The following is a 141,477-nucleotide window of genomic DNA, read 5'->3' on the forward strand; positions in this document are numbered from 1 at the left end:
GTAATTGTCATTGCAACGGTTTTATCGTTGTTTATTTTCATTTGCCATTTGTCTGACCATTCCTTAATTTTTAATAAAGCCTCATTAAGTGCCACCTGATCTTGGGGTGATTTTATTTCAGAGTAAATGACACAATCATCCGCGAATAATTTAACCGGAACTTGAACATCCTTAACGATGTCATTGATATAAATTAAAAATAAAAGTGGCCCCAGCACGGAACCCTGTGGTACCCCTGATGTTACTGGCAGAAGTGAAGAAGTCCCATCCTCAAGACATACATATTGCGATCTATTGGAGAGATAAGAGGTCATCCACGTAATTAACTGATCGTTTTTAAAAATAGCCGATAGCTTCAGAAGAAGTTTAGGATGTGATACGCGATCGAACGCCTTTGAGAGGTCAAGAAAAATTAAGTCAGTCTGCCCCCTGTCATTTATTCTATTGGCAAGTTCATGAACTAGCTCAATTAGCTGTGTACTCGTCGATAATGATTTCCTAAAACCATGTTGGAACGGGGTAAGAATATTGTGATTATCAAGATATTGAATCATATGTGAAAACATTATATGTTCTAGAAGTTTACTACACGTACTAGTTAAAGATACCGGTCTATAGTTTGATGGATTGTTTCTGTCTCCAGATTTGTGAATTGGAATAATTTTCCCAACTTTCCATTGCATTGGTAGTACACCGTAACGCAGTGACACCTTAAAGAGTATGAATAGATACTTCGAAATCCACTCTGCGTAACGTCTCAAAAACTCATTATGAATGGCATCAGCACCAGGACATTTCTTTGGGTCAACGTTATTTAATAAATGAAAAATTCCCTCCTCGGTGACTACTACGTCGATAATGCCTGGAGACGTGTCGGGGGCTATTTCAGGGAGATGTCCGTCATCCACAGTATATATCGATTCGAAAAATGTGTTGAATTCGTTTGAACTTACTGTTGTTATCACTGTATCCCTCTTTGAAATCGAGACATATCTCCAAAATTTTTGCGGGGCATTTGAAAGAAATGATCTCAGCGTTACGTTATAAAAATATTGTTTTGACTCAGCTATCATTTTTTTTAGTTTGGCACTTAAGGTGGAAATTGCTTCATTAGGAGCATGTACAGCACTATGTCGCTTATTTTTCTTTACTCGGGCAATCTTACGCTTCAGGTGGAGAATATCTCTACTAATCCATGGATTTTTCACATTTGTTTTCTTATTTCTGAAAGGCACGTATCGCTTGATACAGGTGTTAACAATGCTCACAAAGTACAACCATATTTGATCTACATCCGCGCCACAAGTATCCACATAATTAGTAAACATTTCAAGTGACAATTCCAAATGGTCCAGTATGGAAACATCATCAGCTTTTTGGTAATCCGGTACTCTAACAAATTTGGTATTGTGATTATTCATAATTTTCACCGGTATAATCACTTCAATCATTTTGTGATCTGAAATACCCTCATGTATTTTACACGTATAATAAAGATCGCTCAACTTATCATTTAAAAACACAAGGTCAAGGATTGAATGGGAGCAACCCTGGCTTCGAGTGTACTCATGAACAACTTGTGTTAAGTTGTGAGAAAAGGCAACCTCCAAAAGAGCATCTCCATGTAAACGGTCAACAGTTCCAACCGTCATCTCGGACCAGTCTATGTTGGGTAGGTTGAAGTCCCCTGCTAGTATAAAATTTCCCCTGAAGTTTGTATAATTATCTAGCTTATCACTAAGAAGTGGAATGAGGTTTAATGGGGAATTTGGTGGCCTGTAGAATGCGCAAATTACATATGATACACCGTGTACAACGACCTTACACAACAAAGATTCCAAGTCAGACATGTCACACAGTTGTTTACAAGATATCTCCTGTCGGAAAAATATTGCCACTCCACCTCCTCTTGAGGATCTGTCCTTTCTCAACACGTTGTAATCAGGGGGGCATATTTCCGAATTTAATATATTAGCATTTAACCATGTTTCCGTGACTATCATTACATCAGGAGAATGCACCAGTAGTATCTGCTCTATATCCTCGACTTTGTTAGCTACACTTCTAGCATTTAAATTAATCAATTTGAACTCGCGACATTTCTTTCTCTGACGTCAATTTCTGTCATCCCCCGGTGTCCCTGTAATCTTCACCCTGCGCATCTGATCCATATCCCAAATATATGTTTCGTTATTAATGACCAGCTTATCGTACCGTAAAGACACCTTGTCCTCAGGTCTCCTCGAATCCTTCACCGTCATCCACAGCTGTTTTCTGATCATTTGTACCCTTTTGGAAAAATCATCTGATATAGAAATTGAAGTTCCCTTTAGCTTCCGCGCGTTTTTCAGAATATCAAGCTTCTGATTGAAATCATACAGCCTTAGGATGACAGGGCGGGATTTCTTAGGTGCTTTCCTACCAAGTCTGTGAATCCGTTCCACACTGGTCGCTGTGACTCCCAGCTTATCTTCAAATATTTCCTTTAATACAGATTCTTTAAGTGATACCTCAGTTTCACCCTCTCGCTCATGTACACCGTAGACGATTATATTGTTTCTCCTGCTGCGGTTTTCTAAATCGTCAACCTTATCTGTCAGCCTTCCTATTTGCTGTTTCAACTCCTTAACTTCAGTGGTACATTTTTCCATTTTTTCTGCACTTTTCGAAAATGCCTCCATTTTTCCTTCAATTGCAACCAACCGTTTACCAGTATCAGATATGTGCCTACCTAGAGCTTCTTTGATTGATGCGAGATCACGTGTGGATTGTTCTTGATTAGCTAGGATTTCTCTCAGCTGTTCCGAAACCGTTGGTCCCGGATTCGACTCTACGTCTCCACTCAGCAACAACACCATGAGGCAAAAAGAATCAAAACACTCTGCGACCGAATGACACAACACCTGCGGGCAAGGCAGCACCACCAAAAACACACAATCGCTCTTAAATGATGATACATTTCTACGTACCTGCACGATAAAAACGAAGAGGTTCATTCGTGGCTGCATCGCTCGGGTGCTGCCGTGCCCACTGAAGCGCATATCGAGGGGGGCGTTGTTCCAGAATCTCGCTGATACCGATGACCATTCGGCGTATGTCGGTGACATAGGGTTTAGTTCAAAAAACACAGTGTTGTTCTTGTTGGTGGTTTCCGCGTCGCCTGATACGCCGTTGCTGTAGTGACCGCGACGAGTCGTCTCTGCATCCAAGCAGGGGTCCATTACGGGCCATTCGATGGTCCCTCTTCCATCGCGGTGGATGGTGCTGGCGTGAAAAGCAAGAGCCTGCACGATAAAAACGAAGAGGTTCATTCGTGGCTGCATCGCTCGGGTGCTGCCGTGCCCACTGAAGCGCATATCGAGGGGGGCGTTGTTCCAGAATCTCGCTGATACCGATGACCATTCGGCGTATGTCGGTGACATAGGGTTTAGTTCAAAAAACACAGTGTTGTTCTTGTTGGTGGTTTCCGCGTCGCCTGATACGCCGTTGCTGTAGTGACCGCGACGAGTCGTCTCTGCATCCAAGCAGGGGTCCATTACGGGCCATTCGATGGTCCCTCTTCCATCGCGGTGGATGGTGCTGGCGTGAAAAGCAAGAGCCTGCACGATAAAAACGAAGAGGTTCATTCGTGGCTGCATCGCTCGGGTGCTGCCGTGCCCACTGAAGCGCATATCGAGGGGGGCGTTGTTCCAGAATCTCGCTGATACCGATGACCATTCGGCGTATGTCGGTGACATAGGGTTTAGTTCAAAAAACACAGTGTTGTTCTTGTTGGTGGTTTCCGCGTCGCCTGATACGCCGTTGCTGTAGTGACCGCGACGAGTCGTCTCTGCATCCAAGCAGGGGTCCATTACGGGCCATTCGATGGTCCCTCTTCCATCGCGGTGGATGGTGCTGGCGTGAAAAGCAAGAGCCTGCACGATAAAAACGAAGAGGTTCATTCGTGGCTGCATCGCTCGGGTGCTGCCGTGCCCACGGCAGCACCCGAGCGGATTGGGGGGGGGGGGGGGTGCTACGATTTTAAAATTAAAAGAATTTGCATCGCGTCATCTTTATGTTGCTTATCGTGTCCCGGAGGATAGGGAAAACATCGCATTCATTAAAAAAATGCCGCGATTAAGCTGCATAATCGCAAGGCAAAAGGCGAGCTTTTCCCCACCTGCAGCCGCCAGTGGCAGCCGAAGCAACTACGGCGAAAAGCTTACGTGACCTCGCTCGGCTCTAAGCTGCAGCGTAACGCCCGCTAATGTCAGCAGAGAGAGGGAGAGGAAGTGTCCTCCGAGAGAGCACACGAGAAGCTACACGGCACCCTGAATTACGTCACTAGGAGGGGAACCAGGTGTGACCCTGAAGACTGGGAGTGAGTTGAGGGGTGCCAGTCAATATATATCTTTTTTTTTACTCAACAACTAGGGCACGCAGGCGAAATTGGTTTTGTGTTCTTTACTTCAGAAATGTCAGGGGGCAACTTCCACAAATTTTTGACCGAAGCCCGCAGATCGCTGCTTTAAAGCGCAGCCGACGCTACGAGCCAATGGTACCGACCGAACGGCGTCGAATCGCGACATCATGGTATTCGTCCATCTTCCTGTACGTGTTCTTTCACCGGCTAGACCAATCAAATGCAGCGAATGTCCCGTGATTCGCGCTTTCAGTATGTGTGATCTTGGCTGTATGTGTTAAAGCCCTCGACTGTTTTCACCTAAGATGAAACAAACCGTACGGCGAGTAGAGATGTAGAGACGCTGTGAAATACGTATTTGTACATGTTGAAAAACAGCGCGACTGGGACGAGGACACACAGAGACGAAGTCTCTGTGTGTCCTCGTCTCAGTCGCGCTCTTTTTCAACATGAACTCTCACCAACTCGCCCAGTTATCGATCCGTATTTGTAACTTTTACAGCGAAGCTGTTTACGGCTAGGGTTCCGTGGATTTTTCGTGTGCGTCAACAAAAACTCAGGTCCCGAATTTGATGCAAAATCGCTTCATTCTATGCAAAAGCGTATAACGTTTCATCACATGGATATGCATTTTCAGCAGATTAGTTATCAATAGGCACCATTTTCAAGCCAGCAGACTCTCAGGGAGATAGTAAAGGTTTCTCAAAGATGTACCGCTGTGCGACCAGCGTCGGCCATGTCTACGCTCGCACCACCCTCTTTGTCGTCGTTGCAAGTGCTTGCGAGTATAGTTTTCTTTCCTTCCGCTCTCCCGAGGTGGCGGTCCCGTCGCACGTGTCTACAAACAGTCCGCCGGATGGAGGTCCCGTCGCGCGTGTCTAGTTTCCTCCGGCTCTTCGGGGCGGGTTTGGGACGTGTTCTGACCAGCTTCGCTGGACATCCACCTTCAGAGTAAAATGGCTAATGATTTTTCCTTTCCTCCCCTTTCTCTTTGAATAGCAGGGTCGACCGACAATAAAAAAAGTTTTATTTTATGCTTTGCTTAATTCCATTCCTATAGCAGCGAACGACGCAAGCCAGCGGAGCCAGTTCAATGCCGTGCGAGGTGTCAGATGACCTTCCAGGGGACGCTGTGACTCGCGTGGTCACGTGATCCGTTGGATGTGGAGCATCCTAAGGTGAGACAAAGTATAGTGAACTGTAAAACTGGAATGCTTGCGACTAATCACTGATGTAAGCAGTCGCTGAAAAATACTAATCCTCGAGAACGTTGAAGAGACTATGCTCAAAAGCTCAGTATAAGAAAAAAAAAAAGTTTAGGCAGTTTTTTTAGGAGCAACAATGGTAGCTCATGTGAAGGATCATCCCCGTTCAGTACAAATTACTAATAATAATGTTTGATTTTTGTACGACATTGGCACGGAAAGCGCCATGAAATCATCCCACGGCATCTTACAAGGAGACAATGCTACGCTCTAGAACCACGTCATAACTCCAGAGAAGCCTGCCCACCAAGAGTACTTACATAAGTCGATATGTATGGCCACAAGGAAACAAATGATGCATCCAGTGTGTGCATGCCAAAGTTGCGAGATTTGAAAGTAGAAGTGAAGCAAGTTGTGAGCCCAGCAGTCAGCTTAACTGTTGGTATCGAGTGCCTGTTAAAGGCTGTATGTACCATGTTCTAGTTTTTGGCTGTCAGCATGTTTAAAATACTACCATGTTACCTTCGACACCCATTATGTGTTTCTTTAGCATTTAATTTCAATTACTTTGCATTTCAGCTTTACGTGTTAATTCATGACGAACCACAGCTAGACCGACAACTGCCAAAAATTCTAAGTGGTTTAATAGTGCCGGTTTCAGCAATTCAACAACTGCTAAACCGATTTCTTAAGTCACTGGTGTAATCCAGGGGATGCCAGAACAGAACAGGATCACGAGGTATCCATTACCTAGGAATGAAGAGTTAAGATCCGAGTGGCAACAAACTGCGGTCTTCTGAACAGATGTTTTCTTCCAACGAAACTTTTAGGGGAAAGTGAAACTATTGCTACGAGGCAGTCGCAACAAGACAGACGAAGGTCAGTTGCACGTTTTGTGCAGGGATAATGCTGCAACTTGTCCTGGGTCCATGCATGGGAATGTACTGACAAGTGCGCAGTTAGGCCGCCAGGAACTGCACGGAACAAAGACCCACCATGTGAACCGCAACACTTGCATTCCAGGAAGAGCAGTAACGAGCCGGAGACAAACATAGCACATTTCTGTAAATCCATCAATTTATTGTTTAGACAACTATGAAAATTCTGTACAAAAATGTTCAGCAGTGGTACAAGATAGACATCACCGCCTAAAACTGCGCAGCTCTCTGGACATGTTTCGACAAGTGCCCAGGAGGGAGCCGAGATGACTAACGCAGACACACAGGTTCTGGTATACTCCATGCTGACTGTTTGGTCTCAATGCAGCACACTTAAATTAAACTTGCACATACAAAAAAAAAATCTGGCTTGCTCGTTTTTATTTTTTGCTGTTGCACCCGCAGTGACAAATGTGCAGCAATGACACTCTTCGCTCGCGATGCAACTCTAGCTGGCTGACAAGAACAGAGGACAAAAATGTGTTGCGTTATGCAATTACAACAAATTAACCCCAAGTCGAGAAGTTTAAAGTTTGCACCGACATTTTTGACGTAAACACCGCAAATTGGGGAAGAAACTGCAGATACCAATGTGCAGCACTCTTTAGGACACCACCACAAATCGAAAGCAGTTGTCTAGCATAGAGGAAAGAAGACCAAGCAAAGCTAAAAATGAAAATATCCTCCAGGTATACCATTTGTTCTAAACAAACGCTCAAACGTTTTGTAAGGAGGACTATTCATGTCGGGCTATCTGCAACACAAAAAACCTCAAATCCAAATGCCTAGTAAAAAAAAAGAAAAGAAAGTCACATGGTTAAAACCCAACAGTAGTACCGCAAGAGCGCAACACCATTAAAAAGAATGAGCTTCGGCCGAGGACTACACCAGTAAGGAAGACTTACAGAACCGCTACGACATCCACTTGGGCACACACAAGGTCCAGTAAAAGAATACTACTCTTTGGAAAAAAAATGTTCCCACAAGCTTAGTTTTCGTCTAGTTTTTTCTCTTCGGAAGTGTACAGTATTTACAGGTCCTTTTGTTTCTTCCCCCCGTCGAAAAAAAGTGGCTGTTAACTAAGGACAGACACCAGGCACGGCACAAAACAAAACCCAAAAGCAGTTTTCATCAAGGCAGGTGCGTGAAGTGCGCAGCCGACGGGCCGAAGTCCCACAAGTCCGCCGCTCCGGCCTTTTGGCGCGACAAACGCGACGGAAACCGAGGTACGCTATTTACATGGAGACAAGGGGGCGCGGCATGTGTGACCTCTAGAACACTAGGACACAAGCGGAGTAGTAGTAGTAGTACAAAGAATGCAAGTCGGACAGCCTCCCCCACGAGGGAAGAAACGCGAGTCGAACCGCGAATCTCTGGACGCGGTGGAACGCCCAAAGCACCGCCGGTTTGATCCAAAATAAACCCCACACGAAACTTTTCCCCATTTCTTCGGCTGTTAAACGTGCACGGAGAACACGCGTACGCACACACAGTCTCGCAACATGCTTGCTCGTGTATAGTATGTATATGTGTATAATATATAAAAATAAAAAAAAACAAGCCATACAAAAAGTTGTATGCCTTCGCACAAGGTGAAAGGGAGGGAACATTTAGGGAAAAAATAGACCTCCAACGAAGGCGAGGAGAAACCTCCCAAGACTATGCTCGGCAGTTTCCGAGCCCCAAAATGGCAGCACGGTGGTCGACATGGTTCAATTAAATAAAGGGGCTAGGATAAGAGGGTGGGGGACACGGGGTGTGGAGGATTACTTTGCACGTGGTGATGGCACGTGACTAAACCCAGACGCCGGCTCCTGGGAGTGAACGAGGTCTGCGGGCGTGCACGCACGTCGCGACCGCTTAAGTTTTCTTTTTTTTGTCCACACAGATCCCGGCAGGCACCTAAAGAGATATGAACACGCGCTCACCCACTTGGGTCGAAGACTCGAAGAAAAGTGTGTGGGGGGGTCCACGGTAAAACGCGGAGCACTCGAGCCTTCGGAAGTAGATTGCGCACGCTACTAGTAGTTACAAAGGAGACTACAGGTATCCTAAAACCGGAATGGGGGAGGGTTCTACAAAATGAAGCACGGTGAGTTGGGACAGTGTCCCGAAGCCGAGGTAGGAACGCAACTAAGGTCGAGACCTGAACTCTGAAGCAACGAAAGCCGATGGAATGTGCAAACAGAACTAAATGCTGGGACGCTACTGTTCTAGAAGGCGAGGAGAACCCCGTTAAATGCTGGGGAGGGCACACACCACCCCTCTGCCATCATCTCCGGAGTTTCGATAAAAGAGGGAGAAAACTGGGCGGGGACAAGCTCGCGGGAAGGGCGTCCGATTCGCACAATATACAGAACGGCGTCGCATTCCTAAAAAGCAGAAATGGGGAGTCTGCATTCTCTCGGCCTCTGCCACACACGAGACAGAAAGCCATTTCACGTTTGCCTCGCAGTATTTCTCTCGCATCTACGCGCCAGTCTGGTGCCTTTGGGTCCCCGTCACGGTGAAAAACGAAGGGGGAAAAGAAGAGAGCAAACACCAACCTTAAAAAGGACACTTTCAGACATGTACAGAGGAAAGGCAATGGCACTGAGTTTCACAAAGCCGAGCTCGCTGAATGCGGCAGCCTAACGCCTGCTGGGAGGTCACGGATGATTACAACTCCCTGTCCGACTGCCTTTGGTTCCCTCGACGTAACGGAAGTGCGTCTAGCATTAAAAAAAAAAGAAAATGAAGCCTCGTTGCTAAAAGAAGGGCCAGTGTAAGCTTGGCTTATCAGACGTGGCTAGGAAATGCAACGCGGAGAGAAAAACAAACTCTTAACTCAATACTACAACGAGAACCTAGCAAAACGTCAGGTTAGAGCAAGAGACACAGAGCCTCTTGAACGGTTGGCAATAAAACATTACATTAAAACAAATTACTTTTGTTGCGCAACAAGCGAATTTTCCAAACAAACCAATTTGTTTGGAAATCTGGAAACCAATTTGTACAAGAAAAAAAAAATTGCCGAACACTTTAGGGCTGGACGTCCTTCAGAACTGCCGCCCAGCGAGAGTGGTGCCGCCACCATCACCATCCCAAGGGGGCATGCGTTTCTTCACTCCCTCAAGGGCGTCCCGAGACACCAGACCGCACCCCAGGCTGTGGCGCCTTGCGACTCTCTGCTTGCGTGCGTGTGTCACGTGGGGGGAGGCAGGGGTCGGCTCAGGCGTAGAACTCCTTGTTGCTGCTGCGCATGTATGAGTTGACCGTCGGCGACCGCTTGGGCTCGTCCAGGGCGTAACTTCCCTCATCCTTCTTGCGCATCCGGTAGACGATGAACATGACAAGCAGGATGGCACACAGCAGGCCCACCACGGCACCACCAATCACCGCTGCACGCAGACAAGGAAGAGATGTGAGGAACCGCATTACGCGGACAGCAAAATGAGCATTCACGACAGTCGCAAGTGCCTTGGAGATTGGTGCCATGTTAATTTAAATCTGTTCATATAACAAGATGTGGAGATATGGTTGGAGGCATAGCGTAGCTCAAATAAAAATAATGATTATTAAAGAAAGAAAAAACTGCAAAAGAATGGAGGATTGTAAGAAGCACCAAACACGGCGCCACTCACAAATCTCGCAGTACTACCTCAGCACTATTAGTCAGCGCTGTAAAGAGCACTCACTAACTTGCACTGTGCTAGTCATACAACAGTGCATCAGCGCTAGGGGATACCATAACCTCCCAAAGTTCAAGTTCGAAAGGTTCAAAATTTTCTAACCTCAAGGTTTGAATTACGAGTTCGAAGATATTGAATTTTTTAACAGATGGTTTGAACATATTTTAACATTTTGAATTTATTCAAGATTAAGGTTAGAAAAATTTGAATATTTCATGTTTATTCGAGGTGCAGGTTCAGAAAGTTTGATTTTAAGATGCAAGTCTGAATTTCACGGATGAAAATCGAATTCCGCAATTTCCCATCAACTTTTCGTGAATTCATCTAAAAAGATAGCAAAATGTGCTACAAACTTCACTAAAAACGTTGCCCAGACATAAACTTGCACCAGCTAACTCGCGCCCTCACCTTGTGTTCGTTAACACTCCTTCCTTCTCAGTCCTATGGTATACCATAGCACTGAGAAGGAAGGAGTAATACAGGTAGTACCGTCAGTACAGGGAGTATTCACTAGATGCCATATTTGTAAGCGCTGTTTAGAGCGCATGCTCGGAACGAGCTCACATCAATAGGCTGCCAAGACCGGCACTTTTGATGGTGCAGAATGTACGTTGCAAAAGAACTGTGGAAGCTCGCCATCAGCACGCACTGAGCATTAGCACACACAGCTATGGCCACCAGTGAATACTTTCTATACTCACGGTACTACCTGTATTACTAAATTTGTCGTAACTTATGAAACCAGCGTTGAACGAGTTAAACGATTCATCGAAAACCGGCGGTCTGAAACGGTGAGGCGGTCGGGTGGACAAACTTCCGACTTATTCGCGAACTAATAGCAATCCGATCAAACGTCGCCTAAATGCAACCAAGCTGAATTAGGGCACCACCGGCGGATTACAGTTGATCAGGTCACGACCAGTCATTGTCAGGCTAACCATATTGCCGCTGCATGGAACTTTTGTTTGACGAATGGAGATATTGGCCGCTCTAAAATGCAGACAGTTACTAATGATAACTAAGTAAGCGCCGACTAAGCGTTCACTGTAGCCCATCGGCGTCTCCCTCTGCACGCTCCTTTCCTTTAAGCGAGGAAATCGAGGAACTCTTGTTCAAAAACTACTAATGCTACGAAGGAAGCTCCCAGCGAAGCGCCCCAGTTGAATTTCAAGCCTGCAGAGCAGGGATCTCTTGGCGTACAGGTTACCTCGGGCAACCTACGGAGTGATACACGGGAGAGGCTCTGCACGGAAGTCGAAAGGAAAAAGGTGCTGGGTACGAGGCCACCCTAAAGCTATTATTCGAAGCTTTACAAGCCTGTCGTTCATAGCACGATCAGCTAACGGCAAGACTGAGTGCAATGTCAACTCCACTTCGCACATTGACATCTTCATTATTTATATTCGTTGCCTCGAACCTATGGGGGTGAACTGTGTTCGAACCTTGTGTAACTTTTTTGGAAGTTACAAGTTCAAACTTCTGAACTTGTCAAGTCCGAAAGTTAGAAAATCGTTGAATTATTTACGTAACAAGTTCGACGTTTCAAAACTTTGCGATCCTTTCGAACCTCAGGTTTGCGAAAAGTTTGCGGCATCTCTAATTAGCGCTGTCCATGGTGCTGATTTAGTGCTATGCCGTACGTGGAAGCCGACCTTTAGTTTCAGAATGTTTTCAGCACAGGATACGTTACAGGCCCGACTCCTCGCAGTTTCCTGTAAAGCATTTCCGTGTTACACACTTTTGTAACAAAGGAACATAGAACAAAAACCAACTGAAAACGAGTGTTGCGCTGGAATTCGGTTGGAACTTGTCCCCGCCAACAGAACACATGACCCAAATAAATGTTCACACCTGTACAATCTGCGTTGGCCCCCAGTGGGAGATGCAAAAAGGCCACCATGAGGCTGCCCCTTTATACAAGAGGTGTGGAACGAGCGTGCTCGTTTTTATGGTGGAAGAAAGCACAAGGAGAGTGGGAAGAGATAAAGCAAGTGTTTCGAAGGAAATGTGGAGATGAAAGAGTAAGGGAGGAACTGGGGGCTGCAACCGCAGCGAGACGAACACCTGGATAGACATGGCTCCAAACTTTCGGCATCTCCTACAAGAGGTGAACACGGGGCACAAACTGGACACGAGTGCTGAGTCAGCATTCGGCTGGGATCCGTAGTCAATAGGATCTTTCCTGACCGCGCCGGTAAGGCATCTATTGCCAGTGATCGATGGGCACAGAGGTCTATTTCAGAACTCCCGCAGAGCTCCCACGCTTGTTGCACTGTCTTGTAGGTCGTCTGAAGACTATGGTCTTGGTTTCCGTGTTTCCTTCCCTTTTCGCATGGCAGCAATTTTTGAGCAGAGCGCAAGGTCCACGGCACGTTGCGGTCGACAACCGTGGCCAATTCAATGGGTCCGGTGCGCAGTCACAATCGTAGCAATTCTTGTGAATTCTTGGTAAACTTATTGATTTTCAAATAGCGGCAGTGGGTCTGATAATGAAGCCAGATTATCCTTTAGTTCTGGTGACCCATGCATCACCACATTAAGAAGATGCTTAGCGCGATGGCACATCAGTCCTGAGGGCCAACCAGACTTTTGGTAGCTCACTTTTTTTTGCACCAGAAGTCTAGTTTTGGCAAAGCTTTTTGTTGTGAAAAGTTGTCAACATTTTGTACAATACCTTTTTTTTTCTTAGCACCTTTTTTATTTCGATTTATAGCCGTAAACATAAGCAGCATAGACGAATGTTTAGGAAAAGAAATCTTGTTCGACAAATTTAATACTGCTTTAGAGTTAGTTCGCTTTGACGTCAGCATCATTCAAAAGCCCATTTATTTACCTTCATTTCTCTGTACGACATATTACTGTAAACCCAACAGTTCCCCAGAAAAGATAAAAAGTAACAAAAAGCCACACAAAACTGGCATTTTTTCCGTCACCAGGAAAAAGTTCAGGGGCATCCACACGGGACGCAATTTTGTGCTGCATTCGAGAAAAAAAATAAAGCTAGATTTTAAAAATATTTACGTCGGCGAGAGCACAGATCTCAGTGAGGTCGTCAACACGCATGCTGCCGGGCATGAAAGAGTATGGCTATCTTGTGACATGGAGTCTTCATACACGGGAGGGGGGGGGGGGGGGGGGGGGGCGGGACGCGCGTTTTCGTCATCATCTCCACTGTTTTTGGAAGGGAAAGATAACGGCAGGGTGAGGCTTCGACTGACAGCTAGCCAGCCAGCAAAGGGGGGTGATGGGTCAAGTGTTGGGGCCTGTGTCATGAGCTTCTCCCACGAATGCAAGCAGACAGACGGTCGCTCTACCCTCAAACAAGATCTGTTCCAAAACTGAACGCAAGCAGAGGAGACCTACACACCTCTGCAAGTCACATATGACACAGCATTCAGGCACTGAACATCGGCAGTTCCGGGGTATACTCTGTGTCATCAAGAATCCTGAAAAGACTTCATAACCCACAGCAGGAGTTCCAGGAACAGCTCAATAAAGATGTTGGCAAACCACTGCACATTGATGCCGGATTTGCCAAGAACATAGACGTGCCACGACAGCAATACCAACACCCGACTGGTCATCCGATACGACGCTGGGAGACCTTTCAGATCGATATCACAGGACAAACTGAAGGAGTATTGTGCGCCATCGTTCTCGATGGATACTATAGGTTGTCGGAAGCGAAGCCGACGCACACCACGACATCCACAAGTGTCACCGAACTTTTATGCTTTGTATCTGCGACCTTTGGTATACCGAAAATGCCTCCTGTGGCAATGTGCCGAATTCGGCACACCGGAAATAGTTTTTTCCAACAATGCGGAAAATTTCGTTCCAAATGGAGCAGTTTTAGAAAAAAGAAAAGGGCATCAAAAGTCGCACCATACCAGACGATGGTCTCGTGCTCCGCGGGGGAAACGCCCATCAGAGCAACGTATGGCAGACGACCACCCAGGCAGCACGAATTTTGGCCAAGCAATGGCCAATGCCTGGCGATGGTCTTTTGGCCAGTGGCCAGAGAGTGGCCATCCATTGGCCAATGCTTGGCCGATGGCTGGCCAACTCTGTGCTGCTTGGACAGCCACATCTTGCGAGGTTACGTTTAACACGAACGAGGACCAAGTAGTTCCAACAGACTATTCGAAAGGACAATCCGTGCACAGGAAGAATCCAAGCGGATGCCTTGCCTGGGTTCCAGCAGTAAATTTGAAGCCGACGGGAGTTTGATCGGTCTAGACAAGGACGAACAATGAACAACACGAGCGGAGAAGCCAAGAAACGGAAGAAGAAACATTTGCCTTCATAATGTACCCAAATGCCGAGACTGCCGATAAACCGCAGGTTTTAAAACAAGTCCCCTTTTTCGGAAATCGCCGGTTTGAGGCATCGGGCAGAAAACGCGCTTGCACACTGAGAGCTCTGGCACGAGTCAATTGACTATTTGCAGACTGTAGCGTGCCATGTATCAAACGGTGCCAAAAACTCTGGTTCGAGGGGGCAGAAAAGTTGCAAAACGAGGCTCGATGGAAGCTTACAAAATCTACGTACCTGCAATAAAATGCCTGCAGGTCCAGCAGTGCTCTTTCAGCTGCCATGGCGAGCTGGCCAACTTTTTTCTCTTCATGGCAGCTATTCAAGCATCTAGTTTCACGAGACATACTTACTGGCATTATGAGAAACAAGGAGACTCACGACGCTAATTCTGTTTCAGCAGCAGTGTAGTACAATGTAGGCCTAAGAACAGCCGCACACCTATTTCCTTTAAACCTGGATGGGGGCACTGGAATCTTTTTGCGCATGAGCAGAAGCTGCCATGGCAAAGGTCAATAGACCTCTCGGAAAATCGAAGCGATCCTAGCTTCGTAGAGCTGAACAAAGCATCATACCAGAACCTCTGGAACCACAAGTTCAAAAAGGTATTCAAACCACAGAGGGAGGACAGAGCCACCATGGACAAAATCAAGCAAGCAGCACATTTGAAAGACTAGCATTTGGCTGAAACCGATGTGCGTCGCTAGCTAGCAAAGGGAAAGGTGAAGGTGGTGCAAGCACTGCACATGCGCTACGGGACTGACGCATTCTACCAACGTCACGAGCGGTGGCGGAAAACCCACGTTTACACCTGTAAATACGTGCAAGCCTTTCAAACAAGGCATGTATCGCTGCCAAAATACGCCGAAATCAGCAGATTCGCAGGAAGCCAACCTCTGGGGTCCACGCAATCCGGGCATGCAGTGCATACCGTTTGCGATCCGATGGATAATCCGGTGAAACATGGCATCGGAAACAGATGAACCACGGCACGATTCGTGGATGCCCAGCTCGCATGTGGAGTTACTTTTGGCTGCGACGCAGGTGTCGTCTATCACCATGGTAAACATTAGCGATGGACTGAATCTGCCGATGTTAAGATAAGTGCGGCAAAGATTCAGCGAAAATTCGGTGAACGTTCGCGCACGCATGAGAATGCAACGGGTACATAAATTGCGAAAGGGATGCCATGGAGTCATGCCGTTTCCATTGTACAGCTAGTATAGTACCGATAGTACTACCAGCAGTTACAGCAACGTGCGGGGTAGGAGACATGGTAACTGTTTGTCAGCCTTTGCAAGTGTGGTTTTTTTCAATATTCTCTGCCTCAAGAACAGAAGGGTAATCATGTCGTATTACACCTGAGGCAGCGGTGGAAGAAATCGGAACAACTTTCAGTAGAAGGAACAGACACAGAGAACGTCTCAAACTCAGCTAACTGGTTTATTTCTCAAACAGCCTTTAAGTACCCACGGAGCTTTTTCCCAACCACACTCTACAGATAAACTCCTTTGTTGCAGACATTTCGAACCGGATGGAACACGCGCAAAAGATACAAAACAACCCACACATCAGACGAGGACTTAACAATGGGACACTGCGGATCATCGCAGTGACCTTGAGAGAGATAAGTCCCGAATTATCCTAACAGTCGCGTCAAAGCACACACACAAAAAAAAAAAAAAAAAACACAGGTGTTTTTGTTTTTTTTTGTGGTTGGGAAAAAGTTCCGTGGGTACTTAAAGGCTGTTTGAGAAATAAACTAGTTAGCCGAGTTTGAGACGTTTTCTGTGTCTGTTCCTTCTACTGAAAGTTCTTGGGATTTCTTCCACCGCAGTCTCAAGTGTAATACGACATGATTAGCTACCACCAGCTCGCCTGCACTCTCACCGTCTTTTCACTAACAGAAGGGTGACCAGGAATTAAAGCAGTCCACTGCACAAGTGACAAATGATGCGGCACAATCTGGATAACACGATTTTCATTTGATCTTTCCAGTGATGCACAAGGCAGTTGCAACATTGTCTGTTAAGCACTTTAAATTAAAGCACTCCTCACCATCATAAACCCTGTCTTCCGGTCAGAAGTAGTTTGTGTTCAAAAATGTTTGTTCACAAGTAGTTTGTGCCAAAATAAAATATTGCTTTTTAATTAGCGTTATGTTGCGTTTTTCATTTATCCGCATAAAACTAAACTCAAAACTATCGTGCTCAACGTTGCATATACAACAATCGTAACTCGTCCCATCCTCTCAAATATATGCATGTGTCCCAACATCAGGAACCGGCATTTCAAGTTAAAAACGAGACATTGCGAATATGGGACCAACACTTCATGCAAAGCTGAAGCGAGTCAAATCGAAAAACATGTATATTTACAATGCAACGGCCGTTGCATTCATTTTTGTGCACAAAACGGTAACTCGCAGAAAAAGTAAGAACACTGCGTTAATGCCTTTATTTCAACAATGCGAATACTTGCAGGCTCATGCTGACGAGGTCTCAAAACCAAAACTCTCGTACAGTGAGTGTGCCTGCTACCCTTTTAATTGTCGTACAGCTTCTGTAAAAAGTCACTGTAAAATTGCCAGTAAGCACACAAAAATTACCCTGATGGAATTATCTTGTGGAATATTGCCTTAATTAATGACAACTCTGTCAATATGCATTAAAAAATACAACCTAACTTTAGAGGCTTTTTAGCGTTGTGTTGTTTACCCGCAGTCTCGGGGTTTTTTCAACCATGTAAAGACCTTTTTCGCCCTCAAAAACCACAATTTTAACTTTTAGGCCTGGCACAATGTATTTTTGCCAAATCTTTTGAAAAGTTGGGCGAAAATTCGACGCTGAATTTTTGATTTGGCAAAAGGTTGGCTCATTACTAGCAAACATGGAAGTCCTAGGAGAGAAGACCCATCCGCTAGTGCTACGTCGTTTAAAGGCCGACGTACAACCTCTGTTTTCTGCAGGGAAGATAATCCTCTTAGCACTACCCTCTCCTAAGCTGCGAGGGGAAGCCAAGTTGGGGCAAGGTAAAAAGTGGAGTGAGTGGAAAGGAGGAGGGGGCAAAAGTGGGAAGTGCAAAGTGTACGTCGGCCTTTTAGCGACTGCTTCGGAATGGCCGGAACACTTGGGAGTCCACGCTTGTGCACCTTGTCGACACCAATCCTTCGAGTGTTTGCAGGCTCGAAAATTGCATGCTGTAAAGGACCATTTTCACACACTTAACATTTCATGAATTTGGCGCGTGAATGTGCTACTCCGCAATATTTCGTGCCTACAAAATATTTCGAAGTGGGGTGGTATGCCAGATTTGTTACCATATTAGAACATTCTCGGGATCTATTTTTCACAACATTATTCAGGACGTGAAATTCGTGAAAACTAGGTTTTTGTAAAGATTAAGTTGTTTACAATACGTCCCACTTTGCTCAGGCTATTAATGTTGCATACCGTCTTTAGAGTTGTGTCCAAAGGATAGGAATATTTACGTTCCAATCATCGGAAAAGCCGAATCGATTAGAGCTAACATTCTTGAAGGCTTTCTCCTTCCGTCATCCAGAAAAAGTACCTCGCTGTTACAGCGTACAATAACTGCCAAAGAATGTGTCAAAATTAGTTCTCGCGGTAAAATCGGGTAGCGTTCAAGTCGACGTCATCCCACAACAGTGCAATGCTTACTTAGTCCATTCAGCCCCAAGAGCCTCACCTTGAGTTTAAAACAAAATAAACCTTGGACCCAGAAAAGAAAAAGCTGACCGTTCATTTACTGGAGAGAGACAAAGTGCCTGCCCATGCCACCATGTCTGCTGTCCTCTCACAGAAAGGCTGGAGAACAGCCACTTCCGGTGGAAAGGTCTTGTCTCCCCGGTGGATTCTCCGCACAGATCGTGTGCTCCGTTGCAGATTTAGACTATTGATCCAAAGCGATCGGTGGAATTTGCCTCAAGATTTCTAGGGAGTAACGCTATCTAGTTGATGCCGAAAACCCAAGACAGTTGAACGATAGAAGCTAGATTAAAACAGGAAACTGGAACAAACTGGAACAAATGTGCACTGATCCAGAAGACCCGAGTAAAGAAAGAATTTGCAGAATTAACTTGCTTACAAAGTTGCTGTTTGCCACCTAAAGCAAGCACTTTGGGGTCATAGGAGCAACTAATTCTTACAGAAAAGCTGACACTTTTCAAGAAAATGATAAAAGCGGACTTCTATCGCCTTTTCTCTCATGAATTCAGTGATCGCACTTAACTTGGGCAGAAGTGAATTTAAACCGCATTTCTTTTCGAAAAATATGTGCAGCAATTGCAGCAGAGCATGCGGCAAGTCCCTCAGTCGCCCACTTCTCAAAAGCGTCATAATATCATTGTTGGCATCCACGAGCAAGGTTAGTGCCAAGCAATTGTCACCCGACCCTGCTGGTGAAGTCACTTGCTAATAATTGGTCTCTCCTCTCGAGTTCTCATGCGCTCGGCACGGTGCAACGGGTGGGGCTACCTCAACATTTTAACTTGCGAACACGACACTACACCCATACAATCACAACAACAAAAAATAAAAACCAAACTTGGACGGTGCAGAAGAAACAAGCAAACAAGATAAATGCAGCATTTATCCCGTTTGAGTGTTTCTTCCCATTTGCCAGAGTTTTTGTGCACCGCTTCTATGTTATGATCAACGAATACCAACTAGCCCAACTTGACGCTACTTCAGACATAGTTTTTCACATGAAAACTGTTTATTCAAATTCAAGGTGCTTTTTAGGCTCTACTTTAGGACCTCTAACACCCCCTCAAAAATATTTGCTTTCGTGCAAAATGACTGACAGAATGTCGGGACGCCACCACGGTAGTAAATTTGAGAGCAGCTAAGGTCATCAACGGGCCTTTGTTTCTCATGCTGTCGTACATGAGCGATTGTGGCAGAGTTTCAGACGCTGTCTGTGAAATGGTTTCCCATTCTTATTCAGTTTTGTTCACTTCTCGACAGACATGTACAAATTACTCAAAAAAGGTAGTTAAGTTAAGTTACTGAGTATCGACGCCAAAAGTAGTTGAAGTAGAGTAGAAATTACGTATTTGAAATAGTAATTGAGTAAACTACTAATTACTGTGAAAAAGTAGCGAATTACTTTGAAGTTACTTTTTATGTTTTTGTGGCAGCAAAGTGAACAGAAATTTTGATCAGTGAAAAACACTGCGAGCCGGGAATAAATGCAGTCATTTCATGACTTCCAAGATAGTTTATTCGCTCGCCGAAGCAATTGTCTTTCAAAGTTGTTACCAAGGAGTTTTCCTCTTTTCCTTCTAATAACGTCCTCGGTCAAGCTAAAAAGACGCTCCACCGTGGCGCTGGATGCAAAGACAGCGTTCAATTTCAGAAGCAGGCTGTGCAGGGTCGGGTAAGCGAGTGTCGGCATCTTTGGTGTCCATGACGAAACATGCGAGACTTGCCTCGGCCTAGAGAGTCTTTTATTACAAACTCTCCTCTTTTTTTTTTTTTTTTTTGGAAAGTTGAGATTGTTATGACTGGCCCCTCTTTATTCTCACGACGTTCGGAGATTTCGCCGAGCGAGTGCACCTGACCATCAAGGGATCAAGTCTCGCGCCACGACGATGAGATCATCCGGACGACTGCGCGTCTCGTTGCAATGTCATAGCTACTCCACTTAAAAAAAAATGCCGTTGACGTTGGGTCCAACAAAAGGATCTCCCAAGGGTGACTCGAAATCCTCGCCGGCAACTACGGTATCCTGACGCGTCTCACAAGTAAAACGTTTTCAACAAAGAGGAGGTCTCCCTGGCGTGGAAGGTCGGAAGGACGCGAAGGATTACGTGAACAAGCATCGGCGCTCGTACAGTTGCAGCTGAAAGTGGGAACGTGCTCCCATGAACGGATTATCCGTGCCTGCGTTTATGCGCGGGGGAGTCCGCTTTGCAAGGGAGTATGCGCTGACGACGAGGCGACCATGAGAACAGGCGCCCAGCTGCGAGGTCATTCCAGTGGCGCCTACCGTGGAACCTACCACTTGAGTCAGAACTCACTAAAGGCACACCATAAAAACAACAACCCTCAGAGTGTCCCCGTCTTTCACGTTTGCAGCTGGAAACTCGGCGCTTGCGTGCGTTACCGGATTAGGTCAACACCCGACCAAGGCTTGTCAAGCATCTCTGCCTGCGTTCGTGCGCGCCGGTGTTCTGCTTTGGGCTGCTCGTTGTCGCCACCTTCGCCCAAGGACGCCTGTGGTGCAGTTTCTAGGGCTGCCAAGTGTAAGTGCGTGGGAACAAAATGTGAGGGGGCCTCTTGTTTGTGAATACCACTTAATCCGCCAGCATCTTATTTATTTCTGCACTCACTTTTGTGATGAAAAAAAAAAATAGGATTAAATTTCGAAAGTAGTAATTTGACTAGAAGTTACCTGAAAAACGTAGTTAAATTAAACTACTAATTACCCAAATAGAGTTGTAATTGAAAGTTACCAAGTTACTCGGAAAAGTAGTTAAACTACAGTAGTTTGAGTAGAGTATTTGAACTACGTCCAAGTCTGCTTCTCGATGCTTAAATGTTAATGGCTTAATAAAAACTGCACTGCACATCTCCTAGAAGTACCAATATACTTTGAAGCGTCGAGTGTGTGACGATGTAGGCTCATGGCAGCCATTAGCGCCACATAGCAGAAGAAACTGAAACACGCCATTTTGTTCGAACGGAATGTGCTTTGTCACAGGTGTCAAAAGAAAGGATCAAGGGACTTAAGTGTAGTGGAGTGCCATGATCGACTCGAGCAAGGTTTCATAAATACTTATGCTTACAGATATCCTGCAGCTACAGAAATAATATTGCCGGATCCAAATCAAACAATTAGTCATTTAATTTGCACGTGACATGCGCAACAACATGTGCAGAGCAGACACACCATAATTCCCCGATAAAATTTGGTTCACGAGACCAATAAAAACCATGCAAGTTAGAATATGCTCACATATAATCCCAAACAGTGCCACCCTCAAAGTGTACGAGTGCTGCTTATCGATTGACATTCCCTTAGAACGATCCCCATTTGTACTTCATCATTTAACACGCAGCAGGTGTGTAACCGCCTCCACAAACGGAGGCACCTCACTTCAAGTTTTTCTGCATTTCATTACCAGGGAGCCTCGGTAGACTTCGTTTAGGTTTATACGAAGAGCAAGTTCTGCTTTGTGCACAAGGGTTTCCATGATGTCGGAAGGCTAAGCTCTTATTGGCCAATTGAAAAAAAAAAATCGTGGGAAGACCTAGAAGCATCTAGCATCGAGGTCTACTCATGATCATTCCAATCAAAACTCAGCGTAGCTCTGACATCACCGCAGCCCCTGTACAAGAAACATGACTTGCAATCTGCATATTCCTCATCCACAAAATGCAGCGAGCATATCAAGAGGCCTCCTGCACCAAAGTTTCACGATACAAACTGTACCGTGTTACGGAAATTTAGTCACCGCCTTGATAGTGCAAAGCAACATTGAGAGATGGTGCTAGTTGTGATTGAACAAACGACGGAGGGGCGTGCAATGCTTTCATGACACCGGTGGTGCTGTCGGATGATCGTTTTGTTATCGCCCAGAGTGTAAAAACATGGCGGGAGACCGTGCAGTCATGCAGGGAATAACAGTGCTCTCTCATTAATGCTGCATGCCCACAGGCGAGGACCCAATCCAAAATCGCAGTTGCAGTGATGGAAGTGGTATTAGACGTTTGGTAGCAGGTGAATTATTGGTTTAAAGCAGCCACTGACACTTCTGAAGCAGACCGCAACATCTGTTAACATTTCGCATGAAAAAAAAAATGATTGCATTGTTAAATAAGTTTGCATCTTTGAAAAAAATTTATGGTTATTGTTCCTTGTAGTGAAGCATACTATTTACCTCTTGTAATAATAGGAAGGATGCAAAAGGAACATGCAGCCTTCTTTATAGAAATAAGGCTCAGGTCGGAGAGCTAGCTAGGTTTCATTCAGAATGGACATTTCAAAGGGATACTTCAAAATTTAAAATATACCCGTCGTGTTCACAAATAGGCTGAATATGATCCGCAATATCCGTAAATCAGAAACGCACGTTTGTATATCGAGCCTCATGGCTACTCTTCGTTACAAACTGCTTACTCTGGCAAGCGCTCGGAGACCAGCCACCGGTGAGCACGGGAGATTCGGCACAATCGTGACGTAGAATGTCTCGGGACGAGCAAAGCTGCGGCGAGGGCAACGTCAACAGAATGTCCTAGCTGCTCCAGCTAGGCCGAAGCATGCCAGCGATCGGGCCACTGCCACTAACCACAAAGCTGCTTTTGTATGAATTATGAGCGGCAGGTGAATCGTCTTGTAGAGGGACAATAGCAATGTCTGGGACACAAAATAGTCCCAGTGAGAGGGGAGTTCCTCTTTTTCTCGTGGTGGCCGGAGTGATGGCAGGATGATGTCAGGTTCAGGGCACGCGTGTAGTTCGCGGCAAGACCGACATAGTCATTACCTGCCAAGGTTCCTAGACCGGCATTACAAGCGAGGCTTTAGTGACACCCACCAGGTGCTCTTCACTAATAGTTTAATTTTTAAATTCCTTTTCCTGTCTTTGCAACAAGCGATTGGTGTGTACGATACAATACTGCTCCCATAGACCAAGAAATAAGCGCCGAAATTTCGCTGTAGTATCCCTTGAACGAAATTGTTGAAAAATGAATCTTAGTGCAACAACTAGGAGCTATACGCCACCTATGGTGCGGTAAACGAAGCAAGAAAAAGATAAGACTACACGTGCGACAGTCGCGGTTCCTCCTCTGCTAAAAGAATATGGCGTTGGGTGTGATCGTTGACGTGGTCCGCTTCGTGGAAGCTCATCGTTTCGCACAGAGTGCTATTCTTGACCGATTTCTCGTGGCGTCGAGCGGATAACCCAGCACATCCTAGAAGAAAAGATCCATCTACCCGTGCGGTGATGTTGTGGCAGCACCTTCAAGACAGCAGAAATGCTTGTGCCATCATCTTTGCTTCGACTACAGTGGTGCTTTCTTAGCATTTGTCTCTTCGAACATCGCCCGGACTTCTTATTTTGCGCATTTCATGCATGTGATCAAGTTCAAGATATTACTGGTGCATACTGTATTTAAAGGAGTGTATGAAGGGTGCGAATTTTAGCATTCCTTGAACAATCGCAACGTCTATGTGATCATGCAATCACATTTCTACGTTGCTAGGATAAAACCTACCGGCACACCCCCAGCTTGCTGCTAATGCTCCCATTCTCCTACTGCTGAGAGAACTTCCGGTAACAAAGCACGTTACGACCGTCAAAATTACGTCTCAACTGGTTTTTGCGGCGAGTTGAAGAGCAAGAAAAATTCAGTATTTCAATAATTTTTCGTGTAGAAGTTAATAAACCGAAACGAAAACGGATGCCTGTTCGGCACACATTGTTGATTTAATGTAAAAATTTGCCCAAAGTAAAAAGGTAATTTCATGGTCCCTTTAAGCAATTTTTCCAGCTGGCACAAGGTCGAATTGGGTGGGGTTGTGACACCACATTCTATAGCCTCGCATGACACCATTTAGGCCCTTGAGGTGGCTAAGAATAATTTCGTGCTGCTTTGCTTCAGTGTTGTCGAGGTTCAATTTTTTTTCTCTCCCCCACCGGGTTTTAAGAGTTTCCGTGTCTGGCAAGATGTCTGCATTTATGGGGCATGTGCAGAAGAACATGGGGCATTGTTTCCAAACCTCCTGTGAACATACAAGACTCAAATAATTAGAAGACATCCCTATACCAATAACAAAAAACAAAATTTAAATAAAAACATGATAAGGGGCGTTTTCGGAGGAAAGGAGCAGCATCGCGGACTGTTTGGTGCAGGCTGTGTCTTGGGTGAACACGAGATAAAGCCGTAGATAGAAATTTCGAGAAAACTGGGTTCTCTTATTTTCCTCTCCCGATTTCAAAAAATACAGTTCAAAGGTTACTTTTCAAGGGTTTATTGGCACATACCAAAAACAAGCAATCCTACTCGTTACATATGCAGGCACCTCGATACGCATACGCTGTACCTTTAAGCACATCTTAGTCTCGCCTACCAACGTGCTACGTTACGATCTGGGCAAGCAAATGCTGTACACTACTGCAAGTCACCCACCAGGATCGGGGCCAATGAAGGAAGGGGGAACGATGGCCAAGTATGTCGACGCACTGTAGCTCCGAGCATGTGGAGCAAAAGGTTGCGCTGCGGAACCCGGGATCCCATGCTCCAATCCCTACCCCCTTCCCACTTTAGCCTGGAGGAACGTTGTCCCGGAGTCCGGTCATGTATCACAATTCTGCCCCGCTCGTCATAAACTCCAGGCTACTGGCCACATAGCACTATCCAAGTTTCTCATCTACAGCTGGATGGATGGATCATGATGGCTGTACCATTTACAACTAAGGAGGCCCTAGTTGGGGTGGGCGCAACTGCTAGGTCTGGGATCACGGGACATGGACGCCATTCAATTGCTAAATTTTGCTGGGAGGATCTGCAGGGCAAAGGGTAATTTTATTTCCCAACTCTGGTCATAAGAGCCCGTTAATGTGCTTGAATAATTTACTCAAAATATAAATGATTACTTTTCCATAGCCACCAGCGAAGAATGGCAAATTTTGCCATCTTGGATGTTGCTGCTTGTCTGGCAACCTTGCTTTCTCCTCTTGACGTTTGCGATTCTTGAAGCGAGAAGAAAGCAAGAAAGGCTACACCAAGGCGTTCGTTGCTTGCAATTGGAAATGAGGAGGAAAGACTCATGGGGCAACAGAGCGGGCGTCTGCTCTTGTGCAGGCAACATTGGTGCATATCCTTCCCAATGCTCTCCCTCAGGGGCCGCCATTATTGAGTTGCGCCCACGCTAAGTATAGCTTCCCTATTTACAACGGGCAGCAGCTTGCGCCACCTAGCCCAGAAATGAAAACCAAAAGCATGATTCCTCCCTTCGCCCTTCTGAGCCAATTAGCTTCTCTGCAATTTCGTAACCATCACCAGGCAGTGTGGGATATCACCAGGATGACCTTAGGCGGTCGGGCAATAAAACTAAAAACATCCCTCCCCGCCTCTTCTTTCTGGCGAGGGAGTTGCCAAATATTTTTCTGGTCAAACCTATTTGGCATTATCCCAGCACCAGGCCCACAGAGAGGCGGGGTTGAGACTTTGGTTTCGGAGCCACGCAGGAGGTCTTGTTTTCCCCCGTCCCGCCTGTCCCCAGATGCGTTAGCTGTACAGCATTCAATTCTCCCTAGGTAATCTCCACCAGTCTTCCAGCCTTCTTTGTTATTAAAATGCTCTTATCCATTCGTGGTTGAGACACCAAGTCTCCAATGTTGCCAACCCAAGTTTCTGTCGACGTGCGACAAAATCTGTTTTTAGCAACAAAGCAAAGCCTGCGGGGAGCACCACTCACCTGCCAAAATGCCAGGCTGAGCAAAAAAGGAGGACGGCCGGTCGTCCTGCTTGCGTTGAAGGATCGCCACGTCATTGCCTAATGCATTGCCCTCATCCTCTGTCTCCGCGGGAGCCAGGCCGACGTCGCCGGGACCCCGTGTCGACGTTGAGGGAACGACTATTTCGGGGATCTCGTTGCCTTCAGGCTGTGGAAAGAATCGGGAGAAAAGAAGTCAACACGGAAACCTCTCTCTCCTCAGCCGCAAGGTGCTAGATGCAGATAGGCTGGCGTTCAAAGCTAGTTTTGCACCCACTGGCAGCCACTTTTACCACTGCTCAAGACTGTGAATCCTGATGCACATTAGAATCTTTAAAACGCAAGAGGTAATCGGCTAGATTAACTTTCAGCTAAAAGTGACAATAATTGGTTACTTCGGGCTTGCCAGCTCGAAGTAATCGGCACCAATCACTGCAGGCTGAAAAGCATTCGCCGAGAGCAATTGAATTACCAGGTGCCAAAAGCAATCGAATATGCCTGCAGGGAAGCTTTACATTCATATTCGGGTAGACTGAATATTGCAGACTGCCACGTTTTGCAGATCATTGCTTTATAAATGCAAAACTTGTACTAGACCCTTCAGTTCCCAAGTTTAGGTTAAGCAGGACTATTTCCTGTTCATCTTAGCTATCACATAAACTATTCGTGTTTGTAACAGAAATTGTATAACAGAATTTTTAGCCTTGGATGCACGCCCAAGGTAACATTCCTTACGATAAACTTTACCACTTCCACTTAGTTGAACTACGCACGTGGTTAATTAAAGAAGAAAACTATACAAGTACAAAACTTTAGTAGTCATAGATTTCAGATATTCCTCTCAGTTGTGATGCACTCTGCACAGGTACAAGCTGGACATCAGGAAGTGAAGAAATTTGAGGTAAATGCCAGCCTTACACCTTCCAAAAACAGTTAAAATACAGGTACCCCTAATCCACCCAAGAATAGGAGCTCCCCAGGGAAGATGCTGCTGCACCGATAGTCCACTGCCATAGAAGCAGCCATATATGGCTGCTTCTATGGGTCCGGCGCACACTTTTAAGTGTTGCAAATCTTTCAAATAGCAGCAGTGGAACTGATAACGAAGTCCAATAATGTTTCAATTCTGATGACCTGTGCTTCACCACACTGACCGAGTGCTTAGCCTAATATGGCAGGTCACCCTTTTTTAAAGTTTCAAGATAGCAAAACGTTGAGCCAAAGAGGCATGGGCCCTGGACCTTTGCATCAGCTCAACCCGGTCAAATAAAGGCCAACAATTTTAGTGCCAGTCCAGCATGACTCTGGTCATTTGACTTTCAGAGCTTTCAATTGTCGACAACTCCTTCGTTACTACCACTGCATCTCACCAAGCGATGCACATCACTCATTCTTTAGCTCATCAAGCCAAATGCAGTGCTGTGCAGAACTTTTTCTGCTAAACCAAGTTAATCTCAACTCGCAATGCTTCAGGTAAGATATAAAACCACTTTCAATGCACTGCTAATACCCACCATAGACGGTTCAATTGCATGAACGGGCTTGGAGCCCTTAGATGGCTTCGTGTCCGTGACCACAGTGACTCTTGGCGTGACGAACACTGAAAAAAGAAAAGAAACAAAAATGTTTAAGAACAATTGCTTGCACTAAGCCAGGCAGATCCATCTCCCGGAGTCTTACGAAAAGGGGCACCCTACGAAGAACAGCCCCATTTTTAAAGCACTTAACTAGCGCATCTGTCAGAAACAATACGTGCCCAACATCAGGCAGTCTTCTTGGAGACAAAAATGCATTAGGGCTGACGGTTCATAGTTACGACACAATTCCAGAAAAAGTTTTTGAGTAAGGTCGCCTACATTTACACTGCTCTACAGTTACGCACTTGGCAAACGATAACTGTCGCTCAGCGGGAAACCAGAGAGCCGACACAAATTGGTGACTAAGGTAGAGTTGCTCAACTGAAATGATGTGCGTCGACAAGGAGCCAACGGAGTGCACTGAGTAAACGAAGTGCAGGGAGTCATCGAGCAGACGAGAGCGTACCAAAAAAACCCGGTATAACCTTTTGCAATCTGGATTCTGGAACTGGAAATCGATCTGGATTCTATCTGGATTTCAGGTTTCCAGAAACAATTTTATATTTCTTCTAAGCATGAATACTTACATTGGCTACCAAAATTAATGACAAGAAGTTGTGTGTATTGTGTACTATAAATTCCAGACGGTCGTCCGCACGAGATGACAGTTTTGGCTGAAAAAAGTTTTGGTAGTGACTATTTCGAAGTCCATTGTCAAACATTTGTGTATGCAATGTCACTTCCGTAAAGCATTAAATATTTTTTTTATATATTTTGATGGGGGACAAGTGTAAGTGCACACACTAGGTACCATTGAGCTAGGAATATTACCTGCACCTCCACTACCGTGCAAGCAAGAATCAACAGTTGCCAAGTCAAATTTTTAGACCTGGTTTGTGAAATCGCTTCGTTTAGAATTTCTTTTTGTTAGTGAATTACGAGTCTGGGGTGTCTACTAAACCATCGGGACGCTAAATGAAAAGTTACAAATGGAAATATTGCCTCCTCAATATTTTTATACCGGTGCAAAAGAACAACAAAGTTTCAAATGCCAAAAAGTGTAACTTTGGAGTTCAGTTCAGCACAGGTTGTTAGATCCCAAATGTCGCACAATGAGCTTGAATTTTTATAATCCGATTTGCAGAGTGACTGAGAACCTCTCAAGTTTGTTGTAAGTAATGTGAATCAATTCATCCGTACGGTGACGTTCAGCACACTATTACCAAGCAAAGGATACACTGCCCGATTTTGATAAACTTTCCTGGATTCTTTAATGCTTAAAACATCAGGTCTTAAAAACTGCAGTTGATTCCACGACACTGAAAAATGTCTTGAAAAATCTGCGATGCTGACATCGAACAAGGTGACAATTTAACTGCTACTTTTGATCCTATTCCAGTCCGAAACTAAGCCCAAACTTTGGTCTGTTTGGTGGCAGGTTTGGCAGAAGACGTCAAAATAGTGCAGTAAATGTTTTGAAGGGGAACGTCAGCAATGTTTGAAAAATATCCTAATGTCTGCAGGAGTGGCACCACGGATGTCGGATAACAATCAAACTATTTTGACAGTGGATGGCCAAATAGTCACTGCCGAAAGTTTTCTTAGACTGCACTTGCTGTATAAATCATACAAACTAGGTATGTGTAAACTTTATCCATATCATACACCCGTTAAAATTACGAGTCATCAGTTCCCTGAAAAATATCACTTAAATTTGCATTCCTTTTATAGGTAGTTCATACTGTTTATAATCGGCATAGTAGTAAAACAAACAAAAATGAGTCAATGCTCTTCCTTTGAGGCATTGCAACTGTGGTTCTTGAAAGAATGTAAGACCACTTATTTACCTGTACTGATGACCTTACAACTGCAAGCAGTGGGTGTTTGTGCCTTCAATAGAAGGTCGATTCAATCCGTCGGCTCGGGCAAAGCTACCTTGCTCAACACCCACGGTAACATCGTGGGCAAATGCAATGCACAGACAGTCAGCTTTTCTTGCTGACTAATGCTATGCGTGGAAAAAATCTCCACCACCACACTGGGTGAGAAGCACACAGAGGACAAGTGCATTTTAAAAAAGCCATTCCTCGTGTAGTCCGCACTTCTAAAACATGTATTGTCCTCAAACTACAGTTGGGAATATACAATGCGAGGAACCAGATCAAAGGCCTCACCATACTGCCATCAAATAAAAATAAACAAATAAAAGAACTGCAAAGTTAAGAGTTAACGACGCATTTTTGCATTCATGCAGGTCCAATGAGCAGTTTCCCAACTTGACTAGAGTTGAAGAATCTTTTACCGTATCATACAAGACATTTAAAGATGCCACGACACTATTTTGTGGTAGATTTCTGAATTGTGAGTCCACTCAAATGCCAGCCAACAGACCCTTTCCAAAATCTCATCGAGCAACATTGGCAGCCACCATTTCTTGGGAACGAAGCGTGCAATTGGACCCAAGTCCTTTAACGCTGGCACGATGCTCGCGATGCTAGTTTTTTATACGAGCCAGGCGGAATTCACACCTAACGCTGCCGCAGCTCTCTTGTCCAATACAGGCTCGGAGAATGCACCCAAGCAATGGCGAACTCTGGTAATACACTGGGACAAATTTTCCTGGCAATGTAGTCAAAGGCACACATGCCCCCTCTCTTTTGGAGTGCCCATTAAAGGTGTGCGCATGCTCTCCTCGGAAATGCCAAGAAAAGTTGCCACCTAGTGTAGATGGCACGCACTTTTGGAAAAAGGTCTATCGTTTTTTTCAGGCCATGGCGTGGCAGAGCTCACCTGGACCCACCGTCCCAGACCCCACTTCCTCATCCGTCAAGTGATCGTCACCAGATCCTTCGGCCGCGTCCTCGTCATCGCCAATGCCCGAGGAGTGATCCGTGTCACTGAAGTCCGCACTCCCCTCCGTGCCTTGGTCGTTCTGTCGATGGCAGAGGAGAAAGGAAAGTTGGCTCTCAAGCATTAAGATATATTGACCATTAGAATCGGGTTTGAAAATCTGCGAGATTTTTTAGCGTTCATCTTGAAACTGGCACTGTACGCAGGGGCTTCCCGAAGTTGGAAATATCAAGTTATTTCTTGAAGATTCCAAACGAGTGACCGAACACGCCTTTGCTTCATCTCAAAGATGACGACGAAAAGCTTTGTGTTAAAAAAGCTTGCAGTTTAAACAAAAGAAACCTAATTGCAACTATCACATTTATTTAAAAGCTAAGAGATAACAAAGTTTCCTGCTGTGCCCTGAAGACTGGGAGATAATCTACCCTCTAAAGAGAGGAAAGTAAACAAGAGCTCTAATTTGGAGTAGCAAGCAAGCGTTCTTTCAGTGCATATCAAGCTGTAATACGGTTTATGCCGTAAATTGTGAAGACCATAAAAATTGCATTAATGCTTTGCTGCTTACATTTCAATGTTACTTTTAATCCGTAATTCAAAAAAAAAAAGCTTTTATTTAAGTTGCAGATTCGAAATGTGTACCCACAATTTTTTTTTTTTTTGCTTTTCCGTTTTTATGTACTGCTAATTGTTCCAGCTGGGCTAAAGACTAGCCGTTAGCATAATTATTAGGTAGGATGTATTATTAAGCAAAAGAATACTTAGAAAGTTTGTAAGAAGGAACACTCACTCTACAAAGTATACTAAAAAGATAAAAAGCTTGGCTTCGTGTGGTCCAAGTGATGATATTTTCATCATGCTCTTGAAATATATCATGCTCTTGAAATATATCAGTTTGAATAAACTCTGTAGTTCTGACCAATACACTGCTGACCTTAAATTCAGCTACCCATACAATGCACAAAAACAAAGAACTCCGAAAACAGCAGGGCTACACAATGTAGACTATGCAGCATGACGCAGTTAACATTAACAAGCAACTGCCGATTTCTCCCCTTCCTCTTAGTAGTGTGTTTGAAAGGGTGAATTCTGGTCAACAACCAAGCTGTAAAATTTGGTTATTTTAATCTTTTGTGAATACAACAGAAGTGCAGATTGCATTGTTACTAGAGGCGTGTGAATAGTGGTCCGAATAAAATAGTGCTGCATCATTTATAGCTTCAACAGTCTTAGAAAAACCGGTTGCCATGGCTTTCTTTTGCACTGTAGGTTATGAATAGGGTGTGCATTTTCCGGTTTTAACCGAAAAACACCGATAAACATCCGTCGGTGATGAAAATATAAAATCGGTTAAAACCGAAAAACACCGGTGGTTGGATATTTTCGCCCTGGTTAAAACCGAAAAACACCGGTCGTTGCACGTTTCCGACCTAGCGAAACCCTTACCCCGTAGAGGTTCGTCAAACGTGTTATCTCGTGGATCCTGCATTCTTCCAGTGTTTATACATGGCTTGCAGGTGGCGTCAGTCCAACCTCCTTTCTGGGGGTCAAAAGCGTCTAGTGAACGCAGTGGAAGCTAAGCTCTCATACGCCTTTCCCCCATTGTGTCTCCCATGGCGCCCTTTTGTGGAAAAATTAACACAGTGGAGGGTAGGCTCTCACGTGCCTTTTCCTCATTGTGTCTGGCCAAGTGATGTCGGTGCAAGCCATGTATTCAGAGGTTGCTGTGGTTCCTGGAAGACACTGCCAACGTCCGTGTCGTACAGGAGTGTGCGTTTTCATAATTGCGGGTTGTGAACCGCAAGGAACGTGCTGCCATGACGGCAGCACGTTCCTTGCGTGTAGATGCAAGCATGAAAATATGCTTGGCATCTACTATGATAACCAAGTGTGAGAAATAGTTGCTTCCTAGAGAAGAAGTGTATGAACTATGTGAATAAAATTGGAACTCTTTGTCTGTGATCAATCGCTTTTTTTTTTCACCGATAATCACCGATTTTAGCCTCGTCATGAGACGTTGCACCGAAATACACCGGTGCTTTGAAAATAAATAAACACCGAAAAACATCCGCCGATTTTTCTCACAAATAAACACCGGAAAGTACACACCCTAGTTATGAATGATGCAGTGCTATTTGATTTGAGCTCCTATTCGCACACTCCCAATTGTTACAGTGTCTTGCAGTATAAGAACAGTTATTGACTGGCTGTGGAAATAATCCAGTAAAATATGTGCACCCAAGAGAACTGAATGCATCAATTTTTAAGCCAAATCATAACTTATGGCCATAGGGTAATCACATGGCCTCTTTAGCCATACAATAATGACATGGCAAGTTGTTTTGTTGTGTGCCTGTTTTCATTGTGTCTTGTGTACCAACGAGCTTATTAGAAAACTTAGCACCTCATTGCGGCGTAATGAGGCGCTAAGTTTGTGGGAATCAGTGGGCAGCAAAATCCATTCACACTCTACTCCTGGCCAACAATTTCCCAGAATGCAATGATTGATTTAATATTGAAGTAGTCTATTAGCTCAGCTCACCACCCTACCACAGTTATGGTAAATGTTTCACACCAGAAATCAACCAAGAGGATTCCAGAGCCACAATGTTAAATGACCTCAAATTCACAATCGACAGTAGCAAAAGTCAAGCTTGCAGAAGCATTCTATGGCATCCACTAAGCCGCATTTAATACAGAAGAGCAAACCATTACAGCAAGCAATAAAAATGCCTGTGGAAGCAAGCTAGCTAACAAGACTTCAAAACTTGTGTAGAACAATATGTAATGAATCGGGATGAATTACGAAAAGTTCACAAAATTAGTGGCAATCAAAAGCATAGTGACTGAAGTTGAATATCATCAGTTATAACAAATTGTCCCGTCGACTTGCCCCGATGGTTGCAGCATACCTGCTTTCTACCACTGGCAATAGTGTTCATGCCAACCCATAAATTAAAAATGTTTCAGGGTTTACTCAGGTCAGCAATGACAGCTGTACAATACCAGAAAGGCAAGTCTTGTACATGTGATTTAATTTTGATGCAGCTTTTACAGGTATCAAGGGCACAAATGATTCATGATAATGGAGGCCAGAACACTACAATCAGATAAAATTTAGCAGAAGTACTTTGTTTGAAGTGCACGCTGAGACGCGGCTTACCGGCAGCTTAAAGAACATGGTGTGTTGAAACCTGGTCCTCTTAATGCTCCACAGCCAATGCTGACAAGATTGAGTGATTGAGTTTTATTGGCGCAAAAGTATCTGAGGCTATGGAGTGCCAAAGTCTGACTATTTCATAAATGCTTTCTAGAGAGGAAAGAGGGCTCTAGTGGCCAGTGATAGAATAAAAGGATGTGCATCAATCTGTATATAAATAATGTGGATAAAAAATTTAAAAAATTGCAGATGCTGACAAGAAGGCTGAAGTACAAATCGTAAAGCAAGAAGCTCAAACACAATAAGCCGCACCCCATGCTACTTAAGTTATTAGCGGTACATCGTTGCACCAGGCGAAAGGCGCCGAGTTGCTGGGCTGCAAACTCATGTGGAGTGTCTGATACTCTGCAGCAAAAAGCCACTGCACATGCTCAGAATGCGTTCCACAACCCAGTAGGCAAATACGGCAGCTCTCAAAAGGCTACGATTAGAATGGACTATAAGCTGGTTCACACAGGCCACAACTTTCCCTGTACCAAGTTATGGTGAAACAGGGTACAGAAGCAGTTAGGAGGGATGTTATGGGGTATATACCTGGGGGTCATCAATGAAGAACATGCCATTATCGCCATGCTTTTCAGTTGTGCTGTGGACCTGGAAGAAGAAAAGCAGCTTTGATTTAGCCAGAGTAACTAAACTAGGAGAATTAACAAAATTGACCACACAAACCAAGACATTGCATTGCATATAACAAGAAATAGTGTGAAAATCTATTAAACATTTGTAAATTCACATTAAAAAAATTAGTTACCCAAATGCACTGCCATTTCTAAAAAGGGAGCAGGTACAGTATGTAAGTGACCATATAGCTGCTCCCTTAAAACTTGCATTCTTTCTGAGTCACTGATTAGTACAAAGCAGTTTGTTTATGGTGTGTGATGATGCAGTCATTACGAATTCATTAGCTATCAGCAGTAGATCATGGTTAACAGCCAAAAAAGAAGTCTGGGTGGTTAATAAAAAAAAAAAAAGAATGCAAACATGTAACATTTGGGAGTCAATTATCAAAAATTAACAAAAATCTTAAACTAGAGCAAACAGTCAAAAAATATGTAATTTGGATCAATACATATTTTATTTTTAAAAGCAGCATGTGTTGCTAAATATGAAATTTCAAAATTATTGTGACCCAGAGAACTCCCTGGGCATCAAATCGAAGTGCATAGGAAATTTGGCATCTTCACACAGGGCAGAAAACTGTAGATGTAACGATGACAATATAAAATAATCATTACAAAAGTACACTATATAGTCAAAATATATATGAGAACGGAAAGGAATTTTATCATAGTTACAGACATCAAAAATTGGGGAACTAGAAATAGTAATTAATTAATACATAGTATTGGTAAGTACCCAATACATGACAGGGCGAGAGCACCCAAGATTCGATGCAGCTTTTTCTAAAAGAAAATTCGGACACTAAATGCGCGTCAAAACGCTTTTTTTTTTTTTCCTTTTTTGACGCGCATTCATTTTGCATTTTTTTTCCCGGCGGGCCGACGGTCACTGGAAAGACAGCGGCCACCGGCGGGCCGGCAGAAACGCCTCCGCGTGCCGGAGTTCGGAGACCCCTGCCCTAAATCATTCGTGCACCTGCAAGCAGCGAGCGTACGCATAAACTTCGGCAGTGTTGACGAAAGGAGCATGCGGTGAACGTACGCGTTTCAACGAAACGAAATTCTATTTCATACTTCATCCGACAAAATCCCCCTACGGATGGCAACTTCGTCGACGCTCAAGTAACAACGAAAGGAAAATTGCGCTCGCTTTAAATCCGTGATTACTTTTGTGCGCAGCGTTTCTTTTTTAGGCATCGGAATGATTTCATATGCCCGAAAATTCCGCACGAAGCGAACACCGAAACCCTTTCTTGGACACGGGATATAAATGCGTTTCGAACGACCGGGCGCCTTCATACATCAACCAAGGACGACCCCCAAAAGAGCGTTGCATCCCACGAAAACCATCCCCTTGCTAGACTCCGTGTATCTTCTTACGACAGACCGCAGCCGAGACTGCGAGTCATCCCAGCCAATCTCGAGCCATGAACCTACTACGGGATTATACCCTCCGCGCGTTCCTCTTGAAGGTCACGCGACACATACACACGACATTGGATTGGTTGAGGCGGCCCGTACCGTCCGCTGCGGTCCAACGCAAGGTAAAACGGACGATATAATCGAAAACAAAGACAACAAAATGAAGGGTAAAAAAAAAAAGACAAGTCACAATTTCCGCTACGCAAGACCAACCAGCAAGTTCGGAGAAGGCGGGGCGGGGGAGAGTGAACGGACTCGCCAAAGAATGAAGCGATCATCGCAAACGACGACCAGAGATCCTTGGGGGATGCCGCGAACCCTCGAACACAAGGGGGGGGAGGGGGGGGGGGGGCAATTCCCGGGGGGCAATAGCCGCGGGATGAGGGTCCTCCAATCGAGCGACTTCCTGGCCCAAAACATCCCCTTCCCGGCAGAGCGGGGCCAAAGAACGCGAGCCACCACAGCGCAGCAAGCGGCCATGACGGGGAATCCGCGTACACAAAACAACGTCGGGACTTCTCTTTTTTTTTTTTTTATCACACCAGAAGCTTTCGCAAGCGTGGTGCGATCCCCTCGATGGGAAGCGAATGTGCGCAGGATTTGCGGTAGCGTGAATTGTACACAAATGATGACGTCATTTGGGAATGCCGCCAAAACCGCAACGCTGCTTTAATACGACCAAGCAGACGCTGTTGCATGTTCATGATCTTCCGGTAAAATGCAAGGACAAGCAGTCCCCACTATCGCACCACACCACGTCAACGAAACAGGTCATTGACGCTAAGGGATCCGTAGCGAGAGATATATGGGAGATTTTTTTTTTAATAATGCTATAAGACGACGACCGATTGCCTCGTATATGTTGAATAGCACAATTCAAACTTTGTTAAATATTCAAGCGGGTTGTTTCTGCATTGCAGCGCCCTAGCAATTCTGAAAAGAACTAGATGGAGCAACCGGAAGTCTGTTGGGAGGCCAAGACCACTTGTGTTTTAGTAAACACAAAGCTGTCCTTTGGTAATCAAAGCTCCTGGCGCTCGCGCCAGCAGAGTTGACGGCGTTGTAACATGAATCAACTATGAAACAGTACAAGAATGCAAGATCGGTTCCTTGATGTCCTAGGGTCTTTAACGCAGGCCTAGCGCATAACCGCACGCCGATACAATGCTCATCCAGATCAAAACAAAACAGAAATCGTAAAAAAAAAAAAAAAAAACTAAAACACACACACACAAATGCCAAGGGACAGAGAGGGAAGAGTCTTTTTAAAGGACGAACAATAGGACGTATAGAAGGGAGGGTAACTGTTTCCCTCGTCCATCGCGTACCGTTCTTTCGAACGACGTCGGTGCCGAGCGTGGCCCTCTTGGCGACTCGACAACTCAAACGCGGAAGGGCCGCGCGAGAGAGCAGAGACGGTCATCGGACCAAGCCCACGCAAAAGATCGGGAATCGAAAGCGAACAATAGGATAGAAGCGGGAGGGAGGAAGGAAGGCGAGCAAGGAGGAATAGCCTCCTCGGCGGCCAGCGAACCGACACGGGATTTCTCATCAAGAACCGCGCCACACAACAAAGGCATCTTTGGGGGGCGCGCAAGAGCCGAGCAGTCGCCGGTTTTGCCACCCCTCCCGAGTAAACTGGCTGGGCAGGGCGGTCGGCGACTGAAGAAGACGGCTCGAGGGAACAACGCCGGGAGAGAAAACCGTTCCTAATCAACGCCTGCTGGCCCGTACCTTCGAGGAATCCGCGGTCTTGGCGCGTTCCCTCCCTCCCCATTCCTGTGGACTGCCTTTCTCGCTCTTGCACGATGGAGCGCTGCGGACGCTACGAAGCCATTGCAGCCAATCGGAGCTGGGAACGGATCCCGCGACTTTAATAACTGACAGGATGAGGCCAGCAGACAGGTCCTTCAGTTGTCCCGCCTCCAGCGCCAGCGTCCTGCCTTCGATAACGTTTCGGGGTCCCACGTCCATGGGCGTCCAAAAAGACGTCCCTGCCGTTCTCATCCTGCCACTGCGCCTGCCCCGAATGTCACGTGACACTTACACAGCACTGGATTGTGCTGGGATGGATCGTAATGTCCGCTCCGGTCCAACGCAAGGAGAGACGGAGTAGCCTTCCGTGGGACGTGTCCGGACGATTGCTTGCTCCCGCTTGGAAGATCGAAAATTGGAGGGGGGCTTACATTTCTTCCCTTTTTTTTTCTCGGTTTGTTACTTTTTGAAAAGAGACGCCGCCGATACCGGAAATACGTCTGAACGGTCTGAACGGGAGCAGAGTGGTGAAGAAAAAAACTGCTCCGTAGGATTTTTTTTTTCGCACTTGAAAAGGCGAGCGATTGCGCTTTTGTAGAGAGGAACACGATCGCAGAGCGAAGGCGAAATGGTTCTCAGCTTGCGTGCTAACTGAACGGAAGACTGAACTAGGAAAGCTACGGTCCCAGTGAGCCAATGACAGCGACGGGGCGAGACACGTGATTGCGATCCACTGAGTACTTTGCTCCAACGCTCGCTGGCAGCAGCCGCTTTACGCATGGATTCTCGACGATTCCCTTGACACGCTAGGCCCAAGGACAGTGATGTAAACGGCCAAGTCGGCTGGCATTAGATGAGAGAATACCTTATACGCGAAAAATAGTCTGTAGGCTGACCCACTGTAGCTTAATTCACCGCCCCTATATTTTTACGCGCGTTAAAGCGCTGTTCGCAGACACGTGAAAGGCGCCTTGTTTTGTACGCTCGAATCGCCCACTGGCCACAAAAGAACACGGTGTGTGCTTTTCCGCAAAGCACTCCCTCGGGTAAACTTGAGCGACTGGCTCTACGAAGTACTTTAGGTAAAGTTAACCCAACAGCATTATTTTGATTGAGTGTTTAGGGTAACCCCGGCGGATGACACCACGCGACACACGCAAGAAAACAAGCGTTCGCTGCCGAGAAGCGTCCGGGAGATAAAGAAAATCAAGTTGTTTTGCTTTGAAACGCGAGATAAAGGAACCGACGACACCTTGTTCGCACCTAAAACAGCAAAGAAAAAAGAAAAGAAAAAGAAAGAAGCGAAAGTAAGTATCGCCGAAGGGCGTAATATTGTCTTTGCTACAATCAAAACAGGCAAGGCCTCAGCGACGCGAAACAAAGCCGTCGCGACTGCGCCCCGGGCGTTTGTTCGGAGGGGGAAGAAAGAACAGGGCGGAGCAAGTTCGCTTTCTTGCAGTACATACAGCGTTCGCTGGAAAACCCGTTTCCCCTGGGAACAATGAGCGGCCGCCAAAGCTCGCGAAACGGGAAGACCGTATAAAGTTCCGATCCAACGATGCCCCCAAGGTAAGGCGAAACCGTCGCTGTTTACCGAAAGGTTTTGAAAATCCCTCGCGTTTCGGAAGTTGGGGAAACAAAACGAATTGTCGAAAACCGTGACAGGTCTGCGTGTGCGCGCAGGGATAAAGACGCGTTACAAAGCGAAAAAACTCTTAGGATGGTGCACGGGTTGCGATTCCGTCAACTACGCTTCCTTGGAAACTTTGTACGCAAAACATTCAACGAAGAAACCACGCACGAAAGGACCCTCAAAAGGCGGCGCTATATGCGCAAGCTGAAAGACCCACAAGAAAAAGATTTCGCAGTATATGCGATATCAAATCTACACACCACTCAAGAGAAATGGTCGCTCAGATTAAAAGCGGGTCAGCACAGCCACATAGAAGACGCCAGTCTGGTCGTAAGGAGTCACGAGCCGATGGCAACGCAGCCGGTCCCACGGAAAAGCGAACCAGCTTTACGCGTTGCAGCCAACAGCAATTGAACAGCGCACCCCCAAAAGCTCGCGGACGCATAAAGAGGCGAAGAGGACGGCGCCCACCGGCTAACGACGCCAGAACACCATTTTCCCGGAACGGCACACGAATAACGAACCGTCTAACCAGCGGCAAAGGAGAACAGGCGTGGGTACATATATAGATATATATATGTACGAGCGTTATATACCAGCGAATCCCGGGCCCAAACTCGGCCAGCGAAACTTAGTTGCATCCCATCTGGCGAGTCCATAATTACTTCCCGAGAAGGAAGCGGCGGCCAAGACGCTACGGGCCCCGGGAAGAGATGGGGAAAGCGGGCGGCGTTGACACAGGCGGGGGCTCCTGGCCGATCGTTATTGGTAGGCAAACGAGATGCAACACGAAGAGCCTGAACCATGCAGGGAACGGCGCCTGGTCAGGGCACACGCGGTGCAATCGACCGGCCAGAGCGGAACAGCCTATTAATATAGCAGATGCGCGTCAGGACCGAAACGGACGATCAGACGGAACGTGGGCGCAAACGTACAAAGTGGGAATAAAGTCCAAGGATAGAGATAGGATATTACGATGCAATATTGATGATATAATCTCTAAGATCCATAGGAACCATACACTTCGCTGCACCCTGGCGGTCTGTCGAGCTACCGAAACTAACATCTGACAGGGACAGTGGCTAGTAAACCGTATATCACGACTTGGTGAGGGCGGGAGTGTAGACGCAGTCAGTTTCCCCGCTCAATTTAGCGCAAAAATTGACGGTAGGTGACCCATGCACTAATCGAGTTTCGCCGTTAAATTTGGCAGGAAATTGATATCACGCGACCTGACGTCAGGGGACCTACGGAGAAATTATATTTCCCCGCTGAATTTGGCGGGAAAATATCACGACCTTGGAATCCTCCATCGATGAACAACGTATCGATGCTAAATGAACGCAATTTTATTTCAATGTCAGATCACCGTATGACGCACGATGGGCTCAATGTCAATCGACCGTCATAACGTCGAATAAGCAGCACCACTGTTGCTGCCTAAACGCATCACGACGTAAAACCGCTTTATTTTTTTAGGTATACGTTCTCGAGGTATACGTTAGAAGTTTGAGGAATACGCTAATACTGAATAGTGTTCATGATTAACGTGCAACGTCAATAATGAACGCTCCGGATTTCGCGAGGCCGCATTTCGTGAAGCCGTGGCGCGTGATGTCACGTGATGCTAGAACGTTTCATGCAATGCTACACAATTGCCTAGTAGTTTGCGATGAATTTTTCCTTAATTCAATATAGCTACCGAGAAAAGGCAAATAAAAGGATGCCGCCGAAAACCCCCATCCGAATTTCCCAGCGCTCTTCAGTGGGGTGAAGGCATACGTACATATCTTGCAAGTCAACCAGGCAATCTAGAAAAAACAAAGTACTTTGCCAATTTATTTGTTTTGCTAGCTGTGAGCTTTCCCAGCATTCATTTCACACCAAACTTATAACCTGTCGGAAACAAGCTGTACTACCTCTAATTTACAGCATGGATAACAGCTCGATGGATGCTAAAGGCTGTATCCTTCATAACTGGCGGTAGCTTGGGCCACCTAGCCTATAAACCAAACGTCACGCTTTCAGCGTTGCCAGCAGAGCCTTGCAGACCAAAATGAAAACAGTTCAGCTTGCGGGGAAACAAACTGGGACCTGCAATTCGGGCTTTCAGTTCACATGTGCCTATTAATGTGTTGAACAGATTCTTAGGCAGGCCAGCGACTATCGAAATTTCGGCGGAGCTCTGCACTGAAAGGGGCGCAATGTGGCCATAAAACGTCCAATACGTTCATTAAAAATCGAAGCGCACGTGACGATCATCCTTCACCGAGAAACTTTTAAGCAGCGCACCACAGGCTAGTTTGAACTCGCAGAGTTCCAGCCGCACTGCGTAGCCATGGACAGCAGTGGTCCCAACCGAAGTGCAATTATAAACACAGTTTCAAAGAGTCAGCCATGTTGAACTAGAAGCGGCCCTTCCCACGGAAGAAAACTTTGAACGGCAAAACGAGAAGAAAAGAGACTAACTACTGCACGGGAAAGTCCGCTTGCTCGCCGCGGACAGCCGAAAAAAAAAACAAAAAAACATTCAAAGTTTATTCACAAAAAATCAAGAGAAAGTGGTAAGCGGCGAAAGAGATCGACACTCATCGTCAAGTTTCCAAACGTGACGAGCCTTGGAACGGTTCGCGCCGGCCCGCTCAAAAGTGCCCCGAATCTCTTCGTTCCACCGTTGTATATTTACCACCGAGGCCGAGTTCTAAAAACCGACGACGCCGTTGCGACGATCAAAACAAACCTCGGCGCGGTCAATCGTATACAAAGGGCCGACGAAAGGTCGCGCTATAAATACAACTCTTCCATCCCCGCGCCTGCAGATTATGTAGTGCCGGGGACCCTCATCCATATACAAGGGGGGAGGGAGAATCAAGCACGATAGGTAGCGGAACGGTCCGATTTCGAAGCCACCGAACCGGCGCGTCATCGAATAGGTCGAAAGAGTCGGCAAGATCCGGCAAGGATATAGAAAACCCTCGCCCGTTAACGACCCTCGTGGTCGATACAGCAGAGGGCAGTGGAAAAACTTACCAGCGATCCGTTATCTCCGAAGTCCTATATTACGTCCAATGCTCTATTTAAGGAGCGATCGCTTGAATTTGTTCAGACGACGGGAGACCGTCGTTTCCGGAAAGGGAAGAACATTCTTGCTTGGTAGAAGAGCGTGTTGGTTTAAGTCATGGATGAAGAAAGAATAAACAATTAAAACAGGGACAACACAACCACATGTTGTTTTTGTCCCTGTTTTAATTGTTTATTCTTTCTTCATCCATGAGGAAGAACATTGTTCCATAATGGAAGCACTAAATTTAGCGCGAGAATTGACATCACGTGACGTCAATTGACGTCAGGTCATATGTCAATATTTTCGTAAACTGAGCTAGCAAATGCACGGACGAACAATTTGATATGATGGGTTTCCGTTAGATATTTAAAAAATAACTGTAGGAGTGTGGGAGATTTAGAAATAAAGACTTCATTATAAGCTGGAACGCTGATCCCAACTGAGTATTCTAAATCCTAAATTTAGATTGAACGGAAATGTATTACCAGATGCACCATTCGCTGACGGTAACTCTGGCAAATGGCCACGATATTTCAAGATCTTGAAAGTCATTCCCGAGAAAAACTTTTCTTGTAATATCGGTTAACTGCAAATTTACGGGTACGGTTTTCACACATTTTTTTACAACGGTTTCGTTCCTGTTACGGTTGCTGAATAAATGTTTTTCCTAAACGGTTTTCGCTTTCGGCGGGATTCCCCGCTCCCGAGCTATAATAAATACATCATATCTCAGTTGCAAGGTAGAGTTGGATGTTGTCTCAATTTAGATTTTTGTGAACTGTCCGCTTAAACACAAGCACGTACTTGCAAAGCCCATACTACTACTAATAATAAAAAGGAAAGGAGCAAGGCAGCCTTTCCGGTTCCAAGGATCAAGACATGACATTATTCGGGCTTCCCGACACGGACAAGGCTAGAGAAGACGAGTAGCATATACACATTTCAAACCGCGCGAAGAACTGGACTGGGAGCTGCAGCCAGACACGGGTCAGGGCGGGTGCAGAAGCAGCGCCATCTCGTGCCGGGCAACACGTAAACATTGGGGTCGGTCGGGCGCATCTGCGATTCATCAAGTCCTCCCCTTCTTCGACTTCCCTTCTCACTCTTTCCCTACCACAGCAGCGGCGAAAGCACCAACGGAACGAATAAAAAAGAAAAGGAAAACTCTGGAGAGCTATTGATCAGGGTCTTTTTGATGAAGAGTTTTCATTCAAGGGGTATGCGGCAAGCGCCCCATTCATTTCTTCCTTGCATGATTCATTTGTGACATCTGAATCGGCAGAATCGATGATCAGATGCCACAAACCGGAGACCGTTAAAAATAAAAAATAAAAATAAAAAACTGCCCACTTTTTGCGAGCAAATTTTTTTTATTTAAGAGCCAGTGATGCGATTGGCCCGAGTCATTTTGTAGAGCCTTTTGGAGCAGCCAAAATTCAATTATGGAGCAGCAAAAAGTACTTTTGGAGCAAGAGCGCCCACTCCATTTTATTCACACCACTGTGAATATTGTATGTGAAGATTTCTGTGTTGGCCTACCCGACTAAAAAATGTGACTACTTTGCCTTCACACTTCTGTGCAACGGCAGGTGTGCTTTCATTACACAGAACTAGCTGCTTAGTTGCACACAGAAGCACTACACTAGGCATGACAAGAAGATGGACCGCTGTGAGTAGTTATTTTATGTACAAAACAAAATGCAAGTCAAATAGTATATTCCACTAATATGAAGTTAGAATAATGTTCAGCACACAAATTGAAGTTTCATTTAAGTTCCAAAGGTTGCGATAAAATAAAAATTCTTCAATTAAAATTTCGAGAAACGCCATTAAATGGTGAAAGTTAATGACATTTTGTATGTAGAACCCATAAGGAGATTGAGAAGTGTACCATAATTAGGCCTTCTTAAAACAATCCGAAGTTGTTCAGGTTATTCCCAAGTCCCTTCTACTGCTTCACCTAATTTACACTTAGTTTATTCTACTGACTGTACACTAAGAAATAGGGGGTATATGGGGTACACCCCATGTCCCATATGTAACACCCCAAAACTACATTTGGACGTGCAGTCCACTGCATCGAGCAGGCGATACCAACTTTTACGAGCCGCTTGATAGCTATTGAATATAACGTTCCAAAAAGCTAATAAAAAATACGGTTTGCAGCAAGGCCAAAAAGAAAAACAAAAAAAACAACATTGTCTTACTGTAGCCTTTAATGCGTACATTAGCTTTTTTAACAAGTTGTATTGGTCGACTATCAAGCCGCTAGTGAAAGTTGGTGTCTGTTCGGCGTCAGTGGACTGAACGTGAAATTGTTTTGGGGTGTTACATGGTACAAGGGGTGTGCCCCTATACACCCCGTATTTCCGAGAGTGTACCTCGAACAGATCAAACAGAAGAATGACAACTAACGAACCGAGTTGAATAAAGATAAACCTATAAGGCAGTTAATGTAAATTTTCTTGCGAGCGCCTTCGCTTAATCACTAATTTGAAAAAAAAAAATCACTAAAATACCGCAGTTTATGATAAAGAATAGCCACAGTATAATTCCCAAATTTCTACTACAACTAAGAGCTGTTCCATTAAAGGCCGGTTTCCACATGCAGTGGAGAGCTGATAAAGCGCTGCTCACGTGTCGTCAGCTACTTTTCGCCTCCCATGAGCAGCAATCTTTTCAGCGGTGCGATACAAATCTGATGAACGCTCCCGTCAGCCCGCGCTGCCCGCGCTTAGTGCAAAGTCAGCGCTGTTCTTATAGAGCTCCGCTGTACGTGTGAACAGGCCTTCATACTCACGAGGTTCCTTTCTTTCTTTTTAATATACCCGACGCTTGCGTGTTTAGCGTCCAGCTCTGGGGGAATGCTTTCCCTGTAGCACTCGGGTGCACTGCGGCGAAGCAAGATAAGGAAAATTGCGATGCTTACTTCGCGGTTACCGCCTCACTACAGGACACAAGAACGCGGTGATAAGCGCGCTCGACAAAGCTAATTTTCACGCCAGAGCAGACTAGGAACGCAAGAGATATCGCGAAAACTCCGAGTTCTGTCACGGATATCACGTTATTTGCTGCCAAAACGAAAAGTTTTGAAAAATAGCACGAGCCTACCAAATGGTATAATATATCGCACGTAAGCGATTTGGCGAGCGACGAGACAAGCCACACGAAAGTGACAGCAGCAAGCGACCAAGGCAATGAGCGAAGTGTTCTAGATATCCGAAAACCGAGCGAAGCGACAGTGAGAAATCTTCGTCGCTGACGCTAGTCGCTGTCGCTCGTCTCGTCGCTCGCTAAATCGCTTACATGCGATTCACCTTCACGATCCGAACGTGTTGCGGGACCTGAACCATTATATTTTAAGTATTCAATCAAGTGAAATGAAGTTTTGGCGCAATGTTGTCGCAAGTGCCTCAAATTTTGGGCTAAGTGTAGCAAGATGTAGCAGGGTAAGCCCTTTGTCGCAGTTCGGCGCAGCAATGGCATCGCCGAAGCGCTTATTTTGACCTTAAAGATTTCGCAAGATTGACAAGAATCTGCGGAACACTATACATATCAAATACTAAATTAAAAACAAAAATGCTTTTTTTTTTATATACAGCTGTACATTAATAACGAGAATCACAGAATCTGATCGCGTCTAAGGACATAGTGCGCCGTCAGATTCTGACCGCGCATTTTCCTTATACGAAAGCCTAAATACGCGCAACTTGGGGAATACGTCAAAATGGCAGGACATAGACTCAGGTTCAAAGTTGGTCCTTCAAAAAACTAGTCGAATGTTTATCCGCATTTCTCTGACACGAGATTAACTGGCCGATTCGATTAGATAGCACGTTCATCACGAAGAAAAGGAAGTGTCTACTTACTAAGGAAGAATTAATGTCAGATTAACTGCCGCCTAAGATGCGAAACTCGCTTCATAATTCCTTTTGCAAAATATACTCTTGAAAAGGAATTAAAAGCCAGTTGCATGTGGAGAAGTGCTCCGGTTGCTGATGAACGGTTACACTGCCAACGCGGGAAAGGCATTCGGCCCATTGCGCTCTGAATCAGCACTACTCAATTAAGAGTGAAGCACAGAGACAAAAACGCACCGTTGAAGTTGACTCGAGCAACGCAAATTTTTGTATTCGTCAAGACAATTCCGAGAAGCAACGCAATCGACTAGGCTACGGTTAACGATATTTCATCGCCACTAATTACAGCGACTCGCAACGTTTCGAAGCTTCAGCTCCGAAAAACAATCGGCCAACGCCGCTAACGATTTATACCCCTTTTCGTGATGTCGTATCATTCCTTTTGGGGAGCGCTGGCGAAAAAACTGCCCGGCGTGTTTGTGGTATTGACGACAACGGCACAATTGATGGGGCCCCAGCGGACCCAAAACGAAGTCCCGGTATATTTCGGGGGCGTAAGGATCGATCCGCGGTTCCTTTCGAAAGAAATGCAACCGTTCCGCCGATCAACGCGATACGCTCTAATGGACTCGCCGACTGCGTAATAGACAGACGGGGAGTCATCGAACTTTCGGCAAACCCGAGGCTCGACTGGTTCGTTTTAAATATCCGAATTTTCAGTGAAATTCGACAAATGGGTTGATGGTTCAATGCGCCAGGTGAAACAACTAGTCTCGTACACCTTACGTCGGGACGCAGCCGACAGAACGAGCCGATCGGACCAATCGAGCACCAACATGGTGTTCTTAATGGTCCTGTACGTGTTCTGTGATCGTTGAACCAATTACGTGTAGGGAAGGCCCAGTGAGTTGTAGCTTTTGACGCCGTTTGATCGGTTCCATAATCTCGGCGCGTTGACTGCGTTCGGACTTCCGGTGAAACGAAGTATATATCTCGTATCACCGTGACTTTGCAAAGAGCGAACGCTACAGCCCCCTGGAGGCAACCAGAGGCGAAGCACGTGACAGTCCTTACCAAAGGTACAGGGGCGAGAGGTTGGAGAAAAGAGAAAGGGGGAGTCCCTTTTACTCGGACCCTCTTGCGCGCGTCCCAGAGGCCGCCTTTGTCCCCCCCAGACGCCGCCTTTGTACCCCTTCAGACGCCGCCTTTGTACCCCTTCAGACGCCGCCTTTGTACCCCTTCAGACGCCGCCTTCGTACCCCTTCAGACGCCCGCCTTTGTACCCCTTCAGACGCCCGCCTTTGTACCCCTTCAGACGCCCGCCTTTGTACCCCTTCAGACGCCCGCCTTTGTACCCCTTCAGACGCCCGCCTTTGTACCCCTTCAGACGCCCGCCTTTGTACCCCTTCAGACGCCCGCCTTTGTACCCCTTCAGACGCCCGCCTTTGTACCCCTTCAGACGCCCGCCTTTGTACCCCTTCAGACGCCCGCCTTTGTACCCCTTCAGACGCCCGCCTTTGTACCCCTTCAGACGCCCGCCTTTGTACCCCTTCAGACGCCCGCCTTTGTACCCCTTCAGACGCCCGCCTTTGTACCCCTTCAGACGCCCGCCTTTGTACCCCTTCAGACGCCCGCCTTTGTACCCCTTCAGACGCCCGCCTTTGTACCCCTTCAGACGCCCGCCTTTGTACCCCTTCAGACGCCCGCCTTTGTACCCCTTCAGACGCCCGCCTTTGTACCCCTTCAGACGCCCGCCTTTGTACCCCTTCAGACGCCCGCCTTTGTACCCCTTCAGACGCCCGCCTTTGTACCCCTTCAGACGCCCGCCTTTGTACCCCCTCAGACGCCCGCCTTTGTACCCCCTCAGACGCCCGCCTTTGTACCCCCTCAGACGCCCGCCTTTGTACCCCCTCAGACGCCCGCCTTTGTACCCCCTCAGACGCCCGCCTTTGTACCCCCTCAGACGCCCGCCTTTGTACCCCCTCAGACGCCCGCCTTTGTACCCCCTCAGACGCCCGCCTTTGTACCCCCTCAGACGCCCGCCTTTGTACCCCCTCAGACGCCCGCCTTTGTACCCCCTCAGACGCCCGCCTTTGTACCCCCTCAGACGCCCGCCTTTGTACCCCCTCAGACGCCCGCCTTTGTACCCCCTCAGACGCCCGCCTTTGTACCCCCTCAGACGCCCGCCTTTGTACCCCCTCAGACGCCCGCCTTTGTACCCCCTCAGACGCCCGCCTTTGTACCCCCTCAGACGCCCGCCTTTGTACCCCCTCAGACGCCCGCCTTTGTACCCCCTCAGACGCCCGCCTTTGTACCCCCTCAGACGCCCGCCTTTGTACCCCCTCAGACGCCCGCCTTTGTACCCCCTCAGACGCCCGCCTTTGTACCCCCTCAGACGCCCGCCTTTGTACCCCCTCACACAAAATTCGCACAACAGCGGCTTTTCTCTTTCTCTCGCCCGTGGCTCTGAAGTTCGACAGCACCGCGCGCAAGGTAGAGCATAGTCACGTGTCTACCTCTGACGCGCTGACTGGACAACTAGGACCACAGCCTTCGCGATTGCCAAGTTGAAGTGCTAGATGGCGCAAGCAATCGTCCGATAGCATGCGCCACCTGCAAGATGGTGCGAGATATCTGACGATAGCTTGCGCCGCCTAGCACAAGAACTCTGCTGCGCCTCTGTTCAAAATATTGCCCGAACTTTAGTCCTCCCCCGCTAGACCGTAGTCGCCGATTTTGCGCGCACGTTTCACACTTCCCAGGGCCTTTTCGACCAATCGCCCATTTTTCCCTTTGCGATTGAACACGCTTGTAATTCGTCTTCACATTGTCGTCTGCAAACCCCGGCGTCCGACCTGTGAACAGTGCAGCCCGACATACAAATATATAATTTGGGTATACACGTGATTTACGACATCGTTGTTTTATATTCTTGAATTGATCAAATTTGTACACAATACAGAAGGTATACGCACTTCTAATGGTTTAGTTAGTTTGGTAATGCGAGACAATATAAAGCAACATATACCTAACAAATATTACACCCCTCAAAAACTACGTGGTGCGGCTCGTCTTAAAATTTCGCGCGAGCGTACAAAATTTGGAGTCCAGTCGAACTTTTGTAGAACTTTGAGAAAAGTTCGCCACAATCGAACCTGGTCGAATTCGCAGCTCGGCAGGTTCGCGACATACCCATGGGAGTCGGCGGAAACGGGCAGTCAACCGATACGATGCCGACGCGGCACATCGAACAATTACCGCGACTGGCGTGGGTTGACTGGATTCCGCGCAGACGCCGTCGTTCGCAGTATTGGCGGTTTCTGCCAGCGCAGCACGTTACCGCGAGCAAATGTCGCGTAATTACACCTGCTTCGCGAAAACGGAAACGCTGTACAGTGTACTTCACAAACGTTCCCACCACCGCCAGAAGGGAGTGATGTCGGCATGCACATACCGGCGTCGGAGAGACTGCAGCGGTGAGTCATAAAAATGGTAGAACAAAAATAAATACAACTTTAAAAGCTCGTGTACTTCAACCAACAAGGCGGAAAAAAAAATCACGTCTACCTTTATTTAGTGATGTGTGGAATGTAGTCGTCTTTTGCGCTTTGAAATAAATTTGCTCCTTTTTAGCCCTGTATTATATTACCAAGTCAACCGGCAGTTGATTTAGGTCGGGATTGCATAGCAAAGACAACGACGACACAATGACGCTTCAGTGCTCCATCAACGGACAAAAACCTTCTCATCCACCTGCGAGAGGTGAGCTTTGTGCATCCCATTGGCGAGTTATTTCGGTCGGAGTAGAGCGTTTGACAGTTCTCGCTGACAGAGGGCAGGTCCGACCCAAAATTTGCGTTTAAATTTAAGTAGGACGCAATTTCGGTTCTCGTTTGCGAAGAGACCTCCAGCCAAGCGAGCGTCCAATTCAAGACAGAAAGACTAGAAAAACACCGGAGCTCGAAGAACGAAACGGCAAATAAAAAGAAGGGCTTCGAGGAACCATTACCCCCGTCTTCGTTACGACAAACTGCGATCGGGTCGTGCCTGGCTTATTTCCTTTGCGAGGCAGGTCAACCGCCGGTTTCGCTTGCAGTCACGCCGCTTAAAGTCCCCATTCCATTAACGAGCGCCAGTTATCAGAAACACACAACTGCACACAAAGACGAACCATGCGCAGAAACACAGAAGAAACGTGAATGCTGACTCTTAACACCTCATCGGTGTGCAGCTCCACGTTGCCGGGTGCTGATTGGCTAATGCAACAGAGAAAGCAAGGAAGCACTAATTCAAAACACGCGAATTGACTCCGATGGAGTGCCGGCGACAGTAGCAAAGAGTATAACAATATTGACCGTGACGAATGGATGGCGGATGGATGGATAAGCTATGGTGATAAAGTAAAGGCTCGCGCCGCAAAAATCAACTGCGTAAAAAGAAAGAAGAAAGACTGTACACAGTTTCAGTTGTAAGCGCTGCTCCTAATGGTACAAGGGGTACACAAAAAGTACGTGTCCCCCACTGTATATACTGCGACCTGGAACGGCTGTGATTATATTCGGAGTGCACTGCATTCGCTCTGCATCCGCAACTTCTAATGCCCGCGTTCCTGCGCACGGACGGGAGAGACATGTCGGCTAAACAGCGAGAAGCGAAGCAACAAAGAGGAAGGAAGCGCACAAAACGAATGGGCAGCGTTTTATCTCTCTGCCCGCGACAGAGAAGCGGCCGGCCCCGGCCACCCAAAACCCAGATTTATCGGACTGGACGCGAGACTCGACTGTCGAGACGCTTCGGGTCACGCGAAAATTAACGGAGGAACGCTGCGATTCCTTTTTGGGGTGCGGAGTTCTCGAAACGGAACAACCACGCTCAATAAAAAAAGAAAGAAAATCACACTAGCGGGCCAGTCGCTCAGAACAAACAAAACGCGCACACGACGAAGATGCTCCAGGAAAAAGGGGAACACGTCTCGGTGACCGGTAATTGAAGAGATTGTCCGTTTGAAGGTCCGAACGTCACACGTCCCCTCCTCGCCGATTGCTGTAATCTGGTTGAGCGAAGATCCGGCAACGAAGCAATGTCTAGATGAATGCTCGGACGGTTTCGGTGCAGTGTTGAGCAAGGCATTACTTCTGGGTCGATTTGGTGGTTCGGGTACACGGAGCACAGACCCCCAAGACTGAAAGGGAACGATGCCGAGGCCAACAGAAGCCGACACGTATACAGGGCTCAACAAACTTATACCGGACACGTGAAGATTGTCGTTTCTCATGTGGGCGCTATCCTAGCGGTAGTCGAGCCACAGGTTCGTTACGTAGGACTAAACCGTTGATCGGAATCTCCCGGATAAGGAGTTCACGCGCTCCCTACAGGATTGGTGAGCACTATAGTTTATAACGTCCCAAAATTCCAATTTCTACCTGGATGCATGGACGGATGGATGGTAACAGTCGTGCTTTTTGGAAAGAGTTGCTTGAGATGCTCGATTGTGATGTTCTTTTGAAGGGGTGAAATCATCGGGGGTAATATAAAGGCCAGAAGTCAAAGGAGTGCCGAAAGTCAGATTGGTCGTATGAACATTTAATCAGAATGAAGATAGTCGGATCATCCAATGAGTCACCTGTAGGGAGCAGCTTGGTTAGCGACGAACAACTGCCGACCGGGTGTCTGAAACGTTCGTCAGGCGCAATGGCGACCACACGATCACATCGAGGTCAGAAACCGAAACCAACAGGGAATAACTAAACGTCGTTTGACTACGTCCTCAAATTCTTTAGCTTTGTCTGCGATGAAAATCGTTTTAACATTCATCCTTCAGCATTTCGGACATTCCCTGCCTAAAGTCTTTGTAAACGGAAAAGTGACACAACCTCTCCCTGGTTTTACGATGCCATTTTTGAGAGAAGGCGACACTGCATGTGTGTGTGCGTTGACGATGTAGACGAGGAAATGGAGGCCATCATGGGTGCATGCTCATAGGCCCGTTCTGTCACTGCATCAATGACATCACGCGCACTCACGTGACCCCGTGATTGGTCGGCGCTTCCCCTTTCCACACAGCATCTCTCTCCCTGCCTGCACGACGCCATCTTTAAGCGAAGGCGCCGGCGAGACGGAACATTTTGAGCGACGAACCGCGTTACTTTTTATATTACGCAAGCAAGCGCTCCGTCTCTGCCAACGTGAATTCCGGCGTACCTCGGCACATTTGGCGTCCCTCTAACAAACGAAACGAGTAAAAACCAAAAGAGCGACAAAGAGGAACCGAAAAGAAGGCGCCTTCCGAAGCGTGTTAGCACAGTGACTCACACACCGGGGGCATAACTCATAACTGCAAAACTCATAACTGCAAAACTCATCAGCGTCGCGAGCCCAGTGCGATGGGGAGACCGGAGGGAATATCACGCCGAGCTTTTCCGCCCACACAACGCTCAGACAAATACCAGACGACCGCTCCCACCGCTGCGCCGACCGTCGCCCCACGCAGCGGACATCGTGCGCGTACCGGGCAGGATATGACGTCATGGTACGGTGGTTCTGAACGCACCAAAGTCCCTAGACGAAAAGGGGGAAACGGGGGGGGGGGGGGGGGGGCGATATTAGATGCGGGTAATATAATGGCATCAAAGTCATTACCGTAATGGAGTTAAAGGGGCTAAAGACTGGGAGCAGCGCCGGAAGGGAGACAGCGTTCCAGGAACGTTGCTGTCGCATTCCGTTGTGGTGGAAGCTACAACGCGATCGACCATTTCTATTTCCTTTTAGGTGTATGTTTGTTTTTATATTGAGTTGACCTTTTGGGTTGGCAACCGATCCTGTGAACAGAACACGTTCAGGTTTTATTTTATCAACAAATGAGCGGCAATGCTCGCCAAGAGGGCAAGAATGCAAAGAAAGGGGCAATGATGCGAAAAGAAAGAAACTGCAACCCCTTCCAAAACTAGCAAAGACGTTCACTCTCGAGGTACCAAACACCGTTATAAAGGCGGCATTAATCACTGTCCGTAGCAAATAAACTCGCGAACGAAAGAAACATCCGTAGCGAGCGTCAAGAAAGCAGAAATCGATTTCGGGGTACTTCACTCCCCCCCCAACAATCATCGCCACCCGCCAGGGTATCTCGCTTCTCGAGGTAGCAGGGATTTGTAAAGCCGTCCGTCGCGACTCGACGACACAATCAATCCTACCCTCCCCAACGCTTCATCATAACCTCCTCGCGCTGTTTAATTAAAGCAGCCTGGACCGATAACGCTCGCCGCCAAACACTAAAGAATGAAATGATAATGCGAGGAAGACAGATCCAAAAAGATGTGGAAAGCCGAAGAGAACAACAAAATCCCCGGGAGGAAGAGAAACAAACCAAACACAAGACAGGGAAAAGCCTAAGCAGGAGAGCAATGCTTTTTCGGGTCGCCGGAGGACCGGCTATCCTTCCTTCGCCGCTAAGCTGACACTACTGTGGGAGCTACGCGCCACACAGGACCAATCAGCCGCCTCTCTTTCATCGCCGAACCTCACCCTCTACGCGTGGGTAGTTTTAGAGGCTAAGGACGGTAGCGTAATCACGCGGTCAAAGCGAGACAGCCGACTGGTCCAACGAGCACGTGGCTTGCACCGCGCTGTCAGCCTAGGGGTGAAGGGAGTTTTAACTAATGGCGCCAGATGCTAATCTGAGATGCAAGCACGCGCAACTCGCGTCGCAAGGTCTCGGCAACGATAAGAAGCAAACATCGACCCTTTCCGCTTTTCCGCTCTGGCGTGAATGCGCGGTATGTGCGTGGTGAACGAGCGGGAGCGTAACGCCGGATTAATCGCAGTGCGGAGGTGAGAAACAAAACAAACTAAGCGCCGGGTTGTCTTTTACCGTCGTTCGCGACGTGTAATTGCGCCCTCAATTTGCGCCCCAGATTTGCGTAACAGCCGACGACGAACGAGAAGAGGTCCACGTTCTATATATACTTTTTTTTCTTTTAATGTTAAGCGAGTTTTGACGTTGAGTTCTTCGAGAGAGAGGGGACAGTTGTGCCGGGTCAAATTGCAGCATTCTTACCTGCTCCTGAAACAGTATACACGCGATAAATTTAGGCATAACACGTGCTCCTTTGTTGTTTTACATTCCTCTTACAAATAGGCAGGTCGTTAGGACAAATGCTGCTGACGTGTAAATTTGCCGTTAGAGTACACTGTGCGAGTAAAAAGAAAAAAGTGTCTTGCCGTGTTTGCGCTAACTATTGGGTACTGTAACATGAACGTTTAACTTTACGGTTAATGGGATTGTTGGGCTCGATAAGCCACACGCGTGCCGTAGCCCGTACCGCTAATTGGTATACAGAATTAAGCAATCTAATAGAAAAAGCCAAGACACGAGGATTGTGTCATTCCAGGACACGAAATCGCGTACGCTCCCAGGCCAAACCGCACAGAAAAAAAAAAGAAAGAAAAAGGAGTAAGCATAAGAAAGACAGGCAGTGAAGAAAAGACGGAGAGATGGAGATAAGAGACGAAGAATAAAAACATAGGAGAAAGTGGAAGGAAAAGAAAAATAGAGGAAAAATTACGTTATCAGAAAAAAAAAATTCCAGCATTTCGCTCAGCATGAGGAAATGAAGTACGAAGGTACAAAGGAGGGAACGAGCCGGCGAGGATCATCGTCTCCGAACGATCACCACACGAAACACCGCAGCAAAAACCGCGAAAGAACCCCCTCCCTTTCCCTTTCCCCTTCCCCCCCCCCCCCCCCCCCCTCAAAAAAAAAAAAAAAAAAAGAAGAACAAGGCACGAAAAGCGCCATTTCCAGATTGGATGTCGCGCAAAACAAAGGTGGGAATGAGACAGATTGCGATGGTCTCGCCGCCGAAACACAAATGCACAAAATACCAAAAAGAGGGTCAGCAATGACGTAAACGCTCCGATTACCGGACACCAGGAAGGTTCACCGCATGCCATCCCACACCGCGACCACAGACACTGCGAAAGCAGTTCGAGGAGGGTGAGGGGTGCTCGAGCACAGAAGAAGCCGGCAACGCAATCAAGGCAATCTCCCTCAAAGAGGCAATTCCCAGTCGAGCCGACAGACGACCACTTGGCCCGTCTCGGCGTCCCAACGCGCCATGGGTAGGTCACTCGCTCGTCCAACTTCCAGAGTAAAGCAAAGAAATAAAGCTGTCATAGAAAGAGAGTCGCCAGAGAAAAGGCCTTCAAATTACGCCATCGCGGCGGCTGGAAAGGAGCGCAAAGGCAACGGCGGTACCAAATGTGGCGTGTGAGTGGGCTCCCCATTTATACTTTCGCGATTCTTACGTCATTTCCCCCAAAAGGCCCGAGACTTGGACAGGCGTGCCTCCGCTTTTTCCCGTGCGCGCGTGTTTTAGGCGGAAGAAACGATTGGAAAGGGTTCGTCAAAAAGTCGTGGGCAAGCGCCAACTTCCCATAACCTTTAATATGCGTTAAAAAGTGACGTGCGACCCGGCCGGAAGTGGCAGAAACATTTCTTCTCATCAAAGGTGGCGTGTGCGGACAAACCCGAGAAAAGCGTTTAGCAACCCGCCATCTCCATATCGACGTAGCATTCGCAACTTTCAGCGACGGTGGTAGTAACGCGGTGTGAGAATTGCATTCCATATAGATCATGAATGATAGGCTTTAAAATAAAGGTGCTTGCTTACACCTTCCTGACGCAGAAAGATGTCCGCAAGGCTCTCATATCGCTCGTATTTCACAAAAATTAGAATCATACTAACGCGTCACAGATCGATCAAACCTCACCATTGCTTCATTACTCGTTCAGCTGTTTTACGATGACCACGCAGATGACAGCCATTTTGATAGGAACTATAGAGTTGAAAGTTGCGAATCAACTCAACAGCGTGTTAACTGACCGCGGCGAAGTCATATCGGCATGGTACTGTACCTCGTTTTGAGACCGGACGCGGTTGCCATCAAAATAAGTCACGACGCTACAGCAGTGATCAATTTAGTCAGTTTAACGCCTCAACCGCCAGGAGTCGCCGGTATCTGCTCTGCAGCGAGCATGCGCGAGAGCTCCTCGAAGTTTGAGATTCTGAGCGGCAGATGGTATCACACTGTAAATAAAAAAAAAAGAAGAAAAAGACCGATTCATAACGAATGCGTCAAGGTTTCTTTCCGCCAACCACCAACATGTTAGGGTTAGCAGAGAACATACTGGTTCCATAGAGTTCTGATATCCGCCTGTTTCCGAGTGCAGGAAGATAGATTAGAATTAAACAAACCTGTTAGTTACTGTGCGCCGATCTGGCCAGTTTTTACCAAGACGTGACGAGCGTTCCTGCTCAAGGTAAACTCTGACACCTCGCATCGGAAAGCAAAGCTAATTCCTCAAAACACCCAAAAGGAAAAACGAAGCGAGGCACGTACAAGGCACGACACCGTGGTACAAGGAAAGCAGTCACGTGGCAAACCACCGACACTCGATTTGTTCAACAGGGCGTGATACGCGCGCCGTGGCGGCACGCGCGGAGGAGAGGTCACAAGAGAAGGATGGGGAATCTCAAGAGCTACACTCCGTTTCCCCCCAAAGCTGAGAGTGCAGTGGAGCTACGCCCGGCTGTGGACAAATCAGCACTCCCTTTCATCGCCCCCGCTCTCTGAGCATGGGTATGAACGAGACCGTGATCACGCGGTAAAAATAGGCGTACACGGATTGGTCCAACGAGCCCGTAGCCTAAACCGGCCTGTCAGCTTGGGGATCAGCCAAGTATCGAAACATCTATGCCCACGTTCGGGTACCTCGAGATTTACGAAAGGAAGGGTCACGTTCCTTCGGTGCGCGGAGAAAACTGCACCCCACGCTTACGATAAGAGCGACAACGTCCATTGGGAGGAGGCAGCAAAACCGAAGAGACCTGGCTCTGCCGTGGCGGGCACGTGGGTGTGCGCAAAATAGAAAAAAAAGGCGGGGGCACCCGCGTACGTACGTGACCGCAACCGCACCCAAACCAGTCTAGATTAAAGAGGCGCAACCGAATCCGGTACGGGGAAAAAATACACGCACTTCCAGCTGCGCTTCCTTCGTAGCTAATCAGGAAAAACGACGTCGAAGTAACGTATACCGTGCGGTTCGAACGGTTCCGTTTGGCACCAAGAAAAAACGTAACCAGGTCGCGTTCTACTAACTGAGGAGGGTGAGCAGAACGACTTCTTCATTAAAGAGTCGTGATACGAGTATATGCTCAAATTCACAATATTTATGGATAATGTATAGCCTGCAGCAGTCAATGGCCGGGTAAGAACGGTAGGGAGGTCATTTCGTTGTCCCGACTTCAGCGCGAACACTTGGGCGGCTCGTAAGCTTCGTGTGTGAACGCGTAGATAAAGCACCACGGAAGGCAACGAGCGCATACCAAAGGCAGGGCACCCGAACGAGACGCCCTGATGTTCTCATCCTGTCGGGGACAAGGATAGGCAAGGCTATTCGAGCTTTCCCGTTTGCATCAATACCGCAAAAAAAAAAAAAAAACACAAAAAAAAACACCGATGTTTACGGCTGTTTTACGAGCGACAGGCAGCGAGGTAGGTTGGCACGCTCCCCACCCACTCCATCAACGGGTGCTTACTGGTACATTTTACTGGCGACTTTTTAAACAAAAGCATCAACCTTGACGTTTTCTGCGTTTTCTTTCGCGTTTGCTTTTTTACAAGCGACAGCACCGTGTGCGTCCCGTCCTCGCACTCCGACGTCTGCAAATCTACGACACACAACGCACAAAAGAAAAAAAAAAGTGAGGGCCGCATTAACAATCAGAACACGAAATACAGAAGGTACAGAATATATCAATGTACATACAGCACGATACCATTTCTGCCAGTAATCAAAAGCGGGTTTTCTCCGTTTTTCTTTTCAAATAGAATCGCCGTCGTCGAAACTACGATGTGGCGTGCACTGCATATTTGGGGCTTTCAACCTAAGCGGGCTTCTAGATGAATGGTGCAATCGATGGTGGTTGGGCATCAGCTGTGCAGACGTACCGTAAGCGGCCAGTGAGAATGAGAAGAGTCAACGGGGAACATCAGTACGAGGTTGAGTGTGGCGCTGAAGTAATTAAATGCGAACAATTTCGTGTTGTATCGTCCTTCCTCGCCCCGTCTCGGGGTTTTATCTAAAATAATAAAAACCTTTTTCCTTATGTTTTACGCCAGCCTACGAACTAAGGAGCAAGATTGCCACACCGTGGTAGTATCACCATCGCCGAGATTCGATAATTAGCACTGGCATGAATCACAACCCGGAGGATAAAAGAAGCGTTAGTCTGGCAACCAGATCCTACATATGCCGTCAATCCTCTCAAACCAAAGGACAGGCCGGAAGACGCGTTATTCGTTTACACGCACTGCTACAAGAAACAGCTGTAGGAGTCGTAAAAGCTCGCCCCTCAAGGACAGGAGTGAGAATGAGAAACAGACAACGCCGCGTCCCTCTCAACCATAAAAAGCGGCGCGCTGCCAGTCACGTGCGAGGAACAACGCACCAGTCAAGCCTGGTTTGGCAAGAAAAAAGAGACACTAAACCAGAACCGCGATTTTCCGCACCGTCTGGCATTTATTTGTGGAGTCCGAGGCGCCTGCTTGTACGCGCTAATGCCCAAAACGAGCCAAGGCCAGTTTTTTTTTTTTTACAGCTGTTTATTTCGCGAGTTCCGTCGGTCCCTCCCGTTTTTACGAGTTCGCCAGCAGAGCGCCGGCCGGGCGTGTGTGTGTATACGGAGAGGAAGTCGAGGGCACAGGGGGAGACGGGAGTTCGCTGACTAAGTTCAAGGCTACCGGCGAAGCTTCCGGACCGTCTGGGCTACACCCCGCCCAGCGAGTCAGGAAAGCGGTTGTTCGAGCGTTTGCCGCCCACAAGACCCGGCATACGAACGCCTAGAAGTCGACGCCTGCGTTCGGCGACCGAACTCCCGAGCTTGACGCCACTAGTCTCTGCCCGAGCGAGGGGCAGACTACGATCTTGCTCGCTCCACTTGGAGGGATAGGGCGGTATAGGGACAAAGGCCCACTACCCTTCCATTCAGAGCAGAGCCCCCGGCTGCCTAAAGGTTCCGACAGGACACGTGTGACATCATCAAGCAGAAATCGGGCTCTCAAACTAGACAAGGGCGAACGGGTGAAGTTCAAGACCCGTGTCGCGCAGGCTGCGAAGGACGAACAAAGTACAGTCGAAGCATCGCTCAGACGAAACATGAACGGGTCGGAATCTCGCGTAGCTAAGCCGTAGGCCAAGGTCGAGTGAGCGAAGGCGTGCACGTAGCGGTGCGTGGAGTGTATGTCGTGAAACCAGATACACGGGAGAGAAGCTCGATTGGCCCGGCGTTGGTAGCGCTCGGGATGAAAATGAGTACAGAGTCTGACCGTTCTGAGGAGACTGACGGCCGGGCGCCGGATGTCTTTCATCTGAGGACACAATCTCTGTTTCAAGTTTAAAAACAGCGGCGGGGGAAGGGAAGAGCGGCTAGCCGATAAGAAGGTCAGTTGAACTGGCAGCGAACTCGGCGGAAAGGATACGCTGCCGCCGCGACGGTTGACTAAACGGGGCCTCCCCCGAGGCACAGCCGCTATCTTTCTGGCACACGTCCCCGAGAGGCGATATTCACGGTCGCGCGCTCTTCCAGACCTCGCTGGACCACATCAATTTCAGGACGAGACGAAATGACTTATGCGGCACCATGGGGCCCGATCAACGAAGGGGGCACGGGGCACCTGGACCGAAGGTTTGGCTGCAGAACCTCAGTATTCCAAGGTTCGATCCAGAGCGTAACCTGAGTTACTCTACCTCCAATACTTTCGGAAGCAACTTTGTACCTTGCAATGACTAATATGCCAGTATTTAGTACTTCTTTGCATGTAATACAAGGTAAAAAACGAAAAACAGAAGCGATCTCCAATTGCTGGGGCTGTGCAGTCTGCGAGGGAATACGTTTGGCATCAGATAATCTGAAGCATAAAGGGGCAATCAAAAGAGGCAGGCGTCACCGCCAATTGTAACTTGAATATCTCTTATGTATAGAAGGCAACGTATTTGGTACAGAATCCTGGGTTAAATCCCCACCTCTGCGCATTTTTATCCGGATGAGCGTCGTACCTGCTTGCGGTCGTGTACTACTACTGCGTGATGCACCTTGAAGAGCCCAAGCAAGCAGCAGTGCCGCACCGGCTAAACTTCTCATCTACAGCGAGACACCAGACGCCCATTAAGGCTGACCAACTTCCTGCTGTCAAAACAGACACAGCACAATTGCTTTTCATTGGGGAACGAAGAGCCCTCGTGTTTGGAAACAATGGGATTCACCCCCAGGAGTTGCAGACACTCCACATGAACAGAAACCTGTTAGAAGAGCCCACGTTTGAGACGCCACCGCCATAGCCTGACTTAAGGAGCACGAGTTTGTGCACAGTAGAACGGAAAGCACGTACTGGGGTGTCGTCCAAGTAGGAAGACAAACGACAAACACTCTTAAGACATCTGAACTACTCTCTGTTGGCAACTTTTTTAGGTTAAAACATTTTTAGCTTCATTCGCCGTGCCCCTCCGTAGGTTGAAGAGCGTATCTACGAAGAGTCAATCGTTCCGTAGATTGGAGTGATTGGCTCACGTGCTTTATAGCAAAGCACGTGAGAGTGAAAAGCACGCGCTTCGTGAAAAAGCACAGTCACAGCTTCCGTGGGTGTAAAAATATTTGTACGGTGACTCTTACAGGCTCCAACACTGATCCTCTTCGCTGAAAACTTGTCTAAAAGAAAGGAATAACATTCGAGTTCAGTCACCCCCGCATGCAAATAGTTTCGACGCTCCAGCATCATCCGAGTTTAGTGCCACTGTCCAGACGAGTAATCAACTGACAAGACCACTCCCCGCGCCCGCCAAAGAAAATGTCGATATAATAAAAATAATTAAAAAAAAAAAAAACAGGCGTCGGAGCGAACGGCAAATCATCCCCATAACGACGAGGCGGCGACGACGACGACCACCACCACAACACGGAGAGGACGACGCCCCAGAATAGAAGCGATCCTATGAGGAAAAAACAAGATTAATAAAACCAGCACGCTCGAACAATACAACGAGGCTTTCTGAAGCGCTTCCCGCGTACGGCGGCGTGCACCCAATAGTGGATGCAGGGTCGCCAACACGTGGACAATGCGCGTTCTCTGTGAGCCCGTGGCACAGGGGAGGGGGGATGCCGACTTTGAAGAGAATCTTACAAGGTACGGCGCAAGAACCAACAAATGTGGCGTGAGTATTGTTCGTTGTGTAGCGCCGAAAGCGGATGCCCCGAGCGAAGAACGAGGAAAGAAAGTGCGAGGGGTGACAATAAAAACAAGAAAACGAAAAAACAAAAAGAAAAATCGTTCCAGAAAGATCAAATGCAGCTTTGCCACGAAGGAACGCTACGATATCTTGCGTCGTCACGTCTCGTCTGCGTGCCAGAAACGATGCAGAGGGCTTTTTAAGACGCTGTTCCAAAATGGCTGCGAGCGTCACGTGAATATTGCTTACCCCGAATTTCGTGTACGTGTTTCCCAAGACGATACGAGGTCTGGGGCCTTACACTCGTGAAACACGAGGGTGGAGCCGAAAGTTCGCAAAGCTCGCCGATCGGGCCTCGGCATAGAAAGCGAGAAGTCATTGTCGTGATAGGCCAATCGATGCGCTGCGTCAACTTCGGGCCCAACTTTCTGTTTGACGAGTTTAGCGACCCCGGTATACTAGTCAAAGTTTACCAAAAGGAAAATTGTTTTTTTTTTTTAATGCAAATGTGTATGACAGCGAACTTTACTATGGGAAACATTGGTCACGCTCTTGCGAGATCCAATTTGCGTTCATGTGCGGTACGCAAAAAAAGGAGATGGTACGAGACCAAACGCCGAACCACGTATACAGCGAAACTCTGCGGAACGCCTTGGGGGAGTCGGAAACGTAGCCTATACTATCGTCACCGATGGCTTAAGAAACACGGGCCGTGGCCAGTGTTGGGCATTTTATTCTCGTTCCGCAGAAAAATTACTTGCGGCATTAGCTGATAGCAACGCCGAAGACCGAGCAACGCCGAAGAAAGGCGAACCGAGAACAGAATAAGGCACGCCCTGCGTGTCTTAGCCAGTCAGTGAGTAAAGCATCTCCACGGGAAGCGCCCTGAAAGCTAAAGCCCTCCTTACCTTGAAAAATTGCAACAACTTGGCGCAGCGCATACAAAGTTAGTTAATAGTGTTCCCCAGAAGCTTAATTGAAAGAAACAAATTTCCGAGAATACCAATTGATGCGAAATTTCTTTTCAGTATGCTCCGATGGTCTTTCACGCGACGTCGTGTGATCGCGTATCGACTTTTGCATGTGTAAAACAAAAGCGGGTGAGATCGGGGTTGAAAGACGCTATTCAGAAAACGCTGCCCATATAAAAGAGGCCAAGGACGCTCCAGAAAACCGGTACCATCAAATGCGGGCAGGGAAGTCTGCGCCGAAAAAGAAAGGAAAAGCAATAAAACGCGAAAACCAAGCAGACTAGTTCGCGACTTAGTCGAAAGGATGTGTCGTTGTCGGCGCGTCCAGTCACAGAATGGTTATATGCGCGATTTTACGTCCCTACATGTATACGTACACTGTTAGTACGAACGCGACATTTGCGCTTTGTCGCACTTTCAAAGGCGAGTGCGACATTTTATTGCCTAGGTTAGTGACCCATCTGAGTACTTCCCCTCACACTATAGCTTCGAATGAAGAAGTTTAATTACGACAGAAAAATAAAATAATCGGCGATCGCTCGTTCGTGCCAACGGTGTTGCGCTGTGTAAGTATTTCCCCACACAGCACTGCATGGAGAGCGCCAACCGGCCGCACACGATCTACGGAGAGAATTCAGCGGGACGACGGAGCTGGAAAGGCGTTTGGACCTGAAACAGGCCTGTGCTGCGACAGCGTGGCGTAAGCACGTGAAACGCGATGCTCAGTGTTAAGCGCACACTTTCTTTTATATCCAAACCGGCGGGAAGTCTCATTTTTCAAAGATTGTTTCAGCTCAGTTCAGACGCAGCCCAGGCTACGATCTAATGGGACCAATCAAACAGAGCCAGAAGGGCAAGTCGCTAGGCCTTTTCTGTTTACGGTTGGTTCTGTGATGATCATGCACATACAGGACGAACACCGTGATGGTGTGCTCTTGACGCCGCTGATTGGTCCTATGAGCTCGTTTCATCGGCTAATTTCAAGCATAAACGCAGTTCACTCGGAAGGAATCTCATGAACAGTACAAACCCGGAGAAAAAGAGTATTATTGCAGCCTGGCAACCGCAGAAACTTTACAGGGAACCGATATGTATCTCGCAAGCTCACAAGGCACCTTTCGCAAGAGTGGCCACTTAAAAATGTTCCGGGTGCTCCGAGCTTGTCGCTCTTCCGCAACAGTCTTCAATAAAACGATAAAAAAAGTGGAGCGTACGGCAATAAATCCGCCATAGCCTTTAGCAAAAGAAATGTAAAAAAAACTTTAGTATTTGGGAACGTTATACAAAACAAGGGAAAAGAAAATGCGAAAAGAAATGGTACCAAAGCACAATACCAAAAAGAAAAAAAAAAAGCATGGCCGGCGCTCGCCAACAAGAGGATTCATTAATCTCTGCTATGAACGCGTGTACGAGTCTGATTTCCCTCGCAAACGTTCATTAAAGCGAGTTTTCTTTTTCTCGCGATCAATATAGTGTTCAGCAACTCTAGCCATCGCCCGGAAGCAGTCCCCAATCGATCAGACAGAGGAAAAAAAATGTCGGCTCCTCGGTGCAATAACGTCAGCACTAGCATAGAAAAAAAAAAAAATCGAGAACGGGAACAGAAGTGAGAAAAAAAAAAGTATACGAGCCCGTGCACAAAAAGTTCGGAGGGTGCTGTGGGCACCCTCCCATTCGCAGCCACCTAATTTCCATTCTATTTGCACAACACAGGACCACCACGTCTGCATCGGTAAGCAATGAGGACAGGGCTTGTCCACGTCAGTGACAAAGGAACGGGCTGGAGTGGGAGCAATGTTAAATTGCAGCGACAGCGACGTTGTCTCCGAGTGAAGACGACAACTATAGACGTGTACCAAAAGAGGGCACGGATAGCCAAAGCCGCCTGCCTATTCAAGTACGCTAATGCCAGTTGGAGTATGTAATAAAAAAAATCATCCTGGGGTCACTTCTTTTTATTAGAATGAGCATGACCGTATATATTATTCCTTCCCGATCAAAAGTATATATAATTGTCTGGGAATTGCAAGTTAAGATGGCATGGCCACTCTTGTAGACGTTACTGGAAAATAATGGATTACAATTACGATTAGTCTCGGTTAAAAAGTACTCAATTAGAATACTCGAATACGAAAAAGTAATTTGCCGTTACTTGACAAAGTAACCACTACTTTTCCGATTATAGTAATCGACGAAACGAAAAAGTAATTTGCCGTTACTTGACAAAGTAACCACTACTTTTCCGATTATAGTTTTGGAAACTGGCCTTCCGTCGTGTGCATACTTGATAAACATCACCGAATTATAAGGTACTTGTATGCTCAATTACCAATTTTGGTAAACCATCCTCGTCTCTGAGATATGGTTCGAGGAATTCTTGCTAGGAAACTTATGAACAAAGGGCGCCATTGTAGAAAAATGGTAATGGCAACAAGTAATTTTAGCGCTTCGAGAAGTCGTCAAATTACTCGCGCGATTGCTTCCGGATATATGTACTGAAGTGATTGCAATATTACTCCAGAAAAGCAATTGATTAAAAGTAATTTACTATAGCCGGTGACAGGTCAAGAACAACAATAGTAATGAGTATCGTACAGGTCAGCACGGACCTTGACCCACAACTATGGAAATAATCGTCATTCGCGTTTTCGCTACTCCAAACAATAAACCCCTAAAAGTTACCTCGACCCGGTCTTTTTATTAAAATCGGGAAAACCGAAAAGCCCCGCGTCGCAGCTGTCCTTGAATGAGGCGAAAAAACCCAATGGTGACGGAAAGTATTCATCTAGAGCAAGATATTGCGTTGACTCGGAAACTGGCCTCTCCGAAACGTCCATAAAGCTGTGCTTTGTTTTATTTTCGGGAGCCACATTTTGTTTAGTTTCCTTCTCTTGCCGATACCGGCACGTTTTCATAAGCATTCAGGTCAGGGTGCACGTTTCCTGAAGTTAAAAAAAAATCTCGGGACCGTGTCCTGTTTTTAACAAAAACCCCAAGAAACGTGGCATCTTTTCTTTTTTTTTTTTTGGTAGCACACCGAAATTGGACATCGAAACAAACATCTAGACAGCAAATCGAGCCCCCAAAACACTTAACCCAAAAAATTACATGATTGGACATTACTCTGATTGGATAGATTAGAGGGTAGACAAAGCTAGCTGCATTTGTCTCCACTGCACTCGTCGAAAGCGTTCGAATGCGGGAGCCAAACGCCAGCCTCCCGCGAGTGCAGTGGTGACAAACGCAGCTGGCTTTAGGTCTACCCACTGACCATTCCAATGGACCGATCTCACCAGCTAGTTTGAGTACGCCACCGCTGCCGCCATGCATCGTGGGAGCTGTAGTCTTCCTGCACGTGCGACAACCCTGCTTGAGGTCTGCACGAGCAGAGCACGAGGCGGCATGAGCTAGCTGTCTCGTGAACTGCCGTCTGCACCCTATGAACTACAGTTATGGCGGCGTCACGCATGCATGGAACGCTTAGTGAGATCGGTCTATTAGAGCTCTGCGTCCTGACGTCTTGCCCGAACGCGGCTCCTTTCTACCTCCGTTTTTCGGCGCATAATCCTAACAGCCTTTATACTCAAAAGCCTGGCAGTTCGAGGACGGAGCCATAGAGTGCCCGGTCGCAACTTTTGAGCGCGAAGATCTGGAAGCAGAGAGCATCAAAGAGCCATTTCTCGGGGAACCTGGACGTCAGCGCGCACATTTTTTTGCAGCGGCGAGGACCCGAAACACTTGTTCGCTCGGGAGAAGCGGGTTTCGGCGTCTCGCCGCAGCGGGGCGCCAGTCACGTGGCACTCCTCATCAGTTGTCTGCCGCTCCATTCCGGCGGCCGCTTCTCGTGGCGATCTGCCAGGCTTTGTCAGTATATAGGAGGTTGTGATCCTACCTTCCGCACATAATTCACGAGTCGGCTTCGATAAACCCCAATCCAGATCCAAACGAAAACTACCGACACTAACCTATCGAGAGTATAGGGCAGTCAACCCTGCTATCGGAACGTCCAATACTAAGCAAAAAAACAAAAACAAAAACAAAAAAAAAAAACATTAGTCGGACAATCCAAGGCCAAACCAAACAAGTGCGTTGCCCATCTGGCACAATCAGCGCAGACGCACTTTCGACGACTCACTAATCAAACTCGAGGCGCGAACCAATTTAAAATATATCGCGCAGGAAACAATTTCGCGTCCGGCGGATCCAGCACCGAGCGGCTCCGTCCCCCGGTGGGTTCCAAAGGGGCAAGATCCTTTTTACGAGGAACTTTTTTGCGGTCTAGAGATAGCGGAGAAGTGTACACGAAAACTTGCCGCGAAATCAAGAACTTGCTTCGGAAGAAAGCGAACCGAGGCCGCTTATGGTGTTGGCTTCTTATCGCGAGCCGCAGGCACACGCCCGATGTCGCCATCAAACACGAGTGCAAAGAGTGGAAGGCCGTGCGATGATGACGCACGTGACAGCCGAGCCTTCTACCCTCGCCATTAAAAGACAAATAAACAGTTCCTCGGAAGAGAAATTTCAAACTATACCGCAATTAGTGGCGCCATTCGCAGCAATGTACAACTCGCTGCCACAGAGAAAGAAAAATGAGGAAAATGTTTCGAGTGTCATAAGCGCAACTCAAACCGTGTAAAAATTAACTCTCGGCACGGCGACGTTCCTCAAGGCCATAAAACTTGTTGATGCACAAACCGTGTTGGATTCGTCACCATCGGCTGTCTTCTGCCACACACACACACACAATGTTTTTCGTTCAGTCGTGACCAGGCGTGCCGACACATAAAATTGTAGCCCGAGCAAATGAACGGAGTACAACAAGCGATAAATAGAAGCTCGTTCAGTCGCGGATTTCTGGTGGCCCATTTCACGTCCTAGTGTTTTGGACCGATTGGCGAACACCAGCCTATAGATTTAAGAGATTGAGCTGAGCAACTCAACTCGTGGAGACAGTGTGCAATTTAACGACGGACAGGTCCTGCGCAAATTAGTTCCCCATACCCATGCGCGTGTCGACGGCGGTTGAAGAGGCAGATCTAGCCAGGCTGGGAGACTCTTCTAGACGATACGAGCTCCGCGCATCTCGTATCGCAGAGGCGACCCATACACCACGTGACGCCGATCAAGCAGTTGAAAACACTCAAATCTAGGCACTGATCACACGGTTGGACAGTAGCGCGCTTTGCGGCGAAAGACAACCTCGTCCTCGGATGTTCGAAGTTAAAAGCATTTTTAACTTAGAATGAAAAAAAAAAAAGTTACGAACGCGAGTTCAATGCTCTGAAAAGAGCTGACCCAGCGTTCTATGGAACTGCGGGGTGAAGCAGCTTCCAAAGCTAAGGGTTCGAGCTGGATCCCAACCCAGTCAAGTACAAGATGGCGTGCGACGTGGATGTCGGCCGCAGGCGGGTGACAGACTGCCGAGTCTGGCGAGTTTGTTTATTATGTTAGCTCCGTTAAAAACTACAACCATTCATCCTGCGCATCTGTCCGGGCTGCCAGTTCACAGAAAAAAAAAACACGTCGATAATTAATCTGTCATCGGACATCCCGATACGGAGTCTATTTTCTCTTCATCGACCGCGAAAGACGCCAAGCCTCGTTTGGCCGGGGGAAAACACGCGGTATACAAAGAAAACTATCCAAGTAGCGAGAAGGTTATGGACACCTCGATCAGCAGACGTCAGACAGTCTTCGATTCGAGGAAACGCTACTCAAATCGGCGAAGCGCATAGGTTCTCAAACACACATTCCTGGTTCGCCTTTCTCACTAAAGAGAATGCGTTTCCAACCGCGGCGAAGATCAGAAGGGTTGTAAGGGAATGACTGAGCTCGGAACCTGGAACAAGCAAGCCGTTCTCGGCAAAACACCAGCGGTGTAAGTTGGGCAACCCAGAGGATCTTAAAACTACAGAAAAGCTCTACCAAAATCTGGCGTTCCCCAAAACTGGAGCGCAACTCTCGCCATAATAGGCAACGGGTGTGCTGCCGAAAACATCTGCTAGGTCCTGAGGCCGCGCCAACGCCTGTCCGCCGTTGCTTGCTCACATACTCAGGGTATGTATTGGACACAAGGCCTGCGTCATCGTTCGGCGTGAACTCGGCACAGCTCGTATTGGACACGAGCGCTGACGTCAGCGTTCGACGAAGACTCGGATCCAAACACGCGCCTCGTGAGCAAGCAATGGTGACCGCCAATGTTGCTAGACGGACTTTGGAAAAGGGCCTATTAGCCTTCTGCCTGTATGTGTGTGGTGTGCGAGCATGTGTGCACGTGTGCGTGTGTGTGTGTGTGTGGGGGGGGACTATGCGTATGCATAGTGGTATACAGACGCGCGGCTGTCTGCCATTTCGGGCAGGGCTTACGTGACGATATCAGCAGTAAGTAAAGTGTGGAGCCGGGGGCAGCCTAGCGTACAAATTGCAACACAAGGTAATTTAGTCCATCCTTCGGCTGCAACAACACAGGCCCAATGAACGCTTAAGACTTTTGAGAAAGTCACCAAAACGACGTATCGACTCGCCGATTTATGGCGCCGAACATTTACGGGAGAAAAAAAAAAGTAACGTCGGATTTCACACCGTGCGACACTTCACGCACAAAGACGACATCAGCGTTTTTCTCTATTTTACTCATAAATTACTGCCCTGAAGGAGGACTTCTGATGGCACTGCAGTTGATTTCACCTCAATCCGCACTAAACGAAGTCGGGCTCCTCGCGGAGCTTTTCTAATTGCCCCTTTTATGCAGATAATTAAGATATATGTATGTGCACTGAAAATGAGCAATGCCGAAAACTTTTTCTTGAGGGAAAAACAAATATAATTGCACTAGGAAAGAAAAAATAACTGGCAACTGTTTGCATTAACAGTGCCGCGTTGTGTACTTCCCGTACCCCACCCACTCAAGCTTATGGGGCGCCTCCGAGCCCGGCAGTAGCCTGGCCATCTATTCCCGTCGACACCAGACGACACGGCGACATCCACCGACGCCCTCGCCGGTCGGTCGCCCCATGACGTACGGCTAGCGGGTTCAGAATGTCACCGACATCTCAATGCTCTCCCTCCCCACCCCAGTGCCACGGAGAACAAAAGCTATCATCGGGGAGGAGCAAACTTGGCGAAGCCGTCGGTCACGCCAAGACCACGACCGAACAAAAGAGGTCTCGGCGAGTCGCCCGACGAAGGCTGAAGAGCCACACTTGCCACGTCACCAACTGAGGGCCAGCGCGGGGGCACATACTGAACTGGAGTGAAGCGTCAGCCTTCCGCCGGCACAGCACTCGTTAACGATCTGTCCAGAAGTGTCTAAGAACCAGTCTTGTGCGTGTTACTTATCGCGCGGTGCACCAATGAGTCCACCGCGCTGGCCTTCAATCGGTGACGTGTACAAAACCCATCACCAGGGCCTTCTGGTCTAGTAGGCGTTGCCCGTCTACACTCGTCCGTTCACCCGTGCCTCCAAGCGGGAGTCGAAGCCAAGAGCAGCCGGTCACCAATCCTGCGCCACGAAGCTCCCACGTGACTCGATCCCGACGAGCACGGCTCTTCGCAACGCGAGTCACTCGACGCGTTTCAGAGGCACGGGATTGGTTGGGACGGCTCGTAGCTTTGTCTTCCAGTCAGGGGGAAGAGCGAATGGAGGTATGGAGCCACGACCAGGTCATTCGTGCGGCAGCGAAAATATATCGACGCATGGACATCAAATATGCACGAAGATGAGCGTTCCTCTTTGATATTTTGCACTTGTTTGCCTTCGTATGAAGATGAAAGAGCGACCTTGCCCTATTTTCACCTACGATGAAAAAAAAATTAAAAGAAAGTACACGCGGAAAGGGCCCAAACCGATCACCGCTATTCGTACTCCAACTTTCTTTGTTCTTCCAGTCTAAACCGGTTTATTGCATCCGATTTTCCTCGAACGTCTCTTTCTCAGATCGCTACAGCGAAGATCTAACAAAAGAAAGACCATGTTCGAAACACAAGTCCCTATATAGTCGCCCCAAATGAAACTGGGTGTAAATCCGAAGTATCGAGAACTCATTTCCAAAATCCGACTGGAACTGTCTCAGAATAAGGTCACCCAATCATATGCTGTTTCTTCGTGCTTTTTTTTTTTTTTTTTTTTTTTTTTTTTTTTGCATACCGTTTTACGTGTTACATCGCGCGTCTTTTTCGCTGCATTGTTTTCGAAACACAAGTTTCCTCGAATTTATTCCTCCTACTTTAATAAATACAAAAAGAAAAATGGCGCTTTAATGAACTCTTATTCTCTCTCCTACAGCATAACCTTAAGTAGGCGGAGTACAACAAAGCGTGTCAGACCGGCATGAGAGTATGCCTGCCATGTGTGGGATCCGTCTTGCCAGGTTCGTATCAGTGCTATCGAACGTATTCAATCTGTTGCTGCTAGGTTTGTGCTGGGCATGTACGACCGTTTTAATAGCACAACTGAAATAAAAAAAAAAAAAAAAAGAACTGGGATGGGTGCATTTAAACGAACGGCGTAAAAGGCTGCGCCTCAAACTGTTTCATTCCATTTATCATCATCAAACAGCAATTTGTGCTGCAAAGTTGCTGCATTCAACACCTTGCCGTTCTGCTCGTAAAGACCATTGTTATAAGGTTCAGCCCACGGTGGTTCAGTCGCATTCCTCCAGTAAAAATAAATAATTGCGGTTGTGCGGATATTTACACAGCGTGTAGTTGGTCAGCCATTTCAAAGTTGCGACGAGTCACTCGCTGTAGACGACGAATTTAGTCAGTGCAGTAAAACCGCTAGCCTTAGGGTCTTTAACGTGCACCACGCAGTAATGGTGCACGTCTGCACGCCGGTACGATGCTTATCCAGATCGAAACGGGCAGGAGTGGGGATTGGACCCATGATCCCTGGGTTCTGCAGCGCGAGCTTTCGCTCCACGTGCTCCGAGCTGGACAAACATTGCGAAACACATTTGCACGAACCATCGCAGGATGGAATTCATTACCGGCGGAAGTGGTGTGCCGCGAGACCGGTGCACCACCCCCTGCGATACTGTCTGCATAGGCGCGGCGGGTCTTATTTGAATAAAGAAAAGAGTAACTACCGGCTTTTGCAAGTACGGCCTCTGAGAGACGCCATCTCGCTGATGGCGTGCGTAGATCGCTCGAGTCGACAGTCAAGCCTAATTGGATGGATGGATGGATGCTAACAACTGTACCATTCACAGCAAGTGAACAGCTTGCGCCACCTTGCCTAAAAAAAAAAAAAAAAAAAAAAAAAAAAAAAAAAAAAAAAAAAAAAGGTTTGATAACATTTGTTTTTCTAAAATTTCCTTTGCCTTCTGCATTTTGGTAAGTATAACCACACGGTGTGGAATATCGCCAAAATAACCTTAAAAAAACCCAAGCAAAAAAAAAAAAAAACGCTGGACACGTTTTGTTGAAGGCGTGTCCACCGTTGCCAGACTGAAGCCGAAACAACGTATTTTCCATCTATTGCGGCCAGATTAGCTTTTGACGAGTCTAGTGTTGCAAACGCCGATGGTCACCGATAGCTCTGGGCGGTCTCCGGCATCTCTTTAGCTCTCCGCAGCCAATCAGACTGCCTGAATTTGAATGGCGAAGACCGAATCCCCAAGCACATGAAAGGGCGGTGAAGACACCGAAGACCGACCATGCGTTCCTTACCCTTTCAGATACAATAAAGAATTTATACTAAATTAAAAAAAAAAAAAAGAAGAAGAGTATAATCAAGAGTAGTATCTCATTTTCGCTTCGACGCCCTCCAAAATGGCGTTCAGGACGCTCGCAAAGATGAAAAAGCCTTCGAGGATATACGACCTTCAAACCGTTTCTGGAAATAAGTTTTTCCGCCTCGCTCAAATGGCCCGTTACATCAGCGCTGCAGCAGCTCGGGCACTTTCCTCGTCGAAAGTCTCCCTTCCGTCGCTCGTCATTTCGCGGTGAAAGTTCTCCCCGAGTCGAGTCGTTTCCGTACACCAGGAAGTATGAAGAAAAGCGGAACGAAACGGAACATCTGGTCAAATTTTTGTAAAGCCGGGACTTTGGCGCTATGACGGAACGAAATGATAGATTAAAAAAATACGGCAGAGCCGCTTGAATCATGCGGCGGCTTTCGCCACCTAGCGAGGGTTTATTTAATGCATGTAATGAATTACGGGCGCCCAAAGAGTTACAATGGCAAGGAATTACGGGCACCCGTTCGACTAAAATGCAATCCAGAATCGTCGGCGGTGAAACTTAAAAATAAACAATTAAATGAACGACTAAGGAATTTCAACGAAGGAGGGAACCGGTTCTCCACCTAACTGGACAACAAAACTCGCAGGTGCAAATTCGTGAATACAACTGCACCACCCCCCTCCCTCCCTCCATCCCCCAACCAACGGTCGATCCTTGACGAATTAAACCGAAAAATCTTCATAAATCACACGAGAAACAACTTCAAATCAAGACATCGCAACACAAAAAGGAATAGATTAGAAAGTGAATACGATACATCTAATGAAAATAATCAAACTACAAAAAAAAAATCCCCCTCTCAAAAAAGATGTAAAAAAAGCCAAAGCGTATAGGGCGTAGATGTCGAGACGCGATACATCATAACAGGGAAGGGCGCCTAACCTGTCAGTTCAACACGACGTGCAACTAAGTCGCTGTGACGAATGCGCACTACAACTGCGCGCTCGACAGAAAAGGAAATGGGAAGGATCATGTATTCTGTCCATCCGAGGGGGTCCCGTGCTACCATGGTACTACACTAGCTCCGCATGGGGGGACTTGAGTAGCGAAATATAACGTCCTCCCGGAAAGGAGATACGGAGCATCGTAAAACTGGATAAAGATAAGGCATGGCTCACTCGCCCTGTATTTTAACCCAAGTTCGCCGATATAATCGCCCAACGCTCTTTGTATTTGTTTTGTTTTTAGTTTAGCAGAAAAACCGATCGATGAACTCTTGAGTTGGAGCGCTCAGTCACTTCGCCTTCCAAAATTACGCTGCTTGCAGAAAACCGAATATGAATTTGGCTCCAACAACGACGGGCGACAATAAAAGAAGCCCTTGGTGCTGGACAGAAGGGCCTGCCATTCTAGAAACAGACCGAGCATTTGGTATCTTCTGACAAACGGCCAAAACACTTCTCCACGCCCAAAAAAGCAAGGGCATTTATTAAGAAAAAAGAAACGAACCAGTCCCTTAGGTTCCCGTCTCGAGAAGCAGAAAGTAGAGTAAGCGAGGAAACAAGATAAACAGGACGCAATGTTCGGGGAGAAGAATAAACGACGCCGCGGTCTCATGCAAATAGAGACCCATTCTTCTTCCCAAACAACGACTGAATGATAAGAACAAACTGTCCTCTGAACAATTTGGAAGAGTGCTCGGCGCACGAAACACAAGCCAGGACATTATTCACGAAACTCGTACACTAGGCGCCTGGAAAAATAAAACATTTAAAGAATTCGCGTTAAAAAAAAATAAAAAAATAAAATCGACGCGACCCACTTTGATTCCATTCTGCATGATGATATATTTGCTCCCTGCCGCCATCCCACGTTTTAATTATAGATTTGATTACTCCACCTCGCGACTCTTACAACTGAAGTACTCCAGAGCGTAGAATTATACGAACCAAACGGCAAAGTGGATCGTTCGCACCGGACTGGCAAAACCTTACTTACATCTACGCTGCAGCGTGACCTAATGTCGCCAAAAACTGGCACATTCATGTCACTCTAAACGAGGAAATTTGACGTTTAAATTCGGCCGCATAAGGCGAAAAAAAAAAAAGCGCGATAGATGGCGACATCTGCACAACCCGGCAGTCAGAAACAACCGCCACAACCAAACGGGAAAGGTATGGGGGCAACGTCCTCTTACGACTCCCTGGGAATCGTTCCAAGAAACCACGAGCGAAGGTGCCAAACACCCCGAACGTCCCCCCCCCCCCTCCATTCCGCCCCGCACGCAAAAATAGGACTGAAGCCAACACAGAAAGACAAATGAAACAGCACAGCCAGCGCGTTCCAAATCATTCCTGGCCACCAAGCTGCCGCGAACGCACCACGACGACGACCACCTACGTCGGGGGGGGGGGGGGGGGGGGGGGGGGGAGGGCGGTTGACAAACTTCATTCGCCCACCATTTTTCGAGCGCAGTTAGGCTGGAACACAACACACTTGAATCTGAGAGCGTGATCGACTGCGCAGGCACCACTTGTGATCGCTTACAACGAGAAAACACGCAGACGCTAACCATCGAGTAGCCCCGGAACAATTCCCATCTGCGTATACGACTCATTTTTGCTGACCATAGTCTTGACAATGCTACGAACTGCCAACGAGGGAACCATTTCTCCTAAATGGCGCGCAAATTTCATCTCGCAAATAGCGCAAGATCTTCTGTCTAGTGACACGATCCGATGGTGTCAGTTGGGCAGTGTGTTCTGTACGCGTACACGCCAAGCAGCAACCCATTAAGCGCAGACCGCATGGCACGTTTTTTGCTCGCGATTCAGGCGCGTCCGCGTCAAACTGACGTCATTTCCTGCGCGTCGGCGCGCGTTTTCGCGGGAGCGTTGGTTTCTAGCCAACCCAGAACAAGACGCGCGCGCCGAGGCGTCGAAGCGGCTCTCGCCCAATGAGGGTCGGTCGAACTATCACGTGATCCTGCACAGTACGCTGTTTCGTATTCAGCACATTTCAAAGTGTTGAAAAGCATTTTTATTTTCCATATAAAAATTGAGTGTTTTGACACAAACCCGTTTTATTTACTTATTTGTTCATTTGATTCGCATTTGGTAGTGTTTGCGTCAACATTCATATCGCGTGTTGAGAATTCTGTTATCTGGCAACGCTGATAACGCGCGGCCGGCGGTGCTTGGCTTTGTCTGCATGCGGGTGCCCCCGCGTCAGCTGCCGCGCGAGCGTTCATAGCGCGTCGCAGTTTCGCGTTTAGAAAGACGCGCCATGCGGTTTACGCTTTAAATAATATTCGTGCACTCCAATCCTTGCCAGGTACGTGTTCAAGCTTTGGAAGTTTGTCCTCCAATCGCTGCATAAACGAAACGTGATTTGAATTTAAAATAGGGGACAGTTGCATTTGTCGGTAACCTAGCAGGAACAAAAAAAAAAAGCAAGCGAGCGTTGGCGAAAGAGAACAAAGCTGAAATCATGCAGAAGGCACGGTACATATGAAATAGCCAACTACAGCAGCTGTCTCAACACGAGAAAAAACAAGCACAGTACTTAAAAATATACAAGAGATAATAAAAAAGGAAAAGCCTAGAAGTCGAGTCGGTGTTTTCCCGCTCCGGAAGTGGAATGAAGACGAAGGGGAGGAGAAACATGCCAAGATGGGGAGAAACATAAAAGTCACTTCCGGTTCCGGCGCTGCAGACGTGACCCACTTCCTGGCGTCAGTCATACGGCACCCCCAACTTCGTACCAACTGGCCTCCTGGAACCAATCGGTATGGAGTCTCTTTCATCGCTGCGAACAACTGAAAATGATCCGGATCTCACTAAAGATTTTAAGCTTGAAAACTGCCCATTTGCAAAGTACACAAATAGTAATAAAAAAAACTGTTTTGAAACTTTCGTGCATGGCGCAGTCCTTGCCTTTCTGGACGTCTTAAAAGTTAAAACAGGAGGCGTCGTTTCACCTTCACTCTCATCGAGCACGGCAATCACGAGTGTTCGCGTCTGCCAACCAGCCGATCAGCGTTTGCTTCGCTGTCCACTCGCCACGGGACCTTTCTACGGCTGCGAACTACGTCACTTTTAACTTCAATTTACTTTCTTTTTCTAGCCGTCTTACGTTCAGTGGGTCTCACACGCCTTTTAAAAACACATCTTAAGTGCATACTTCGGCGAGCGACGCAATGGATAACCCAAACTTCTTAATCTCTCGGATTAAATCCGTAAGACAATCAATTAAAACGATCAATAAAAAAAGAACGGAGATTGCCGATGCTTCGTCACAAGACTTTCCGACTCTTACATTTCGAATTTAGCGAACTTCCACCGATCCGCCAAATGTCGTCTCGGTACAACACCGAAAAAGAGCGGGAACTCTGGGCATATTTGCGCAGATGAAACCTTCCACCACACGCCGTCGTGTACATACGCAACGCCCGGAAGAGGAGCTCCAGCATCCGTCCGTCTCCGACCGGCAAAAACAGCGAAAGCAATGCCCTATCGCGCGGTCCCGTCAACGATTGTCAGTCAGTCACTCGGCACAATCCACCCACGTAGCGCTGCGTCTCCGGTAACGACGGACGCCGAGAAAGACAGATCGCATGGCGGGAGATCGGATGACGCTCGATCCCACACCCCACCCGTCCACGACCGCCAAACCCCTTCGTCACGGAGCGTCTAAAACGATAAAAAAGCGTCGAGATGCGCCGGCGCGTCTGGAAGCGTCTCAGAACGAACCCGTCTGCCCATGTATTTGCGTCGACTCGTCAAGATATTCGGAGTGTTTGACGCTTGCGAAGCCACTAACGAGGACGTCATGCCGTAGGCCTCGTCTTTTTCTAGGTGGTATTAGTGGGTGTCTGTTTCAAGGGGTTCTCTCGTTCTTACATCCAGGGTCTGTCACAGACATGTGCGCAATAAATCTCTGGCGTACAAATGACAGCGAGACGAAGAAAGCAATACTCCTTGAGTGTCGAGAAGCCGGTGAGCGCAAAGACATCTCGATTACAGAGAGACATACAAGGAACAAACACCTCATCAAGATGAGAGCGAGTGCAGGCTATCTTTTGGGCGTAAGTGCCTCCTCGTTCCGAGGCGATAAACAACGAACAGACGGTTAAATACTCCTACCTTGTTAGCAACTTCCTGTACACGGCCGAGAGTTGCTAACTGGCCACGGTGGTATACGTGCTCGCGAATTGGAACTGTTTTATTTTGTTAGAAATGATAACTGCCCTTCCTGGTTGAACCGTTCCAAGGTCTGCAGCATCTAAAGGGGTATTCACACGAGGGAGAAATCCCAGGGATTCTCCACGGCACGCGCATCCCGCGACGAAAACCTCAGGCTTTGAGATGAGCAAAAGCTTCGCGTTTTTGCCTCGTGATGCGCGCGCGCCGGTGAATAATCCCCGGGATTTCTTTCTCGTGTGAATACCCCTTACGGTTAGAGCTATGGTGCCTTCATGTGCGCTTTTTCGTGTCCAGGCCACGATGCCATTGACTCATTCCCTTCCCCCTTCCCCTTAAAGTGGTTCATATTGACGTTTTCTTCTACTGCAACTTAGGGTGATGACATCTGGCTATTTCCGTTCCGAGCGTTTATTTTTATCCTAATGCGAAAGCATGAACGTTGGCTCTGACCGCGGAAAACGGCTCCTGAATAAAAGGCTGTAAAAAGGGCTGCGACGCGTCATAGTTCCAAGGAACGCCACCCCACAGAGAAGCCCTCTTCCTGGCGCTGCAGGCCGCGCGTTTGGGGGAGGGCACTCGTGCTGCAGCTTTTTTGCATATCGCACATTTTTCGCGATTCTTATTCTTGTTAAATTACTTGCTCAGACGACGACGACGACGCAGTGATATCCAGAAATGCGTAGATTTTGGGAATTGGGGGAAGAAGCACTCTGGGAACTACTGTTTCATTTTATATGAAACTTTTTTTAAAGGGGGAGAGGGGGGGGGGGGAGAAACTCGGGTGTCGTCTTCACCATGCTTATCATGCTCGGCAGACATTAAGTGAGGAAATATTGGTCATGATGGCAAGTTGGCTCATTAACTAAAATATGATAACTTCTGAGGACTGGACTTGGAAGTTTCGTTGCAATTGCAATATTGACGGCAATTACTATTAGCGCTCAATCAATTAAACTAATCTGCCCAAATATAATTGTTCTTCGACGTTATTGAGAAATGTTCACGTTTTAGCCCGTTTATAAAAAATTGAGCCAAAAGGTCGCCGCAGGCCCTGGCCACGACGACGCTCAGAAGAGTGACGTAGTGGTTTCATTCGCGTCGTCACTTTTGACGTTCGCACACCCATCAAGGACATGCTGCTGAGATAGTGACGACCCGGTTGAAACGGCTACGTCATTCTTCCAATCGTCCTTGTGGGCAGGGGTTGCTGCGCTCATATAGCGCAATTTTTAAATCGCGCTTAAAAAAAAAACGCAAATATTGATCAATAATTATGCAACAAAAAAAAAAGTTTAATTTTTTCTAAAATTTGTTTTCTAGTATTCATTGTTAGTCCCGTAATTGAAACATGACCCATTAAACCAATCTTTACAAGTCGTTTAACAAATCTGAGTTCATTAGTCATCAGTCCGCAGTGATTACACAGTAACATGCCAAGAATACCGCCGAAGTAGCGTTCGCGCCAACCGTGCCGCGCACTGTACGCTCGTGTAACAACCCGCGAGCCAGACATGCATTCGAAATTACACCCGTAAATCGATCGAGGCACGCTAGATGACGCCAAAGGAATTACAACATTCAACAACGTTCCGAAGAGGAAAGCCAAGTCAGCATTGCTCGTCGGGTTTGCAGTCAGTGAGCCATACAACTTGTGCGTTACGCAATCCGGTTCGCTTAAACAGAGTAATCTGGCGCCGGATAGAACCGGTGGAAGAAACGTCAATGTGCCGAGGTACGCTACGTCAGCAGCCGGACCGGAAGTGACGGGCAATGCAGATGCAGGTTGTCAAGACTATTTGAGGGGTGGGGAACCCTGCTATCAAACCGCTTAATTGCTACTCGATTAGCTCAAGCAGCTTTTCGATTCCTTAAAAGTAGCTCTACGAGTCCATTAAAAGTTGCAACGCGATTAATCGCCACCCTTTAATCCATTAATCGGTCTCGTTCCTCTCCACGCAGAATAGTTTTAAAAAATTCCGAATCTTTAGGTCTACATCGCCTTTGCTGAATTTGTGGTGAACGGCGCGATATATATAAACTTGACCATGACTCAGATTATTACTCGAGTTGCACAAGGGAAAGTGCATCGTTGATATTCTCCGGCAAAAGCGACCCTCCTTTCAATGTTCACAATAGCTTCTGCATGCTGCTCTAAACGAACACTCGAACGGCGTCGAAGACGCAGGGACACGTATAGCCTTCTGTACCCCTCGTCAGGAGTTACAAACCTCGCCCCTACAGTTTACTTCAAGCTGAGAAGTTTGCTAAAGCTTGCCCTTCCTACACGAGTGCTTATTTACGAGGTGAAATCGTGTAATTTTTACTTTCTTTTTGTTTGTCACATATTTTACCGAATAACCGGGCGAAAACATTACTGGCGATTAAAGCCTTACCCTATTAATTGGTAGTTTCAGGTTGCGAGAGCAGTATAAAGGACCAGATAACCCATCAAATTTAGTTCAAAACCAAAATGAGGTTAAATTAAAAAAAAAAAAAAAAAAAACACTAACATTTTTTGGCAATTTTCGGAAGGGCTGAAAATTGAACTGTTTGGTGCTCACCAGTCGTGACTGCATTCCGTCGTTTGATTTTCATCTATCTAATTAATCCTTTAAGTCTCAAAGAACTACTGCTATAGTCCTCCGACTACACCAGTTATTTTCGAATGGGGGTCTGCGGACTTTTGGGGTCCGCGAAGGCATTCAAGGGTCCGCGAATGCCCTACCTGCTCAGACAAGCCCGGCAAATAGTTTTTTTTTTTCTAGACAAGGAATGGTCAAATTTTCGGGAGAGTTTTCTCATGTGCATGTCAGGGAGATAAGTCTACTTCGCAACAGTCCTTAGTTAATTCATTTCTTAAATCATCATAATAAACCTACGCCTTCCCCTCACCACGAACGGGGTCCTTCATAATCTCCGATCCACAAGGGGTACTCGAAACACCAATGTCTGAGAACCACTGCACTACACCAACGAACGCGCTCATCCCAGAGTATTGCACCGCAAGTATCGGAACGCTTTTGGTTGCTGAAGGTACAGGGTTTCCGGGTTGTCAGAGTATGCTGCGGTATCCGCTGCACAGGTGCGGTAAAGATACGATCTAATACATGAACATGATGCACACATTCGAAACGGTAACAATGAACGAGGTACGAATAAATGAACCTGGGCATGCCCGAGTCATCCGTCTCAAATTTAGTACCCAGTTGATATCGCTGCCACTGCTAGCAGATTTATAGGTACCTTGACGACATGTGTACACGCGAATATTACGACACAAATCGATATCTGGCTTTTTTTTTTTTTTTTTTTCCAGGCTCGGGAGTTCTATGTTTTCGCAAGTGGACACGTTCGGGCATTCCAAAACCTCGACATTGCAAGCTCAGGCTTAGAAGCGAGCCCGTACAAACGTACTATCGAGAAAATATGTCAGCCGTCCAACTGCTATCTGGCTCAGATGAGCTCGTAAATCTAAAGCGCCACTCTCGGTTAACACCCCGGCTACGGAGCGGTGAACACACGCACCATCCATCAGCGCCGATAATATTCCGAAAACGATTTTTCAAATCGAGACTCGATAGTTTGTTGTCGGGAAACTCCCAGCAGTATACACGGGGCAAGTTCTCAGCGGCAGGTTCCACCGCAACCACGAATCAGCCCGACCCCCTCAAGAGGATTCGACGTAGAAAGCATTCCGTATGCAAACGAAACTGACAGAGCCGTACGTCTCCGTTCCATTTCCTATCTCGCGACCCGAGTCAGGATTTCCGGTCTTTGAAAAAAAATGAATGCAGGAGGTAAACATTTTTCTGCCAGTGAAAAAAGAAAAAAAAAAAAAGAAGAGTGGATTCTTTAGACGGAGACATCGGAATGGATTTTAACAAGCTTGCGCGCGGCCCGGAAGAGAGGGTGAAGGATACCGTTTGTATCTTGTCAGTGACCATACATCAGACTTGTGCCTATCTCAAATACTCGAGATACTGTATCTCAAATACTTTTTTTAATTATCTCGGTATCTTTCGAATACTTTTGATCTAGAGTATTTGATACTATATTTTAATTACACTTCTGAGTATCTTGGAAACAAATTTGACATTCCGCCATTTTTCGTGTTTTTCGGTATGAAATGGCGTGGCTGTGGCACGAGCAAACGTGAACATTATTTCGAGCAACGAAATTCTGTTGCTGGCTCTGATAAGCTGCGGCGACTTAGATTGAGCTCGTGAGAAGATTGCTTTAGTGCCGAATATGACTCGTATTTCACCCCAAAGTTCGTACAATGAATGTTGTCCCCTCGCCTTCGCAAAGGCGCCTTTTATTTCCCAGAGTTTCTTCCGAAAAATCCTCAAGCAAAAGGGGTGGTTTTAAGGAAGTAAAGATTGCCACACTGAGGCGCAACACAGAACTGGAAACAACCCACAACAGCAATGAAAACTTCAGTGTCAAGAAAATAACAAATAGAAGAAAATGAGAAGTGGACACAAAAGACACTTTTTGATTTTTTTTTTTTTTTTTTTTTGCTCCAAGCAGGACGATTTTTGAACATGCCAACAAAGCGTCACCCAACGTTGAGTGCCTTTCTAAACGCAACCTACTCGAAGAATGTGCGACCAGTGCCGTGGCTATTACGTGGCTCTGTTATCCATTCACTCATTTCCGTATCCTAAGTTCGTTTATACTGAACTCCCCATATAGGGAACATGATTTGTAGTTGAACGATGCGTTTAAGGTGCCCCGCAGGGCGTGATGTTCATTTGTCATCCCCTCTTTGGTGAAACAAAAACCCTGGGGGGGGGGGGGGGGGGGGAGGGGATGACAGCAGATTCGGCAGGGAAATCAGTCATTTGCCATGACCACAGCAAAAAAAAAAAAAAAAAAAACCAATGTGTCAAGCCCTTCCCTTCTGCTAACGAAAACTGAGATTGAATATCTAAAATTCGAGATAAACCCACCTCTGACTTCCACTTCGCACGTTTTTTTTTTTTTTATCTCCCCTTTCCCTCCTGGGTATAGTCGGCTGCTCGCTGCTGAAAGTTTACTTGTCCTGTTGCCGGTTGAAAGGTGTGGTTGTGTTGTCGTTGTTTTAATTGTTTTATTCTTTCTTCATCCATGTCTTGAACCAACACGCTCTTCTCCCAAGCAAGCGTGATATTCAACCATGTTATTATAATTGAGATGTCCAATTTTTTCTCTTTTCCAAAAATGTTTTGTAACATTATCAGTGATATCCTGCTCCTTATTGTTGGGACTGCATATAATAACCCTACGACGTTTGTTTTTAAATATTTTTTTTTTTTGCAATATTGTACGGTTGCGTGCGAATAAATCATTCTGGTAAACCAGATTTGCGCAGCTGCATAATTGTGTGTCACTGACGTCAACACAAATTACGCAATGCGCAAGCATCTTTTAAAGTAATTGAATTGCATTTTTGGGTATTTGTACTCTACTCAAGATACTCTACAGTGAAAGTAACTTGAGTAGTATTTATGAAACAGGTATTTACTAACTTCAATAGTTTTATCGAGTATTTTGTCCAACACTGCCATATATACCAGAACGTACCTTCGCTCTACAAGATAAATTATAGTTGTTAAACGTAGTCTTTGCTGAAACTGCAGGGAAACGACTCGCGAACCGATTGTCCCCAGACATCAAGGAGCACAACTGCCTCTACGCAAAGACAAGAGACCGGGTGGGTGTCACAGAAGAAACCCAATGCAGAGAAAACAAAACAGGAAAAGAGCGGCGCTCTCAGCGGCGTCCTTCCTACAAGGACGCTGCCAGGCTTATTTCTTCGGGCCAAGATGTCTCCCACCGATAAGCCTCATTTCCAGCTGCCGCCAACGACGTTCCTACACCCAATACAGCACCGACACGATCGGTTAAAAAACGAAGAAGAAATTGCGTCAAAATAGCACTTCGCGTTCCGTCCGTCACACAAGCCCAGAGAAACAACCCGAGTCGAAAAGAGCTCGCGAGCTCGCATTACGACCACACAGGCGCATTCCTTTTCGAGCGAAGTTACAACGTACCGGTCGTTTACGCGGGGAGGGAGGCAACCAAACTTCCCCGCGTCCGCAACAACAAGACGTAAAGGAAGGCCGCCACCGTCTAATTAAAAAGAGGAAAGAGGAAAGGACCCGGTGTGAACCCCGCAGGCTGCACTCCCGCTTAGCCGTAAAGATGGACCGCAGCGAGCGACCTCCAGCCAATCCCAAAGCTGGAAACGAATCCTGTGACCGCACCCCCCACGCGCGGGTTGCTGCGCCCCTCCCGAAAGGTCACGTGACACTCGCATGGCATCCGATTGGCTGAGGCGGTCCGTAGCGTCCGCTGCGGTCCATCGCAAGTTTAAAACGGAGGATGTATACAGAATGTGCGGCCGGGCTTCGACAGGAGCAGCAACAACCCTCACTGTTGTTATTGTTGTAGCTGAGCGGCAGGCGAGAGGGCTATTTTTTTATATATACATTTTTCGGTGATGCACTCTCTCGGTCTCCTTCTCTCCCATTCAACCAGGAGGTCCTTGGAGGGGAATCGTTGCCACCGGATGTGGAGCAAGGGGGGCCAATTTAAGCTCGCCCCTTTTCGGCGCGCTTTATAGGAGGACCCCTTTGGATTGGCCGCACTGTTCACGCCCGTGTTTATAGAAACGGCTACAAATCACCGCCATCCCCAGACACTTGCTCGAGTATTCCACGTCGAACAGAAATAGTCAGACCTGCAGAGTCAGCGAGGAAATGCCGCGACTGCGAAAACTTGATCGTACGCACACGCAACGAGAGTTGCCGTGGCCACTGAGAGTGTGCAAGCTTGTAAGCACCGAATTCCTGTAATGTCAGAGGGAAAAAAGAAATTACGCGCACAGGTTTAAAGGAGACAGCCGGACATCAACTTTAAAGATATATCTGGATTGCCAAGCACGCGTAGCAAATGCTCGCATATGGTACAAATATAATTATCGTACGTTTATACCGAGCCAGATGCAGGAATACATCCACAAGAAAGGACCGGAGATTGCAGTACGATCAGACATTTGGACGGTGCAAGAGAAACGATAGCAGGAACAATTTTAACGAGGCGATTTATAAGAGGAAAACAGAACGCGAGTGAGCGTTAATATCACGAGGGCGAGCCGGGTATTGGAACCGAGGAAGTCTTCTATCATCCAACGGAAGGCTCCCGCCTTTCGAAGCGCGCACGCTACGCATCGACCGAGGAGCGCGTGGGCTTCCGTGTCGTGTTATTAATTAATCGGCACCGAAAACGTGACTGAAACTTGTATGTATCCAGGATAGGGGAAACTGGTCTCGCGCACGCGTCTGAAAGTCCCCCAAAACAGGAAGAAGAAGCTCGTCAGTACTGGACGCTGGGGAAACGACGCATAGAAACAAACGAAAACAGGAAGCAAAACATACCCAGAAGTAAAAAGAAAAAAAAATAAAGTAAAACATGTACTTTATACTACGTTTGAACTTGGGATGGAACGCAGAGAAGACGACGAGCCAACGGTGCCAATTACATGCCGTGGGAGTCCCACGTGACGGGCGTAGCGACGTAATCCTGTTATATCTCCACAGCGCCGGATTGATTAGAATGGCTCGAAGCACCCGCTGCACTCAATAGTACAAATTTAACAGCAACGTCAAAAACAGAACGCAAGCGGCCTGCGTTCCCAGGGAAAACACGAAGTATACAAGGGGAGTGAACCGAAAACGGAAAAAGCAGGCGTGAAAAAAAGAAAAGGAAAGCACACAGCGAAAGGTCTTTTTTTCTTTTTGGGGGGGGGGGGGGGGGGGGGGGGCGGAGCCTGAGGAAAAAGAGTGCAGTCCTTGGGTGCAGTAGTGGCAAAACCAGCGACGACTCGGAGGGGTGAAAGAAGACCGAGGGAGACAAAGAGGGCACAAGAGGTCAGCGGAAGTCCTGCCTTCACTCCACCAGATGGTGGGAAGGAATGCCGCAGTGGTCAAAGCCTAGAACCCCCCACCAGCACGTTCCAGACACACCCCTCGACCTTCGAGAGGACCCTCCGCTTCACCATACGACGGACCGCACAGCACGCTACGAGTCATCCTGAGCAAGTCCAGAGATACGGACGTATCACGTCGTAGGGATGTTGCGAACCTGCCCGGATTAAAGTTCGCGCCAGGGTGTGCTTTTTCCTTCCTTTTTGACACGAAGTTCAACTAACGTTGGACCAAAGGTCCGACTGTTGCGGGCGGGCGCGGAACGCGAGTGTAACAAACTATACTCGTATTAACTTCGAGAACTGAAGTAAAAAAGTAGTCCGGCTCCGCGCGAAACGTTACCAAGTTCCTCCTTTATGTGTTCAATGAAAGATACACGTGTTGGTGTATCTTGAATTAGGTTCACGTTATTTTGTCGAGACCAACATGTCAAGCGTAAAAAGCATCGATGTTTCCTTCGCAAACCAAATCACGGAAGAACTACTTCGCCCAGCGCATGAACAATCCGCGAAACTTCCTTTCTTTGATGTGAGAGTATCACAAAATGATTAAAATATCACACTCCCCTTTATAGTGAACAAACCTAGGTAATCATTCAATATAAAGAAAAAACAACAACTAAAATATAGCTTATACTTCGAACTTCGCAAAAAGTTCGTAGGTTCGGAAAACTCGTCCAACCTTAGGTTTCACAAGTTGAAGATATCTATCACGCGACTATGGGCCTCGGTGCGTCACTCTCCCGAAGGCCACGTGATCCCCACGCGGCACTGGACTGGCTTCGATGCACCGTAGCGAGCTCCGCGGTCCATTGTGAGCTGAACCGGAGGCATTGGGGCATCCCACCCACGTTGGGAGACCGGGGAACAGAGTGAAAGCGAAGGCTAGCAGCACTGAACGCATGGGGAGAGAGAGAGAGAGAGAGAAATAAGTTAGGAGGGAAGAACAGAGTTGTAAACGATACGGTTAACGGCTTCACGCTTTGAAACGCAACCGGTAGTTGGAAGGAATGCAGCGCACCGACCGGCCGGGGCAGTCAACGCCCCACCCCACTGAACGCCACGGGAGTTGGACCATCGCCAGAGGAGGTGGGTAGCGGACCAGCCGCGATAAGGGATCTGTACAAAGCGGGCAGTTTTAAACAACATCCAATTATTCGGAAACTCCGCCTCGTCCAAAACGTGTCACGTTTTAGACGAAGCACACTTCAATAAAAAAGATGGCAGCACGCAAAGGACGATTATTGGAATAGTCCGCACCTGCCCCCTCCTATGACGAGTTTCAATTATAGGGGGGGGGGGGGGGGGGGGGGCGCACATTGAACGTCGCGTTTCGAATAATCGTCGGGTTAGGTTGGCTCTGCGTTGTCGCGCTGAAGAGGCGCGGTCGACGTATAACCCTGTACAGAAAACGAGGTTAGACGCGAACGATCCATAAACCCAGTTCAACTGAGAGAAGAGAAGACGGAAGGCGAGAGGAGTCGTTTCGCACACACGCACGACCCACAAAGTGCAATTGTCGATTAAAGTCGACGATTAAAGCGGTCGCTATTCAAGGGAGAGGACGACAGGGAGGGCAGAACGGCGAACGACACAGGAGGGAGAAAAGTTCCCAGTGCGGTATTCAGTTTAACGCGGGGATCGAGACAAGGAGCACCCCAAATGAGAGTGGGAGGGTCCAAACCGGCCATTTGGCGAAGGCGTAAGCTCGACGCGACGCGAACTTACGTAACGACCAACGTTACTCAGTTGGGGAAACTGTCATAGGAGCAGGCTTTTAAGAACTTGCTGCCACCCGTACTTGAGCGCCGAGCTTGATACGATCGCAGTGCCACCATTTCGGGCGCAGCGGCAGGTCTGAGAAGTAGACCTACCGGAAAGGACCAACTAAACAACTTCTGTGTCTGACTGACCGCCAAGGGGCGGCGCTGCAATCAAATCTCGCTCGCAGTGGCTCGCTCCCGGTGGAGCAGAAATTCCGAGCTTCAAGGGCGTGTTTTCCCGACGAAGTTCTAGAAACGCTGGTTCCGACCAACGCTAGATTGAACCCAGGGACCTGGGTCCAAACCCCACCCCCAGCCCGTTTTCATCGGGATAAACATCGTACCGGCGTGCGGTCGCGTCCCGCTATCTGCATGCGCGCCAGACTCCAGGCTAGCAGTGGTAAAGCACTGGCCAAAGTTCTCACCTACAACGGACGTACCGACGGGCACGGGGGCTGACCAAGTTCCCACGGTGGAAACAAACAGCACAATGAACGGCCAACCACGACGGCGCAACACATTTGCTCGACGGGTTCTTTAGACAAGCGCATTCATAACACAGGACACAGACACGGCTGCGATTGCATCATCTCGTAATGTCTCGGCGACGGAACGACGCCTTGTCTGCTAATGCTATCGAGAACCATATTCAACTCTTATCTAAAACAGACAGCGCATAACGTGTACACAAGGGGACACGAACACACCGCAGCGATGTGCGTGTCCGCAACCTCTTAGTCCGCGTGTCTTTGCATGCGCTTCGTTTTTAACGGAGTTTTCGTAGATTGTTTCCCCTGTTCCGCAGCGTTCTCCGCAACCCGCCACGAGACCTGAGAATCTGCAAGCAAGGCTAGCGCCGCGCAAGCGCAGTAGTGGCGTCTTCGTTCCGAAGCGCGTAGCGGAGCTGGGAAAACCGTCTACAAAAACTCATTCACGGGCTCTTCACACACTTGCGTTGGGTCCGACCGATTGCGAGTGTTGCTATGGCAACAACTGGATCGGCTCCAACAAAACGGGATAAAAACCGGCTTTGTTGGAACCGACGCAGCTGTCTGCATGGCAACCCTCGCACTCTGTTCGACTCAACGCAAATGTGTGAATCGCCCTTAAAGCGCCGCTCACACATTTGCAGCCGAGTAGGGCCGAGAGAACGACACTTAATGGTCCACCAACCAAACCGATCGTCAACACTTGTCAACCTGTTATCCAAGGCAACGCAGTTCTATCCGCAGCAATTAGATATTAAAAAAAAAAAATGTAAAAGGCGGCAAGAGCATTCGCCGGACGATAAACGACGCAAAGTTCTCCAAGCCCCATTCATCTCGTGCGACAAGGAACATAAAAAAAGACAAAGATGCGACGGAACGTCGAGAGATTTACGACCAAAACATGCACGGGAACGACACGAGAACAGGGCCGTTCTTCAACAAGCCGTTGTACGGAGTCTACAGCGAAGAGGGGAGAAGCGAGGCTTCGAGGAAAAAGCAGACGGAACACGACCAGTGGCAGAAACCAGCCTGGCATGAAAAACACACGGGGACACAGAAAGGGGGAACCAAGTCAGAAAAGGGGACATAAATGATTTTACCGTTTACGATGCCACGAACATATTGGGGCCGCTATAACGTGAATGGCGAAAAACCGGTCTCCGACCGCGTAACCGAAGGCACAACGAAGAAAAAGAAAACTGCCGACAGGAAGAGTCAAGGCTGCTTTCCGCCCAAGTGAATGGGAGACAGGCACGCAGTACCGGCGGTAACGCGTTATATGTAACAAAATTACCATCCACGCAAATCCAGTTTTTTTTTTTTTATTGTTTGCTGAAATATAGGAGGCTTATCGGAGTTCATTCTTGTTAGATTCCCAATCTTCTGAAATTTCTGTGCTTATTTTATTTGCTTTTCCTATTAAAAGAATGAATGAATTCTAGGTGCCACGACTCGATCGCTTTCGCGAAGGAAGTTCACAAGCTAAAAAGGCAAACCCTTTGCGTCAGTAGTTTCAGATTTCAAAGCAAACTGAAGTGGCATCTCATCAGGTCCACTGACCCTGTGCTCTTGTGAAGTTTGTAAAACGGTCTTGCTTTTTAGCTTCTCCTCGGATAAAACTGAATTGACAAAAAATATTCCGTAACAGCGTTTTCCACATTTTTTTACTCGTACAACACCACGGAACCCTAGTTATAACTCAACGTTTTAATGTTACTGCTTCCCATGACATGTTAAGCAATTCGCTACATTTCGTTCCAAGGGTTTCCACAAGTTAAACGAAACGTTCACCCAAACAAGAGCCCTTGAAACCATCTCATACATCTTTGAAGCGCGGAAAATTGGAGTGATAAAGACTAACATAAATTGTAGCCGATCTTCCTTCCCCAACAGAAAGTAACCACGAAGTAAAGCGCGTTACTTTTGATCGGTAAATGTAACCCGTGACTGTTATCTTGAGGTATTCGTAAGGCGGTGGTAGGTAGCAACGTATTTACCTTATATCGGTAACGCTGAACACAACGGAGAACACGACTCCGCTTTACCTCACGGTGGACCGCAACAAGACGCCACGAACCATCGACGCCAATTACCCAACGCCGAGTAAGTGTCACGTGACCTGGGAGAGGGGCCGCAGCGACTCGCAGGGGCCATGTAGTCACACCACTGGACTGGCTAGGATGGGCTCGTGGCGTCCACTGCACTCGATCATAGGGTGAAACAGACTAGGAAGGTCCAAGGACGTCCAAGGTCTCCACAGCCACGAAAAGGCCAGCCCAAGCTTCGTTGCCGATCACGACGAAGGCAGATTTAAAGTAATCGTCCAAGTGCCAAGCCCGCCGTGTCCAATGCGACGCGGGGTGGTCCGCGAAGCGCGAAGGCGAGAGGGAGGAAAGACGTGATCGACGTGGGTTTAAGATGAACAGGTCGGGCAGGAAGCCTCGGTAGGTTACTCGCTTTTAGTGTTTTTTGTTTTGTTTTGTTTCTCGAGGAGAACCGAATGTTTACCCGCGTTCAACCTATCACGCTCGTGAATGGAGCGTTGCGTCGCGTCGGAGAGCAACACGTCTAGAACGGAGAATGACGTCAGGAGTTATAAACTGTGATGCCCTAAATTGTGGAAAAGCAAATATACCAAAAACCGAGGCAACGTTCGCGCCATTACATCGCTTTGCAAAACCGAACCTCGTTCAAACAAAAAATAAAAGTTCACAAATTAACCTCTTTTTATTTTTGTAAGACAGGATAATAAAGGCAGGGCGCCTCTTTCGCAGGTCCGACTTTCAGCACACGCTCGCCGACTTCAGACGTTCATTACCTGAGCGTGCAAACTCGAAGCCCACGAAACGCCGAAGCGTTATCGAAGCCAGGAAAGTCGCGCTGGACAACTGAACCTCACCCCTGCCGCGCTCAGCTTGTCAACGGCTATGGTTGTAGCCACCATAATATGGCCAAGAGAATTTATAGAAGCAGATTCAGATCCGTGGTTTGAGGACGAGCATTCGAGAAATGATCAAACGAAACACGGTCCCTCCCTTCTGAGGTTCACCGAAAGCTAAGCTTCCGTTTCGAAATTCACCCACCCCACCGTACACTCACGACCCCGACAACAGACCAAAAAGAAAAAGTGGGGAGGAACCAGTGTACTCGACACGTCCGAGAATCGCTCGATTAAATCGAAGGAGAGTCGTTCCCAGGCGACTCGTAATGCTCAGAGATCATCAATCCTAGTCTGAACGTCCCCCATCAACTTCTTTTTTCATAACAGATGTAGGAGCGGATGACGCAGAAGCTGTGACAAACATCTAACGAAAAATAAAACAAAAACAAGTAAAAAAAGACGCACGCAAGATAAATGACTTCATCTACCCCTCAGTCAGATGAGACACGATCCACGTGCTTGATATCAGTTCTGGCGTCTCGCCTCGGATGCGCTCTCCTTCCGGCCTCCGCCACTCCTCGCATGAATCGGCCGCGTCGCGACCCGGCAAAGAAACAGAAGCCCCGAAATGAACACAAACGACATCCCTTCGCAGAACCCCGAGGGGGTGGTGAGAGAAGAATGGGTGGATGGGCGAACACAGCCGGCGAACCCTTCGAAACAGACTGCGACTTGCGCCACCCAGATAATTTTTGTAATCTTGTAGCCGACAATGCATTGGGGAAGAGACCCAACCGCCGCGCTCCTAGCGGCTAAGTCGAGAACTAGACCCATGGGGACCACGAGAACATAAATTATCTATCGTGTTTCTCTAGCAGCGTTCAGCTGATGTAGCCGAACGTTGCGCGAGAGATCGGCAGATGCTCGAGTGCGAGCCGTAAACAACCACGTGAGCACGCGTTGTGGCCTAACAATGACGCAGTGCTCCTGCCAAACCAGTCTCCCGCGTTCGATCGAAGTAGATGACATAAAGGACCGAGTTCAGAGGTCGTTGGGTAAACACCGAAGCTCCATGGAAAGCTGGACACTGGATCTCATCGCAAATACAATGACCAGGGGCAACCACACTGGGCGCCGCAATAAGCGCCACTGGTGGTCATAAAAAGCGAAACTGGGGCGGTTACTGCCGCCGAACGACAGCTTCACGAGTCTTGTGTCACTGTTCTGTTAGGAGTTCGCCAATGACTTCGTCGCAGGAAAAACGATCCCTCCCGACTTCACCGGATCCCTTCATCAATAATTCTTTTTTCTTTTTTTTTTTTTAACCTCGTTGTATACAGATGTTGCTACACTCAATTGCGCCCAGGAGACTGCCTCCTTTAACCCGACTAATAGATCTTCGCCCGAACATGACACGATATCCCTTGGCAACGCGACGAATTTCACCATCGCTTCACCGGAGCTATAGTATAACGAAATGGGCGAAAGACGCGCGACTACGCAACGAAAAAGACATCAGAGGCTCGCGGGAGGGGGAGGGGGGGGGGGGGGGGGGGGGGGGGGCTTTTTCCGAGCTTTTCCGGGGCTTTTAGTTTGCGCCACGGCAAAATGCAACGAACGGGAAAAAACGTGGATCGATGAAAGCGCTGTTGCGAAACGTAGAAGACGGCGCACACACCAGGAATAAAATTAAAAAAAAAAAAAATCGTAAATAAAATAAAGGGTATCACAAAAAGCCCAGGGAAAGATGCGAACAATGAAGGAAGAGGCAGGAAGCTAGGAGAGATTCCCATAAAAACAAAATACTTGCACACCAAAAAAGAGAAAGGGAGACCCACCGGGAAACAAAGGGAGAAGGACGAAAAACGGGGGAGGCACTGAAAAGGGGACACTTCGTTTTCCGTAAGTTGATAACAGGAGACCAAGATAGAGAAAAATCGAAAACGAAGACGCAAGTGAAAGACGGCAGAAAAGCGAGCAACAAGTTCGCGAATACAATGGTGAAGTTGTCCTTACGGACACTACACAAATTAGAGGAATGGCGGGGGGTATCTAATGGAAAAGCGGGCAAATCGAGTTTGATTAGACGGGCGGGAGGGAGAAGTCAAATTATTCGCGCACGCCACTGAATAGAAGGGGAGAGAGAATCAGATTAGGAACTGCATCATGCGTTGGTGCTTTGAGACGTACGGACAAACGAAGTGAGGATTGTTTGCCGGATCTGGCGGTTTCATTTTCAAACAGCTATATGAGAGGAGACGCCACAGGACATGTTCAAATCAGATTAGGAATTGTCGTCCAATTCAATGTTTCTCGGACGAGTTGGCGGCGGATAGTTGGGCACGACTCGTGGAAACTTGGGAATAATGGACGCAACGCTCACTTCACAGGACATTCATTCCGTTGAATGTGCTCGTTATATGAGCAATTCCGTTACGAAGGGAGTGAAATGCACAAGAGCTTACTCTTATATACGAGAAATCGCTGGCTCAGTCCATCCAGCGAAGTGAACGGAACACGTGCCCCAATGTCGCTGTTCTAATTCAGAAGGTTACGTGACAATCGGACGGCATTAGATTGACGGCCCGTACTGCTGCGGCGTATCGAGAGGTCCACTGACAGTTGCGCTTGCCTGCACATGTCTGTAATATCCCGAGAGACAGCATATCTAAAATCAAGAGGAAGTCCGATGAAAACACGGAGTGCGCCGACTTTCGGTGCACAATCAAGAAAAGTTGAAAATGCGATGTTTAGATCACGTGTTCCTTCCAAGCTGGTCATGGTGGCGCGTGGCAACGGAGCAGAGATGACTCACCGTACCTCCCATTCAGCAACGTTCGGTTATATCCCGCGAGCTAGCCGCACTTACACCGAGGCCACAATTGATCCCAACACTACTATTACTAGGAATGGACCATCTATCGGTGTTCACGGTGTACCTCGGTCCCGAGTTTCGTTCCCCTTTTCGTTCTTTCGCCATGCCACCAAGTTTCTAATGAATACAAATGGGTTATTTCTTTTTAAGAACGCCACATGCATGCATGAAGGGAAATGCAGACTCGAAGGCACCCCACTCTTTGGCCGACGAAGCAAAACGTAGCGAGGCGTCGAAGCGCCATTCGGCGGCACAAACACGATTTCCCCAATTTACATAAGAAAACCGTATTCCATAGCCAAGCGCGCCGCCGCCGAACACAGTTCGAACCCACGGGCTGAGGCTTCGAGCCCCATCCACAACGGCCGCGGCCGACGGAAATTGCAAATCCCGTGTTTAGCCTACGGGGGTGCAGTACGCTTCCTGACGTTATTCCCTTTTCCTGGTCGTGCAACCGTAACCTTCGTGGCTAGTTCACGCGGCGGCAGTGGGCCCACGCATCTCAGTCACGCGCGCGCGTTACGAGGTGCCATCCGGTTCGGTGGCGGTGCCCGTGAAGGCAACCGTGAAATTCGCTCGCACCTGCTTGTTGGCGCAGAAGCGAATTAGTGGGCCCCTCTTACAAGGTTGGCGTTCAAGCTGTCTAGGATAGACGGAAAAGTGTCCGCTGCTTGCCTGCCGTACACTGAAAGTTAACGAAGTCTAACTATTGGGCTTGTCTAACCCTCTGCATCGAGCAAACTTTCTCTAGTGAAGAGTATAGACGCTTTATGTACATTGACATAACTGAACACTTCTTTCCGGGAAATACTTCCAGGAGATCGATCAGTTCCTCCCAGATCATTTAGACCTCATTGGACAGACTTTGGCACGACGCACGGCCACGTTCCGTTCTCGCTGATTACTGTACAGAAGGGCATCTCTGGCTCGTGTGGCAAGTTTGCTTAGACGGCGAGAAGTTATTCAGACCCCCAATGGGCGCCTGGCCAAAAGTCGTATAGGGGGGTTTTACGTGTCAAAACAACGAAGGGCACCTGGCACGCCCCAGTGGAGGACTGGGCAATAATTTCGACCACCTGGGGGTCCTTCGACGTGCAAACGAAATCTCGGTTTCACGGAGTCTTCTCTTAAAAAAAAGAAAAAACCTTCGTGAGATTACGCGCAATGGGCGCCGTGCCTCCGCAGTACTTTAGCGAAATTCTGCCACTTCAATTCCACCGATATAGATCGACTGTGGAGTCTTGAACGTTCAGCACGCAGTAGTGGCACACGACCGAACGCCGGTATACGATGTTCCTCCATACCAAAACGGGCAGGAGTGGGGGCCCAGGAACTCCGAGTTCCGCAGCAAGAGATTTCGCTTCAGATGCTCCAAGCTACGGCGTGCTAATACAATGGGCCGCCGAGCCTGAGACAGCCAACACACGTGTGCAAGAAACAAACAAAAAAGGTCCTCTTGTGGGATTTCTTAGATATCCGTTCGTAAATTGCTAGTCGGCACGGAGGATCACGGGATACAATCATTTAAACGATGTTGCCACCATCGAGAGTAAATGCCGTACTTCCGTCAAAAAGCGATAGCAAGCCAATGCCGAGGCGAAATGTCGCTCGTTTCCGTCGATGCCACGACCGAAGACATCTCGTGTCCGCGACACTTTCAGACGGAGCCAAAAAGGCGCAATATCCGGCGGGCGTATGACAAGCAGACTCGAAAAGGTTCAGCGAGAATTGTTTAAAAAGATATAGGCATCCGAGAGTCGATACGACGGCAATCACGTACTCGAGACACGACAGAGGTGATCCAGCAAGGTGCAACTACAGCTTTTCTGGAGCAATGCTAGTATAGTACACCATCACCCGTCCGAATTGTGGAGGTTCATCAACGAAAGACGTCTGGCAGGAGTTATTTTAGACACCCAGGGGATGTTTACACCAAAAGCGGGCCAAATGCAATGTTCCACCCACTTAGTTTGTCAAATCGAGGTTGGAACACACGCGCGAAAAAACTAACGGAGAAACGCACATAGTAAGAAACATGCAAAAAAAAAAAAAAAAGTCGTTCCGAGTCATTTTTCGAAAACGAGGCTTTCGATCTCTCCTCGATGAAGACCCACGACCGGTTCGCTTCTCAGAAAATGGTGTGGAAGTATTTTCTCGTGTACTAAATGTCGTGCGACGATTGTTGGTCTTTCGCTCATCTGTTTGAGCCTTTACCTTCACATCACTGTTTTTCTACCAGTTCGCTCGGTTATATAATCCTGAGGTCGGCGCCATTATATGAACCAAGCATCTGGTTCACTGGTCACTCCTACGAAAGGGTTGTTCCGGCACTGATCTATTTAGGTACACGAGAATACAGGTCACTTTCCAGGTAATGCCATTCACGCGCGGGTGGGCGTAGAGTAAAATAGGCCTCGCAACAGATGGCCCACCATAAATGGATGACGCAAATAACAATGGAACCTGGATGCCGGATCGGGCCGGCCCCATATAGACAGACCCATTTCCAAAGTTGGTGGACACTAGAATCCCTGCACTGTGGCACCGGGCAGAGAAAAACACGCATAAACACGGAACGTCACGGCGTTTTGTCAGATTCCGGGGTACATGCAGACAATTGCAGGTGATTAACTTACTCGCAATTACTTTTGGAACAATTTGGCAATAATGTGATTACTTCTATTGAGTAGTCATTGCAAGAAGTTCGATTACTTTCCGAAGCCATAGAACCGCTTGTAACCGCCCCCGTAATGACACGAAGTTTCGGAAGTAATTGGAGAAGTACACATTACTTTTTTGAAGTAACAGTCAGTTACTTTCCTACTAAAGTAAATCGAATCAAATAACTCTTAAGCAAGAATAATTGCAACGAATTAGTATTTTCGAGTGCCGCGTACGAGACTGGACAAAGCCACGAGCGCAGCGAAGTTGCAGTTTCGGCACTGTTTCATTAGCTGATCGGTTACTAGCCTTGGCTATGCTCCGACACGCTTGTAATGACCTTTCATATCGCCATCTCGCGTAATGAAAGGCACATTCAGTGGCGTCGTTATGGGCAACGGTTCCGACCTTCCAACAAGCTGCACGCGACTTTCGAAAAGCATGCGGTAAACTGGCAGCTTAAAAAAAACACTGAGAGCGGCGAGTCCCGGTGCCTTTTATCACCACTCCACTGCTAAGATAGTAATTTGAAGACTAACAACATCGCCGATAGCGCACCTAAAAAAGCAAAGCCTATGGCAGGTCGTGAAAGTGGCTCAAGCAGTCGTTTCCTCAAACCGCGTCTAGAAACAAACATAATAAAAATAAAACAACCGGCACAATACGAATGTGGTATCACGATATCTTCACGAAGGAAGTATCCTAACAGGTTGACGACAAAAAGCTCTCCTGACAACGTACACGATCGAAGTGGAGGCAGGATCTTCGATAAGGAGGTACCCTAAAAGCTTAGGCGTCACATAGCGCCGTCCTGCGCACTGACAAAAAAAGAAAAAGCACATTAAACCTCTTCCTGGGTGCCTATAATTACGTCATCAATGTGACGTCGGCATCTCGAATGCATGTCCGCGTTGGATGGCGCAAGGGCCGTCACCAACACTCGAGCCGGCGGGGAATATACCTTCACATGGGAGGATCATTTTACGACGAGTAGAAGGAATTTTCTGCAGCGGAACGCAGGACGGAGATACGGTTTAAATTTCTCCTGTCGTCAAAGTGGAGTGTGGCGTCCAGTGGAGGAGAGAGCACTATCAGAATGACTCGAAGCCGTGCAGCAACCGATTAAACGAGCGCACGCATTTGGGCGCGCGCTTGGTCGAAATTGCGAGCTGATCCGCGGTTTCTTTGCTGGAGGAATGAATTTGTCTTGAAGGCCACCTTTCCCATGATCCAGAGGCAGAGTCCGCAAAAACGATTCCCCATTAATATAAAAATGAGGTAACTATAGTACGTTGCAACTCAAGAAGGTAGGGCGAGGGTAAGACTGAGCGGGGAGAAGGAAGCAGAAGGAACGCCGGAGGAGAGGGGGAAACCTCTCCTCAGCGTTTTGAGTTGCAACGGACTACAGCTTTAAAAGCATCAAATATGCGTAGACTAATACGAAAACTCAAAATCTGAATCAGATTAAAAAATATATATATAAAAGTTTGAATTGAACATTTGTGCCCGAATCATATCCCAGAATATCAGAAATAACAATCACGCCCAGTCTTCTTGCCATTAAAATTGCGACACGCCCATTCAGAGATTGTCCGAGAAAAAAGGGGCGTTTTGCGATGATTGGTCCTGTTTTTAACAGGAAAACAAATTAAGGCATGATGGCTTTTTCTTTTTTTGCGATGATAGAGGAAAAGGTGGTATTGCGACGATTTCGTCACGTTTTTAATAAAGGGCCACGCACAATTGCAATTTTTGGCTCTCTAGGACGTTTAGGGCGTGCAGGTGAAGTTTGCGCCATGTAAAGGCGAGCTCAAAAAGCACTCTAGTGCCCCTCTAAGAGTTATCAATGTCTACTTAAGGAAACTGAACTGGGTGCTGAACACGAAATTGCTCTCACATTTCTTTCGTCGTGAAAGCTGAAAGATTGGCTAGGCAAGAAAGAAAAAAAAAAAAATTAGCTTCACATTTCAGCTCAAGGGACTGACTACAGGTTAATCATTTGCCAATTGTAACTTTCTGTGTGTTCATTACCCTCCAAGAATGGCATGTTTTGCAACTCCACCAGAGGTTTCATCAACAGCTGGAAACGTTCTTTATTTGGAAAACACATGCGCCTCATTCATAGTGATCAGGGAGTACCAAAAAGCAAGGAGGAAGCACCAGGCATCGGCCGTCTTGAAATCAAATGGGATTACATTAAAGTATCGTTCAGCAAAGATAAATAAGAAAGCCCGTTTATTTAAAAAAAAGCTTAATGTTACAAGCGATGGGCGCAATTCTTTCGCCTTTTAACGCTCTAGCACAATTTCCTGGAAAGTTAACCAATAAATTAATAGAGCAAACAAAAGGAAATAATTTGGGAGAACTTCCTAGAAGCGAAACACGGACCCAACGTTCTCCGAACCAGCCCTGGGTGCGACGAGATAGTTGGAAGCGGTGACTCAACTTTTAACGATCGTCCGGAGGGCTTCCCAGGAATGCTTCGATAAAAATGAAGAAAAAGACTGCCTTATGGTTGCGTAAACTACAGCACAGTACGCAAGAACTGCCAACCAACAATGTTGCATCATTCACAGCAAAGAATTACATAATTATGCCAATATCTTGACAGATACCAGACGATTCAAAAGCACTACTTGAAGCCCTAGTCGGGATTAACTACTCGCTTAGCTCTCGTGAACCAATAAAAACTGACAAAGTCGGACGCCTGTATGAAAGTCTACGCGAGGGGAAGATAGAACCACGCACGTGGCAGACTAACCCCTTACAACAACGATTTGGGCCATCACAGCTCTATAATCCGTTCTGGGATGTCACAATGGAGTGGAAAAGTAAAGCTATCGAAGAGCGTGCTACGAAACAGGAGTCTCGTAACCACAGGTCCATGCAGACGCTTCTATTTTGAGAAAGGAAAGCACCCTGATGCATATAGACACAACAGTAGAGTGCGCTCAGTGTAAAACATCACGTAAGAAAGCACCATGTATGGGCGAGTGGAATGAGCGTAGTTGAACCACCCACCACACCCTACTCGACTAGGAAATGCGAGCGCAAACCTGTGGGTGCAAACTATCTTGTTCCGGCAGATTATTTCTTTTTACCAAGTTACATGTTTAAAAGACCAGGAGCAAAAAGGAGGTAGTACCGCCGTTCTTAAGAACACGTCTGCCGACTTAAAAAACCGCGGCAACGGAAACCACCCACCGAGCAAGCATTCATACACCACATGAATGAGAGCATTCCCTGAGAAACGGGCACAGACAAACGCACGCCAGGCACACCAAAATCGATACAAACGCGAGTGCTAGGCCTAGCCGCGGCGTCCGCTGTCAAAACGGCAAAACGAAAGTGGCCCACACAGCGTGGGACTGACTTTACGTGGGACTGGTAACCAACACCGAAAAAGCATCTACGCTTGGAGGGGGAGGGGTTATCCAACACCGGCAGACAAAAGCGAGTTTTGTACAAGGGATGGTTTTCTTTGGAGGGGAAACCAACGACGGGCCGACCAAGTTAGACTTGAAAAGTCGTGCGTCGTGCCTTTTGTGGGGTGCAAGTTTAAAGAGAAAAATAAAATAGCACCGAGAAGAAAGCAGGAGCGTTTCCGGCAAAGGACCAACCCCTAACCCCCCGAGTTTGCGCTTAAACCGCTGAACAATCGTCGGCACTCCCCTCGTCGCCACTGCCGTCGTCGTGGTTCTAGAGGGTGTCAAACTCGCACAGTAACCAAGAAAGCTGCAAGAAAACAACCACTCGAAGAGCCTTCCTTATCTACCGAAATGCGCCGAGAGGTGACGGGCCTTTTTAGCCGCTCCGGCGATAACGCGTCCACCAAACTTTTCGTCGCAGCGAAAGCCAGACAACGCGCACCCGAACAAAAACAAGCAAAAACGTTTGGAAAAAAACGAAGAACAAAATGCACTCGTAGAAAATTGAACACTGTTTCGCGGCGCGGGTTTCACGCGATTCAGGAGCTACGCTGACCGGAATACAGAAAGACTTCGTCTCCAAAACGCGGCGTATAAAAAGCGAAGCGAACGAAAACAAAACTTGGGGGCAAGTTTTTCTTAAAAGCAGGCTACGCCTGGGTCACTAACCTTCGAGAGGCATTAGAGAAGCGGGCCTTCGTAGTAGTACGGTCAACGCAGCTGTTGCTCGCAGCGAGTACTATCCGCGGTTTCGAAGGAGTGTCGAGCGTGCGTTCGCGGGTACAACGCCGGCACGTCGCGAAGAACCAACAGAACTTGTCAAAGGACGGGGCAAAGCGAAGGGAACAGTACCTTTTCCGCAGAGAGTAGTACTCCATTCACGGCGAACAAGAGTAGGAGCGTCGCCTTCCACATTCCTCCCGGTAGGCGTAGGGGGTAATCCGTGTAAGCAACTGGCCCGGGATACCAAAAAAAGTTTCGTCCCTAGTGCGGCCGGCTACGAAAGGACGAGGGTTCGCTAGGAATCGTGTATCCACCCCCACCGGTCGCCTCCGAGCATAAACAACACAGCACACGGGCACAACCAGCCAACAACTACTCGATCACCATTGCCGCTTCTTGATATTTCAACCGCGCCACTAGAAGAGAGGCCTAGCCGCCTAGCGGATATTTACCCACAGAAGAGACGCCAGAGACGCCTCGGCTTTGGCTTGGGTGAAAAAAAAAAAAAGATGCGCTTCGCGTAGTTTTTTTTTCCCCCGAGATTTCCCTAGCAAACGCCTTGCGCCATCTCTTGGAAGCGCGCGGAGTTATTGTTGATTCCAGCGTTGCCAGCTGGGAAGTATAGACGGGGCTGTGCTTGGTGCGAAAGCGGTTCTCGTTCTCGAGGCTGTTTCTTTTCGCTTTGGGTTGCCGTAGTCGAGGTTATCGTCGCTATTTGAGGAATGGTTAACCGTGAAAAGCGGAAGCGATCTTTGCATAAATCGAAGGAGGCATGGAATAGATGCATTCCCGCACGGTCTGCCAGTAATGTTTGAATAGAGAAAAAAAACAGATCTGTGTCTGCTTTTTTGTGTCCGATTTTTTCGAACACGTGCTAAACCGTAACCAGTGAAGCCAGGATAAATTAAAACACGGACACGTGAGAACGTTCTACTACAAGATTGCAGTAACAGATGTTAATCTAAAGATCACAGCCCTCGCTAGTAGGCGAGAGAGATGTAAAAAGAGAAGATATCAGTGAAACGTCGTCTAACACATCACTTAGTCTGATGGCAAGAATGTGGTGAAAAGCGATCAAAAGTGTAAGCCCAAACTGCTCTGAGATCACGCCTCAGTAGTCCGGCTGGGGGAACCAGACGTGCCAGTTTTTATTTATTTGTTAGTTGATTAACATTTAATAAAACATGAACCAATACGGCATTCTAAGGGGGAGTGGCACATAGAAGTAGTAAAAACGCAATTAAAATTAGAAGCAGGTATTGTCTATTCTAATTATCGCCTTCTGCGGTCTTCCATTTTTGTCTACTGGGCTTTGGGAAGCACTCTGATCATGCGCAGGGGAATTTTACACGTAGCACATGCCTCCGTAGTCCAGTGACACAGCAGTTTTTGCCTTAATAAGTACTAAAAAAGGTGCGTAAGAAAACAAAAACAAAAACAAAAACAAAACAATGAAACTTCAACCTATTGAAAAGCCAGTCCCCTAACAATCAATATTACACATAAAATGTAAAAGACACAAAAAAAAACATGATAACAAATGAGAAGAGATGGTCGGTATCGTACTGTCGCCCTTACATCAAATCAGTTGGCTATTTCGTGCAAAACAAATTAAAATAAATTAAACTGTTTCATTGGAAAAAATCTGGCGGGAAGGCGGTTCCAGTCATTAGAAATACGCAGGAAGAAGGAATTAAACAAAACATTATTTTGGGTTGCATGAGATTACGTCTGCTTTATGATAGTGATCCAATCTTGACAACTCATATGAAGGCGAAGTGAGCAATGCATCGCGTAAAGTGGTGTGCTAACTAGTTTGTGCGTCGCGCACATCCTTGAGCTCTTGCGCCGAGGCGCTGAATATAACCAACCCCAAATTGATTTCATCGTGGGCACACTGGCAGTGGCAGGTCGTTAATAGTTTATGAAGTACATAAAACGGTCTGAGTTGTTTTGAAACACTTTAACTTGGTTTACAAGGATTTTCACGCTGGAGTTCATATTAAAGAAACATAACCTAGCTGCGATGTAAAGCACCGCGTGTTTGTAAAAGTTTAATTTAATAAAGGCAGGAGCTGAGTAAAGGTACGTTTTAAGTACATAGCGCGCGATTAGCTTCGTTAGTAATGAAAGCAAATTTAATTTTCCAGCTAATTGTAGAATAATTACGAAGGCCTATAAATTCCCAAATGCTTCGAGTTCCGAAGGATTCGAATGGGGAGGCCATCAAGATGATATGATGATAGATCAATAGATTAAGAAGGGGAGGGTAGACATGAATTTGCGCTTTCTTTATATATTTGCAGTATACTGCAAGCCATTATTGTGGCCCCAGCAGGAGCGGGTGTAATGCTTATAAGACAGAATAAAATACCGTAGACTATAAAAGGCAAAAAATAAAAAAAGAGGTAAAGGTAAGCGGGTGAAAAATATTCAAAATATATATAAAACGAGATAAACGCATTGTCAACATGTAGCATCAGATCTCACGTATTTCAACATGAACATACAGTGTTGGTGTCAGTCTTTTGGGCAGGTGCGTCATTGTCGATGCTTATTTCTCGTAAAAAAAGGAAAGACACTCGGTCGTCTCAGAACAAATGGATCAAAGATGGCGCGCAGTTAGGCAGGTTTTTGATACGAACAAGAAAGAAGCTGAGGCTCAAGGACAGTGCCTTTGGGTTGCGCCGCATATGACGGGATAACTGGAGAGTTGACATCGACAGCAATTACAAAAAAGTAACTAAGTACTGTCGTGAGCAAAAGTCTGGATAACACGGGAGCGCCGACCGAATTGCATCGCCGCGCTCCCTGACGGCGCGGCGCCTGGTGCCGAGACCCGCGGAATGCGCACGCGCGTCCTTTCTTATCTGCTGGCCCACTCGTTCGCTCGCTTCAACGCGATGCGCTCCTGAGCGATTAAATGGGCGCTAGGTGCCGCCCCGGGAGCCAAGATTCCGAGAGCCTTGCTCACCGCTCTGGATGAACTCGCGTGCTCCGCGGCACGCGCCGTTCGCGCATATCTTTCCCGCTACTCGGCGACGCGTTAACACTGTCCCTTATGTTGATGCAGCCGCAATGAATTGTAGAACTTGTATTCGCGTACTCGAGGCAGCCTTGGGCTTCCTTCGGAGTGATCATGCACGCGCGGTAAAGTGATGAATGACGAGCAAGAAGAAAATGCCTAATAAGAAAGAAATATTTATTCAACCCCCCTCCCAAGAAAAAACAAGAAACAAAACGGAAGGAAAAAGAGGCGCTGGTACAGTTTGGGTCGCTTGTAATTTTTATATTGTTGATAGTGTCAGAGAAAATCGAAAAAGCATCAGCTTCCTGCAAAATGTTGCAATTCTGCTGTGTAATCGCAAAGCAGAAATGGAAATATTTCCCCCTCTGCAGCCGTGCGCGGCGGCCATGACGGTGACGCGGGGATCGCTGCAGCTCAACGCCTCACGAAGAACCGTAGAGAGAGAAAGAGTAAACATCCTTGAGGAGAGCGCGCAAAAACCAGTGCATCCTCACGTCGACGTCACTGAGCACGTCATTTAGAGAGTTTAGGGGTGCCGGAAACTTGAATCTTTGCTATTGTATAAACTTATAATTAGAGCACACAGACAAAATCACTTTTCTCTTCTTTACTTTAGAAGTGTCGGAGAACAACTCCTATAATTATTTGGCTAATGTCCGGAAATCGTTGCATAGCCGCTTTATTTTATGACTTCCGGTACAAGCCATCACAGCTGATGTCAAACTGAACATTTTAAGTTCACTTCGCGAACAACCATGCTGAGAATATGTGGCCAGTACCATGTTTTTTTGTTTTGTTTTTTCTCGTTGTTTTCTTGACTTCTTGACCCTTTACAACGCGTGCATAAGAAATTGAGCAGCAGCTGTTCGCATTATAGCCGCGGCAAATATAGGGGGAAGCGTAAAAATATTGAATGGAGGGAAGCGACAGTTTTAACGCGTCGCCGAGTGGCGGGGAAGATATTCGCGAACGGCGCGTGCCGCGGAGCACGCGAGCTCGTCCAGAGCGGTGAGCGAGGCTCTCGGAATTTTGGATCCCGGGGCGGCACCTAGCGCTTATTTAATCGCTCAGGAACGCATCGCGTTGAAGCGAGCGTACGAGTGGGCCAGCAGATAAGAAAGGACGCGCGTGCGCATTGCGCGGGTCTCGGCACCAGGCGCCGCGCCGTCAGGGAGCGCGGCGATGCAATTTGGTCGGCGCTCCCGTGTTATCCAGACTTTTGCTCACGACAGTACCTTTATTTTCTACTCGTTCAAATGGAAACTAAGTAAGGTTCTCGTTCCATGTCTACAAAGAAACGTCCTACTCCACTCTAAGAGCAGTGCGTTCCTTTTGAGTCCTACTCCTGTCGCTGGTTTTTGAGTCACAGTAACTGGTGGGCGACGTTGATGAGCTAGAAATTATAGGCGCGGTTCTAAACGCGAAAAAAAATTACTGAAGAGCAAACCAAACAGATTTCGTTGCCTTTTTATAGTGCTGTAGCTTGAAACGAACAATTGTTTTAAAATGTTTGATGGAATTGAATCTCTTCACGTTTGTTATTTTGGCATCTTTGCGTCAGAAAATAGGTACAGCCCAAGTTTTGATCAGCAGAAGGTTGGTGTTGAACACGCTCTTCCGAAATGAGGAAAATAAGTAGCGTTAGTCGTTTCATGGTCACAACGTTATATAACATACCTTACTCGCTCCCAGGGCTTAAACTCTGGGGGGTCTCAGGTGGTCTCGGACCCCCCACTGATTTTAAAGGATGGTCTGAGACGCTCCTCCACTGCCCCAACATTAGTGAAATCAAAATGCAATATTGCAATAAAATAGCTTGTTTTCAGGGATGTGACATTTGGGGATTAGCAATTTGAGGGTTGCAGGTACAGCGGGGATAGAGTCAGCAGTGCGGTTTATGTGCACGCATCTAGTACATCTCGTCAGACCCTCCCCCCCTCCCCCCCCTCCCCCCCCCCCCCCCCCCCCCCCCCACACACACACACATTCTTGTAGGGACCCACCTCAACTTACGGGAGACTTTAATCGCTGCTTGCTCCTGTTCTCGAAAAGGTGCAAATTTCTTACTATGCCCCCCCCCCCCTCTCCCCTACCCCCCTTTTCCTCTTCAAACTAACAGATTATACGCAACGCGATTCTTGTAACACCTTCTAATTTTTAGCTCCCTTCTTGCTCCTATAGACTCTTGGAAAGAGGGAGCATTAATATCTATCTATAAGATGTAATGGCACTTTCAGCTCCTTAGATCTAACAAAAGAACCCAGAGTTTATATGCTATAATACTGACATTAATCAAATCACGAAATCATGGATGTAATAATTCACGTACGTTTCGTTTTGGGCAACTGGAGTCAGTGAAAGTTTTCAGAAAAATGAATTGAATGACTAAGTGAATACGAATAATACTGGGTGTTCGGGTACAGACGCACATTCAATGAATAATAGTATTGAGGTGGAACAGAGTATTCGCATTTTTTCGCGCGTGGTATTGACGATTTTGTCAGATCCTCAAAACAACCTCCCGCTTCTTATGCAGCAACCTTATTCTGATTATACCTTATCTTTCAAAAAGCCATGCACATGGTGATCAAAATAATGTAAAAAAACCCATCGCTTTCCCTTTCTTAAAAAAAATCACTGCGACAGCAGTGTATGAAAATAAGCGTGGATGACACAAACCTACACACCGTTTATTATTGGCAAGAATAAAACAACAAAACACAGCATAAAAATGAGCTACCGTATAATGCGAAGAGATCTGCTAATTAGAACGGAAAGATATCGAAGTTCACGACGAAGCTTTATTCGACCTTAATCAGATCTTCCAAGGTTCTTGCAATGTCATACCATACCAAAAAAAAAAAAAAAAGTAGACAGTCATCTCCCTCATTCTCTCCCCCACCCCCTTAACTTGCGGGAAAACCAATAGCCCCCTCAGGTAACGCGTCGTATACCGTTCCTTCAAAGTCTCCAACGAGAACGTCAGCAATACCAAACCACGCGCCATTGTCGGCTTGCCAAACTAACGGGCGCCTGCCAAGACGCGTCGATCGTCGACTGTCACTCCAGTGGGCTGCGCTAAAGGATCAATTGTTTTTGTCGCAGGTGAACGAAGTTGAATGACGGCTGCACGTCGTTTAGTCCCTTGAGACCTTCTCAAGACCGGTGACATCATGGGTTATGTAACCAGAGAGGAGAGGCGTCTAAGGGCCCGTGACGCACAATAATTAAGTAGAGCAAAGACCCTTGCAAACCTCTGTCTTATAGAATCGGTAGCCTTTTGTGTAACGCGGGGGACCATTGACTTTTACCTGTAGTATATGCGAAGCGCAAGTTCGTCTGCTTCTTGCACAGGGGCTTTGATGATGTCAGAACGCCAAGCTCTTATTGGCTAATAGAAAAAAAAATAGGGGGTAGAGGTCAAGGCATCTAGCGCTGAGGTCTACCCACTGTCCTTTCAATCACAGCCAATAAGAGCTCGGCGTCGTTCTGACGTCATCGCAACTCCTGCGCATGAAGCAGACGACTTGCTCTCCGCATGGTTGGTGGCAGGTTAAGAATACAGTAGTGTCCGCCTCCAGCGCGAGCAGGAGTTTATCCAGGATTGCCAATGGGGGAGGGGGGGGGGGGGGGGGGGGGGGGTTCTTTGCCATTGGTTTGAGACGAGCGCGTTCTGAAAGCACTGGATTCTTAGCTGGATTCTTTTACTGGATTCTGGATTCTTCTTTCGAATTCCGAATTCTTTTATTACAGAGTACTAGGAATACGGGGTAGTGTTGGGACTTTAGCGGCTCGGGTGAGGCGCATGGTATAGAACGTGACATGTCCCGACACCGGCGCCTCGCTATAGCAAGGTGCGCGTGCACCATGATGGATAGCGATGGGGTATACACCGGACGCCATATTTGAGTGTGCTGCACAGAGCGCATGTTCAGAACCAGGGCTGAGAGGAGATACTCCAAAAAGTATTCGGGAATGACGGCTGCACGTTGTTTAGTCCCTTGAGACCTTGAGATGTGTTTTAAGGCTGCGGTCCCACGGCAGCCATCTTGAACAAGGCGTTAGTTCAACCAATAGATGGCGACACGCACCCGTGGGGTGGCCGAAACATTGGTTCACAGTGGGATGGCTCGAGCACCATCACGTTCCCCTCATGGCCTTGATCGCGCCGCTGCCAGCTGTGCTCAGCTAGCTCAAGTAGCGTGGCCCAGCAAACGGATGTATGCGAGAATGTCAGGCTGGGTATAAATTGTTCTCTGATATAGGGAGATGCGGTTCGGCGGTTGTAACGGGCTTTCGCAATAAATCTTACCAAGAAGGAATCAAATGTTGATTGACGTGTCAATGTTCTGTCAATCAAAATTTCCTCTGCAGGAATGCACGCTCAGTAGACTCAATCTTCCAAGACACCAGTGGAAGCGGACGTCAAGTAAACTGCTTCGCGATTTACGGCACTTATCTCACCATTTTAATGACGACTAAAATAACGTCACGAAATATTGTGTTTCACGGGGTCCGGAAGATGTTGTAAAGGTTGTTACATTATAGGGGGTTCCCAGAAAACAAACGCCGTTGCAATATTTTCGGAAGTACCGACACACATAATGTTGTAACTACAGCTTAGGAGGAATATGATGAAAACCATCAGAAGAAATAGGAAGACGTTAATTTGCAATGATGACGCTATGAATGAACGGCGTTTAGCGACGGCAAGTTATGAGCGTTCGGGTATTTATAAGTTCACGTGATTGCTAACTATGGACATGCGTTTTTGTCGGGAGATGCTGTTGCGGTGATGACCTGATATCGGACGACTCGTGGCAGACGAACAAGCAAGTTTCTTCTCAGCGAATGGTAAGTGTCCAGTGTCAAGCACAACACGTGGCTACCGACGTTGCCGACGTTTCGAACACTTACCCCTTTCGACAAAAGTCCTGGCACTTAGGCTAACTTTTTGGAAAGACTCGAAGTCTTCCTTGAGTCCATCGCCATTATGAACAGTAACTGAAAACGATCCACTATTCAATCGGTGGGTGGCGAAACGTATCCGCATCTGCGGAGTCATGGGCGATGCGTACTCTAAGTGGCTGGAAGTTTACACGATGCCTGCCACGACGCCCAAACACGTCATTGTCGTTCTGCGGTCTCTTTTACTTACTTTTGCCCTACCGAAAATACTTTTCTCTGATAATGCGCCAAATGTTGCTTCAAACAAAATAAACAAGTTTTTGAAGAAGAAAAAAACCGGCATCAGGCATCACATTAGTGCACCATACCATCCTGCAACTAACGGGCATGCAGAACAGTTAGTGTGCGAAACAAAAAAAAAAAAAAAAAAGCCCTTTTGAAGCTTACGGAAGAAGCAGTTCAGTGAAGAATCGCCAGGTTGTTGTTCCAGCAGCACACGACAGTCTCATCTTACACGGTAAAAACACCCGCCGAAGCAATATTCGGCGGACGAAGAGCCACACCCCTCGATCTCATGACACTATGGCTTACGAACGAAGATCGAGCGATTCCCAGATCGGGAGTAATTGCAGTTTATTCGGTCGGACAACTCGTCTACGTATGGAATTTCAGCGGAAGTCGGGCCTTCCATGTAAAACTTGAGTAGAAAAGGCTCTTGTTGGTTGACCAGAAGGTGTCATCTCTCTGAATACGTTGGATATCAACGCCCTAGAGTGTAAATATAACTAAATCACAAAACTCTCTTTGTGTGTTGTGTAACTGCCCTTGTATTTGATAGTAGAAGCTATGGTGGTGATTTAGACCTTTCACACCAGGCTCCTTTTTCTTATTTTTCGCCTCATACTCCTTTGCGGTTTAAGTATGCTTCAAGAATCTTTTGGAACGGGGGAACTTTACGTCAATGAGGCCATTTGTTCGAAGTAATCAATCAGGAAACGCTGCTAGAAATCCGTCCCTCGTATTAACGAATAAGCCGCACTTCTGCACAGTGCAGTTTTCCTGTTCCACGTACAGTTGTAAAGCAGCATCCTCAGTGATTCTACCATATTCTGTTGCGGGTGAAGAAAGTCTTTGGGTACACGATACTTGAAACAAGTCTGGCACTGTACGTTGTGGTTCGACACCCACTAATGTCGTCGTCCATATAGAGCCTCATCATTTAATCATTACCTCGTCAACTCATATTGATCTTCATCAACAGCAAGTACAATAGGCTATCGCCATATTACAATCCAAGAATTGAAAAATTGAGTCATTCAGCCCTTCAACAAGTTTATTATTTATATAATGTTATTACGTTACATTACCTCGAGACGATCGACGTCCATCCTCGATCTGCAAATACTTATACCTGTATATAAATTAGACGCACAAGGGGGGGGGGGGGGGGGGGGGGGGTCGGTGGCCGAGTGCAGGGTCCAGCGCACACCAGCTCGGAGCACTTGGAGCGAAAGCTCGCGCTGCAGAAGCCACCCCGCCCCTGCCCGTTTCGATCTGGAAGAGCATCGTACCGGCGTGCGGTCGTGTATCACTACTGCGTGGTGCACGTTAAAGACCCCAGGTTTGCGGTTGTACCGCACTGGCTAAATTGCTCATCTACAGCTGACAGTCAGACGCCCACTAAGGTGGACTAACTTCCGGCTGTATAAACATACACACAACAATTTGCAATTAGACGCATAATAACAATGAGCACAGCGTGCCGCCTCTTTTCTTTGGATGCCTTCTTTTAAACCAGCGTAAGCTCGCGCGTTCCCTCTTTTGAGACGGTTAGAACGGTCGCACATAAAACCCGCGTTTCTCCTACCCGGCCGCTTCCTCCTCTCATTATGAGTAGTTGATTATAACTAAATCAGCTATAATAATGGTGTATTATTCATATTTGCTTTCAGTTTCAGTCAGGGAAAAGGAGTTTTGCGGGAACTAGAGCAAATAAATTAGCTGCGCTTAGAGTATCGGCACTCTCTTCCCCGAGAATGTTTTGAACGCCACCATTATGTTGCTTGTGCAGAGCAGGCGCAACTGCCGATCGTCATGATTCAAAAGTGCGACATCCTCAGCATTAAATTCGGTGTTAGGAAGCTCATGTAATGTTGCTTTGCTTTGTCGCACACTGTTTAAAGTAGAGGACGGAAAAGCGTTTCTTGTGATTTCAGATAGAGCTTCAAATAACCGGCAACCATGATTTTAAGCCACAATATGGCCAAGTGTCGCTACTCTGACGCGTAGCTTATTTAATGACACTATTCATGCTCTTGTTCAAGAGGCTTGTAATACCTGGAGGGGCCATGACGTAAGCCCCGTGGATTCCACAAGCCACTACTTTTTGACACCTGCCTCTTCCTCATTGTTCCCGCTTGTGCCAGTAAATTAGCTACGGTTCAGAGTAACGACACTTGGCCATATTGTGGCTTAAAATCATGGTTGCCAATTACCTGAAGCTTTATCTGAAATCACAGGAAACGCTTTTCCGTCCCCCACAAATGTTTAAACAACCCGCGATAGAGCATTGCAATATTGCATCAGCTTCCTAGCACCGCATCTAATGCTGAGGAAGTCGTACTTTTGGATCATGACGATCGGCAGTTGCGTTTGCTCTGAACAAGACCCAAAATGGCGGCGCCCAGAACAATTTTGAGGAACGGAGTGCCGATACTTTAAAGCTCATTTAGTGACTCTAGGCATGAAGTGAACTCGGGTTTATTATTTTCCTTCTCGTCTATTGTTTATTGATTTCAATCATATCGAATATTGAACACCTTATATCACGCTACGCGTGTGTAATTATTTGTCTTAGATTTATTAACCTGAACCAGAACTTAAAACATTCATTTATCGATAGTAAATCTTCCAATATATTTTTTAAATGTGAAGGTAAAAAGACACGGGGATTGATGATGATACAGACGCCAACGCCGCCCTCGGAAAATTTTCGAACACTGGAAATCAGCAGTTTGTCTGTCATCCGCCAGGTAGCGCAACAAAACACCCAAACAGTTTTAATTGCTTTTAAAATTAGCTAAGCTATACACCTATTAAGAAACCAAAGCAAGATCATTGTGAACATTTAATACATCGCAATGTATGTCTATTCCAAGCAATAAATGTTATTAGATGTCAATAAATCTGTTTGATGTCCAAAAAGATATGCTTCAAAAACAGGTAAGTTTGAAGTGCTCCTGGAGCGTTATGGCTTTGAAAATGAAAAAAAAAAAGCCATCGTCCACCTCTTGGGCAACCATTGTAGCTCTAAATGCTATAACAGATTTTATCATAGTTTAATTATTTCCTCAGCGGCATTTGAAGTACCATGACTCAAAGCACAAAAAAGGGCTACGCTTGATATAAAATATCTAAACAAAAAAATTTTACAGAACATTAATTTTTTTTTTGCATATTACCAATTATAAGCACTACACCTGAAGCTAATTTCATTGCCCTAGCGCTTGTGAATAAAAACATATTTGTGCTGAAAAATGTCAATTTTAGGGCAATATTTGGAGGGATGAAAAAAACAAAGTAGTGCAAATACGAAAAAAGTGTATCGTTACCTTCTGCTCCGACATCATCTTAACAAAACTGCTATATTGGAACCGTGCTATCTTTAATTGATCGTTCATAAAACATGAACTAGCGGAGCAATGAGGGTCCGCGTCATCATATTCGCAACGCTACAAACGCGCATGAACAGTAAAAACCAACACATACATAATATCAAATGAAAGAGGATTGCATTACCTTTCGAATGACATCAATCCCACAAAACAGCATTTATAAGGAGATGAGTAATGACCTGCCAAAAAGTACCTAAACTACCACATTCAGTGGGACCGTGGCCTTAAGGCCCAAAATACAGATACTGAGATGCAGTCTTTTATGCAACGAGGAATCCCTGAGATACTTCTGCAAAACCCGCGGAAAAGTATTCCGGAATACAGATGCAGATGCTTATAAAAATGCTTTTGCTCCCGAAAGGTGCTAACTGGGGAGGGTGTAGTTCGTGGCGAATACGAATGGTAATGTATGTATATGCTACTATTTTGTGACACTTTATGCTGTTCCCCTTACCTCGAACTCTTTATTTATCATTAACGCCGCCAAAGAAAACATGTCACACACGGTGAACCAAATAGTTACAGAACAGTAAAGACTGCGTGCCATGCTTGACAAAAGGCGTCTCCCCGAAATGAACCCTGTTTTGCCGTGCAGGCGCATCTCAAGCTGTGGTATTATAACCTTCTAAGTCACCCATATATAGTGTGGGGAGATTGGACAACAGGACCGTACATTTCCTTTACCTCAAAGGGAGACTGACAGGGTATTTTTGCTCGCCAAGGTTTTTAGTTGCACGTGACATATGAGAGCCCAACTACCAAGAAGAGAATTTGCGGCTCGAAATTAGGTTTCTTTCCGCCCGAAAACCGCCGATCGAGAACTGGCCGGTTTGAGTCGCGCTCACTTTCTTCTCCGTGGTCACGGGCCGTTTTCTGAGGTTTCGACGCGACCACCAAATTTCATCGAAGTCGTGGGTCATGGAAGGCACACAGTCAATATTAATCATAGAAATAAAATATGAAACCCATTTTTGTGGCTTCCAAAAAGCTGCAAATACGTTGATTGAAAAAAAAAAAAAAGGTAGCACAGACAACCGGAAGCATCCTGGGCGTTCACTGCAGAATTTTCAACATGGCGTTGTTTCGCGTATCGTGGGACTAGCGCAGTGGTTCTCAACCATTGATGTTTCGCGGACCCCTTGTGAATCGGCGGAGATGATGGAGGACTCCGTTCGTGGTGAATGGAAGGGAAAGTATAAATAATTATGATAGTTATTTAATAAATTAAAATATCTAAGGGATAATGTGAAGTAGACTTCTCTTATTGACATATACACGAGAAAACTAACCCGAAACTTTTAACGTTTCTTCTCAATCTCAGAAAAGACAAGTTTTATTTCCGGGCTTGACTGATGAGGCTGGGCTTCACGGACCCCTAGAGTGCCTTTGCGGACCCCAAAGGGTCCGTGGACCCCCATTTGAAAACCACTGGACTAGCGGATGGCAGCGGACGACGGGCGTTGGACCTCTACTTCAGAACTGTCGTTCACAGTACCGGCGAACTCTGTCTTCCTTCGAAAGAGAAATTTTGGACCGATCAAAATAACTCATATTCATCCCGTACGACACGCCCGACCAGCAAGCCGATTGCACGACGACGTCTCCGAGCCGTCGTCCCTTCTCGTGGCTGAAGACATCGCTCGCTCAAACGTCAAGCACGAAGAGCGGTACTTCGAGTTGAATATGCACCCGTACGGTTTCTTTACGAGGTGCGAATGTAGCCTATGCGTGGTGCTGCCCGACTTCAAGCCGGGAGTGCATGTGTTGAAGGGAAATCGGCAGCGAACTTCCGACATACAGTCGAACTGCTGCATTGCTACACATGAAAAAGTTCCTTCAGTAGCTCAGTGGAAAGACGTCCGCTTCACACGCCCTGTGGGGCGATCCCTGGTGTAAGTGTCCCTTTTTTTCTTTTCTTTTTTTTTGTCAAGCGTTTTGCGATGTTTACATTTCTTTTTTTTACAATTATCACTGAAACAAAAAAGGTTGTGGACGATACGTTGTTGAACTAAATGGTATGGGATTCCATTTTTGACACCTGCTTACTCAATTTAGTCACTTTCCAGAAAATGCAAGGAGCATATGAATCGGGTAGCGTCCGCTTTCCGAGCTTCGCGTATCTGTTCTACAGGGATTGCAGCCAGTCATTGATCCCGACCCGCTGATCTTTCGGAAACTTGTGCACTCTGCCGCGCAATGCTACTTTCAGAGGCAGGACATGTGAGGCAGCTCTTCACGCAACATCTTGGGAGTATTCGTTTCGGAGCCGATCACCAGGGGCACTCACTACTAATCGCCAACACTTAAATGCACAAAACAACTCATCTTGAAGTACAGAACAGCGAGCGGAACAAACATAACTGCAAAGGAATCGCACGGCGAACGAACGCATTTCGTCTGCTACGTGCGGAGAAAAAAAAAGAAACTCGCACGGTTGGGTGTAGCCACGTGACTTCCCGCCACATACCCTATCCTCTCTACTTCTCCGTGCTGTGCGGGAGTTTCGGGTTCGGTTTCGAGCAGTTGCATTTTTTGGCTTTATTAAAAAAATACGTGACTCTGTAGCAAAATATTAATTGGGTAGTATGCCGACACCATAATGTATCGCGTGATAAAAAAATGAAAAAAAAAAATTGGGGGGTGTCAGTGTCCCTTTAAAGAAAAGTATCGTGATATAAGCGATACATTTTAAGTGTATTTCATTAGTGAGATACAAATACTTTTTTTAAAATATATCCCGATACATAGATACAGATACTCGAAAGTATCTGTGAGATATTATCGCAACACATTTGTATCACAATTTGCGCGTTCAGTAGCGCCTCCCTTGCCTCCGAACCGAGTGACTCAAGTCAGAGTCCTCGGAGCGCCTACTGAACGACAAAAAAAAAAAAAAAAAAGGAACCCGCGGCTTCAAACCTGCTTCTACGCAATTTCCGCTTCTTCCCCTGTGCCAGACGGACTCCGAATAACCTAGAAGCAGACGATGGCGAGCACGATCGCTTTTATTTGGCGCCGGTATTGAAGAAGTCTTGACGTAACGTTGGTCTTGACAAGGTCGTTGAAGAAAGAGCGAGTGACTGTACACATCAGCGCTGCTGTTCGAAGCGATGCAACGCGATCGAGCCCTTCGCTTCGCGGTGCAAAGGCCAGCGACTGTCATAAAAACCGACAAAAACGTCGTCAGTACACGCAAAATATAGAGCTCGGCGAATCTACGGCGCCGATTGTGATACTTTTATACAGCCATACGTTTGTTTTGCCCTTCGTAACGAACTTCCTCTGAAATTTATTCGTGTGCACACGGGAAGTTCGGCCGCGCTCGCGATCAATGTTTTGTCGGCCGAAGCGAGCGTCAGCCAACGTGCACCCGGATTTAGCTACGCAAACAAAACATTAATCGGGATCCTGCTCTGCGAGAGTGTCCAGCCGGCTACCGAACTCGCGTACATACCCTGCCTTGCTCTGTTCAGCGCGGACAGGACTATCGTCGATATTCACCGAGTTTCCGTGCAACGGCGACCAAGACACGGCGTCAACTGAACGTTTACGTTGTTTATTAGCATATTCAGACCCAAAATATGGTCCAATGCATTTTCCGAAAAGACCCTTACCTGGAAAATAAATTCGAACGCGTTATTCGTCTTACCTTGAGCACTTTTCATTAACAAAAGCGAGCAAACCGCACACCCGCGACCGAACCGAAGCAGCTTATCTTTTTCCTCTTTTAGCGCCGGAAATCGTCACCAGTCAGGAAATTACGTCATTTTAGCTCCTTTGACTCTACGTGCACCGTCTTCGGACTCGGTGCTTCGGAGCTTAACTCCAAATCCCCGGAGTTACGTGCACCAGAAGTGACTTTTGGCCGTCCAGTGGAAGGAGTCAGTGGGCGCGTTAAAGGGGGACCCCGGCGATTTTTGAGCTACCTCAACTAACCATATTTTCGGACTCCCCGGCCTTTATACCCTTTCCGGTATGCTATTTAGTATTGCGAAATTCATAATAGTTATTACAAAATCGTCAAATTATAATGATGTGAAAATCAGCATTCAAATATACCCGCACTTTTCAGTGCCGTGACGTCAGTGGCGGGCAGGCTTGCCAGCCGAGCGAGCAGTCTAAAAAATAGAATATGCTAATCATTTGTTCCGTGCTGGAGCGCGGGGACTGGAGCGAGCTTCCAAAGCATTCATTTGACACCATGAAACTGCTTCGAATAAGGTGGGAACAAATTCTACAGTCCAAAGAGTGAATCCCTGCACTTCCAATGACGTCACTTCTTCGTTGTTGTCAGTAGAGACTTTAAAGGGATGCTGAACCAAAATTTTGGGTGCAAATTCTTGGCCGCAATGGCATACATAGCATGTCTTTTACTTCTAAATGACGTTGTTTTGAGCGAGAAGGCGTATAAAATTGAATAAACACGAAAAATACAATTTTACGCGACCCCTGGTGAGCGTCGTGGAAAGCTCGCCTCGTGACGTGCGCATTTTCATTCGCCTCAAAAGACAGACGGAGCCAAGCCAAGCCAGGCGCTAAGCTGGGTGGCGTTTGTTATTGTTAGTACCAGCCGCATTGAGAACAGCCGCCGAGCGAAGAATCAAGGCCACGAACGAGGAGAATGCGCGGAGGCACCAGGGGCGCTGGGGGCGCCGAGAATGCGCACGTCAGTTCCGCTACGCCTGCTCTCAGAAGGACTCGCTCGCGCCGGCGGCTTCCGGCCGAGGATTCACTCTTAATTCAAAGAAATACAATAATTCGGGCCCCATCCGTCTGATTGAATATTGTTTTTAGGTACAGTACCATCCCGCGAAGCCCGCTCAGGCAATAATTATGAGATTTCAAATATCGGTTCAGCATCCCTTTAAGTTTGAAAAATACGGTGAGGACCAAAATTGTAAATTCAATAACTTCGTGAAAAAAAATTATTTTGACCTAATATTTGGGATACTATTTTGGCGATATTGTTTATCGAGTTTAGCAAAATTTCAAGCAAATCGGGGACCATGAAAAAATCGCCGGAAGTACCCCTTAAGTCCGTGCTCCGGAGCGCGAGAGTTTGGTGCTCCTTTCACTAAACGGACAGGAGTGCCACCGGAGACTGACACTCTAGCGCGCTCTTCGTGCACCGAGAATTTTTCGGAGCGCGAGTGACTTCTTCGCGCTCCGTGACGTCACGTAAACAAACAAGATGGCTGCGCTGCTGTTGAAACCGCCGAGACGAAACCCGTAGCCGGACCGCTGCCCCTTTTCAGTTGATTAGTGCTTAATCCAGCAGGTAAAAACGATTTGATTTGAAAGCCAAGAAAGCAATTAGCGTTCCGAAAAGAGCTTGTTCGTGCATCTCGCCTAAAAAAAAAAAGTCTTTCAAACGGTAGCGTGCCGATAGCACAGCGACAGAAAAGTCGAGATGAGGAGACGTTTGGACCGCTCTGTCCCTTTTATAATGCTTAGCCCAGCGAATAAAGGTACTTCGATTTGAAATCCGAAACATCAATGAGCGTTGAGAAAAAAGTTTGTTCGTGCGTCTTGCCTAAAAACGAATTGATCTATTGAACGAGCGTGGCGATAGCTCCGCGACAAAAAAGTTGTGATGAAAAGACAGCCAGACTGCTGCCCAACTTAGAATGCTTAGCCCAGCCGCAGCGAATAAAGATACTTAGATTGGAAAGCCGAAACACCAGTTAGTGTTGCGGGAAAGATTTGTTCATGCATACCGCCTAAAAACGAACTGACGTGCTATCGAACGACGGTGTGCCGGTATCGGCGTACGTAGCTTCCGTCTCGCTGCGAGAAGGAACCGACGGAACCAGGGAATCTCTGACAAATTTGAGGGTTTCCTGCGTCGACGAGCGGGTCCAAGAATGTTGTCTTTAATTTAAATTGGAACAGCATGCATGGTCAATAAATATATCGGCCAAGGTAACCTTCCAGATGTGTGCACGAAGCGAGTCTTCAAACCTTTCAGGAATATTAAAACGTTCGTAGAAACTTTATAACGTCGCCGTCTCTTTTGCATTAGTCTCTGCCGCTCCACACGGGCCTAATTATTTATCTTCGAAACATTTTCGGCTTCTGCAACCCGTATCCACGGTCGGAAGGAGCTCGTGTGGCCCGCCGATAGTCGATAATTTCTGGCCGTGTTCCAAAACTTACTCGATCTAATTCTAGAGTACAGGTGGTTATCGAAAACCTATCCCGCGTCCAGCGTTTCTCTATTTTTGTTGTCACGTGACATAATCCGCCAGGGTAACTCGGATCCATTCGAGTAGGTTTGGAAAGCAGCCTCGGTGTTTCGCGCTCCTTTACGCTATGCGTCTTTTAGTTGCTGCGCTCGGAGTATGAAACTCGGAGCGTCGGAGTAGGCCTGAAGGAGCGCCGACTAAACGCGCCCAATACTGCCCAGCCCTGCTCAGAACGCGTTCACATTATTGTGCTGCTAAGATATTTTTCTTTACTAATACAGGGCAAGATGTTCTGATCAGTGATGCAAGGTGGAAGAGGTCAGTAATGGAATGTGTTAGTTATACTAGATGAAATTGGTTCAAGTTTAGATGGTTTGTCTACGAGAGAGGAAATGTAATGTGCTTGGAACCTTAGAGGCTTTGAGGGGGCCATGGATTACAATAATTCAACCGGGGAATGAAAGTGAGGCGGTTAATATTAATCAGAGTCTCAAGACATTCTAAAAATATGAAATTAAAGAAAAACTAAACACAGCTCTGTGAATAATCGTGGGTGATAAAACGAGCGATTTTGAATATCGTCCAGTTGATTAATTAGACAATGAGGTTCGTTATAAAGAAGACGTATTCTAGCTCAGGCCTGTCGAGTGTAGAACAGTCTAAATGTTTTACGTATGAGTATGCGAGACAAATGTGTCTTTTTAACGAACTAAAAAAAAACCTGGCATTTTGTTTGCTTTAGACCAGATGTTATTAATGTGATTTTTATAATATGGCTCTTTAGAATGGCATATTCTTAAATATTTATAAGTAACTATGTGCTCGAGAGCGCAAACTAGAATAATAAGTAAAAAGAAGACTTTTTTTTTTTTTTTTTGAGAATAACATTATTTTTATTTAATTTGCTCTTTAGCTCCGAGTAAACCCGTTATTATTGTTACGTTTCATTCTCTCTTAAAATTATGCAATCATCGATCAAAGAGGTTTTGCGAAAGCACGAGATTGGCAGTGTACAGTAATGCGGGTAAAGGTAGGGAAGATGCCACATTATATATATATATATATGAATTACAAAAAGTTGCCTTCCAAGAACAGCTAATCCTCAGGGACCCCTGAGTTGCCATTTAAGGGTTTAAAACATAGCCCTATTTACGATCGCAGATCAAGTAAGATTTAATCGGAAAATATAAATCCAGAAGACAGAATTGCTGTTCACATTTCGACAAAGTGGGTTTGATATTACTTTGTGATAGGGAACGCAGCTGACGGCCTTCGAAAATTAAATAAATGTTGCATCTGTCTATTTAACTAACCTGGCCATATTAGTATGAAAACCGTTGTTTAAATCGAAAAGTCTTGCAAGGCAGGCAATGCTCGGGGAAGCGGTGCTTACGTTACTATATAAATGAAACAAATGTTGCTGCATATGATGTGCTCTAAAAAAAATGTGTACAATGAAATATGATAAAAAAAATGAATACAGGCCCATTGGATTACCCGATTTCAAGATTGCAACGTCTTCTTTTAGTCAATCAAAATGCCGCTGGAAAAGTGCCAGAAAGGGTTAGAAATTAAGAAAAAAAATGTGAAACACGGATTTTTTGTAATTTCTCTGATTTAGAGTTTGTACCGTAACAACCAGGCGAAAGATTTAAACAGCCTGTGAATTATATTCCCAACGAGCGTGTTGGTGAAGTATACTAGATACTATATGCTATAGACTAGATACTATGTAAAGTATATACTAGATAACTGTGTTCAGTGCTCTGCATGTTTCATTATTTCTGTTATTTGTGAATTATATAAAAAAAACTGTGTATGGTGAGATTACGGATCTGGAACGCGCTTTGGTCATACAAATGTTTGATAATATTTGGGCTAGAAATGCATCCCGCGTAAAGATTCCGGACATATAATAGACGAATTTTATATAAACTCTACACATAATATTTTATTACCCTGAAGAATGTAAACCTCTTCGATCTTTATAATCTAACCCAGATCTATGACGTGCGTGGTGATAAAATATAGTAGGGAATAAGTCGAGAGTCATGGTATGAAAAGATGCTTGGTGTTTGAACCACGAGGAATTGGCTATCCGCGGTTGTATAAGAAAATATAAATTACTTAGTGGTTGGAAGAGACCATTCATCCAAAAAACGACCGTTTTGTATAAGTAACTTGGGAATTGTTACTAATGTTTTCGTCAACACAATAAAACCTTTCATAATATTTAAAAGTAATATATTGTGAACCACGCAAATTGGTTGCTTCTAAAAGAGAACCCCGGCATCAATTCAACGAAAAGTGCAAGCGTATGAAGGAAACCAGACCCAAGAGTAAGCCAGCGCCATCTTTGTTCGAACCGGCGCATTACAGAATATGCAGGGGTCGGTTAATAGCGTCGATGGCCGAAAGATGGAGGTTGCATCGTTCACGTTTCACTAGTTCTTGCTTGGAGGGCGGATTGCTAGCCGAGTACAGTGTGCGTGCGCACTAGAGCGCACGCGGGCTCGCGCTGTAGTACCCTTGGTTCAGTCGTTTAGTTCTCACCCCTGCCTGCTTAAATATGAATGAGCATCGTACCGGCGTAGCGGTTGTGTATGAATACTGCCGCGCCGTACTTGACTGGCTCAATTTCTCATCTACAGCATGTAACAGTGTCGCCGAGTCTAGATAGACCAAGGTCACACTGCATAAATATCTGGCAACGATTTGGCCTTTTTTATTTGCTGTTAAGACTTTTTTTTTGTATTTGTGTTATTTTTTGCGTCATGTATTGTTTATTTTTTTTTTGTATTCTTGGGTCCTTTCTTCTGCTGTCGCATCGACTGATCATTCTGCTCTGATTAACGTTCAGCGCAGACTGTTGGGCGAGTTGGTAAAGGGTATTTAAAAACATGGTAGCGATTGAGACGAGGACTGAAAAAACTGCTAGGTAAGAAGGTAGCGTTCCTACGAGCGGCGGCGAGGCTAGGGATTGGCTGAGTGTCCGATGATCGCGGCGTATATATTTCCCAATTTACGGTGATTAAACTGTTGAAGTGAGCGCTCCGTGTTGTCCTCTCCTACTTTGTCCTCGTCTCTAGCGCTACCAAGTTTTTCAATTACTGCATTGCGTTCACAATTTATAAAACCACAAGTTGTTATACATATACTGTAATGAAATTACATTGCAATTTGCGGCTGTGAAAAAGGAACGTGGTATGAAAAAGTAATGAATTGCAGGTAATCTGTTTCTCTTAATCGCAACCGATTACTTCCCAAGTGTAGATCGCCTCTTGTAGCAGAGTTTGCACTGGTGGTAAGAAGTTATCTATACTATCACACTATATTTTGTACGCACGTGCACGCTATTGTACAGTTCTGCCCGATGTTACGGATAGTTTTCACATGAGTGACAAATGTGTCACACCTGTATCGTAAAAACCTGTTAAATTCCAACTATTTCCCATTTCTCATCAGCTTATGAGCCGATACATTTTCTAATGAAAACACAGTTTGTGGCAACGTTTTGTTTGGAGTTCTCAACGATTTGTCGAAAATAAAATTGAATTGAATTGAACTGAGGAATTGAAGCATCCTAGTAGGCACAACCCCCAGGTGGGTTTCACGGCAGGCTCGGCCGTGCCCTGCGACGTAGCCGAACTCGAGTGAAGGACGCGTCGACAAGGACGCGGCGACAAGAGTCGGTTGGAGGTGCGACCGTTGCCCTGAATTGCATTTTAACTGGCGGCAAATACGCCGGCGCTTTCAGATGTCCCCGATATAAGATACGCAGGGCAAGGGAGGACGGCTATATTTCTTTCCTCTCCTTGAAGCGGATTACGTGAAGGTCTTGTGTCCGCAGGGTCAATGTAGGGACGGGATACACGGGACGGACTGCGATTCTTCGCAGCATCATCGAGAGTTCATCCAGCGTGGAAACAATATATACATAAAATCCGGGCTTTAATTATTACTGTTATAAATCTAGATTAGCAGGCGCGTTAAATAGACAACAGAACGGACTAAATAGCGCGGCTTCCTACAGAAAAATTCACAATGATTTTAAACTGAAATTTTATTAGAAACCAGGTCTGCTCAATTTCGATTAGCTTTCCGATTAATTGATTAATGCTTCAATTGTGACCAACCTTTTGACCGATGAATCGGTTGAGTTTTAAGTTAGCAATTTTGGGGAGATAGTAAAACGTACTTGCTTTGCTATTTGGTGAACATTTATGCATTTTAAAAAGACATCACTGATGCGTTCCACTGCAACACACTTCAACATCCCCTATGGTTGTAATGCAGAGTGATTATCAGGGTTAAAGGTATTATAAATATATTTGATTTTTAGGATGGTTTGCCTGTTTTTTCTTTCTTTACTGGTGTTAGCGCCAGCTTTCGAATGAGGCTGCGCATTCCAGCATGGTTAGCATAATAAGAAGAGTAAAAAAAAAAAAACACATATGAAGTTTCGACACGTTTTTAGATATTATGCTTAGACGTCAATGCAACCGATTAATTGATTAATTAATAGAGTAAAAGGTAATGATTAATCGGGTTGAAATCTTCAATGGACACCTAGCTCTACGAAACGGATTATGGGTCTTTAGTAACACCCATAATCCGGTCAGATTTCAACTGGCATTTAATCTGAAAATATGAGTTACAGAATGACCACACTGAATTTGTTGCTGGAAAAGGAAAACCCACATTAGCTAAACAAATTGTATGCTAGAAACATCTTCCAGTAACTGCAGCTGCACTAGACTCTCATTAGAATTTCAACAGCTCAATAGACCGATCTCACCAAGCGAATGGCGCCGGCAAGAGCGTTCCGGAAGTGGTACCGCCGCCATGCTACACTCTAAGAAATGCCTGCGTGTTTACATTTCTGTACGACATTTTTGTAGGGCAGAAAAGCAGTTTCCTTCGATTTCAGCTAAAACTTCAGTTGGCTGGAAATGATAATTTGAAGCACGACGGCTGAAGTTGCCGTTACTTCGAAGAGTACAGACCACTGATCTCAATGACAATTGCTGGATCGCGCTTGCCGCTCCCGCAAGTGAAGCCACCGGACGCAACCCCGCTGGGATACGATTTCCCGTTTTGCTAGCCTTTTGCTGCGGGTTTCCAGCGTGCTGTAGACACGTTTTCTACTCGTTCGTCGTCATTCGCCGAGGAAGTTTTTTGAGACTCTGTGTATTGTTGAGACTTGCCGTTGTGAACACGTGGAAAATTTTATGAAAGTGCAGTGTCGCAGGAAAAGGGCACAACGCGTCGAAAGGAAGGGCTGGCGGCGTGTTCAAAGCTTCCTTGGCGCGCCGAAGTGCCGTGTCTCTGTGCCTTCGCGCGCTTGGATACCGACCAAGAACCGACGCCGCGTGAATGTGTTTAGCGAGTGCAATGTGCGTGAAGCCGTATCAAAAGGTACAACTCGTCGAAAACGTGTCGCCGGTGTCGCGGCGTGATCAAAGCTTCCTTGGCACGCCGGGTGATGCATTTTTGTGCCTTCGCACGCTTCGATACCGGTCAAGAATTGACGCCGCGCCAAAGTTCTGAACGTGTGTCGCGCGTAGATGCCTTTAGATCATTTATATATATCGGCCACGGAGTTCTGGATCGTCCAGCTGTTCCGGTGAGTTGCTATCAATAAAAGGGGGAGATCTGTACGTGTTCTTATATACTATATTAACCATGGCTATGTCCCAAATCTACTCTAATAGATTCCGTGGGAGCACGAATAGGGCAACGTTGTGGAGCCAGGGGGTTTTCGAAAGCAAAGGTACAAGACGGCGAGAATGAAAATCTTTGAAGCACGGCCGATATGGTCGTGTGCAATCTGTTGACCAATTACAATTAGGCGAGCCGCGCTCAAACGTCAAGTGCAATTAAGTAGGTTGATAATAAGCCAGCACTGATCAGTGATGAGGAGCTGTTGTGCACGGTATTGTGTAAATCGTCTAAGGACGAAAAAAAGACGTACCTTCCCCCCATCTTCCGTCGCTAGTGGACGCTGGATTAAGCTCGTTCCTAAACCGCCAGGGGAAAAGACGCTGATCCAGAGGCACGAACAGCATCACGTACATTGTACTCGCTAAACACATACACACGGCGTCGGTTCTTGGTCGGTATCCATATCCAAGCGTGCGAAGGCACAGAGACACGGCACTTCGGCGTGCCAAGGAAGCTTTGAACACGCCGCCAGCCCTTCCTTTTGACGCGTTGTGCCTTTTTCCTGCGACACTGCACTTTCGTAAAATTTTCCACGTGTTCACAACGGCAAGTCTCAACAATACACAGAGTCTTCAAAAAACTTCTTCGGCGAATGACGACGAACGAGTAGAAAACGTGTCTACAGCACGCTTGAAAACCGCAGCAAAGGCTAGCAAAAACGGCAAATCGTACCCCAAGCGAGTGAAGTCCGGTGGCTTCACTTGCGCTGCAGCGAACAAGCGAGGAAGCGCGATCCAGCAATTGTCATAGAGATCAGTGGTACAGATCAACTCATGTTTGGATGGATGGATGGATGAATACGGCTGAGCCCTTTGGATCGGGCGGTAGCTTACGCCACCTAGCCATTTGATTTTACAATTTAATACAATTTACAATTTATAATACAATTTGTTTACAAACAAACCGGAGCGCCCCTAGCGGACACCACCGGCGCCGCGCATGCGCGATGGAGTATGGGCAAGAAGCTCGCCGTGGCTCGTAAACAAACCATTGGAAGGAGATGTTGTCGGCGTTGGTGTGAGTCCCTGTTTATTTTTTTTTTTTTTTGGTTGGAACTGTTGATTTTACGTCTTTCTGGCAAGGTCCGACTTTCCTAGCGGCCTCACAAAATTAGCGAGGCTTGTTACACCGCAAAACATCGCGTGAATAATGTGACATGTGGCGATTTATTCCGCGTGGACGCCGCAGAATAGGCGCTAAAGCGTGATTCGTGTGATAAGATTCTGCTCGTTATTTTCAGTCACGACGTCACTCGGGCTACAAAAGCGTGGACCGTAGATGAGATGGTCGACGTCGATACTGAAATTCGCAAGCAGAATCGGACGAAGTGAATCAGGCGTAAAAAGTCGGTGATGGCCACTGGTAACAATGATCAACGTCTCGTTGTACCTACTGCTTACCAGTGTTGCGGAGTTGCCACTCCGGAGTTGGAATGATTCCGGAATCATTCCGCATTTTCACGACCCCGGAATGGAATCGGAATGGAATGGCGGCAACGTTGAAGGGAATGGAATGGGAATGGAATTAGGTGCCTTTTGCCCGGAATGGAATGGGAATGGAATAATCACGGTTCTTCGTTTTTTTTGTTTTTGTTTTTTTTAGTGTTTACGGTCAGCTAAACCGAGCCAGTCAGTGAGTCAGTTGCTCAGAAATAAAATGAGCGGGAAACTGCTAGTCCGCGAGGAGTCCTAACAGACTTATACGCCAACAAAATGCAATACAAAAAAACAAGAGTCAAAGCAAAGAGCCAAGGGGGAAAGGGGGTAACGTGGCGCCTTTCACGGACGCGCAGGCGTCGGGCTTCGATGGCGTTACACGAAAGCGAAACAATAAACCAAGGAAAAGAAAAGGGAGCGGCAAAGAAAGAAACCGCCATGCACAACTCCTCATCGTACTTCTTGTCATGCTTTTTTTGTTGTTGTTGCGACGGTTTGTAGAATGCACGCGCGCGCACAGACTGAGATCTGGGAGCGGAAGCGACTCCTAACTCGCAGAGCTCTGATAACTCGTTGACTCTGGCGCCGTCGAAAGATGATCAGGTATTGTTTTCTTATAGACGCTTTGCAGCAGCTGTGCATGGGCGCCGCCATAACTGACCTTCAGTTTTTGTTTCCCCTTATTGCGTTAACTTCACTTCATTATTACCATAACAGGCTAGGTCATTGCCATCCTAGATTTTATTCTGTCTTTCTCCCCAGCATTGGCCTTTCTGGAGGCTCGTCCACACCAATTTCAGTGGCTCGGTATCTCGGTAAAACAAGAGAAGGTCAGCAATGGCGGCTGTATTCTGGCGCGTGTGAAAAGCGTCTATAGTTCGAGGCGCGTTGTTTAGCAGGCAGCCAACCCTGCTGCCTTCCACGTTCATTCGTGCGCACTCCTTTGAAGTGCGAAATGGGGGTTTGCTTCGGCATTAAAACAAAGCGAGATTCACTTCCCTCTTCTCCTCTTGCGCTTTGCTCCGAGGCTTTTTTTTTTTTTTTTTTTTTTTTACTGCATTTGAATTGTATGTCCGCCTATTACTTGGTCTTTGTTCCGATGCTTGTTTTCTGTATTTTATGTTTTAGTGGGTTGGGGTTACAAGCAAGCTAGCGGATTCCCGCTAATTTCCCTTGACTTTAGTCTCTGCATACTTTGTTTCACCTTGCGATGGACCGCTGCGGACGCTACGAGTCACCCTAGGCAATCCTGTACCGTGAGCGGGACTGCAGGGTGACGCAGCACTCAGAAAGCACTGGATTGGTTTCGATGGCTCTCGTGCTGTCTGTTGAGGTCCACCGTAAGGTGAAGTAGACTATCGTCGCCGCTCTTGGTGTGACCGAACTGACTAGACCTGCAGAAAGACCGTCCCGCGCCAGACGAATTGCGACCGTTGCTGTGAGGGCAACTGAGAAGGAGAGCTGGGTGCTAGCTGCCACTGAGGTTTCGGCTCCCGCGCGTTTCGGCTGTCCGGTCTGCATTCGTGCTCCTTGCCCTGGACCCTATTTGAGGCGGCGAGAAGTTAGTTGGACGGTGTTAATGAGGAAACACGGGGAATGTCAATTCGAACGGTGCGGTATTACCCCGTTAATTGTATCTTGATGTGAAGAGCTTTGTCAACGCTGACTTCCCGGCCCGTCGCCACTACGCGAACAACCGACACCGAGGTAGAAGAATGAATCGGTTGGTACCGTCTGCTGCCTGAACCCGCCACTCGATCAGCGCGAAAAGGAACATCACAATTCGGACGAGAAGACAAGATAAATACAGATTGAGTCATGGCATCGTAGAAGCCATTTTTCTACATTAGTCGCGAAGAAAATAAACAAGCTGCAGGCTGAAAGTTGTGTAACGAAACTATACACGGTGCAGTCGGCGTATATAATCGAACTTTATTCGCCGTCTGAAGAGGAAACACGAGAATGAGTATGCGAAGGGTGGAAAAGGGCAGGTGAACCAGCCAGAAATTGAATATGATAAGAAATTTAATATCGAGATTCGTAAAGCAAGCGTGAACTTGTGCGTTTTAAAACATGTTTCGTGACATGGTCTACACAATCCCTCGTGCTGCGCCGCAGAGGTTGCATTTTGTCAGAGGATGTGTTCTGCCGCTGTGCATGGAGTCGCTTCCAGCAGTGTACTAGCCGTGTTGCTGTATTTGAAGAATACAGTAATATAGCTTATTCCTGCGCCACGCACGAACTGGATATTTTTTATGGTATTATCAAACAAACACGCTGGCTGCGTATGTCTTAAAAGTCAAATGCAAAAAAGTTAAAAAAAAGAAAAGAAAATGAGTGGATTTAAGTTTTGCTGTTTGTTGCGAGCGACGTGGTCGCGAGACCGATGTCTTAAACAAGCATTGCCATATCAAGGGGCTTTCTCGATGTTTTCTGCCACCAGCGGTCCGCTTAGTAAAAATCAGTGCTTTTTTTTTTTTTTTTGCAATTGTCTTTGCATTTGATAATGTCAGCTTTATGTTGCCTATGCCGGCAACAAAATCTAGCTGTCAAGTGCCAATTTTTACGTTCAGGAATTAAAGGAATGGAATGGAACGATTTAGCCATTCCAGGAGTGGGAATGGGCTATGTGTCTCCATTCCTAGGAATTGAAAGGAATTGAATTATCGAAAACTCTAATTCCCCGGAATGGAATTGGAATGGAATGGGGGTGCCCATTCCGCAACACTGCTGCTTACACCGAGCCTACTTACCCTATAGCCCGCCTTCAAACGTAAAAGTCTCTTGAGGCCTGCACTTACTTCTTATCGAGGTTACCGGGTCAATGTTTGGTCTACGGGTCGCTGCCGTTCGAACGAGCAGAAGACAACAAGTAGAATTGTTTGAAAGAGCAGACGACAGTTCGAACGGTCAAGCAGCCATTTGAACTTGAAGAGACACTGAACGCATTCCGCAGGTGGTCCGTACAACTTGGCGGTTTTCTCGCGTTCAAGTTGGAACAAAAGGAATAAATCTGGCGACCACAAGTATCCGTGAATTCAACCCAAAGTCCTTCCCGCACAAGCAATCGTGTTCCGACAGCGTCTGGTTTTATTTTTCACAGCACCTATCAACGTTCTCGGAGAAAGTATTGGGCAGTCTGTACAATTGATGTCGGACCAATACGACGAACTTCTCGTCCACGTGAGTCATGAGGACAAGGAGATAGGTCAAATAATAATAATAAAAAAAAAATTGGATACCCTTGAAAAGCGAGAACAATCCGGTGGGGCCCACCAGCTTATGCAGGACGTTAATGACCTTGAATGGCAGAGCAGAAAACTAAATCTCGAGATGAAGATCTTCTGTTGAAAGTCAATGACGTGGCCTCAAAAATAAATGTTCCGGAACTTAGCATGACTGACGTTGTTTCGATACACAGGCTGCCTGCAGCCAGAGATAAGGTGCTTGGTATGATTGTTCGTTTTGCAAGGCAATCAGTGAAATATGCATTTCTTGCAAAGAAAAGTGAACTTAAGAGGTTGAATATTTATTGCTTTATTCTGGAAAACTTAACAAAGCGAAACAAAGTTCTACTCGCGGCAACCAAGGACTGGGCTCGAAATCATGATCACAAATATGTCTGGCACAAGAATGGAAGGAAATACATTCGACAGACAGACGGAGAAAGAGCCATCATTGTGCGGAGTGAAAGTGACCTCGATGAGATTGTGTAAATTCTGCTGACACCTGTCAGTATATTAGTTAAACCCCGATCATGGGAACTCCGGTTTACATTGTGCCATCTGATTTTGAAAGTGTATGTGGAAGAGAATGTGCTGAATCAGTAAAATTCTTTCACATAAATACACTATCCGCGAAAAACAAGATAACCGAGCTTGAGGTGCTTTTTAGTGAATTCCAGTTGTCGTTCGACCTGATTATGTTAACCGAGACTTGACATGTCGAAGACAATCATACGTTTAATCTATCGTTATACAACAATTTGGTTCTAAATCGAACCTCCGGTCTGGGTGGTGGTGTGTCCTTGATGGTAAAACAGAATTGTTCATGCGAAATACTGCCTGATTACTCGTGTGTAAACCAAGGTTATGAAATTTTGTCTTTATGCCTAAATCGAAATTTGGTAGCCGTTGTGTATCGGCCTCCACAGGGGAAACTTCAAACCTTTTTTGATTTTCTTGAGTCAATTTTGAGTTTGGCAAATGAAAATAAATACAACTTGATTATGGGCGGTGATTTTAATATTAACATACTTGCAGGTACCCCTGCGAAAAGAAACCTGGAACAGCTTGTACAACAATTTGGATGTATGAACGTGATCCCCTCACCTACCCGAAATACTCCTAAATGTTCTACTTTACTTGATTTGTTTATAACTAACCTACACACGTCTCAATTTTTGGCAGGAGTAATAAGTACAGACGTAAGCGACCACCATGGTATCTATTTTGGTTTAAGAAAAAACACGTTGAACGGGGAAAGGAGCTGAGTCAGTATATTTTCAAGATATTTCATGGAACAACTTAAACACTTTCAGACAAAAAGTGTTCTCCCTTGATTGGAGTGACATATTTCAAGAAAGAGACGCAGGTCGTGCCTATAATATATTTTTAGCTAAGTTTCAGAAATTGTATAGTGAATGTTTTCCCTATAGGCTCCTCCGGTTGTCAAAAAAATCCGGAAACCTTGGATCACCCCAGAGTTGCTGGACAAAATTCAAGTAAAATATAGATTATATGAAAAGTTCTTGAAAACGCGTGATCGTGATTTGCTTAGAACGTTCAAACAATATCGCAACAAACTCAAAAGAGAATAGAAGTGCAAAAGCAAACTATTTTGGCGACATTTTTTCCAAGTGCGCAAATAAGGCAGGTGCAACGTGGAGAAAATTGAACACAGTACTGAATTACTCTTGTAAACCAAAACCAATCGCGAAAATTTGTCCGAACAATCAAGAATTAAGTGGAAGCTGCTTAGCTAATGAATTTAATAACTTCTTTGTCAACCTTGGGAGGGGCAATTTTGACAGTGATGCTTTAAATTATATGACAGGACCAAATAATAAGTCTTTATTTCTAAGCCCGGTAATAGAAACGGAAGTGACATCTGTATTTCTAGGACTAAATAACAGTGGAAGCTGCGATGCAGATGGTATCAAAATTAAGCCCGTAAAGTATGTTTTAGATTTGGTATCGCCAAATCTAGCTTATATTTTTAACCTTCGCCTACTTGAAGGCATCTTTCCTAAACGAATTCAAATAGCAAGAGTCACCGTCATGTATAAAAAAGGGAACAAAAACGATATGGGGAACTATCAGCCTATATCAATATTGCCTGCTTTTTCAAAGGGACTAGGAAAGATTATTTTATCTAGAATGTCTAATTTATGTGATAAGCATTCTATACTGAATGACGCGCAATTCGGTTTCAGAAAACATCGGTCAACAGAACTCGCCCTTTTAGAACAGAAAGAATTCATCCTAAATTGTTTTGAATACAAAACATTGTCACTTACAATTTTTGTCGATTTTCCAGAAGCCTTCGATTATTTGAATGATGACTTGCGATTAAAACAGCTGGAAATCTATGGCTTTCGTGGAAGCGCTTTAGCGCCCTTAACATCGTATCTAGGTAGTCGAAAGCAATTCGTACAACTTGATGGTCACTCCTCCGATATAAAACCCATGTTTGTCAGGTGTACCGCAAGGGAGTATCCTGGGCCCGTTTTTATTTAAGATATACTTGAACGATCTAGTAAGCGTCGATAACTTCGCAAAATTTGCTATTTTTGCAGATGATACTACATTGTTGTTCTCCGAAAAATGTCCCTCTGATCTAATTTCCCGAGCAAATGCTACCCTTGTAAAATTGGAAAGATGGGCTCTGAGTAACGCGCTAAAAATAAATACAAGTAAAACTAAAGCTGTCCTATTTCGCCCAAAAAAACAAAAATATACGCGTTTATGAAGATATTAATTTGTTTGATTCAAAAATAGAATTAGTCAGTACTTTCAAAACCCTTGGCGTAGTCTTCACGGAACGCATGATTTGGGAAGAACATACAAATTACGTCGTATCAATATTATCGAGTATCATAGGTTTAACTTATATTCTTCGCGAAATTTTACCTACTAGAGTTAAACTTATCGTACATAACAGATTGTTTTATTGGCATATAAATTACTGTCATCTAGTATGGGGAAACACGGCCCTCCAAAATTTGCAGGTTTATTTACTGCAGAAGAAAATGCTAAGAAATATCGATAACGTTCCGCATGATCACCCTTCTGCACCGCTTTTTCAAAAACATGGCATAATGAACATTCATAACAAATATGCATTTCGTTTGTGTATAACCTATAAACAGGAAGCAAAAACAACATGAATTTTCTTACTCAGTTAGCTTGTTTATGTAAAAGAACAATCACATATCCCACACGTAGCAATGTCATATGGAACATTTATGCGTGTAAAACGAGTTATGGGGAGCAAATGATGCAATGCAAACTCCCAGAATTGCTCAATTTGTGTAATAATTGCGACGTACAACTAGAATCTACATCAAAAAAAGATTTGAAGTTTTTCGTTTCTAACACGAGTATGAACTTATGAGTATCGCAGTGTTACGGTTGTAAAATGTTTAAAAATAATCTCATAAAAAATTGCGTGATGGTACGATTTATACAGAGTGTTTCTGCGCGATATGCTGTACTGTCTGCCTTATTGTTTTTGTCTTCTACACGGTGTAAATTTCTCGGGAGAACGGAGCTCGTCAAGCTGATTTATTCAGCTTTTTTTCCCCCGACCTCCTACATCGCCCGGATGGAAAATAAAGGCATTATTATAACCGAGGAGGCAGAAATCACACAAAAACTCACCTTTAAACCTTTCCCGTTTTTTTTTTTTTTTTTTTTTTTTGGTACAGCCCCAGTCGTGGCGTTTTTACGAGAAGGCAGGTTTCTGTTCGAATTCTTCCAAAACAACACAGGCATGAACGTCCCGCATGGTGACCTCCGCCCACAGTCCCAGACCAAAAGTGCGCTCGACGTGCCACCACCGCGCCGTGACGTAACACAGCTGAGTTCGTGTATACCTTATTCAGTGGCCGTAGTGAAATTCGATTGCTATTTCTTGCTCATTTACTCGAGCAAGCCTCCTTACGCTATCACGTTCCTCACGAGAACAAACGTTACTGGTGTAGGCATCGAAGGTTTCGCCAGCAAATAGGATGTCGTCCAGTTCGTTCACTATTACTCAAGGCTAGGCTGCAATAGGTTTCTATGCTGACTGATTTGCTCCAAGGCTGGTTCAAGAAATAGTCGTACAGGTTTTTTTCTTTACATTTTTGTTTGTGAAGTTTTAAGTTTGGAGCATTGACCTCACAGGTTTTTTTTTTTTTTAACTAAATGCGTTTACTCGAGGAAGCAAGGAAGTAACTCCTGCACAGGTCATATGTTAACCGTTGCTGAAAAAAATTGATACTAGCTGAGTACAGAAGTTTGATAGCCTGCATTCATTGCTATGAAACGCCGCTTAAGCACGTGTTCGGTTGCATAGAAAAGACGCTATGTAGTGTTTTACAGACTACCTGCTCCAGCAGCGCAAGCTTGCCTACAAGTGACGTCACGTCACTAAACAGCGCGGAGTAATCTGGACGTGCGGTTTAGCTGTTTTGAATTTCAGAAGACTAAGTAGCATACCAGGAATGATATAGCCGGGCTATTCAGGAAATGTACTCAACTTGTGTACCGTATTTACTCGAGTAATAGCCGCACTCTTTATGAGCGAGGCCCTTGCGTCTACTTTCCCGCAAAGCACATATACCGCCAATCATCGCGTTGCGGATAAATATCATAGCGAATAACTAGATCAAGAACACGAGTCTCCATACAAATGCAATCTTCACAGATGGTATCTTCGCTCGCCGAAGACGTTATCCCTATCCTGTAAAACGCTGGAATCATGCTGTCAATCACGGAGATTGGCAATCCGCGTGCACCGCGGAAAAGCGAACCCTCAGGTTTTCTTCATAAACACTGCGGCTACTACTCGAGTAAATACGGTACATACAACACACTGTTACAGCACACTGGTGCGTCATGTACTCTAAAAGGGCCAAAAGAATACAGGGACATACAGAAAGACAACAAAACAGGGCGCCCTGTCTTGTTGTCTTTCTGTCTGTCCATGTATTTTTCGGCGCTTTTCCACCGTAGATATGTACCAACCGGCCCATATACGTACCTTGTTACTCTAAAAGGGTTCCCGTCTTGTGCTTTGGCCTTGTTAATCTGATGCTAATTGTGTAATGAGTAATAAAGAATATGATTAAAAAAAGAAAAAGCTCGCGGTGGTAGAAACAAGACTTTTCACGTGAGAAAGAACATATCGAAAAGAGCTCAATAGGGATTATGCTAAATAGGTACGCTGAACTTTTCATCATCGTCAAAGGAAACAACCAAACAAAGCATAGTATATAATGAGGCACATTTACCTAATTTGCATTCTGCGTACCCGTATGCCTCAGGCTGTGTCATTTGTCTGCGTTATAAATTGTAGCCTTACCTTAAAGGCCGGACCATTGAAGCTTTCTAATTAAATCAAGCAGGGCCGACGCACGAAGTTGTTGTCCTAAGACAGCCCAATCCAACTATGACATCCCTTCCTAATCTGAACCTCCCGACTAAATGCTTGGAGAGCGTTTGTTGGCAAAGTGAAAGTCGGTCCGGTAACGACGCGAAACGTGGCTCTCCATTTGCTCGACACTCTGTGTCTTTCTCTGAAAATTCCGTCTCTTGTACACACATCACGCCGCCGTCCCTAACACGATTCATTCAATTACAAGCTTTGCGCTCCGTCCGGAGAGGCTTGCCACGCAGCAATATCGTCCACGATCCCCACGGGACGCATATTCCAACGTACGAGCCCTCGTTCATTAATACACACGTAGTGTCTGTGTGAGTGAGTGTGTGTGTGTGTGTGCGGCCAATAAAAGTCAGAAGAAAACCCCGCTGAAAGCAAGAACAAAAAGGGGGACAAAAGGCGCCCCGATGGAGCGGGGGTGGGGGAGAAAAAAATCTCGTAACCATGGTAACCCTGAACAACATATATAGGCCTGTTTCACCCTCTCCACCTAGTTTTACCCTCCCCCTTTTTTTCTTTTTGCTTCCTCCGATCGGACCAGCCTTCTTTCTCTCTTTGGGGAACTTACCTGTCGATGAAACTAAGTGCTCGGACACGGGACACAGTCCGTGACTTTTTTCTCTGTAACGGATTTCCCGAAGCCTGCGAGGGAGAGGTGAATCCAAGTTTGCATGACCAGGGAAATTCGCCTGGCTGGAGATTTAAGTGTATAAAGTGGCTCCAGCCCTCGAAGTTCTGATCTGAGTGAGTGGTGAGGTGATTGAAGGGTGCGCGGGTCACAAGCCATGATGCCAACGTCAGCAACGATGTTGAAGAGGACTCAAGAAGACCCGTGGTCTGTTATGGTCCTCCCGTCGTGGAGGAACGTGCTCTTCTGCCCAAGTTGCCTGCCAGTGGATACATCGGTGGCGTTGTAATAACAAAATTCGCGGAAGATGCGGCAGGCCATCTGTCAGGGACTGCAGCAAGCCTCCGGCCTGACCTTCAACAAGGCACTCAGGTGAGTGACGTGGCGCTGTTAGACAACGCATGACGTTCCGTCGCTATGGCGCCATCAATGAATCTGCGTAGTGTCGGAAAGCGCGCACACCAGGGGGTGTCGCGCGAAACGGTTTGTAAAAGTAATGATCTGCTTAATCTATTGCCCGGATGGCTAGATTGGCATTGTTTAGGCAGAAGGGGGATTCATGATTAGAATTAACTGATCCTTAATTTATCCAGTGTCCTCATCAGAACAATATATATTAAAAAAGGAAAGATGCCAGGATGGGGCGGCCCGAATTGCGTAACGTACCCGGTCATCCTAACGTACGGTGAACGAGATTGTCAACCCTAATGTTCCAGAGAAAAGTTACTCCTGCTGTACAAGTTGAACCGGGTTGGTTTGTACGACTACTGATTCGCGCAAATAATCACACCAATTTCGGCGCTTTGGCGTCATGAAATGAACCCATATGTTTTGGAGATGACACGAGACGTGACTTACAATCATCCGGATTGAAGGTACCATACTACTTCAGTCTCTGGAATGCAGACACAGTTGTTTCACCTAGTAGTGTGAGCATGCACGATAGCTGTAGCTGCACCGTCGTACTAACAGACTCTCAATTAAAGCAGCTGCCTCTACATTCCGGAGCTAGCACCGGATACACCAATATAACTTTGGCGCAATGACCGTGAGACAGGAGCCATCCCTGCCAATAAATGCATTCCATGCTTATTTTCGTTTTTTTAGATGAAGTTAGAGTATGTGATTTAGTTTATACGTTTTTTTTTGAGGAACAAACTTTATGATAATTAATAATTTATAAATAAAACTTCATGATCAGTATACTACCATGCCGTGTAAATGAAGGACTCGTGCCAGATATATTGCTTCCTTCTTATTTTACTCAACGGGTTGACTAGCCGAGAACACATCCCACAAATAGGCGCCCACACGTAGTTCGTTGTTACCATCATCGGCTTACCGCTCATGAAACAGGATGTTACGGTTGACAGGTTTAGGTTACCTAGCACGGCAGCTCTCATTTCACGCGGGACTAGTCCTAATCCAGCGGTTCGGCATTCACGATGATCGTCACCTGTCGTCTACGATATAAAGCTACTGTGACACAGGTAGGACGTCTTGGTTTTCTTTTTGTGAAGGAAGCCGGCTATTTGACGAGAGAGAGAGGATTATACATGCAGGCTTTTGCCAAGGTCGGCGCCCAGAGCGGATAGTCTGCACTACTTCGCCTTATGAACCAAATTACCAGAAATAAATTAAGTAACATATGTCGATGATCACCACATGTATTTCGTTTGATGGGGACATTAAATGACGTCTTCGCGGTAGATACATGCACTTCATTTAAAGGCTTCTTCAATAGCTAATATTAAAAAAAAAAAAAAAAAAAACTTCGCAAATCACGTTGCATGTTCTGGATTATCCGTAGGTAAATTCCTAGATCCTCGAAGCTTATGGTCGGTAGCAACTAAAAAGAACGCAGGGCACAGCGAGCCCCGAGTATTTGGTTAGCTCTTCACTGTCAATGAGGTTGGGCCATAGAGCACGCTTCTGTCTTCGTGCTTCGTCTTCCAGCTAATGCCGCAGCGTCATTGGCTGCGGAGGCACAAAAAGTGGCTCGGCACTAGCTAGCCCCTGCGTTTCTCAAACTGTCAGCGATTATGAGTGTTTGTATATCGGTCATTAAGCGAGGGCCACAAAAGAGCTACTAAATGAGCTATGCTTAGAGTATCGGCACTCTGTTCCCCGGCATTGCTGTGGGCGCCGCCATCTTGGTGCTTAGTACAAAACAGACGTAACTGTCGATCGTCATGATTCGAAAGATGGACTTCCTCAGAGTTCGATTCGGTGTCAGGAAGCTCAAGCAGTATTGCTTTGCTCTGTCGCAAGCTGTTTAAAAATTTGCGGACGAGTCAAAAAGCGTCTTCTGCGATTCCAGATGAAGCTGAAGATAACTTGCAACCATGATTTTAAGCCCCAAGATGAGTAAATGTCGTTACTATGAAGCGTGGCATGCTTAGTGGTTCTAGGCCACACCTCGCATTTGCTCGGCGAGCATGGCAGGTCCGGGGTATACGCTCGGCCACTGGACCCTTAGAAGTCAGTCTTCCATTTATTGGACAGAGGTCCATTCGGTGTTGTACGGAAAGGCGTTCAAAGGAACGCCGTTCCTCAAACACCGTTCCTTTCATGGGGAATGAAAGAAACGCCATAGTTATACATCATGCATCAATGGAACTGGAACGTGAATCCTTTACGTTTTTGAGGACACAGGAGGGGGAACGGAGTTCCTTTTTTTGTCTATTTATTTGAAGTTTCAGCCACATTCAGTAGGAATGGAGGCTTTTTCTCATCGACTTTTTCTACCTCCGACCGCAGGGGATGGGAATGTGTTCGAGATAAAGCCAAAAACAAAGAACTAGAACAATGTGACCGCGGCGACTCGACACGTAGTTCGATGTGGATATTTTCACTTGCTCACTTTATTTTATCTGCGGAATATTCACCACAATATTTTATTACAACGCGCAAATGTATCGTTCCTGTAACGTAGTATTCCAATCTTAGAAACGTAACGAAAAAACGGCGTTCCCCACTGGAACTTGTAACGGGAACTCCTCCCAAGATTGATAAGGCACGAGCACGTGCTTTGGTTCCTGATTTTTTAGGAACGGGTACCTACAACACTGGGTTCATTCAATGCTATCGTTGGGTCAATCTCTGTCTAAGAACATTGGTTCAGTAAAACCATGGCCAGCCTATATGTTTGGTGGCTAAGGTCTGGTCGTGCCTTCCGTGCTATTGTAGAGAATAAAGGCGCTAAGATTGACGAACAAGTAAAGGAATGGCGAACACCAGGGCCGGCGCTACATAACGCGGGGCCCAGGGCAAGAAAGTAAAAAAAAAATGTCAACAAAAACTTAAAAAGCAAAATCTGAAATTTAAAAATAACTTCGCTTATACTAAACATGAAGAAAAACGAGACGGGCACATTATCATGCGGGATATCTCTGGTGCGTATTTATTCAGTAGTGCTATGTGCAGATTGGCTTGGTTTTTTATATATGCAATAAATGAACAGAACAGAGAACTGAGCAATTACAAAGGTGCTATCGACGCACGCCAGCCATAAAGTCACAACAAGGAAAACGAGAAAATAACATTACAAAACATAGACTATACGAAGATATGAAGGAAAGCAACAATACACTACGCAAGTGCCCAGCCCAATGGGAATATCACACAGTCTAGGACGGGCAAGTTCATCGCTTCGGAGAGCTAACACGGCACGTGCCACGTCCATGATGGCGCTATCGAAAAGCTCTTTCTTGAAAATGTTTATATACATTGCAGCGCGTCTTGTAGTGTAAATATACTTTTTGTAAAAGTATATTTTCGTCATCATTCGCCGTGCTTGGCTCACCGCGTGCTGTATGTGCAGACAGGCGGGAGCGGACCTCTTGCCTGTCTGCAAACTTAAAAGGCAACTTTTCTCACACAGGCTGGTCTCTTGTCTGTTCACTGCCAAACCGCGACATGGTGGCAGCGGTGGGATAGCTGTGGCATTTCTCTGTCCGGGTGGCATTGTGGCAACACAGCCATTTTTCTGTCCGGGTGGAACAGTCTGCAAATTGGCGAAGGGCCCCGCGCCCGTCGGCCAGCTATTTTTTCCTTTGGAAAACTCCACGAGGAGAGGTTAGTTTTGTAACACAGGAATTTTTCTGTCCGGGTGGAGCAATCCGTAAATTAGCGAAGGGCCCCGCGCCCGTCGGTCAGCTAACTATTTTTTTTTTCCTTTGGAAAATTCAGCAATGAAAGTTATCTGTAGTGGCGATGTTGAAATTTTACAAAAAGTTCAACCGGCGAGTGACCGCGGGGCCCCTCTGTCACTTGCGGGGCCCTGTCGTAAGCGCGGGGCCCGGAGCGCCCGCCCCGCTCGCCCATGCCTAACGCCGGCTCTGGCGAACACCATAAAAACGAACACCCCAGTGCGTTTTGCGATGTTCGTCCTTCTTCTTTGATCATTTTATCCTTTACAATGAATTAGCAACGAGCCCGAATGCGTACCCGTTTACCCTTTCTGTGCTACTCAGGTAAGCGAGGTAAGGAGTCTCCCATCAGGCAATCTGTCCTTTAACCTCTTCAGCGGCGCAAGGATTCAAATACAATCAGGGAAGCGTGAGCTGTGAACTATTCCAGCGCAGTTACTTCGATTAGTACCTCTTTAACCCCCATTTGATTACGATGAAATGATGTGAGTTGAGTTAAAGAGGAACAAAAGGCCATGCCAGTTTGGCAGCAAGAGTTAGAGTTCGCGCTTTTGTACTCCAAGGATTCACCATGGGTGGTGTGCACATACTAAAACAGGTTGGCCATTTTGAGAAAAAAAAAACTTAGACACAAAATACAACCCGCCAAAGTTAACCGACGTTCCTTAATGAGGAAGGTATTTCAATACATCACCAACGTGTACTCTCAGCACGGAATAAAACACGCGGACGGCGGAACCCGTGGTCTTCGGTACTCATAGCTTAAAAAAAAACTTGGAGGACGCTTAAACCTTGCCTTTAAGAGTGGAACGTAATAGCTGAAGATATAAACTCCCGCTCGTTCCCAATCCGTGCAAGCGTGCCTTGCGTGACCTGAAATTCTTCAAATTTGCTTCTTTGAGGCAAATGGATTGTATCATGAAGGGAAATCATTTGACACATGCGGCGACCTTTAATTCGCATTACATGACATGTTTTAATCACTTGCACTCCACGCGTGATATCACATTTCGCGTGAGTGTTGTGGGTTATTTAAAATTCCCGCGCGAAGTCATGTGGCTATGAAGTGCTGACCCTATCGACCAATCAGGATTTTCCCGTCACGACGCCATCCACGCAGACACCGGCTTTTCTGCGACACAAGCTCCTTAACGCTATCGGGTTAAAACGTACAGCATTGCGAGTCTCGATCATTTTATTATTGTATTACAGTCAAGGAGATTCCGGCGTTAACCTATAAGATCGCTGAATAACGAATCGCGAAGCCAGATGCGCGACGCTGAAAAGTCACGACCCGGGTTTCTGACTCGAAATTTCGACTTCACAAAACAAGGCCGCAGAAGCGTAGCACGAGATACCTACGAGCTCTAAAACATCACTCATACGTCGATATCTGAAATGGGTAGCCGTACTTTTGGAAAAGAAGGGCGCGATCAAGCGAGGTCTATGACGTCACGATCTTCCTAGAACAGTTGAGAATGAGGGGAATAACCCTCGCATCTTTCCTTCTAGCTTCGGTTTCCCAGCTTGAGGGGACGAGTGAAGAGGAGAGGGAGTGAGGACAGTGACGTGACATGACTTGTCGGCCTCGACGGCCGTGTTCAATCGCGCACTTCTTTTTAAAATATACGGCCATCCGTTAGAAATATCTCTGTCTGAGTGATGTTTCTGGATTTTGCGGCGTCCCGCCTATCGCTCCGGCCGTGTTTTCTTAGCTCGAAATTTCGGTTCAGCGAAGTTATTAAATTATTAGAGGGCCGAAATATAGTCATACGTTGTAATTATTTCGTTAAAAGAGACGCCCCAATATTTGCTAAGCCAATTATAAACATCAATACGAAAATTCACGCCAAATTTCGCAAGTATGAATGGCTGGTCGCGTCGCATCGTCCCATCAGACACGGAAACGTCAGTGTCGCTCGCGGGGGTGGGGGGTGGGGCATTGACTTTTTTTTAGTTTTGATGACCACAGTTGATGGTGGTGCTCACACAGATAATCGTCGAACAATTGAGGTTCCCTCAATACCGGAAGTCTCGTCTTTCTTAGAACAAGGTTATTTTTGCAGAGATAGCAAAAAACTGAGGTGGCTCCCCTTGCCCGATGTTAACGTCAGAGCTTCCGCTGTTGCCCACGAAAACACTGCGTGTTTTGCGGGTGCAATCTGAGCGTTTGGGCTCTGTTTTAAAATTGAATTATTCGTGCAACGGAGAATTAAAGATTCGGATATTGTGAGGATGATATTGCTAAAAGCAATGACAATATCATTCAATTGTTTCCTGAAAGATAAAATTTTACCGGACAATCCCTTTAAGCCTTTCAGGGACTATATAATACTCCGTTTTACTGTAGGTCGGACCACAGCCGATGCCACGATCCAAGAGGCGTAGTCAAGCAGTGCCAAAAGTGCATGGTCACGGCTCTCGCTTTCTTTGCGGGTTTGCTCTAACCGGCTATACCAATCACGCACAAAAAACAAAATTGGCAGAGACGTTTAAGGTTGTTTACGTGTAGGAATGATTTCGGCATTCCTACACGCAGCGCATTCTTACAAGCTGCGCGCCACGTCTTCCTTTTGCGCACGGCGCTAAGGCGGTGACGTCACACTCCCCCACTGCGCAGGCGCGGCGAACCTTGCCAGCTTCACGACGGGTTCCGTGACGAAGTATTGCGTTGCTGCGCTTTTGGAAATGAGAATTTAGGTGCCGTTTTTCTGCTACAGACAGTTACAGACAACGCCGGCTTCGCTCCAAGGGACGGATAATGCTTTCACATTAACAAAGAAAAAAAAAAAAAAAAAAGCGCGGGATCGCGGTGCATTTACTTTGCGTGATTGGTTTAGTCGGTAATAGAGAATAACACAAAAGGCGATGAGCGTCGTGACGGTGCACTTTTCGCGCAGCCTGAAAGGCTCCATCGTGGGCATAATTGTATACGGTACTCGCGACAAGTAATCAAATCACTCGGAATCGTTTACTTTTTGAAGTAATTACGTAATCTGATGATTACGTTTTCTAGAAAGTAATTGCAACAGTAGCCTGATTACCTTTGGAAGTACTAAGATTACTTGTAACCCTTACTTTTTACCCCCTTCCACTTTCTAATGGCGCTCCTTTGTTCCTGTAAGTTTTCTACCAAGCGATACTCGAACCAGAATCTTTGACGAGAGGATGGT

At 46.6% G+C, this 141,477-nt stretch overlaps 1 protein-coding gene across 1 annotated transcript; it reads right to left on the reverse strand.

The window, feature by feature from the left end:
* Nucleotides 1-6,661: 6,661 nt before the first annotated feature.
* LOC115330595 (syndecan) lies at nucleotides 6,662-100,431 on the reverse strand. Its single transcript, XM_029992473.3, has 6 exons — nucleotides 100,054-100,431; nucleotides 34,175-34,234; nucleotides 30,364-30,505; nucleotides 27,511-27,596; nucleotides 25,979-26,165; nucleotides 6,662-9,925 (listed from the first exon to the last, which is right to left on the reverse strand). The coding sequence occupies exons 1-6, from the start codon at nucleotides 100,114-100,116 to the stop codon at nucleotides 9,756-9,758; spliced, it is 708 nt and encodes a 235-aa protein (XP_029848333.1). The 5' UTR covers nucleotides 100,117-100,431; the 3' UTR covers nucleotides 6,662-9,755.
* Between the last annotated feature and the right edge of the window lie 41,046 nt (nucleotides 100,432-141,477).

Source organism: Ixodes scapularis, unplaced genomic scaffold, assembly GCF_016920785.2.
Source record: "Ixodes scapularis isolate PalLabHiFi unplaced genomic scaffold, ASM1692078v2 PGA_scaffold7__128_contigs__length_106722199, whole genome shotgun sequence".
Lineage (NCBI taxonomy): Eukaryota > Metazoa > Arthropoda > Arachnida > Ixodida > Ixodidae > Ixodes > Ixodes scapularis.

Bases quoted from the DNA above. Each gene is read 5' to 3' on its own strand.
- LOC115330595 (XM_029992473.3), bottom strand. From the start codon at position 100,116: ATGTGGAAGGCGACGCTCCTACTCTTGTTCGCCGTGAATGGAGTACTA. The intron at 30,506-34,174 runs GTATATACCCCA...TGCCATCGACAG, and splicing joins TCTTCATTGATGACCCCCAG to AACGACCAAGGCACGGAGGG. The intron at 9,926-25,978 runs GTGAGTGGTGCT...GTCTGCGTGCAG, and splicing joins TCAGCCTGGCATTTTGGCAG to CGGTGATTGGTGGTGCCGTG.